The sequence below is a fragment of the Nycticebus coucang genome, unplaced genomic scaffold (genome assembly GCF_027406575.1).
Source record: "Nycticebus coucang isolate mNycCou1 unplaced genomic scaffold, mNycCou1.pri scaffold_43, whole genome shotgun sequence".
Taxonomy (NCBI): domain Eukaryota; kingdom Metazoa; phylum Chordata; class Mammalia; order Primates; family Lorisidae; genus Nycticebus; species Nycticebus coucang.
The window spans coordinates 784,334-928,512 of NW_026515577.1; the positions used below are offsets into that span (position 1 = coordinate 784,334).

Consider the following 144,179-nt stretch of genomic DNA (forward strand, 5'->3'; position numbering starts at 1 on the left):
GAAGAACATACCATGCTCATGGATGGGAAGAATCAACATTGTTAAAATGTCTATACTTCCCAAAGCTATCTACCTATTCAATGCCATTCCTATCAAAGTACCTACATCGCACTTTCAAGATTTGGAAAAAATGATTCTGCGTTTTGTATGGAACCGGAAAAAACCTCGTATAGCTAAGGCAGTTCTTAGTAACAAAAATAAAGCTGGGGGCATCAGCATACCAGATTTTAGTCTGTACTAAAAAGCCATAGTGGTCAAGACAGCATGGTACTGGCACATAAACAGAGACATAGACACTTGGAATCCAATTGAAAACCAAGAAATAAAAACTAACATCTTACAACCACCTAATCTTTGATAAACCAAACAAGAACTTACCCTGGGGGAAAGACTCCCTATTCAATAAATGGTGTTGGGAGAACTGGATATCTACATGTAAAAGACTGAAACTGGACCCACACCTTTCCCCACTCACAAAAATTGATTCAAGATGGATAAAGGACTTAAATTTAAGGCATGAAACAATAAAAATCCTCAAAGAGAGCATAGGAAAAACACTGGAAGATATTGGCCTGGGGGAAGACTTCATGAAGAAGACGGCCATGGCAATTGCAACAACAACAAAAATAAACCAATGGGACTTCATTAAACTGAAAAGCTTCTGTACAGCTAAGGACACAATAACCAAAGCAAAGAGACAACCTACACAATGGGAAAGGATATGTGCATATTTTCAATCAGACAAAAGCTTGATAACCAGGATCTATAGAGAACTCAAATTAATCCACATGAAAAAAGCCAACAATCCCTTATATCAATGGGCAAGAGACATGAATAGAACTTTCTCTAAAGACGACAGACGAATGGCTAACACATGAAAAAATGTTCATTCTCTATATATTAGAGAAATGCAAATCAAAACAACCCTGAGATATCATCTAACCCCAGTGAGAATGGCCCACATCACAAAACCTCAAAACTGCAGATGCTGGCGTGGATGTGGAGAGAAGGGAACACTTTTACACTGCTGGTGGGACTGCAAACTAGGACAACCTTTCTGGAAGGAAGTATGGAGAAACCTCAAAGCACTCAACCTAGACCTCCCATTCGATCCTGCAATCCCATTACTGGGCATCTACCCAGAAGGAAAAAAATCCTTTTATCATAAGGACACTTGTACTAGACTGTTCATTGCAGCTCAATTTACCATTGCCAAAATGTGGAAACAGCCTAAATGCCCACCAACCCATGAATGGATTAACAAGCTGTGGTATATGTATACCATGGAATACTCTTCAGCTATTAAAAAAAAATGGAGACTTTACATCCTTCGTATTAACCTGGATGGAAGTGGAAGACATTATTATTAGTAAAGCATCACAAAAATGGAGAAGCATGAATCCTATGTACTCAATCTTGATATGAGGACAATTAATGACAATTAAGGTTATGGGGGGGGCCTTAGTGTGTGTCACACTTTATGGGGGCAAGACATGATTGCAAGAGGGACTTTACCTAACAATTGCAATCAGTGTAACTGGCTTATTGTACCCTCAATGAATCCCCAATAAAAAAAAAAATTTTGAGTGATAAATTGACTTGTTTTCTTTTGCATACATACCCAACAGTTGGATTGCTGGATTAAACGAAAGGTCTACTTTTAGTTGTTTGAGAAATATCCATACTATTTTCCATGGAGAGTGTACTAATTTCCAGAACAACCAACAGCATATAAGCATTCCTTTCTCTCTGCATCCACAGCATCATCTACTGTTTTTGGACTTCAAAAGGAAAGCCACCAACAGGCATAAGGTGATGTCTCAATGTGGTTTTAATTTGTATTTCCCTGGTGATAAGCAACACTGAGCACTTTTGCATGTTTATTTGCCATATGTCTATGTTCTTTGTAAAACCACTGTTCATGTCTTTTGCACCCTTTGTAATGGGAGTTGTATTTTTTCTTGATTATTTGTTTGAGTTCTTCTTTGATTCTGGATATTAGCTCTTAATTGGATGTATAGTTTACTAATATTTTCTCCCATTCTGTAGGTTGTCTATGTACTGTGTTTATTTCCTTATCTGTGTGGAAGCTTTTTAACTTAATCAAATCCCATATATTTGTTTTTTTTTGTTGTTGTTATAATTGCCACTGGGGTCTTAATTATAAATTATTTTCCTAGGCTGATATCTAGAAGAGTTTTTTCTACATTTTCTTCTAGAATTCTTAGTTTCATGTCTTAGATCTAGGTCTTTTACCCACCTTCAATTAATTGTTGTGAATTGTGAGAGACAAAGTTCTGCTAATTATTCTTCACATGGCTATTCAATTTTCCCAGCACCATTTACTGAATAAGGCTTCTATTCTTTAGTATACATCAAAGATTGGTTGGGTGTAGGTAGAGCTTTTATATCTTGGCTCTCTATTTGGTTCCATTGCCTATGTCTCTATTTTTGTACCATTATCATGTTTTGGGGGGTACTAGAGACTTGCAGAAAAGTTTGAAGTCTGGTAACTTGATGCCTCCAGATTTGTTTTTTTTAGCTTATAATTTGGCTATTCAGGATTTTTTTCTTGTTCCAGATGAAGTGTGAAGTTATTTTCTCTAGATCTGTGAAACATGACATTGGTATTTGCATGGAGATTGCATTGAATCCTTAAATCACTTTGGGTAATATGAACATTTTAACAATGTTGATTCTACCAATCCATGGGCATGCTATGTTTTTCTTGTTTTATAGTTCTCTTTGTAGAAATTTTTCATCTCCTCAATTAAGTATATTTCTAGGTATGAGTTTTTGATTTGACTTTCATCTGAACTGTTTTTTTGTTCTTTTTTTGCTCCAGGAATGTATATAAATGTATGTCTTCTTTTGAATAATGTCTCTTTAGGTTGTTTGCCTATTGTTTAATTGAGTTATTTGGTTTTCTCACTATTGAGTTACTTGAGTTTCATACATTTTGTATATTTCTCCCTTATTTAATGTATGCTTTGCAAATACAAAACCCCATTCACAGGATGTTTCATCACCCTGGAGACAACATAAATATACCTTTAAAACACACTAACAGAAGGAAGTAAAAAAAGATAGCATACCATATGATTATATGATTCCATTTGTAAGAATTGTCCAAAATAGACAAAGAGGCATAAAAAATAGAGGCATAAAGTAGATTAGTTGTTGTCTAAGGAAGGGCAAAAAGGAGAAAATGAAATGTGATTTTCAATGGGTGCAATATTTCCTCAGCGATGATAAAATATTCCAAAATTTTATTTAGATGATGACTGCACAGTTTTCTAAATAGACAAGCAACCATTGAAGAGTATGCTTTAAATGGGTGTGTGTTATTGTACGTCAGTTATAACTGAAAAGCATGCCACTAAAAAAGAGCTTATGTGGGGGCAGAGACAAGACGGCTGACTGAAGCCAGCTTTCCACAGAGGCTCCAGTCCAGAAGGAGAGTTAAAGGCCAGGAATTTAGCAAGTAACCTGGTGGATTGAAGTTGTGCCAAGAAAGAAGGTTGAAGAATGCACATCAACCCTGCTTGGGTGATCTGCGAGGATACAAACAAAGGTACAAAATATATCACCAAGTGGATGGGAGTCCCCTCCCCCATGAGAATGGCTCAAAGTACCCCACAAACAAATAAGCAGAGTTAAAAGTCTTCCCATTATACTCCACGGGAGAGACCCTCTAAAAACTGAACCTACTTCCCCTACTAGGGTGCTGTGGTGATCTCCTGCCAGGCATAAAACTGTATAACATTGTACATATTCTCTACCTGCAATTCTGAGCTCCCAGCACTCCCCTCCACTCTCACTCTGAGGTCTGGAGGCCTGTCCCCTAGGAGTCCAGATTCTTGAGTGATTTCTTGAGGGGTGTGGACAGGACCTAGACTGCAGCTGGTCAGTGCTGATTCTGCAGCATATAAGTGAGGAGATGACGGTTAGCTGAGAGGGAACCATACTGGTATGGCAGTGCCCCGAGGTGCAGAGCAACAGCTGTTTTTGGCAATAATAGGGCTCAGCCCTGGATATTCTGGAGTCACACCCCCTGTCTCTCTGGGCAACCAGAGGAGGCTGGGCATCTTCTCAGGTGGAAACCACCATGGAACAGATTTGCCTGAGGTGGTACCAGCATGGGTGGAGTGCAGGGACACTGAAAATGCATGCGCAGAGCCAGGAGATTCCCAGGGAAGGGCTGACCCAAAGGACTGCTTTAATGAGCCTAAAATGCACCTGGGCCCCAGGGGATCTTTAGCCTAAACAAAGGACGGCAAGCAGAGGCTGGAACTGACAGGTAACTGTGCTACAAATACAAACTACAGCTGAGACTGTAAGGTGGCACAGATAGGGCCTCAGGCCCAGGTTCTGAGGAACTCAAAACAGCTTCTCTTCTGCAGGGGAATTTAGCAGGGACAAAAACAAATTCCCACAAAGTTGTTATGTTCTGTTCTGTTCTGTCAGTAACATCAATCAGGGGTGGGGCTGGAACTGAGTGAACAGTCCCAGCCTCTCGAGGCTGTCAGGCCTCACCTCCCCCTGCTGGATATAGATATCCTTGGGATTCATGCAGGTGCAACCCCCTGGGGTATATGCTCACTGGAGTCAACTAAGTCACAGCCCTGCGGGGTTATCAGGGACTGGATGTGACAGAGGTGCAAGGTGGGGAAGGAGGCATCAACCTTGTCTGAATAATCTATTTGCTGGATGGGTCTTCCTGATGTCATGGAGCACTGGAGCAAGTCATATTTGAGTTGTCAGCAAACCCCTGCAATCTAGTTGCCAGAGACTTTTTAAACTCTCCCACCTGAGAACGGTGCTGATTAAGACAATTTACTTGGACCTTTTGAACTGAGCCAATCGCCTGAGGACTATCCAAGTGGTGCCCTGGGTGTGCAGTTGTAGGAAGGTTTGATTTTCCTTTTCCAATTGTTGCCTGTGGGGGGTGGAGAGACTTAATTGCTGGTATTTCTCCACAGCTTATACTTCCACCTAGAGTAACTGTTTCACTAATGTCAGACAGAGACCAGGTGAATACAAGACAGAGAGACTTAGTTCCACCACACCAAAAAGGTCCTCAGTTTCTCAGGCCATAGAACTGTACAGGTCCTTGGCAAAGTTCCAGAGAAAAGATCAAACGGTATAAAATAATCATGGGGTGAAATCAGTGGAAAAACTCTGGTAACATGAATAACCAGAATAGATCAACCCCCCTCCAAGGAAAGATATGGCAGATGTAAATGAAGATCCCACTCATAAACAGCTGGCTGAGATGTCAGAAATTGAATTCAGAATTTGGATTGCAAACAAGATTAATAGCATAAAGGAAAATTTGGAATTAGAAAATCGAGGAGCAATTCAAAATTTGGAATTAGAAATTCTAGGAGAGATTCTAAAGTTGTCTCAAGAATTTAATGAATTTAAAGACAAAACCAGCAAATATTTTGATGCACGGAAGCAACAATTTGCAGTCCTCAAAGATCTGAAAAATACAGTAGAATCCCTCAGTAACAGAGTGGAGCAAGCAGAAGAAAGGATTTCTGAAATTGAAGACAAAGCATTTGAATGTTTCAAACTCTAAAAAAGAGAAATGGAGAGCAAAAACGGATCATTCTCTCAGAGAGCCCTGGAATAATTAGACGAAGGTTAATATCCGTCTCATTGGAATCCCTAAAAGCGATGGAGTGCCTTTGCAAGACACAGAGGCCCTTCTCCATGAAATTATGAAAGAGACTTTTCCAGACATGCCAAGAGATTCTGAAATTCGGAGAGCAGACAGTTTCAGAACCCCAGCACGATTCAACCCAAATAAGACATCCACCAGGAACATCATAATAAACTTCACTAAAGTTAACATGAAGAAGAAAATTCTGAAAGCAGCCAGATGTAAAAAAGCCACTACCTAAAAAAGGGAAGAATATTAGAATGACTGTAGATCTCCCTGCTGAAAATTTTCAAGCCAGAAGAGAGTGGTCATCATCTTTTAATCTTCTAAAACAAAATAACTTTCAACCCCATATCCTGTATTCATGTAAACTGAATTTCATTTATGATGGAGAAATTAAATACTTTAACAACATTCATATGTTGAAGAAATTTGTGATAACCAAACCAGCTCTTCAGTATATTCTCAGATATATCCTTCATAATGACAAGCCCAATCCTCTACCACAAAAGTAAACTCACTCAGAAACTTTTGATCAAACTCCAACTTCCACGGTGGCAAAAAGATTAAAAATGTCCACTGGACTTTCATAAAACTTGATACTCAAAATTTTAACAGACTTATCAATATTCTCCATTAATGTGAATGGCTTAAACTGTCCTCTAAAGAGGCACATGGTGGCTGACTGGATACAAAAACTCAGTTCAGATATTTGCTGCATAAAAGTGTCACATCTTAACTTAAAAGATAAATATAGACTCAGGGTGAATGGATAGTTGTCCATAATTCAGGCAAATGGTAATCAGAAAAAAGCAGGTGTTGTAATTCTATTTGCAGACACAATAGGCTTTAAACCATAAAAAGTAAGGAAGGATGAGAATGGTTACTTCATATTTGTTAAGGGTAATACTCAGTATGATGATATTTCAATTATGAATATTTATGCACCCAACCAGAATGTGCCTCAATTTATAAGAGAAACTCTAACAGACATGAGCAACTTGATTTTCTCCAGCTCCATAATTGTCAGAGATTTCAACACTCCTTTGGCAGTGTTGGATAAATTCTCCAATAAGAAGCTGAGCAAAGAAATTTTAGACTTAAACCTAATCATCGAACATTTGGATTTAGCAGACATGTACAGAATATTTCATCCCAACAAAACTGAATACACATACTTCTCATCAGCCCACGGAACATACTCCGAAATCAATTACATTTTAGGTCACAAGTCTAACCTCAGTAAATTTAAAGGAATATAAATTATTCCTTGCATCTTCTCAGAAGACCATGGAATAAAAGTTGAACACAGTAACAACAGGAATCTGCATACTCATACAAAAGCATGGAAGTTAAATAACCTTATTCTGAATGATAGCTGGATCAGAGATCAGATTAAAAAGGAAATTTCCAAATTTTAGGAAAAAAATGACAATGAAGACACGAATATCAGAACCTCTGGGATACCGCAAAGGCAGTCCTAAGAGCAAAATATATAGCACTGCAAGCCTTCCTCAAGAGAATGAAAAGAGAGGAAGTTAACAACTTAATGGGACATTTCAAGCAACTGGAAAATGAAGAACATTCCAACCCCAAACTCAGTAGAAGAAAAGAATTAACCAAAGTTAGAGCAGAATTAAATGAAATTGAAACCAGAAGAATTATACAACAAATCAATACATCAAAAAGTTGGTTTTTTGAAGAGGTCATAAAATAGATAAACCTTTGGCTAACCTAACCAGGAAACAAAGAGTAAAACTTCTCAGAAATTCAAAAAATCCCCTTATTCTCAGAAACGTGAAAATCTGAAGAAAATGGACCAATACTTGGAAGCTTGGAATACTATGTCACCTTCCAAGACTTAGCCAGAATCAGGTGGAAATGTTCAACAGGCCTATATCAAGTTCTGAAATAGCATCAACCATACAAAATCTCTGCAGTGCATCTAACAAGGCTATATACGAAACTTAGTAAATGTGGAATGTAAATGTCTTAGCACAATAACTAAGAAAATGCCAGGAAGGCTATGTTAACCAGTGTGATGAAAATGTGTCAAACAATCTATGAAACTAGTGTATGGTGCCCCATGATCACATTAATGTACACAGCTATGATTTAATAAAAATTAATAAATAAATAAGTAAAAACAAAACAAAACAAAAAACAAAAACAAAAACAAAAATCTCCCAAAACAGAAAAGCCTGGGACCAGATGGCTTACATCAGAATTCTACCAAACCTTTAAAAAGTAACTAGTAGCTATATTACTCAACCTTTTCCAAAATATAGAAAAACAAGGAATACTACCCAACACAGTCTATGAAGCAAACATCACCTTGATTCCCACACCAGGAGAAGACCAAAGAAGAAAAGCAAATTATAGACCAATATCACTAATGAATATTGATGTAAAAATATTCAACAAGATCCTAGCAAACAGAATCCAGCAACACATCAAACAAGTTATACATCATGACCAAGTCGGTTTTATCCCAGTGTGTCAAAGCTGGTTCAATATACGTAAAACTATAATTCAGCACATAAACAAATTAAATAACAAAGACCATATCATTATCTAAATTGATGGACTAAAAGCTTTTGATAATATCTATCATCCCTTCATGATCAGAACACTTAAGAAAATGGGTTTAGAAGGGACATTTCTTAAACTGACAGAGGCCATTGACAGCAAACCCAAAGCCAATATAGTATTGAATACAGTTAAATTGAAATAATTTCCACTCAGATCAGGAACCAGGCAAGGCTGCCCATTGTCTTCATGGCTCTTTAACATTGTAATAAAAGTTTAGCCACACTTGGAGATGTAAAAATAGACCTGCCATTCAATCCTATAATTCCTCTACTAGATATATACCCAGAAGACCAAAAATCACATTATAACAAAGATATTTGTACCAGAATGTTTATTGCAGCCCACTTCATAATTGCTAAGTCATGGAAGAAGCCCAAGTGCCCATCGAACCTCGAATGGATCAATAAATTGTGGTATATGTACACCATGGAATATTATGAACCTTAAAGAAAGATAGAGACTTTACCTCTTTCATGTTTACATGGATTGAGCTGAAAGATATTCTTCTTAGAAAATTATATCAAGAATGGAAGAGAAAGTATCCAATGTACTCAGCCCTACTGTGAACTAATTTATAGCTTTTATATGAAAGCTATAAACCTATTACAGCACAAGAATATGGGGAAAGTGGCAAGGGAGGGGAAATGAGGGGGGAGAATGGGCAGAGGGAGAGTAATTGGTGGGACCACACCTATGGTGCATCTTAGATGGGTACAGGTGAAACTTACTAAATGCAGAATATAAATGAACACAATAACTAAGAAAATGCCATGAAGGCTATGTTAACCAGTTTGATGAAAATGTTTCAAATTGTATATAAAACCAGCACACTGTAGCCCATGATTGCATTAATGTACACAGCTATGATGTAATAAAAAAAAAAAAGAAATGCTACATGCCTCATTGCTGTATATCATTATGGTTACCATATGGGCAAGTGAAGTACCACAAAGGTCACCATAGTGAAATTCATCAATGAGGTCTGTAGCACCTTTTCTAGGATGATTTTGTGAACTTTATCATCAGACCTCATAGGAAACCAATTCTGATGGCCATTCCAGAAAAAGTTCTAGAATTGCTTAGAAGTGTGGTCTAGGTACTGACATAGGTGCCTAGCTTCCCAAGGGGAGATGACTGTAACGATATTCGTTACAATAAGTTATGTAGCACTTTTTCTAGGATGAGTTTACAAACTTACTTGTGACACTCTTGTATGTATGTTTACTCTTAGGGCGAAAAGTACCATATAGAGTTCTCTAATGCAAGAGTACATATCAAATTTAGTTATTTATTATTATTATTTTGTTATTAAATCATAGCTGTGTACATTGATATGATCATGGGGCATCATACACTAGCTTCACAGACCATTTGACACACTTTCATCACACTGGTTAACATAGCCTTCCTGGCATTCTCTCAGTTACTGTGCCAAGACACTTACATTCCACATTTACAAAGTTTCACATATAGCCTTGTAAGATGCGCTTCATGTGTAATCCCACCAATCCCCCTCCCACTACCCACCTTCCCCCTCCCTGCCCTCCCTTTCCCCTTTCCCACTATTCTTAGGTTGTAACTGGGTTATAGCTTTCATGTGAAAGCCATAAATTAGTTTCATAGTAGGGCTGAGTACACTGGGTACTTTTTCTTCCATTCTTGAGATACTTTACTAAGAAGAATATGTTCCAGCTTCATCCATGTCAACATGAAAGAGGTAAAGTCTCCATCTTTCTTTAAGGCTCCATAATATTCCATGGTATGCATATACCACAATTTATTAATCCATTCGTGGATCAATGGGCACTTGGGCTTTTTCCATGACTTAGCAATTATGAAGTGGGCTGCAATAAACATTCTGGTACAAATATCTTTGTTGTGATGTGATTTTTGGTCTTCTGGGTATATGCCCAGTAGGGGAATTACAGGATGGAATGGCAAATCTATTTTTAGATCTCCAAGTATTCTCCATATCTAATTCCCAAAGGAATGTATTAATTTGCATTCCCACCAGCAGTGCAAAAGTGTTCCCTTTTCTCCACATCCACGCCAATATCTCTGGTCTTGGGATTTTGTGATATCGGCTAGTCTCACTGGAGTTAGATGATATCTCAAAGTAGTTTTGATTTGCATTTCTCTGATGATTAAATATGATGATCATTTTCTCATATGTCTGAAGGCCGTGCACCTGTCTTCTTCAGCCATTGTCTCCATTGCTTTTTAAAATGGTAATGGAAGTTTTAGCCACCACAATTAGGGAAGAAAAGGTGATCAAGGGTATCCATATAGGGTCAGAAGAGATCAAACTTTCACTCTTCGCAGATGATATGATAGTACATCTGGAAAACACTAGGGACTCTACTACAAAACTCATAAAAGTGATCAAGGAATACAGCATTGTCTCAGGTTACAAAATCAACATTCATAAATCGGTAGCCTTTATATATACCAACAATAGTCAAGTTGAAAAAACAGTTAAGAACTCTATACCATTCACAGTAGTGCCAAAGAAGATGAAATATTTGGGAATTTATCTAACAAAGGAGATGAAATATTTCTATAAAGAGTGAAACTCTAAGGAAACAAATAGCTGAAAATATTAACAAATGGAAAAACATACTATGCTAATGGCTGGGAAGAATCAACATTGTTAAAATGTCCATACTACCCAAAGCAATATATAATTTCAATGCAATCCCCATTAAAGCTCTGCTGTCATACTTTAAAGCTCTTGAAAAAATAATACTTCGTTTTATATGGAATCAGGAAAAACCTCGAATAGCCAAGATATTACTCAGAAATAAAAACAAAGCAGGAGGAATCACGCTACCAGACCTCAGACTATACTACAAATCGATAGTGATCAAAACAGCATGGTAGGGCAGCGCCTGTGGCTCGAGGAGTAGGGTGCCGGTCCCATATGCCAGAGGTGGAGGGTTCAAACCCAGCCCCGGCCAAAAAAAAAAAAAAAAACAGCATGGTATTGGCACAAAAACAGAGAGATAGATGTCTGGAACAGAATATAGAACCAAGAGATCAATCCAGCTACTTACCGTTATTTAATCTTTGACAAGCCAATTAAAAACATTCAGTAGGGAAAAGATTCCCTATTTAACAAATGGTGCTGGGTGAACTGGCTGGCAACCTGTAGATGACTGAAACTGGAGCCACACCTTTCACTATTAACTAAGATAGACTCTCACTGGATCAAAGATTTAAACTTAAGACATGAAACTATAAAAATACTAGAAGAGAGTGCAGGGAAAACCCTTGAAGAAATCGGTCTGGGTGAGTATTTTATGAGGAGGACCCCCCCCAGGCAATTGAAGCAGCTTCAAAAATACACTACTGGGACTTGATCAAACGAAAAAGCTTCTGCACAGCCAAGAACACAGTAAGTAAAGCAAGCAAACAGCCCTCAGAATAGGAGAAGATATTTGCAGGTTATGTCTCTGACAAAGGTTTAATAACCACAATCCACAGAGAACTCAAATGCATTAGCAAGAATAGAACAAGGGATCCCATCGCAGGCTGGGCAAGGTATTTGAAGAGAAACTTCTCTGAAGAAGACAGGCGCACGGCCTTCAGACATATGAAAAAATGCTCATCTTTAATCATCATAGAAATGCAAATCAAAACTACTTTGAGGGTGGCGCCTGTGGCTCAAAGAGTAGGGCTCCAGTCCCATATGCCAGAGGTGGCGGGTTCAAACCCAGCCCCGGCCAAAAAAACACAAACACACACACACACACAAAAAAAGTACTTTGAGATACCATCTAACTCCAGTGAGACTAGCCTATATCACAAAATCCCAAGACCAGAGATGTTGGCGCCGATGAGGAGAAAAGGGAACACTTTTGCACTGCTGGTGGGAATGCAAATTAATACATTCCTTTTGGAAAGAGATATGGAGAACACTTAGAGATCTAAAAATAGATCTGCCATTCAATCCTGTAATCCCTCTACTGGGCATATACCCAGAAGACCAAAAATCACATCATAACAAAGATATTTGTACCAGAATGTTTATTGCAGTCCAATTCATAATTGCTAAGTCATGGAAGAAGCCCAAGTGCCCATCGATCCATGAATGGATTAATAAATTGTGGTATATATAAAGCCATGGAATATCATGCAGCCTTAAAGAAAGATGGAGACTTTACCTCTTTCATGTTTACATAGATGGCGCTGGAACATATTCTTCTTAATAAAGTATCTCAAGAATGGATCAAAAAGTGCCCAATGTACTCAGCCCTACTATGAAAATAATTTAGGGTTTTCACATGAAAGCTATAACCCAGTTACAACCTAAGAATAGGGGGAAAGGGGAAAGAGAGGGAAGGGAGGTGGGAGGTGGGAAGAGGGAAGGGGATTGGTGGGATTACACCAGCGGTGCATCTTCCAAGGGTATATGTGAAACTTGGTAAACGGTCTGTGAAACTATTGAATGATGCCCCATGATTATATCAATGTACACAGCTATGATTTAATAAAAAAAAAGAAAAACATTTAAATACAAATAAATTTTTATCTGTGCAAGATCACATTTCTGCTCTCCCCAAGGATTATCTCATAAATAATAAACTTCTACTAGACGTTTTATACATGTTCATTGCAGAAATCATATAAAGAAAAGAAAAAACATTCACTTATAATACAAACGACTGGAAGTAACAAAGTTTGATCCCATTTTTACATATTTTCGGCTAACACCAGACCAGTCTGTGTCTATGTTTAATCAAATTGATCTTTTCTCACTGGATATACAAAAGTACACTGTCACATACCAACATCATATTGTGTCTATTTCCCCCTTTGATGTTTACCTATTATTATTCCATCCAATGGATGCACTGAAATTTAGCTACAAAATCAACTATATGGATTCTTATACATTGCTATTTTAAGGAGTGCTGACAAAAACAAATTGTATGTATCATTAATTAGTTACTAAAGCTATTTTAGTACAATTGAACTGATGAGTAAAGGACATACATATATACATATTTTTGTAATGTGGTGCTGGCCACCAAATTATCTATTTGGAAAGTTATCGACACCTTAAACTTGAAGCAATAGTACTAATGCCACTGCTCTTTATCCTCACAAACTCTGTGGAGAGAAAACAGTTCTATTCCTTTTAATTTAAATTATTTCACTAACCAGGAATTATTTTTTTTTCTATGTGCATACATGTCTTGTAGAACTGCAAAAAAATACTTTGCCTAATTTTAGATCTCTTGTCTTACCAATTCCAAAGAATTCTCTGTAAAAATGAGTTTTTATCTGATATATATTGTGTATAAATATCATTGTAAGAATTTTGCAATGATGTTGGCTTTTCTTTTAATAATTCTTTCTACACATGGGATGTTTTCATTTTTATCTTGCTAAAACATCTTTTGAAATGCTTTTGACATCATCCTTAGGAAGGTCTTTGTCACTGTTAAAATGTACCTGTATAAACAGGCATTTGTGTTTTCTTCTGGTACATTTGTCATTTTGTATGTTGAAAATTTTTAATCTATATTCCATCAAGAACTTATTTTTGTGATAGAAAAATCTAGGTTTTCTCTAAACAGTTAATAGGCATTTCATTTACAAATAATTCATCTTTTCCTACAAACATGAAATGTCATCATTAACAAGTTCTACATTTTTACATATATCTGGGTGTTTCTGGATTTTCTATTCTGTTCCATTCACTTATCTTTTTTCTCTGTTAATAAATGATTAATTTGTGGGAGTGAATAATCTGTTTTGATATCTAGAAGGGCATCTATTTGTTCACTTCATTACAAAAATTTTCTCATTGACCTCACAACTGTTAACTCAAAAGTTTTAAAACTTTGGGGTTTTATTTAGTCTATGTAAAAGAAACAAGTTCACATTTTGAGAAAACGCAAATCTTCCTACTTAAAAACATGAAACCATCTTCCCCACTTCAGTTTCCTTATAAGGCCAGTAGAGAGTTTATATACACAGCCATAAATGGATATAAAATGGATACTGAATTTTATCTGAAGAAGTTTTAGCCCAGAAGTTGGGCCAAATTATCTCTCTTTATTCGTCTTTCTGTAATATAGTGTTTTGAAGCGTCAGGTGCGATGGCTCATGCCTGTAATCCTAGCACTCCAGGAGCATAGGCAGGTGGATCACTTGAACTCAGGAGTTCGAGACCAGCCTAAGCAAGTGCAAGACTCCATCTCTAAAAATAGCCGGGCATTGTTGCAGTCACCTGTAGTCCCAGCTACTTAGGAGGCTGAGGCAAGAGGATTGCTGGAGCCCAGGAGTTTGAAGTTGCTGTGAACTATAATGCCCCAGTAGTCAACCCCAGGGCGACAAAGTGAGACTCTATCTCAAACAGATGAACGAACAAACAAAAGAATAAATAATACAAAAAAAAAAAAAAACCACCACTGCATATACTTAATTTTGTTAGTGATATCATTTTACAATTGTCAATAAAATCTCTAGAAGGGGAATGATGCATGGATTGTAAACCTGCTTTAAGTTTTGCTTTTGTGTTCTTGCTCATAAAAAAAACCCCTCCGAAGTTTCCCCGTCCCACGTGCCTGGGGAGAGAGGAAAGCCCAGTCCCCTAGGGGACAAGAGGGAGGGGTTGGCCTGGGAATGGGGGGAGCCAGGAGGGAGGGCTGGCCCAGGAATGAGGGGAGACAGGAGGGAGGCTGCCTCCTTACCTCCTCGGAGTCTGTGCTCAATCCAGGAAGCCCACGTGGTCAGTCAACCTCACGGATCCCACCTCAGACCAAGTATGGCCAAGAAAGCCGTTGAGCACAAGTACGCAAGGCAGGACCACGTCCCAGCACGTGTTCACAGGGGGTGGAGTGCAGAGACCGTTGGAAGCTCTGCAGGATGCCCATGGTGAGAACCTGGTAGCTGCAGCTCTCACGCCAGTGGCCAGACCTAGTTTTCCCTGCAATGCCTCAGGGTTGCCAAGGGTGCTGACCTCAGCCTGCAGGCTGGACTGACGGTGCCAGCCGGCAAGTTCTCTTCCGTGTAGGAAGGGCTGCAGCTGCAAGTGCTTAGTACTCAGGGACTATGTTGGATTGAACTGTGATCAACATTCAAGTGCAGAGTCTGTTTTATAAAATGACTTCTTTTCCTTTGGGTAGATACCCAGCAGTGTGGGATTGCTGGATCCAATGGTAGGTCTACATTTATTTCTTTGTGGATTCTCCACACTGTTTTCCTTAGAGGTTTTACTGATTTGCAGCCTTACTAACAGTATATAAGCATTCCTTTCTCTTTGAATACATACTAGAATCTATTGTTTTTTTGAATTTTTAATAGTGGGCATTCTGACAGGGGCGTGATGTAAGTGAGAACTAAACGATGGGTAGACATGGCCATAAAAAAATGTAACGGACATTGGTAACTAAGAAGGGGTAGGAGAATGAGGGATAAAAACAACTTGTTGGGTACAATGAACACATTCTGGTGATGGGAATACCAAATGTTCTGACTCAAACTTATACAAGGTATCCACGTAAGACAAACACTTGTACCCCCTTAAATTTTTGAAACTTTTTTGTCAAAATATTAAATTTTTTGTATCTATGCGAGTTAAATAAATCAATAAAAAGATTGGCTGCATGGCAACACCTCATTTCTGACTTTTTGAAAAAAATTACTATAAAGTCACAGGCCACTGTACTTAGCAACGTTATTTAGGCCTAATTGCTAAGCCTCAGCTAGATCCATAAAAACTTCCTGTTTGTCAGTTGATGGGACACCTGTCAGAGAATAGGGCTGGGAGGGAGGCATGGATGAGCACCAGCATTGTCACAGAAGACAAGGAGAAAATGTGGAGCAGCCACATATCGGAGGGCACTGAGGGACGTAAGGACCACCTGCAATGTGGGATCCTGGACTAGCAAAACTGGAGCACTCAAAGTACTTGGTGGCCTTCCTGATAGCATCCCCTCTATACATCTCTCCAACTTATTTCAGGGGAATTATGATTAGTAACTATGTATTTCACACTTAAAATTGCTGGGAGTAGATTTTATGTATTTTCTCCACACAACTTGTGTGAGATAGTACATGTTTAAATAGCTAGATTTGACAATACCATAACATGTACAGATGTCAACACAACGAGTTGTACATTGTGAATGTGCAAATAATAATATTGGCCATATGGGGAGCATTTCACGTGACAAATGCTGCCATCCATAGACTTTTTTTTTTTTTTTCATTTAACTTCTCACACAAACCAAATTAATTTAGTGTTGTAGTAACCTCACTGCCTCAGAGGGAGCTTTAGAAAAATTAGGATGCTTTCTCCTGAGTGTCATATATTGGATGTAGGATTTAAAAACAGACCTATGTGTACTCACTATTAAATTGGAACTAACTGAAGAGCACTAATGTGCTTAGAGCAGCGGTTCTCAACCTGTGGGTCATGACCCCTTTGTAACAATGAAAATACATCCTGCATATCAGATTTTTACATTACGATTCATAACAGTAGCAAAATTACAGAAATGAAGTAGCAACAAAAATAATTTTATGGTTTTTGGGTCACCACAACATGAGGGACTGTATTATTTAATTTTTTTTTTTTTTTTTTTGTAGAGACAGAGTCTCATTGTACCGCCCGAGGGTAGAGTGCCGTGGCATCACACGGCTCACAGCAACCTCCAGCTCTTGGGCTTACGCGATTCTCTTGCCTCAGCCTCCTGAGCAGCTGGGACTACAGGCGCCCGCCACAACGCCCAGCTATGAGGGACTGTATTAAAGGGTCGTGGCATTAGGAAGGTTGAGAACCACTGGCTTAGAGGTAGTAAAACTTGATGGAAATCAAGGATTGGGGGATGAGGGGATGAACAAAAACCTACCTAACAGGTACAGTGAGCACTAGCTACATGGTGGCACACTTATGACCATGACTCAGGCAAAAGTGATCCACGTAACCAAAAATATTTGTATCTCCATAATGTTTTAAAATAATAACCAAAAATAACTAATGCAAAATATGGGTCACCATACTGAAACAGCTCATCAGATTCTTACTACAATGAATAAAAATAGACTCACTCAAAATCATATTGAGAAATTTCAAAACATCAAGTTTGAAAGGAAGAACCTAAAGGTTTCCAAAGAGGGAGAAAACATCATGTCTAATGGACAGGAAATAGAAGAACATCAGGCTTCTCAAACCACACAGAACTGGATGGTAGAAGTCGTCTTTCAAAATTGTAAAACATAAACATCCAGTTAAACATTTTTAGATAAACTTAGCATTAGACTTACAATGTATGTTTAAGAAAGTACAACAGAATAATAAAAGTTGAATGTTGTATTGATAAATTCAAGATATTTAAGTTTAATGCATTTAAAATAAAATTTTAAGATACCATATGCTGTTTACAGAATTTGAGCCTAAAATGACCTGTGTTGTCTGAAAGATCTCAGAGTTGAATACTAGGATCAATTTTTTTTTCTTTTCTGGAAGAGGGTCTTGCTCTGACTCCTGGGCTAGAGTGCCACCATCACAGCTCACTGCAACCTGGAACTCCTGGGCTTGAGCAATCCTCCTGCCTCTGCCTCCCAAGAAACTAGGACTAAAGGCATGTGCTACTATGCCTGCCTATTTTTCTATTTTTTTTGCAGAGACTGAGTCTTGGTTTTGCTCAGGCCAGTCGTGAATTCTTGTGCTCGACTGATTCTCTGCCCCCTCCCCTAACCCCCTGCCTAAGTGCTAGCATTATAAGCATGAATCATCATGCCTGGTCAGATTTTTTTATATGATGTTGGAGAAGTGTCTAGTTTCATTTTCCTGAATTTGGATATCCAGGGTTCACAACACCATTTATTGAAGAAGCTGTCCATTTCTTACTGTACGTTCTTGACATCTTTCTCAAAAATTAATTAACTATAAATACAAGGGTTTATTTCTAGGCTTTATATGTTTGTGTGTCTATTTTTATGCCAGTACCATTCTTTTGATTACTGTACGTTTGTGGTATATATAGTATTTTAAAGTCAAGTAGTGTGATGTCTCCAGGTTTGTTTCATTGCCAACATTGTTTTGCCTCTTTGTTTTTTTTTTATTTTTTGTGGTTTTATATGATTTTTCGGATTTTTTTTTCTTTTTGCTTTGTGAAAAATGACATTGTAATTTTGATAAATATTGCATTAAATTCGTTAGATTATGTTGATTAAAGTATTCTAAATTTGTGCACTTTTATCAGTGAGTTTTATACTTTCATGTGTTTTTTTTTCCATAGGTGCATTCTAGTTTTTATTTTTAAGACATAATTCACGTAACATAAACTAACCATTTCAAAGTGTATAATTCAGATTGAATTTCAGTATATTGTTTAGTTTTTTTTTGTTTTTTTGTTTTTTTTATTTTTTTATTATTATTTTTTTATTTTTATTAAACCATAGCTGTGTACATTAGTATGATCGTGGGGCACCATACACTTGGTTCATAGATCGTTTGACACATTTTCATCATATTAGTTAACATAGCTTTTGTAGCATTTTTCTTAGTTATTTTGCTAAGACCTTTACATTCCACATTTACTAGGATTCACATATACCCTTGTAAGATGCACCACAGGTGTAATCCTCTTAATCCCCCTCCTTCCCGCTCCCTCCCCTCCCTTTCCCCTTTCTCCCTATTCTTAGGTTATAACTGGGATATAGCTTTATGTTTTGATGTAACTAAGTATCGTCCATTTCTATCAACTTGAAGAACTCCCTTTAGCGTATCTTGTAAGGCAGATATGGTGGTGATGAACTCCCTCAGACTTTGTTTGGGAAAGTCTTTATTACACCTTCATTTCTGAAGGACAGCTTTACCAGGTAAAGTATCATTTGGCAGGTTTTTTCTTTCAGCACTTTGATATATACCACTCTTGGCCTGTAAGTTTCCTCCTGAGAAATCTGTTGCTGGCATTTTTGGAACTTGCTTATACATGGAATCTTTCTTTTCTTTTGCCGTTTTCAAGATCCTCTCTTTGTCTTTTATTTTTGACAGTTTGATTATAATGTATCTTTGCTAATCTTGTTTGCTGATAATATGAGTCTGGGAATACATTCCATACTCTCAGTGTGATCCTAGGCCTAGTTGTCCAAATTTGTTTTTTTCCCCATGAGTAAATGTTTGCAGAGATGGGTCAGGCCATGCTTTGGGCTTCTCCTGCAGAAATCTGAACCACAGGGATGCCTGTGAGATGCTTCACCATTTGTGGTGTGGGGGTTGAGGGACAGAGCCTTCCAAGTCTCAGCTGGCCAGGCAGGATCTGTCCCCAGGCATCACCTTGCTCACCACCTTGATGTAAACCAAGAAACTGCTGTCTTACTAACTTCAAAATGCAGCACAGATTACCCTAGGGCAGGGGTTCTCAACCTGCAGGTCGCGACCCTTTTTTAACAATGAAAACACTTTGTGGCGTTAGGAAGATTGAGAACCACTGCCCTAGGGCACTATGTATGGTCTACACAGTATAATATCCTAATCTTTTACCTTTACACTAACAGGACTCTCAGATACCATATGCCTAACTCAGAAAAACATAAAGTAACAGTTATACTTCCTTATCTCCTACCTCTAAGGGTACAGTGAAGCAATTTGAACACATAATCAAAATTTAAGGAATATTAACTTCTAAAAACCCAGAGGATGTAATTATAAAAAACAGAGACATTCTACCTCTGGGAAAATAAAATCTACAATTACTTTTTTCTCTACCTCCCTACCTTTCCTCTGCTTTAATATTCCAAATAAACAACTTAAAAATTCATGTGAACTTACAGTATCTTGAAAAAAATCAGTTTTTTCTTTCATTAATTAAATATATGAAGCACATTTTTCAAGGAAACTCATTAGATGTTATCTAATGGAGTTGACAATATCTATGGAATCTAAAAAAACATATCTGAGAGAATTAATGTTCACTGAGGATATTTTTGCAAAATACAGGGTTTCCATAAAGTTCATGTGCAATTTAAAATAGTTGGAAATTTTTAATTGCACACAAACTTTATGGACACCCTGTACTATGCAGGATCTGGTGGGAGGCAGCACCTCTCCTTCAAATAGAATTACCATATGCCTACCAGCCACCAGAAACATAATGATGAGCACAACCAACTTCCTTTCTTGCTTTTCCAACTTTTATTCTGTCTTGTGATTTACTAATAATAAACCTTGAACATCCACACACACACACACACACACACACACACACATACCACTAGACCCTGGGCTAGGGTGTGTCTTTTCCATCTTCACACCCTGCACATGGTGGATACTCAATGTAAAGTATTTGTTCAAAGATGAATGAGATCAGATGACTACTTCTTTCCAATACAAGTTCGTACTCTAAAACCTCAAAAGGTCCTTACTTGATAACTTCTCTCAAATCCCAACTTCCATCCAGTTTATAAACATATTGACATATGTCTTACATACTATGTATTAACAAAACTTCCTTTGACTATGGAACATATTGCCAGGGTACAAGTCAAATCTATCAAATATAGAACACAAATGTCTTAACACAATAGTCAAGTAAACGAGGTGAAAACTATATTAATTAGTTTAATGTAAGCACTCCAAATTGTATTAAAAAATCAACACATTGTACCCCACAAAGCATAAATGTATTCATGATCTATGTGTATATGACTTAATAAAAAGAAATTATTTTGACCCTGAATTCCACTCTATTACCCTGTCTTAATTATTACTTTAGGAAATAATACATATTTGCTGCTTCCATTTCCCATCATTCCAATATCTGATAGGAAACAAGAAATTATGAAGGGCTGGGGAGAATCCTTGAATTCAAAAGGTAATGTTAAAACACATCAGAGGCCAGGTCTGCAACCTGGCCATTAAAGCAAAGCCAAGGGATTCTCAACTCCTCCCTGGGAGCTGAAAGATTTCTAGGAAGTGGGAGGAAAGGAGGCTCAGGCCTGGATCAGATTCCTGAGAGAATGGTTTCAATTACTCAGAAAGCTTTCACTGTTTCATACTTGAAAAATAAAAACATGGAACAAAATGTAGGAACAGTAATTATAAAAATCTGAAATGTTTATACATCTTAAGAATTCTATCTCATTTTATACCTACTTTGAGAACAGTACTCTGAACCATATCAAATTCAAAACCATTTTTCTATCCTGTTACAAAGTGTGGTATATACATTATATTGGGTCTACATACACACAAATTTATTACTTATAAAAAAGTTAACATAAGGGCATTGCCTGTGGCTCAGTGGATAGGGAGCTGACCCCATATACCAAGGTTGGTGGGTTCAAACCCAGCCCCAGCCAAACTGCAACAAAAAAATAGCCGAGTGTTGTGGCGGGCACCTGTAGTCCTGGCTGCTTGGGAGGCTGAGGCAAGAGAATCACCTAGGGCCAGGATGTGGAGGTTGCTGTGAGCTGTGTGATGCCACGGCACTCTACCAAGGGTGATAGGGTGAGACTCTGTCTCTACAAAATAATAATAATAATAATAATAATAATAATAACAACAACATTAAAGAAACCTTTGAGAGTGCAAGAAAATGATAATCTCCTCACATTATCTCAATTATATTTTTTCCTGTAAAATACTTTGAAACCAAATGAAATAAAATATATTTTATGCTAGTTTACCATAATGAAAGTCACAATGTGGATGTTAGCACTATTAACTGTATTTAATTAGGAACTGAGGCACAAGAAAAAAATTTAAATTTACTGCTTCACATTTATGATATACATCAATTTTTTTTTAATGTATAAGTTTTAATTAGTGGTTTAAAAAGAAAATAATGTTCATTACATAAGTATAATAAGATGCTTCTAAAATACTCATAAGTAATCACTAAATTTATGATTAAGGAATAAATGCAAGATGAAAATAAGTTCTAATTCTTATGATTTACTAGGAAAAAGTCTCACAATTCATTCCCTGGTAAAGTATTTTTTCTTTTTTTCTTTTTTTTATTAAATCATAGCTGTGTACATTAGTATGATCATGGGGCACCATACACTTGGTTCATAGACCGTTTGACACATTTTCATCACACTAGTTAACATAGCCTTCCTGGCATTTTCTTAGTAATTTTGCTAAGACCTTTACATTCCACATTTACTAAGATTTTCAAGCTTGAAAATTTTCATTTCTGTAAGTTTAAATTTATAGCTTTATTTTGAGGATCAAATTAGTTAATGAATAGTCCAATTTGGGGCTAGATGAATTACTCAACCATTTACTTTAAACAACAAAACAGGCTCGGCACCTGTAGCTTAAGCCACTAAGGCGCCAGCCACATACACCAGAGCTGGCGGGTTCAAATTCAGCTCAGGCCTGCTAAACAACAATGACAACTACAACCAACAAATAGCCAGGCATTGTGGCGGGCATCTGTAGTCCCAGCTACTTGGGAGGCTGACATAAGAGAATAGCTTAAACCCAGGAGTTGGAGGTTGCTGAGTTGTGACACCACAGCTTGAGACTCTATCTCAAATAATAATAATAATAAACACCAAAACAATATGATACTATCTAGGAGGCATACTGGTTTATAGTATACTCCTGGACTATACTGGTCACTTCAGAATTCATCACTTATTTAAGATGCTACTATATATGAAGTATGGGACAAAAAGCATGTATGTAACATTTTCCTACAAATTATTATTGTATTTACTAACTTTTAGTAAAATTAAAATAATTTTTAACAAAAGAAAGAAGTTCCCTACCTTCCACATTCTATGCTATAGTTATATTCAAATGGCTTTCTGTTCAGAAGATAGACAGAATCAGCAAGCACTCTTGTTCCTTGGTCCATGGAATGCATCTTTCTTTTTCCCCTAATTTAATGTTCTCTGCAGAGCAAATCCAACAAGGAAGTACCATCACTTTATCACCCACTATTATTAATGATTGCATTCTAGTATACTTACAATTATCTGGAAAATAATTCAGCTAGATAACCTCTGAGTTAACATGAATTTCTCTTTAAGAAAATTTAAGTATACAAAGGAAATTAGGAATGGCAATTGTCTTAATATAGATTTTCTTTTAATTTGGAAAAGCATTGATTTATACTTTGCTTTAAACAGCATAGACTCTTAAAATAGCCAGTTAAACACCCACTTTTAGATTTTTCTTTAATAAATAAGACAAACTAAATTTGAAATTATAAAAATGCAAAGATGTATAAGAAAATATAACTTAATTTTAGGACAACATAACTCATTTCAAAAATAAATATACTGCACAGTCTAAAATGTATTTGTTTCCAAAGCAAAATACTTCCTTACTGTTCCCAATAGAAGCCAACGCCTGTGTTTTTTTTTTTTTTTTATTTATTGTTGGGGATTCATTGAGGGTACAATAAGCCAGTTACACTGATTGCAATTGTTAGGTAAAGTCCCTTTTGCAATCATGCCTTGCCCCCATAAAGTGTGACACACACTAGGCCCCACCCCCCTCCCTCCATCCCTCTTTCTGCTTCCCCCCCATAACCATAATTGTCATTAATTGTCCTCATATCAAGATTGAGTACATAGGATTCATGCTTCTCCATTCTTGTGATGCTTTACTAAGAATAATGTCTTCCATTTCCATCCAGGTTAATACGAAGGATGTAAAGTCTCCATTTTTTTTAATGGCTGAATAGTATTCCATGGTATACATATACCACAGCTTGTTAATCCATTCCTGGGTTGGTGGGCATTTAGGCTGTTTCCACATTTTGGCGATTGTAAATTGAGCTGCAATAAACAGTCTAGTACAAGTGTCCTTATGATAAAAGGATTTCTTTCCTTCTGGGTAGATGCCCAGTAATGGGATTGCAGGATCAAATGGGAGGTCTAGGTTGAGTGCTTTGAGGTTTCTCCATACTTCCTTCCAGAAAGGTTGTACTAGTTTGCAGTCCCACCAGCAGTGTAAAAGTGTTCCCTTCTCTCCACATCCACGCCAGCATCTGCAGTTTTGAGATTTTGTGATGTGGGCCATTCTCACTGGGGTTAGATGATATCTCAGGGTTGTTTTGATTTGCATTTCTCTAATATATAGAGATGATGAACATTTTTTCATGTGTTTGTTAGCCATTCGTCTGTCATCTTTAGAGAAAGTTCTATTCGTGTCTCTTGCCCATTGATCTATGGGATTGTTGGCTTTTTTCATGTGGATTAATTTGAGTTCTCTATAGATCCTAGTTATCAAGCTTTTGTCTGATTGAAAATATGCAAATATCCTTTCCCATTGTGTAGGTTGTCTCTTTGCTTTGGTTATTGTCTCCTTAGCTGTACAGAAGCTTTTCGGTTTCATGAAGTCCCATTTGTTTATTTTTGTTGTTGTTGCAATTGCCATGGCAGTCTTCTTCATGAAGTCTTCCCCCAGGCCAATATCTTCCAGTGTTTTTCCTATGCTTTCTTGGAGGATTTTTATTGTTTCATGCCTTAAATTTAAGTCCTTTATCCATCTTGAATCAATTTTTGTGAGTGGGGAAAGGTGTGGGTCCAGTTTCAGTCTTTTACATGTAGACATCCAGTTCTCCCAACACCATTTATTGAATAGGGAGTCTTTCCCCCAAGGTAAGTTCTTGTTTGGTTTATCGAAGATTAGGTTGTTGTAAGATGTTAGTTTCATTTCTTGGTTTTCAATTCGATTCCAAGTGTCTATGTCTCTGTTTTTGTGCCAGTACCATGCTGTCTTGACCACTATGGCTTTGTAGTACAGACTAAAATCTGGTATGCTGATGCCCCCAGCTTTATTTTTATTACTAAGAACTGCCTTAGCTATACGGGGTTTTTTCCGGTTCCATAACAAAACGCAGAATCATCAACGCCTGTGTTTTTAAAAGGAAGGACTGTTTTTAAAGGGGATGCTGTCAAAAGAATTTTCACGGCATCAGTACACATTTTGTCCCCACTAAAAGTTAAGAGATTTCAAATGTCCACTACTTCCTTCTTCACAACAAATAAGCTAGGATAGTTTTGGGATGTGGTTTCGCTCTTCAGTGCTAATGAAATAGAACAGAATCTTTTACATTTTGTGGCTTTATCAATTTTCTTACTCTCTAATGATGTTTGTGAATTTGTATTCTTTTTTCCTTGATCAGATATGCTAGCCATCTGTCTATTCAATCTTGTCAGACAAGTGATTCGAGCTTTCATTCTGCTGTTTTGTTTAGAAATATTAGAAAAAAATTTTTCTAAATCATTAAAGTTTACTCTTTATTAACATCTTGCTTTTCTCTTTTCTTCTTTTCTTGCTTTTTCCTCCTGATTTTCTCAGTACATTTTCATTCCTACTTAATTAGTTTATGACAACTATGTGCTTTTACTGAATAAGGCAAAACTCTGGCTTCATATCATAAGTACTAATGGTTATGCTGATAATGTCTGCAATTTTGAGACTTTCTGTTTAATAAGGAATCATATATGCTGGAAAATCCATTAAAACTTTTCAATTAGTATTGTGTTTGTCAATTCTGCCTTACATTTCTAACAAATTTTGCTCTACATATTTTGACAGTGTTATCTGATGTTAAATAAGACAATAAAATTTTATCTTTGTTTTGTATTATATCACCTTTATTATCATAAAATCATCCTTTTGCCATGGAATATTTTTTGGATTTAATTTTTTGCCTAATGTTAACAAAATGGGTACCTTTTTCTTTCTTAAAGCATTTTTTAATTGGTATTTTTTTCAACTATCACAGAAAAATCATTACCATATAACCTTCCCAATTTGAAAGATGACTTTACTATACTTGCCACCTCTCTTCAAATGTTGTTAGTGTCATTTGGTATTTAAATTCCAGGTTATTACTTTTTTCACTTTTCCCTTTTAATGTAACATCTAATATTTATAGTCAATTTGACAATATTTACCAGTTCTTTAGACATCTCTCTTGCAGTCAGTGATCACTGCCAGAACTTTTATTCCATGGCTTCTTTATTCATGTTTAATAATTTAGCATCATTTCTTAATCAGTTAAAGTACATTAACAAACATTTTGTTTAATAAGGCAATAAGGATGTTTTTTATTCAGGAGGTGTGTTCTTTACATGCAAAGATAATTCAACTGTACTATATAAAATAAAAGTAAAGGCCAGAACTTTCTACCTCAAAACTAAACATGTTGTTGTTCTGTTGTCTTGTGGAAATGGTTGAGTTTAAATGAATATAGTTTGTTTTTTCTCTGATGTATAATGTAATATGAAAGTAATATTTCCTAACTACCTACAGGAATTTTTAAGATTTTGTGAGGACACGGCTATTTATAAGATTGATAAAATTCTTTTTCATTGATTTTTTGCCTAAAATATGGTTAACTACTCCAATCTGTATAAATAAGACTTTCTTCAACACAAGGAAGTTTTTTTCTGTTGTATTTTTATGTTTCTTTAAATCCAAATACACTGAAAGCTTTCTAAAATATTGTTTTAGATTTTTCTTTTTTAAAAAATTATCCCCATCCTACAACAATGACTAGAATTCAACAACCTAAATCACAAAAGTAAAATTGCAAAGGTGACTCACGAATGCCAAGAAAAGTTATAAAGCGTTTGGTAAGTAGCTCCATAAAGAAGTCAGAGTAGCAGCTATGACAGTGATGCACAGGGAAAGACTACAGTGGGCTTGAATGTAGCAATAGCTCAGAAATATATAGGGAAAAATACAGGAAGAGGACAGACCTGGCAACTCCATTCACACAGGTTATGTGTAGCAAATAAATACACATAACTTCATCATTCTTGGCTATGCGGTAAGTATTACTCTAATAGAAGCCTTATTCTAACGTACACACATTTCATTTATCCTAAACCAATCTGGAATAATCTATTCCAGAAGCCTTATTCTAACGTACACACATTTCATTTATCCTAAACCAATCTGGAATAATCTATAAATTACTATGTCAAACAGCTGAATGTTGATTATCTGAAACAAACCTGTGTCACTTTCATCATCATCAGACAAAGGCACCTCTCTTTTTAGAAGCCACTCCAACTCTTCTGTTTCTGCTACATCCACTGGATGCTCCCCATGTTTGTTAGCTTGAAATGGATTTCCACCGTGAAGGAGTAATAGTTTCACTATCTGAAACATTAAACAGTAGGAACATTTAGTTTCTTCATAGATTGTATCATTTTGACCATTCTCTTAGTAACATTCCTAATACCCTCCTACTCTCAACTACTCTGTGCCCATTCCTTGTAGCGTCTAGTCTAAATCATTACTATTCTTTTCAAATCCCCTTTTCAATGACATACATTCCCTAATCTGATAATCTTATAAACTACAAAGAATTTCTTTCTTAAAATTTAAACTGGGCTGCCCAGGTGTGGTGGCTCATACCTGGTAATTCTAGCACTCTTGAAGGCTGAGGAGGGTGGACTGCTTGAACTCAGGAGTTGGAGACCAGCCTAAGCAAGATCAAGACTCTGGCTCTACTAAAAGTAGAGAAACTGAGGCAGAAGGACTGGTTGGGCCCAGGAATTTGAGGTTCCTCTAAGCTACGATAATGCTTATGGCACTTTACCTAGGGTGAGAGAGTTAATATTCTATCTTAATAAATAAATAAATAAAAATTTACACTAGGCTATTTTAGCAGTTAATCTCATTGTTTCTCTTCTTCTTTCATCAAGAAATCAACAACTGGCGGCGCCTGTAGCTCAAGGAGTACGGTGCCAGTCCCATATGCCGGAGGTGCCGGGTTCAAACCCAGCCCCGGCCAAAAACCACAAAAAAAAAAAAAAAAAAAGAAATCAACAATTATTTACTGAGTATCTATTAGTAAGTACTGTTCCAAGTTCTTCTGATAAATCCATGAACAATAGCAAAAAGCTCCCTGGGCTGTTGAAATGTATATTCTCAAAGGACTATCAAAGGAAGTATTTCTAGTCTACTTAAGGATAATATCACTACTAATGCTCTTAATTTTACTCTTTTCCATCCCACAGAATTTTAACTATCTTTAACTTGTATGAATTTACTTTGAACTAATGAAGCTTAGTGCCAGGCAAGGCTGCTCACGACTCTAATCACAGCACTTTGGAAGCCCGAGGTGGGTGGATTGTTGAGGCCAGAAGTCTGAGATCAGCCTAGGCAACACAGTGAAACCCTATCTCTCACACAAAAAATAATGATAATAAATAAATAAATAAAAAATAATGAAACGTAAACTTCAAGGCCCTTTACTTTCACTGGCCCTGTATAGGTCTCTAATTTTGTATCCAAGATGTCAAAATTTTTCTTAAAGAGGCCATCTTTCCTTCTCCAAATTATTTAATTTGTTTTTGTTTTTAGAGATGGAGTTATGCTCTATTGCCCAGGCTGAAATACAGTGGCATCATTATAGCTCACTGCAACCTTGAACTCCTGGGCTCAACTGATACTCTGACCTCAGCCTCCTGAGTGGCTGGGAATACTGGTGTGCACCACCATGCCAAAATGATTTTTAAAAATTTATGGGAGATGGGGGTCTATGCTGCCCAGGCTGGTCTTGAACTCCTGGTCTCAAAGTGATCCTCCTGCCTCAAACTCCCAAAGTACTGCAATTATAGGGGTGAACCATTACTCAGCCTCCCCACCAAATAATACACACTTCTCACTCTACATAATCAGGATCTACCTAGTTGGTCACCGTTTTTTTTTGTGTGTGTGTGTTTTTTTTTAATCTTCTTTCTTTCTACATTTTTTAACATATTTTAAATTTTCCTTTTTTTTTTTTACTTACTTTGGATTCTATAAAGAAGCCATTCTTTCTGGTTCATGTCTCTTTTTTTCTTAAAACAAATAATAGCGATAGAGAAATAAAACATAGGTAAAACAAGAAAATGTGTTCAAACTTACAGCCTCCTCTGCTAGCTAAACTTTCCTTTCTTCGTAGTCAACCTACTGAAAAGATGTTTGTCCTTGCAGCTGTGATTTTCTATTGACACTTCACTCTTCTACCTCCGACTCTGCTACCAACAATCCTATGAAATGGTTCTAAGAGCTATACATATCTAACTCAATGATGGTTTCCCTATAGCACTGTTCTTATTTTCTCACACTGAAGTATACAGCATCTCTTTGGAGCAAACACTCTGTCTGAATTGACAATTATGCAACCCATTCATTCATTTTTATTCTCTTGCTTATGCTCTCAGCTCTCTTCAACTCCAAATCCAAACAAATGCTCATTAGATATAAGCAATTGATTATATGTGTATTTTAATAAAAAAACCTAAAGCCAATAGGACACAGAGTTCATTAAACGTGTACCCTGACATTTTATCTGTTTCCATTCTCAAAGACTAGCATCAAAATTGGCCTTGTCACTAAAGCCAAAAAGCTGGGAGTCATCACCAATTCTTCCTTTTCACTCATACTCTACATCAAAGAGGTGGCCAAGCATTACTGATTCTGCCTTCCAACCATCTATTCTTGTTTTTTATCTTTAGTCTATTTCCATTGACACTGATGAGTTCTATCAAACAAATTCATATTACAACTCATTTCCTTCCTTATTCTATACAGTAACATTCATATGGCATCAAGTTTTTATTCATCTGCATATTCCTCACACATAATTCTGGTGTTTTCTGGTACTTAGAAAATACATTTGTTATGTCTTTTAAAATAATGTTTAAATGAGTAACATGAAATAGATGAATATTAATTGCATTGGCCATTAAGGGTTAAATGCATTTAAAACACAATGCTATAAATCAGGAATTTCTAACAAATCAAAGTATTTAAGAGTGAAGATTCACAATGAATAATAAAGATTTTTTCAAGACCATCATTATAGAAAAGTTCAAAATGTAAGAATGTGTAAAGAAAACAAATTACTGTATTTTGGATGTATAATGTGCTCCTACATATATACCACATACCTAAGTTTTTGGCCCAAACTTTCAGGAAAAAAATTATTAGTTTTTATTTTTTATATTTTTTTTTTGAGACAAAGTCTCACTATGTCACTGTCAGTGGAGTGTCATGGCATCACAGCTCACAGCAACCTCAAACTCTTGGGCTTAAGTGATTTTCTTGCCTTAGCCTCCCAAGTAGCTGGGACCCAGGCCACCATAATGCCCGGCTATTTTTTGTTGCAGTTGTCATTGTTGATTTTAGCTGGCCCTGGATGGGTTTGAACCCGTGAGCCTTGGCGTATGTGGCTGACCTACCCACTGAGCTATGGGTGCTGCCAAGTTTTAATTTTTTAAAGGATGGTGGAAATAGCCATACAGTGTCACCTCATTCTCTTGTGAGAGGTGCAAGGTGTTTATTAGTGGAGATGGCTACTGCAGAGAAGCCAGGAGTGAGTCCAGGTGCAGGTGAGAGTGGTCCAGATGACTTGAATACCCGACCTTCCCAACTTCCCCCTCCCGGCCCACCTTCATCTCCACATCCTCTCATTTCCTACTCCCACCCATACGTTAACACTGGGAACATGGCCACAGCCTCTCTGCTGAGAATGTTGGCCAGCTTATTTCCTGGGAAGTTGGTGTGAGGGACCCAGGACTGAGAGGGCTGCTGAGAGGAGATCCTTGCTCTTTCTGGGCTGCCTCATCTCTTGCACAGCTGGCCCCATTATGAGGCCCTGGGGACACTGTGCTAAGGAGGAAGCCTTCCCTGATGATACCCGATATCATTTTATGTTTTTTCTGTTTCTTGTCCTTGTGAGTCTATGTCCTTTAAAATTTTCCCCTACTGTCATTTTAGGGGGTTTGAGAAGTAACCAAGGCAAAAATCTTTTAAGTCATTATAAATAATACTATACTGAACATCTTTGTGAGTTCAACTTCTAAATTTTGGGGCTCATTCCATTAGCCTTAGAATGAGAAAACAAAATGAAGGATCTTGATATTGCTAATAGCTTTCTACACTCGTCAGGAAGTCATCAATTAATATTACATGCCTATGAAAAGTCAGGTACAGTTGATTCAAACATGTTAGCAAAAAATATATACCATTTTACAGATTATTTACACATACAAACAATTATTCTAAAAAAGATTTAAGGCAACTTAAAGTCGCTTAAAATTTAACAGGCAATAAATTAAAACTAGGTAAAATAGTAAGACAAAAAGATATCTAAAATAGAATTAGGAATAAGGGTAGTATAAACATGTGTATGATTAATTACTACTATGCATGTGGAAATGGTGGATCAAAAATTAGGTTCTTAATGAGCTATGTTGATCCCTTCTTATTGTATAAACAATTTAGAGCTGATAAATTTGTTATCTTTCTGCTTCTTCTATCTGAGAAACACTTTATGGATAAAGCTGTCATGATTATTACTAAGAGAAAAAATCCTGGCAGATGCTCTTCCATGAGTCATTACAAAAGTTTTGAGATAAAATAAAAATTAAAAAAATGTAAAATTCACATGGACACAAACAAATGAAGCTCTGTCAGCAGTATCAGTTATCCAAGCAAGTTGAAACTTACACAGATGAATCAGAAAGGATGCTGTCAACAGTGCTCCTTGGTAGTGAAATAAGGACCACAAAACAGCGTCTGGAAACTTTTGTAGTGATCCATGTAATAGATACAACAGACATACGTGTGCAGAAATGAGTTTTTGGTAGCTCTCATTTCCCTCCTCCGTAGGCACATGTAAAAGAACAAGGAGAAAATAGCTCTCAAAGCTCGTGAATTGTGACTCCTACTATCCTAGGCATGCCGGGAGGAGGAAAAGGAAAGGCCCCTTGAAAACAGCATGCCACTCTCCCTCTAGAAAGAGATTGGAAATAGTATGGAGTCCTTATAAAGGCATGAGCTCAAAGGTCAGCTTCTGGAAATATTTTGCAATTATGTGCATATTTAGAAACATGTACTCACAGAAACCATGTCTTAGTCACAAGCATAATTCTTAAAATTATACTGAAAAATCGGGAAACCTTTATATATCACACTTACAGAAAATGACTCATCTTTGGTAAATAATCAATAATGTTAAATAAAAAGGGGGGGCAAAAGGTATAGTATTTAAAATATCATAGCCAGAAAATATATCAGTTTCTGATAAACTAAGACAAACCGGCAATGTACCCTGTATGCTGTCAGGCCTTATGGATTAAGTTTTAACGTTCATCTCAGTCATCCATTCATCCATCCACCTATGTATCTTTCCAACTACTAACACATATAGTAATGCTAAATTTATTGAGCATTTCTTATGGGACAAGCAGTTCCAGAGTCAATAACACAGTACAACACAAAATGCCCATATGCCTGGTTTTTGCAGTCTAGTGCAGGAAACATGGCTCTAGACAAGAGTATCAGTAGACAATGACAGGGCATCTGCTATCATGTAGGCTTGTATAAATTGCCCAGGAAGCCGAAAGGACAGTCCAATAGAAAGCAAGGACCAACTTCAGAAAATTAATAGCTACAGATTACATTTTTCTTCCCTCAAAATAAAAACGTTTTTATTGACAAACATGGAAAAATAAAGCATTTTTATCTAAATTTTAGTTCAAAAATATTTTGGTATATTTGAAATGCAGCAATAGAAAGGCTGCTTTTTGATATTTTACCTTTGACACTGCTGTAACATTTTAAGATTTCAACATGTGCTTATGTGTAGAGTATCTTTTTTTTTTCCTTTAAAATATCCCCTTTTGACAGGTATTATTTATTATCTAATTTAAAGATGAGGAAATGGAGATTCAGAGAAGATCACAGCCTAGTAAACTGGCCAGGTCGGAACTGAACTTCTATCTATTTTCCCTCCAAATTCCATTTTTGTCTCAATTAAAGTAAAATGCCTTTTAAAAGACAGGCAACATGACATTAAATTTGTATTTTATGTAAAGTACACTTTAACCAGTATCTCTGATAGTGGAATGTCTTGAAATGAAAATTTTTCCAAAATATTTAATCAATTAGCAAATTAAGTAGATTATTTTATGAAAAGGCTAAATCTGACTATGATTTATAAGTTAGAAAGTAGAAGAAAAAATATAGATGAGTTGATTAAGCAATGAATGAAATTATGACATAGATCATATGACTAAAAAATGAACAAAATAACTATGGGTTGAATTTTTATTTAAAAAATGTGAATTACTGTTTTTTCTATCATACTTGTATCTCTGTGCCCACTACTGGCAGAATCATGGAGTGGAGTGTCATCATCTAACCCCTGTGTGTTAACATCTGCTCCAGCAGCTATAAGTATCTTAGCAACATTGTAATATCCAACATTACAAGCTTCATGCAGTAGTGTCCAACCTGAAGTTAGAATATTAATTTGACATATGATTCACTTGCACTAATTCAAGCTACATGCTTTTCATATACAAACCTACGTGTGACATGTGAATTCTAAATTTCACATGATATAAGAGGAAAAATAAGTAAAGCAGCAGCCACTGAAAATAAGTTATCTAAGAAAAACATTAACTTTACTGAAGCATTGTTCAAGATAGTATTATAGTTGATCCTTGAAAAACATGAGGGTTAGGGGCACCAACCCTCACGCAGTTCAAAATCCACATGTAACTTTGACTCCCCCAAAGCTTTACTAATAGCCAAATGCTGACTAGAAGCTTAACCAGTAACAGTTGATTAACACATATCTTGTATTTCATATGTATTATATATTGTATTCTTACAATAAAGATAAAGAATGTTACCAAGAAAATCATAAGAAACGGAAAGCATGTTTACTATTCATTAAGTGGAAATGCATCATCACACAGACCTTCATCCCTGACATTTTCACAGTAGGATGAGGAGAGAAGAGGGGCTGGTCTTCCTGTCTCAGGGGTAGCAGAGGTGAAAGAGGTGGAGTTAGAAGAAAAGGTGGGTGAGACAGGCACAGTTGGCGTAACTTTACAAAAGATACATGGTAATTTCACTTTTTTGCTTTTCCAATCTCTAAAAATGTTTATGTTTTTGTATGATACCAACCCTCCTTCCACCATTTACCTTAGTCCAGTGCCTGTATAATAGGAAGGTCCATGTCATTACAAAAAAAGTCAAAAAAATTTTGAGTAATTGGAACCCTTCTGCCAGACTGTCAACTTGTTTCTGGCACTGTTCTTCTAAATCCTCCTCATCACCTGGTAATGGTTTAGAAGCACTCATCAAGTCATCTTCGGTTAATACTTCTTTTATGTCCATTAACTCTTAAATTTCCTCAAAATCTGCATCTTGAAACCCTTGACCCACCACCATTTTTGTCATAATCTCATGATTTCCTTGATTGGCTCTGAGGTAAATACTGTGAAAGTCATACATAACATTCAGATACAGTTTTCTTCAGCAGGTATTTACTGTTTGGGACTTGATGGCTTTCAAAGTTTTGAGGTTTTATTATTTGTTTTTGAGACAAGAGTCTCACTATGTTGCCTTTGGTAGAGTGCCATGGTGTCACAGCTCACAACAACCTCAAACTCTTGGGCTTAAGCACTTCTATTGCATCAGCCTCCCAAGTAGTTGGAACTACAGGCACCCGCCACAATGCCCGGCTATCTTTTGGTTGTGGTTGTCATTGTTAGTGTGGCAGGCCAGGGCTGGATTCAAACTCATCAGCTCTGGTGTATGTGACTGGCATCCTAGCCACTGAGCTACAGGTGTCGAGCCTAGTTTTTTTTTTTTTTTCTTTTGAGACAGGCTTTTGCTCTGTCACCTGGGCTAGAGTATAGTGGCATTATCATAACTCACTGCAATCTCAAACTTCGGTGTACAAGGGATCCTCCTGCCTCAGGCTCCAGTCAAGTAGCTGGACTACATACGTGTACTACCACATCTGGCTAATTTTTCTATTTTTTCATAGAGGGTCTTGCCCTTGCTCAGGTTTGTCTCGAAATTCTGGCCTCAAGCAATCCTCCTGCCATAGCCAAAGTGCTAGATTTACCCACCATACTGTCCTCTCATAGCCTTTTCTATTACAATACCATCTTTTCTTCTTTTTTTTTTTATTGTTGGGGATTCATTGAGGGTACAATAAGCCAGGTTACACTGATTGCAATTGTTAGGTAAAGTCCCTCTTGCAATCATGTCTTGCCCCCATAAAGTGTGACACACACCAAGGCCCCACCCACCTCCCTCCTTCCCTCTTTCTGTTCCACCGCCATAACCATAATTGTCATTAATTGTCCTCATATCAAAATTGAGTACATAGGATTCATGCTTCTCCATTCTTGTGATGCTTTACTAAGAATAATGTCTTCCATTTCCATCCAGGTTAATACGAAGGATGTAAAGTCTCCATTTTTTTTAATGGCTGAATAGTATTCCATGGTATACATATACCACAGCTTGTTAATCCATTCCTGGGTTGGTGGGCATTTAGGCTGTTTCCGCATTTTGGCGATTGTAAATTGAGCTGCAATAAACAGTCTAGTACAAGTGTCCTTATGATAAAAGGATTTCTTTCCTTCTGGGTAGATGCCCAGTAATGGGATTGCAGGATCAAATGGGAGGTCTAGGTTGAGTGCTTTGAGGTTTCTCCATACTTCCTTCCAGAAAGGTTGTACTAGTTTTCAGTCCCAACAGCAGTGTAAAAGTGTTCCCTTCTCTCCACATCCACGCCAGCATCTGCAGTTTTGAGATTTTGTGATGTGGGCCATTCTCACTGGGGTTAGATGACATCTCAGGGTTGTTTTGATTTGCATTTCTCTAACATATAGAGATGATGAACATTTTTTCATGTGTTTGTTAGCCATTCATCTGTCGTCTTTAGAGAAAGTTCTATTCATGTCTCTTGCCCATTGATATAAGGGATTTTTGGCTTTTTTCATGTGGATTAATTTGAGTTCTCTATAGATCCTAGTTATCAAGCTTTTGTCTGATTGAAAATATGCAAATATCCTTTCCCATTGTGTAGGTAAAAACAGAGACATAGACACTTGGAATCGAATTGAAAACCAAGAAATGAAACTAACATTTTACAACCACCTAATCTTCGATAAACCAAACAAGAACATACCTTGAGGGAAAGACTCCCTATTCAATAAATGGTGTTGGGAGAACTGGATGTCTACATGTAAAAGACTGAAACTGGACCCACACCTTTCCCCACTCACAAAAATTGATTCAAGATGGATAAAGGACTTAAACTTAAGGCATGAAACAATAAAAATCCTCCAAGAAAGCATAGGAAAAACACTGGAAGATATTGGCCTGGGGAAAGACTTCATGAAGAAGACTGCCACGGCAATTGCAACAACAACAAAAATAAACAAATGGGACTTCATTAAACTGAAAAGCTTCTGTACAGCGAAGGAGACAATATACAATACCATCTTTTCAATGGTATTATCTTTCCAGGCTTTTCCTAATGTTCTATCAGTGTTTTCTTTTCCTTTTCCATGGAATACCATGTGTAATGAGCCTTAAAGATCCTTATGATCTTCTATCTTCTGATCTTGAAGCTGATTTAGACACATTATATTTGGGGGCAAGTAGACTAATGCTTTTGGTGTTACAATAAAGGTATCCTGGTTAGCCACAGGCATTGTCTAATATTAAAAGAACTTTAAAAGGCAGTTCCTTGTTGGCAAGGTACTTTCTGACTTCAGGGACAAAGCACTGATGGAACCAATCTAGAAAGGAGTTCTTGTTCAGGCCTTCCTGACTGACCCTGGTGTTTACCTTGTCCTGTCACAGTCAGGAGGAGTTAGCAAATACTTTACAGATAAATATTGATCATTAACCTAATTGCATTTGCACGAAACACCAGAATTAGCTTATACGTTAATGTCCCAAATAATGGTGCTCACTTCTCTTCCTTACTAATAATTGTCCTTTCTGGAATACTTTTTCCAGAATAAGGCCCTTTTAATCTACATTAAAAACCCTGTTCAGGCTGACATCCATTCTCTTCAAATTTTTACAAATTTTAACTTTTTAATAATGCATCTGTGTATATTTTATGGCAGTAAATGATAAAATAGACTAGTATCTACACATATTTTATACATTCATGACATACCGCTTTCTTAATTTTTTCAATAGTTCTAGGCTACATAGTTTGAATTTTTAAAAATTGTTGGAAATCTCAAAGAATTCCATATATTTACTGAAAAAATTCTTCATATAAATGGATTCACACAGTTCAAACCTGTGTTGTTCAAGGGTCAAGTATATTCCAACGGGCTAAATTATGTGACAAAAGTATTAACTACTTAAGTTTATCCAATAAACATAAACTTGACAATTTATAATCATTTAAACTATGAAAAAGACTGGTAAAAGGAGGTGAAGTACTAATAAGCTTGATTAGTCTTTCAGGAAACAAACCCATTATGTTTTAAAGGCTTTGTTCTTTTGATACAATATTTTCTGAACTTAATACTTATTTTAACTAAAAAATTTATCATTTCAATTACTTTTGTAATAAAAAGGTACCATGTTCACAAAAGAAATATTAGAAAACATTAAGAAATACAAAGAAGAAAATATGGGGTCTGACAATTAAGTTCGGGAACCTGGGACTGTGGGCTTACAGTTGGCAGTACTGTTATTAAATAGCTCAGTAAAGTTTCATACATAACCTTGGTATATCAACATCTTACAGCTGTGTCTGTGTTGATATGTGGTGGTGACTCACTGAGTGGTATTCATTATTGCTTTTGTGTGTTCGTATACTGTGAGAATGTCAGAGCTTCAATTAGAGCAATGAACAAACATTAAATTTCTTGTTAAACTTGGCAAGAGCAGAAATGAAATCAGGGACATGTTAGTCTGAGTTTATGGGGATAATGCCATATAGAAAACAGCAGTGTACAAATGGATGAAACATTTTTCTGAGGGGAGAGAAAACATCACTGATGAAGAGAGGTCAGGGTGGCCAGTAATGAGAACTGATGAAAACATTGCAAAAATCTGTTGAATTGTGGATCAAAATCATCAGCTGACTGTGAGAAGCACAGGATACCAAGTAAACATTGACAGAGAAATAGGAAAATGTTAACCAAAACTCTTGGCATGAGAAAGAGGTGTACAAAAATGGTCCTGAAGGAGCTCACCAATGAACAAAAGCAAAAGAGAATCAAAGTGTGCCAAGACCTTTTGGAGAGGCAAGATGATGTTTTGGGCCACGTTATCACAGGTGATGAAACATGGGCGTACCAATAACAATAACAATCCTAAAACAAAGGGTCAAAGTGCAAAATGGAAATCAGCCAATTCACCACAACCACAGATGTTCTGTCAGTCCAAATAAAGAGTCAAAATGATGTTGCTAACCTTTACTAATACCAGAGAAATTGCTCATTATGAATTTGTATCTGTGGGACAGCTCATCAAGTCTACTATTTGGAAATGCTAAAAAGACTGCAGGCAACAGACAAAAATGACCTGAACTGCGGCTGCCCGTAGTTCCAGCTACTTGTAAGGCTGAGGCAAGAAAATAGCTTAAGCTTAAGATTTTTAGGTTGCTGTGAGCTGCTGATGCCTCAGCACTCTACTGAGGACACCACAGTGAGACTCTGTCTCAAAAAAAAAAGAAAGAAAGAAAAAAGAGGAAAAAAATAGAAACTCCTGAGTTCAAGTAATCCACCCACATGGGCATCCCAGTGTGTGGGTAATTTCTGGCATGAGCCACACTGTGCCCAGCCCTTAATCTTTCTTTAAAGTAGGTCTTATTTATCACACCTTTCCCCCCTCATACCAGAGACATAAATTCCAGGTATAGTATAATAGGGCTACATGTAAAAATAAAATCTGTAAAGTAGAAATATAAAAAGATAGTGCTACAATAGAAAGCTTTCTTAAATATCAAACAAAAACCCACAAATGAAAAGAGCAATTGATATGTTTATATAAAACCACAGTATAATATTACAGCAAGAGTTCAAAATAAGCCACAGTGAAAATCTTTACATATCTGACAGAGAAATAAAACCTAGTCTAAATGAAGAAGGGCTCTTATGTTAAAAACTGTACCAAACCAAAAGAAAACAGGCAAAGTAGTGGATTTGACAATTCACAAAATATGCATAAATTTATAATCAACACAAGAAAAATGTTTACTGTCACTACTGATTACAAAAATCCAAAATTAAGATTTTTCTTTTTATACTTTTCATATTAATAAGTTGATAATACCCACTTTTAGTGAAGATATAAGGAAAACGGCTCTTTCATATACTATTAATGACAGTATGAATTTATACAGGTTTTTTTGGTTGGCCATCAGCCACTATTTCAAAACTTTAAATATACATCTCTTTTGATTTAGCAATTTCACTTCTGTTTAACTGTTTTCATTATCTATATACAAAGATGTTTCTATATGGATTTTTACTACCATGTTGCCTATAGAAATTTATACTACAAAATTATTATGTAGCTGTTAAACATGAATGAAGTAGGTCTCCTTTTATAGGAGGAACATCTGTAAGACATTAATAGCTAACGCTGCAGAACTACAGACTAATACAGAAGTAATTTCATTTTTGAAAAGTCTGTTATCTAAATATATATCCTCATTATATATATAGGACTATGAAAATGCAGTGAAAGCATAACCTCTAATTGTTAACATTTCTGGGGAAGAGAAAGAAACTGGGGATAGAGTCCTGTCGTATGTGAAATTAAAGGGAATTTCTATATTCCTGGCATACTTTTACTGTTAGTACTCTTTACAGTAAAAATGCACTAGTATACTACTTGAGTGACGAAAATAAAAATAACAATACCATTCTCTCACAGTCCTCATCTGCAAGTTAACAAATATTCTTAATAGAATTAAGAATGAATTAATTACTTTGAAAACATTATATCACTCAAAATCACCTAGAATAGAACCTAAATTGGATAAAGAATTACAATGTAATACGTTAACTAAAATATAAGTTTAATACACAAAACTGTGAGTTATTACTGACATGAAATTATAATAGAGATCTGAGTTTTATATACACACTTCAGAAGTTTTGTAGTAATACTTTTAGAAGTCTTTCACTTCAGCAAAAGGAATAAAGAAATGTGGATTAAATTTTAACAGGATCTGTTCAAATTTTAGTTCTTGAATATTAGTCCTAAATTACTTGTCTTACCTGCAAAATCTTTCACATTCGCCCCTAAACTTATTAATTCTTTAACTTGTTTCACATCTCCTCTAATAGCTGCCATGTGTAAAGGAGTTTCACCACGTTCATTTCTTTAATTAACTTTATCTTTTTGTCGCGATGAAGAACTGGGAGTTTTCTTTTGGGTTGGGGTTGTTTGTGATGGATGATTTGGTGTGGAATGTACAAAAAAGAAGAAAGTTAACAAAATAGGCTAAATATTTTGTACCCTTAAAGGTTTTTATTGGTAACATACTAATTTCCAGGAACACAGGGAATACTTTCTCACCCTAACAATTCAAAACATGACCTGAATGATACATTAATAACTTTATCCAAATACATGGAATAGATATTCCCCTCAGGCTTGTCAAGTATCACAAGCCAATTTAGAAAATGTTTTATTCTGTCAATTCATAAAATTTGTTTAAAGTAATAAAAATGTATCAAGTATGCATCCTGAAAATGTTTGCTTAGTGAGTAATTTGATGAATTGCTAAATATATTTTGCCAAGACAATGTTATGCTATTATTCTAAGACCTAGATGAAACAAACTTGAAGACTGGAATGTACACCTCTAACAAAGACAAACCACTAGAGTTGTTTTGTTCTGATATTAAGTACAAATTAAAGTCACCATGGTTTTAGTATGAAAAATGAAATCAAAGGTCAACAAAAAATACAGGTGACCTGGAAAAAGGCCTACAGAAATTGTGCTTTGCTTTGATTCCTTTATTTTGGTATTTGTTGTAGTTTCTATTATCAAAAACCAAGAAAGTTAAACTATAAAATACCCTAAATCTCCTGCTCCATTTCAGAACTACTAAAAAAAACTCTGGTTTCTTAATCAATTTAGAATTCAAAACACACACACACACACACACACACACACAGTGTTAACTAATTCTGAATATTTATAACTTTTAAAAGAAAGTTATAAAAGAAACTTATAAAAGAAAGTTATAAATAAGAGAAAAAAAATCTATGTTTTAAGAGAAAAACATCTATGAAAGTTATCAGTGTTGCAACATGACATGATCGAAATTCTCAGTATCACTCATTCATTAAAAAGAAGTAAGTTTAAAGTTTATCTTTTGGAATTAAAGCACATTAACTCAATTACAGTTTCCTATCTAAGTATTTCCATAACGTTATTGAGCAAGAACCTCGTCTATCTAATTCATCACTATACCCTCCCTCATTGCTTAGAAGACTTCTTGACTTACAGTGGTACTTGAAAATACTTGATTAAATTAACTGTTTGATAATTTTTGTGGTCAAATTATTTAAGAAAATTAGCTTGTTGAATTCCTTAAAAACTAAAGATTGATCTACGAGTAAAACAATGAACTGTACACTCTGAGAATACCTATATGACAGAAAACAGCTTGATATTTTAAAAGCTTTCCAATCTAGTTTATACATATTAATAAAGAAAACTAAGAGCTAGCCTTAAAAAAGCCAACTATAGCCAACTATTTATAATGCTATTTATGACAAACCATAACAAAAATATATGTATATTTGTATGGTTACACCTAAAACATCCCTGGAAATACAGATAAGAAATTGTTAATAGTGGTTGTCTCTTTAGCAGAGGTCACTGGAGATGAAGGAGAATTTTTACTTCTTGTCTTAATATATTAATTCTTTATTCTGTAAAGGACAAAAGTTCACGGCACTGGAGAAAAAAAAAGTTTTTTTAAAACGTCTTTTCATTTAACTATTAAACCTAATTCAAAGTCGGCATTTGATAGAAAACATTTAAAATTTTAGCAATGTAAGAAATCTTTAATTTGGCCACAGTCTTTCTCAAGTTGAAGGTGGAAAAGGTTAAGAGTAACCATAACATAACTATTTCAAAAAGCAGGAAGCCCTAAAAAGTTTTTAGTAGCAAAATATATTTAGATACATTCATGCTTTAACTGAAATTATGATACTTAGAAACTGTAAGGAATTAACCATTGCATCCGAGTAAAAAGAGTCAATATAGGAAAAAGTACATTGAAAAAATCTTTCCAATCCATTACAAGAGGATCCATTATGCTACCCGGAGTCTTAAATAAAGATGTTTGAATTCACGCTGAATGAAAACTATACAATTAATTTCTTTTTCTTCTGAATTTGTTCATTGCTGAATAGTAATAACTACTTCAGTCCAGCTGGGGACTAGATTTTATCTACCTTTTTAGCTCCTTTTAATAAATCAGCAGTTTGTTTAGTCTGTTCCCTCTTTTTGTCCTGCTGGTAATCCATCTCCAATTTATTTCTGGAGCATACAGTACATGAATAAACACACACATACACGTGGCACATCATCTTAACTGGAAATGTGAAATTAAATATGAAATAAACTTAGTACACAGCAGATGTTTTCCTTTTAGAAGAATGTAGTAGATTTTAAGCAATAAAATACAGATTAACACACTTACTTCTAAAAGTAGCAATGTGATAAGATTACCAGTTTATCAGCAGGATGCTAGTTAACTGAAAAGAAATGCTCCAGTGGCACAATTGGTTAGGGCATGGTACTGACAGAGTTAACTGAAAAGAAAACTATATCCTAGAAGCAGACTTATAGAAAGTAAGATGAAAAAAGTCATCAAAAAAGGTAAAAGCACATAGTTCTGCAAGAAATTTCTCAAGGTGGATCAATCACTTTCTAAATTATTTATTTTATTTAATATTTACTGAATGTCCACAAGTACAAAGACTCTTGCTCTTGTACAGCTTCTAATTTAATGGAGGATATAGCCAATCAATGAACTGTCACACAAATAATCATAAAATAACAAACTCATGGTGTAAGTAATTCTGATTAAATCCCATGGCATAAGTAATTTTGATTAAATCCAAGAAAAGATAAAAATTAAAAGTAGTTAAAAATAATTATTAAGACAGGCTAGAGTTGTCTGAGGAAAACTAAGGCTACAAATTAAGTCAATGATGGTAGGTATCACCTGGACTGTCATCTCTTGCTGTCATCTGCATAAGAAGTGCCATCTGTTTTCGCTCAGAGAGTGGATAACCAAAAAGAATGCTACCTGGTGTAGGTTTCTTATTTCCAGCTTCTTTTTTTGTTTTCTTCTTTTCTGAACCTTCTTTCTCTGGAATTATTAATAAAAATGTAAGAATTTGAAACAAATGCAATTATTCAAAAGCAAACATAGATGACTTTTTTGATTTATGCTATACATGTATACTAGCAATAGCCAGACAAAAAAAGCAATGGGGTTTTATTATATTATGTAAAGAAATTTCATCTTGAATGCACTAAAAAAAATTTTAATTCTATTATTTTCTGAAAATAACATTTGAAAATTTATTCCTAATAAAACTTGTACTTTAGTGATTTTTTCTAGTACAATTAAACTTCAATAACATTTCAAACATTGCTTAGTATTACATCTTTGAAACTTCTTCGTTCATTATAATTTTATTCTTCTTAATTACTGCTAAGCCTATATATCAGTACTCCTTCAAATTACCTTCCTAATTCCAGCGCTGATTTGTGCAATCTCTCAAGGAACTAAGTATTTTTTTATTTTATTAATCATAGCTGTGTACATTAATTACACTTGGTTCATAGACGGTTTGACACATTTTCATCACATTAGTTGACATGGCCCTCCTGGCATTTTCTTAGTTACTTTGCTAAGGCATTTACATTCCACATTTACTAAGCTTCATACATACCCTTGTAAGATGCACCACAGGTGTGATCCTTTCAATTCACCTCCCTCTACCCCCCTCCTCCCTCCCTCCCCACCCTTTCGCCCTTCCCCCTATTCTTAGGTTGTAACTGGGTTCTAACTTTCATGTGAAGGTCCTAAATTAGTTTCATAGTAGGGGTGAGTACATTGGATACTTTTTCTTCCATTCTCGAGACACTTTACTGAGAAAAATATGTTCCAGCTCCATCCATGTAAACATGAAAGAGGTAGTCTCCATCTTTCTTCAAGGCTGCATAGTATTCCATGGTGTACATATACAACAATTTATTAATCCATTCGTGGATCGATGGGCACTTGGGCTTTTTCCATGACTTATCAATTATGAAAAGGACTGCAATAAACATTCTGGTACAAATATCTTTGTTACGATGTGATTTTTGGTCTTCTGGGTATATGCCCAGCAGAGGAATTACAGGATTGAATGGCAGATCTATTTTTATATATCTAAGTGTTCTCCAAACATCTTTCAAAAAGGAATATATTAATTTGCATTCCCACCGGCAGTGCAAAAGTGTTCCCTTTTCTCCACATCCACGCCAAAATCTCTGGTCTTGAGATTTTGTGATATAGGTTAGTCTTACTGGAGTTAGATGATATCTCAAAATAGTTTTGATTTGCATTTCTCTGATGATTAAATATGATGAGCATTTTTTCATATGTCTGAAGGCCGCGAGCCTGTCTTCTTCAGAGAAGTTTTTTTCAAGTCTCTTGCCCAGCCTGCAATGGTATCCCTTGTTCTTTTCTTGCTGATGCGTTTGAGTTCTCTGTGGATTCTGGTTATTAAACCTTTGTCGGAGACATAACCTGCAAATATATTCTTCCATTCTGTGGGCTGTTTGCTTGCTTTACTTGCTGTGTTCTTGGCTGTGCAGAAGCTTTTTAGTTTGATCAAGTCCCAATAGTGTATTTTTGAAGCTGCTTCAATTGCCTGGGGGGTCCTTCTCATAAAAAACTCGTCCAACCCAATTTCTTCAAGGGTTTTCCCTGCACTCTCTTCTAGTATTTTCATAGTTTCATGTCTTAAGTTTAAATCTTTAATCCAGTAAGAGTCTATCTTGGTTAATGGTGAAAGGTGTGGGTCCAGTTTCAGACTTCTACAGGTTGCCAGCCAGTTCACCCAGCACCATTTGTTAAATAGGGAATCTTTTCCCCACTGAATGTTTTTATTTGGCTTGTCAAAGATTAAATAATAGTAAGTAGTTGGATTCATCTCTTGGTTCTCTATTCTGTTCCAGACATCTACTTCTCTGTTTTTGTGCCAATACCATGCTGTTTTGATCACTATTGATTTGTAGTATAGTCTGAGGTCTGGTAGCGTAATTCCTCTGCTTTGTTTTTATTTTTGAGTAATGTCTTGGCTATTCGAGGTTTTTTCTGATTCCATATAAAATGAAGTATTGTTTTTTCAAGATCTTTAAAGTATGACAGTGGAACTTTAATAGGGATTGCGTTGAAGTTATATATTGCTTTGGGTAGTATGGACATTTTAACAATGTTGATTCTTCCCATCCATGAGCATGATATGTTTTTCCATTTATTAACATTCTCGGCTATCTCTTTTCTTAGAGTTTCATAGTTCTCTTTATATAGATCTTTCATGTCCTTTGTTAGATAAACTCCCAAATATTTATCTTCTTTGGCATTGCTGTGAATGGGATAGTGTCCTTAATTGTTTTTTCAGCTTGACTATTGTTGGTATATATAAAGGCTACCAATTTATGAATGTTGATTTTGTAACCTGAGACATTGCTGTATTCCTTGATCACTTCTAAGAGTTTTGTAGTAGAGTCCCTAATGTTATCCAGATATACAATCATATCATCTGCGAAGAGCGAAAGTTTGATCTCTTCTGACCCTATGTGGATACCATTTGCTGCCTTTTTTTCCCTAATTACAGTGGCTAAAACTTCCATTACAATGTTAAAAAGCAATGGAGACAATGGGCAACCTTGTCTGGTTCCTGATCTAAATGGAAATGATTTCAATTTAACTCTGTTCAATATGTTATTGGCTGTGGGTTTGCTGTAGATGGCCTCTATCAGTTTAAGAAATGTCCCTTCTATGCCAATTTTCTTAAGTGTTCTGATCATGAAGGGATGTTAGATGTTATCAAAAGCTTTTTCTGCATTGATTGAGAGAATCACATGGTCTTTGATTTTTACTTTGCTTATGTGCTAAATTACATTTATACATTTACGTATATTGAACCAGCCTTGAGACCCTGGGATACAGCCGACTTGATCATGATGTATAATTTGTTTGATGTGTTGCTGGATTCTGTTTGTTAGGATCTTGTTGAATATTTTTGCATCTATATTCATTAGCGATATTGGTCTATAATTTTCTTTTCTTGTTGGGTCTTTTCCTGGTTTGGGGATCAGGGTGATGTTTGCTTCATAGAACGTGTTGGGTAGTCTTCCTTCTTTTTCTACCTTTTGGAACAGGCTGAGTAATATACGTACTAATTCCTCTTTAAAGGTTTGGTAGAATTCTGATGTGAAACCACCTGGTCCCAAGCTTTTCTTTATGGGGAGGTTTTGTATGGTTGATGTTATTTCTGAACTTAATATGGGCCTGTTCAACATTTCCACTTGATTCTGGTTAAGTCTTGAAAGGTGACGAGCTTCCAAGTATCGGTCCATTTCCTTCAGATTTTCATATTTCTGAGAGTAAAGTTTCTTGTAATATTCATTAAGGATTTTTTGGATTTCTGACAAGTCTGTTGTTATTTCGTCTTTGTCATTTCTGATTGATGAGATTAGAGATTTTACTCTTTTTCCCTGATTAGGCTGGCCAACAGTTTATCTATTTTGTTGACCTTTTAAAAAAAACAGCTTTTTGATTTATTGATCTCTTGTATTATTCTTTTGTTTTCAATTTCATTTTGTTCTGCTGTTATTTTGGTTATTTCTTTTCTTCTACTGGGTTTGGGGTTGGAGTGTTCTTTCTTTTCCAGTTGCTTGAGATGTCCCATTAAGTTGCTAACTTCCTCTCTTTCCATTCTACTGAGGAAGGCTTGCAGTGCTATAAATTTCCCTCTTAGAACTGCCTTTGCGATGTCCCAGAGGTTCTGATAGTTCGTGTCTTCATTGTTGTTTGTTCCAAAAATTTGGCAATTTCCTTCTTGAGCTCATCTCTGACCCAGCTATCATTCAGCATGAGGTTATTTAAATTCCATGTTTTTGTATGAGTATGCAGATTCCTGTTGTTACTCAGCTCAAGTTTTATTCCATGATGGTCCAAGAAGATGCATGGAATAACTTCTATTCCTTTAAATTTACTGAGGTTAGACTTGTGACCTAAGATGTGATCGATTTTGGAGTAAGTTCCCTGGGCTGATGAGAAGTATGTGTATTCTGTTTTGTTAGGATAAAATGTTCTGTAGATGTCTGCTAAATCTAAATGCTGGATGGTTAGGTTTAAATCTAAAATTTCTTTACTCAGCTTTTTGTTGGAGGATCGAACCATCACTGCCAAAGGAGTGTTAAAATCTCTGACTATTATGGAGCTGGAGGAAATCAAGTTGCTCATGTCTGTTAAGAGTTTCTCTTATAAATTGAGGTGCATTCTGGTTGGGTACATAGATATTAATAATTGAAATCTCATCATATTGAGTATTACCCTTAACAAATATGAAGTGACCATTCTTGTCCTTCCTTATTTTTCTTGGTTTAAAGCCTATTGTGTCTGAAAATAAAATTGCAACACCTGATTTTTTCTGGTTACCATTTGCCTGAAATATGGATGACCATCCTTTCACCCTGAGTCTGTATTTGTCTTTTAAGTTAAGATGTGACTCTTGTAAGCAACAGATATCTGGTCTGAGTTTTTGTGTCCAGTCAACTAACCTATGTCTCTTTAGAGGACAGTTTAAGCCATTCACATTAATGGAGACTTGATAAGTTTGGTGGAATTTTGGGTATCGAGTTTTTCAAAAGTCCAGTGGACATTTTTAATCTTTTCACCCTTACAGAAGTTGGAGTTTGATCAGACGTTTCTGAGTGAGTTTACGTTTGTAGTAGAGGATTGGGTTGGTCATTATGGAGGATAGGTCTGAGAATATCCTGAAGAGCTGGTTTGGTTGTGGCAGATTTCTTCAACATGTGAATGTCATTAAAGTATTTAATTTCTCCATCATAAGTGAAGCTGAGTTTAGCTGGATACAAGATCCGGGGTTGAAAGTTATTTTGCTTTAGGAGATTAAAAGTCGATGACCACCCTCTTCTGGCTTGAAAAGTTTCAGCAGAGATATCTGCAGTCATTCTAATGTTCTTTCCTTTGTAGGTAATGGCTTTCTTTCGCCTGGTAACGTTGAGAATTTTCTCCTTTATGTTACCTTTAGTGAAGCTAATTATGATAAGTCTGTGGGATGACTTATTGGGGTTGAATCGTGCTGGAGTTCTGAAACTGCCTGCTATCTGAATTTCAGAATCTCTAGGCATGTCTGGAAAATTCTCTTTCATAATTTCATGCAGAAGGGCCTCTGTGCCCATCGATGCCACGTCATCATTTTCCGGAACTCCTATTATTCATGTATTAGCCTTCTTCGAATTATCCCAGAGCTCTCTAAGAGAATGATCCGTTTTTGCTCTCCATTTCTCTTCCTCTTTGAGAGTTTGGGAGCGTTCAAAGGCTTTATCTTCGATGTCAGAAATCCTTTCTTTTGCTTGGTCCATTATGTTGCTGAGGGATTCTACCGTATTTTTCATATCTTTGAGGGCTACAAATTCTTGCTTCAGTGTGTCTAAGTCTTTGGTGGTTTTGTCTTTAAATTCGTTAAATTCTTGAGACAACTTTTGAATTTCTCCTCGGATTCCTAATTCCATTTTATCAATCTTGTCTGCAATCCAAATTCTGAGTTCGATTTCTGACATGTCTGCCAGTTGTTTATGAATGGGGATCTTCAATTACATCCGCCATATCTTTCCTTGAGGGTGTTGATCTATTCTGGTTATTCATATTACCAGAGTTTTTCCGCTGATTCTGCCCCATGGTTATTTTACTCCCTTTGATTTTTCCCCTGGGGTTTTGTTGAGGGCCCGTTCAGTGTTGTGGCCTGAGACACTGGGGCCCTATCTGGTGTGGTGGGGTTAAGTGGTTCTGACTTATTTTCAGCTGGCTTCTGTTTGACCCCAGTGAAGCACTTGCTCTGGGTTGAAGTCTCAGTTCTGAGTCGGCCCTGCCCTGGAAGTTTCCGGGGTGTGTGAGTCGCCTCAGGCAAATCCTATACTCAGGGGTGGCCTCCTCTGCTTGCCCAGGGAGACAGGGGGTGTGGCTTCAGCTGCCTCAGGGAACTGCCCCTCTGATGTGGGTCTCGCCCAGCCTCACTCCTGCTTCCCAGAGTCAGGACCCACCAGCCGCAGTTCAGGCAGTGTCCACACCCCAACAAATCCCCTAAGAGTCTGGACTCCCGGGGGGACAGGTCTCCACATCCTAGAGTGAGGGTGGGGTAGGGCGCCAGGAGCCCAGAACCACCGGCAGCGAGCTCACTCAGTTCCTCCTAGTCTCTCGTCAGAGTGAGGGCGGGGGTGGGGGTAGCAGTGAGAGCCCAGAGGCGCCAGCAGTAACACACTCAGTTCCACCCAGTTCCTTGCCCGAGTGTGTGCAGGTGCTCAGGTCTTCCCAGACCACAGAGCGAGGGCAGGGTGAGCGCTGGAAGCCCAGAGCAGCCAGGAGTCCAGAGAAGCCGGTAGCGAGGTCACACAGTTCCACTCAGTTTTATGCCTGGTTGTATTGCTGCCCAAAGAGGGCTGCTGCACCACACCTCGGAGAAGCGCTTCCTTGGTTAGGGCTGCCCTCAGCTGACTGTCCTCACTTCTCTCCCGTGCCCCAAAATCAGTGCTGACCAGCCATAGCTTGGGCACTGTCCTCTCCCCTCTGGAAGTCACCCAAGAATCCGAACTCCTCAGGGACAGGCTTTCAGACCTCAGAGAGAGTAGAGGGGAGTGCTGGGAGCTCAGAGTTGCCGGCAAAGTATATTTACAGTTTTATACAGTTTTTATGCCTGGCAGGAGAACATCTAGGCACCCTAGTAAGGGAGGTAGGTCCAGATTTTAGTAGGTCTCTCCCGTGAAATGTAGTGGGAGGGCCTTTGATTTCTTCCTGTTTGTTTGTGGGGCAATTAAGCCAATCAGATGGGGGAGGAGGGACTCCCGTCTGCTTGGTGATGGGTTTTGTACCTTTTGTTTCCATCCTTGTGGTCGCAGCTCTCCTCAGCGGGGTTGATGTGCGTTCTTCAAGTTTCTCTCTTGGTGCTGCTCGAATCTATAAGGTTACTTGCTAAATTTTCATCCCTTAACTCTCCTTCAGGACGGGAGCCTCTGTAGAAAGCTGGTTTCAGTCGCCATCTTGTCTCTGCACCCAGAACTAAGTATTTACGACAGGTCTCATCACACAGCGTAATTACTGAAAAAAGGGCACCAAATTATTTTATTCTAGTCACAGAATTCTTAAATGTGAAATGATATAATCAAAGCTAAAAATAAGCAAATTAAAGATTCTGGTTGGCTATGGCTTAGCAGACATCCTACACAGTTCTATAAATTTATGAGGGACTTTCAAAGAGATCTGATTCATCACAGTAAGCTCTCAGATTCAAACTATTTGGAAAATTCTTTGGCAATGCTACCTGAATTCCCCATTAGTGTGAGAAAATTCTGACTGAACTGAATTTCTTAGGTGAGAGATATAGATGTCTGTGTTTTACATGTACCCTGTATAAGCTAATATATAGAAGTCTGGCTAATACCTGCCTAGGCATCTGTTTCTTGAAAAAACCTATACCAGTATCTGGAATTTGTGGATCCAGGTTTGAGGGTACCTGTAAAGAAGAGCTGCAAAAATAATTGATAATAAATTATAAATAATAATAGAATAATAAATTTTAAATAATATATTTTATATATTATTATTTATTATTTATTTATTATTTAAAAATAATAAATAATAAATTTACCAGCAAAAATGAGTGGGAGAAGGGAAGGCTTAGTAGTCAACACAGTGGTTTCATTCACAGAGATGTGCCTGCTGCTAGAATACTCTAGGAGATTGGCATTTATTAATCTGGCACATCTCAAGAAAGTAATTAAAATCTGGTATTATTAGTAGGCATAAGAAATTAAATAATGTTTCAATGTATCACTTAAATTAACTGGGATAAACTGGCTTTCTAATGGCCTAGAAAAATTAAAGGTCCTAATTTTTAAACTCTGCTGCCCACAAATCATTAAAAATTCCATAGCTCCTAGAATGTCCACTTTGTGAAATATTTGATTTTACATAAGAACAAAAATATCAACTCATTAAATCAGCTTTCATTAATATTTCCAGTATAATCTTTAATTTTCATATTTATCATATCCTTATTTATGTTATATAAATGAGATCATTCTTTAATGATCCCATTTACTATAAATCCAAAAAATATCAGCATTTAACCTAACTTACTACAAAATTTATTATAAAGCCCTAAATATGTCTTTGGAGAAGCCTATTTTTTCCTGAAATCTATATTCACTCTTTCTAGTTAATACATGTAACTAAACATCATGGCTTTCTAGTATTTAGTGAGAAACCACAGTTATTGTTTTAATGGTTTTCCATATGAATAACAAATATTTAAGTGGTACATCTCACCTGAAAATAAAATAGTTAACATTGTGAAAATTTTCTATAAAGTAGAAAAGATGTTTCAAGGAAAAGAAGTAAAATCTAGTGATGAGAGGAAAACAAAAAAAGTTTCCTTAAAACAGATTTGAGAAAAATTTGGCCTTTATATTTGCAAAACAATTGAGTTTATTCATTTTAATTGAATTTTAAAACAATGTTTTTTTTTAAAAAAAATACACTCTAAAGCAAACAGGTGACAATAAAAAATTCTTATAAATTCATTATTAGAATGCCATGCTGCCAAATGATCAAAGATAAGATTGTCATATTTTGGAGAAGAATTAACAAATTTGGTATACTCCAAATATTTAAACAAAAATCCAAATTAGATGCTACATCCTATATGAACTCTAGTTTTGCTTTAATTTAGTTATCACAGTCATTTATCTCAGTTCATGTTTTACATGAGACAGATAAGAAACGTAAATAAAGAGTAGCTGGTATAAGATAGCAAGGCCACAGACAACCATACCATTCTTCAAAGTCTAAACGTTAGACACAAATGTCTCTAAATATGCTTTTTCAAGTTTAAAGGAGTTAACAAGGCTATTTATCTGTCCTATAATGAGTTTGTTTCCTCTGATCTATCATAACTAAAAAATGATAATCTTTTAGACATGCACGGTATACTATGTATTTGATAAAGAGTTAGACACTTCTCAAGATTTGGTAGCTGTAAAATGTATTTATTTGTCCTAATAATAGGCCAGAATTTTCACGTTTAAATATAGTAATAATACTGACAAATGTGCTCATTTAGTACAGTCTACTATAAACTTCAAATTCCATTCAGTGTAGATTTACAAGGAAAAATACAAGAAATTCACTTCAGACTCTTCAACCCACACAGAGAAGTGGACTTTGCAACAATCCAACATTTGTTCGTTCAAGGTTCAGAAAACCCCCAGAAATAGAGATGTTCCGGTCTTATAATATTGAAAACTAATGCTTTCTTTTCAGATCATGTCAGAATACAGAAAGCTCAACATAGTTGCATCCCAATTAAGTAAGAAATAAAACTGTTTTTCTTGGGGACTTGGTTCACAAACCAATCAGTGTCTCAGAAATTAGTCACTGTGCAGGAAATGAAACACTGGAACTACCAATAGAGATGAGCACCAATCATGTTTGCAATGTATGTAACTTCAATTCTGAGAAAAAAAAAATTGCCATTACTCACTGGTTATAAAATATCTACATGAATCTCTAACAGTTGAATGTCTGAATCTTTTGGTTTTCTGCAATAAGATTCAGATGATGAATGACTTCATATATATGTATACACACACACACATACACACACACACACACATATATACATACAAACACACATAGATCTTTTGCAGGTGCACTTTGGAAATTACATTTTAGAAATGTAATTTCAGAGTAACTGATTATAAATATGCCCCCACTCTCCACTTTTACAATAGTAGCCAGACACTGCTGATTGTTCAAGCTCAACTAATAATTTTATGGATAATTACTGGATTTTACCACTTCCCCACCCAACCCAACAAATTTATGAAATAATTAAAAAGTATTTATTATCAGTGACAAGTTTATTTCAGTTTTTTTTTTTTATAGCTAAATGTCATGTGCTAAAAACTGGACACTTAGATCCAGGGACTAAACAGTATTTATAATGTTTTAAAGTTCAGAAATAAAAATGTTAGCCCATTTATAAAAAAAGGACGACCAAAACTTTTAACTAATTTTAACATACTAGAGAACACATTTACTCTTTAAAGTGATAGTATTTATATATTTTCTTCAACTCTTTATCTAGGGCAATTATGAAATCAGAAACATATAGTAACTCGTACCAAGCTGAACAGAGGTATAAATATAGTTAATGGTGATGGCATCTCTCCTGGTAACCTGGTATTTTAATCCAGTTATAAGTAAATTTAGCTTTGGAAGCAAAGTCAATAAAGACTAATGAGTTTAATGGAAAAAATTGTTTAAATATGTTTTTTAAAAAAACATGACAAAAAGGATCTGATGATACTATCAAAATCAGCACACTACGTATACCTTGTGAAGTGTATATTACAAAATACACTAAGGATCTCTCCTAAAGGGTATCTTCCCATAGGGATCACTGCACTACACCATGCCAGAGGTTGACTCTCACATTGTTTTCTACATGAGTGGAGGCATGAAGTAGTCCTGCTACAATGTACTATATATGATACACTTGATATCTCAGAACAAAAATAGTAAACACAGTACAGTTATTTAGCCAAAGAAATCTATATATAAGTTTGAAAAGAAGTTGCTTATCATACAATAATTAATTGTAAATGTGATAGAAACCACTGGCTAAACAGGAACACCTGATAATCTAATTACCTGAGTATGTCCTGTAAAAAGATGTAAGTCTTTCCCCCCAATATTCACTTGTATGTCTTGCATCTGAATCTACAGAATGAAGAGAGACAGAAAAGAAAAAAGCACATAAAGGGAAGTGCAGAATTCAACAAACCAACATTTTCAAAAGACCACCAGTTACTTAATGATTTATCATTATTTTTCCAAAAGATTACTTTTTAAGACAAAGCCAAAAGTATGTTTAAAACACAGGTTTTGCCGACACCTAAGATTTCAGTTTCTTCATCTCGAATATCTTAAAGTTGAGGAATTCAACCAGGCAGTTTCAATAATACATATTACTGATGCTGTTTATTAAAACATACCACCTGACAAACAGTAAAAGAGGTAGTAGTACTTCATCACTGTTTTTTTTGGGTTGATTAGAATTTGTCTTAAGAAAACCTGAATCAACCCATTTTGTTCTATGAGTGTCAAACTACTCTGAAGACAACAAAACACTGTGGACTGCAGTATCATCCTAGATCGCAAATATATTCAAATGGTATAAAGTGGCACAAAAGTATTTATAGTTTTTGCATTTTTGAAATTTGCTATTTGGTACCAGAATACATTCTTAAATAAATATAATTACATTATGCATCATTTCAACGAGCTTTTCTCACTTTTACTAATGACTTACTTCCTGTTTTTATTTATTTGGACTATGGAAATGTTAGACAAAAAGGAAATTAGAGCAATTTTCTTATTTGAGTTCAAAATGGGTCATAAAGCAGCTGAAACAGCTCGCAACATCAACAACACATTTGGCCCAGAATTGCTAACAAACATACAGTGCAGTGGTTCAAGAAGTTTTGCAAAGGAGATGAGATGAGGAGGATACGGCCGCCATCGGAAGCTGACAATGACCAACAGAAAGCAATCATGGAAGCTGATCCTCTGACAACTACAGGAGAAATTACTGAAGAAATTGCCTAAAAACTCAATAACCATCCTGGCGTTCAGCATTTGAAGCAAAATGAAAAGGTGAAAAAGCTCAATAAGTAGGTGACTCACGAGCTGACAAAAACCAGACAATCATCATTTTCAAGTGTTGTCTTCTCTTATTCTATGCACCATTTCTCAATTGGATAGTGATGTGTGAGGAAAAGTGGATTTCATATGACAACTGGTGATGACCAGCTCAGTGGCTGGACTGACAGGAACCTCCAAAGCACTTCCCAAAGCCAAACCTGCACTAAACAAAGGTCATGGTCACTGTTTGGCGGTCTGCTGCTGATCTGACCCACTATAGCATTCTGAATCCCGGTGAAACGGTTCTGTCTGAGAAGTATGTTCAGCCAATCAATGAGATGCACAATAGACGGCAACACCTGCCGCCGCACAGCGGTCAACAGAAAGGGCCTGGTTCTTCTCCATGACAATTCCTGACCACAAGTCGCACAACCGATGTTTTAAAAGTTGAACAAATTGGGCTATGAAGTTTTGCCTCATCCACCACATTCACCTCGTCTCTCGATAATCTACTACCACTTCTTCAAGCATCTCAACAATTTTTTTCAGAGAAAATATTTCCACAAGGAGCATGACGCAGAAAATGCTTTCCAAGAGTTCGTCAAATCCCAAAGCATGGATTTTTACACTACAAAATCAAAAAACTTATTTCTCATTCGCAACAGTGCGTTGATTGTAATGGTTCCTATTTTGATTAATAAAGATGTGTCTGAGCCTAGTTGTAATGATCTAAAATTCCTGGTCCAAAATAGCAATTTCTTTTCCACCTACCTAATACTATAGTGATCACTATAAAAGCCCTCTTAGAAAGAAAGCATTCTAAGTCAAAGTCAATCAGTTAAGAACATATAATTCTGTCTAACAATTCATGACAGAGAAATGAGAATATGGAGAACTGACTTCAGTGATATCGACAGAGTACATACTTTCACTTACTAAGAAATGCAACATTTCAACTCACAATAATATTCTGATCTTCACATCCTCAACTTATTGACATAGACCTTTTTTTCCAGGATCACTATTACAAGACAGTATTCAAGATTTCAGTACTCAAGTGTTCAAAAAAAAAAAAAAGCTTAGAGAACAAGTAACTCTAAAACATAGTATTTTAAAAAATAAGCCTGAAAGTTTAGTGATGGAAATATTCACTCAGTTAAAAGGGTAATAAAGTAACATTTTTTTAATATCATTCTGAAGTTAAGTGGTAAATGTAGTAAATGACAAGATTTTCAATAAAGACATTTAAAAACTGAATAGATTAACAACTACAAAAATTCCATGAAAAATAATTGACATTTCATATAAAAACACACAAATTCCACAGATTGCAAAGAAAAAGTGGCAACCAATAAATTGTGCCTATTAGACTAAAGTGGATTATTGAAGGAAATCATACTATTTTAACAGATTAAAAGCACAATGGATAAATTGAACTTGCAATTACAGTCATAATATAAGTAAGTAGTTTAAAAGTTGATCTAAAGCAGCGGTTCTCAACCTGTGGGCCATGACCCCTTTTTAACAATGAAAATACATTGCTGCATTAGGAAGGTTAAGAACCACCTAAATCTTCCTTTAGAAGTAACCAATTCAATTCACCCTAACCCCACATATCGTTTGGTTTTTATTCAGATAAGTATGTTTAGACAAAGTATTTGTGAATATGTACTCTATAAGGACTTAATTCAAGAGCTAGAATATTAAAGCTTCCACATCTGTCCCATTAATCAACTACTTCTTCCCTCTATGCTATACTGAGACTAGGCTGTATTAAAATACTGCTATTAATGAGATGGATGTAAAACAGTGAGTTCTAAGCAGAGCAATCCTTTCCATGATATGTCCTTTTATAGCAAGGCAAGGCAAGGCAAGGCAAGGCAAGGCAAGACAAGACAAAAACAATTGTGTATTTATTTATGTATTTGTTTTATTTTATTTTTGAGAAAGACTCTTACTCTATTGCACTGCTAGATTATAGTGTAGTGAGATCATCAAAGATCACAGCAACTTCAAACTCCTGGGCTCAAGCAATCCTACTATCTCAGCCTCCCAAGTAGCTGGGACTATAGGTGTGCACCAACACACAACTTTTTCTACTTTTGTGAGAGACTGAGTCTCATTTTTGCTGCTCTCAAACTCCTGACCCACCTTGGTCTCCCAGAGTGCTAGAATTACAGGCATGAGCCACCATGCCCAGCTAATATCTGTAATTTTTAAAACAATCTTTTAAAGTTAATATTCTGATTCAGGTTGAAAGAAAATAAGAAAAATACCAAGAATTATTTTTAAAGTCTATTCTACATTTTTTTTTTTGAGACAGAGTCTCATTATGTCACCCTTGGTAGAGTGCCGTGGAGTCACAGCTCACAGCAACCTCAAACTCTTGGGCTTAAACAATTCTCTTGTCTCATACTCCCAAGTAGCTGGGACTACAGGAGCCCACCACAACACCTGGCTATTTTTTTGTTGTAGTTGTCATTGTTGTTTGGCAGGCCTGGGCTGGGTTCGAACCCACTGGCCCCGGTGTATGTGGCCAGCACCCTAACTGCTGAGCTATGGGTACTGAGCCTATACTACATGTTTGAAATTGTTATAATAAAATCGTGGCGAGAAATGGGGTAAATCCGTATAATAAATAATTGCTACAAAATCACCAAAGGTGATTATTGTTCATAAATATAGCTCTGCTTTTATCTGCTATTTTAACATAGTTCCCAGAAAAACTATACCTTTAAATTTCTTTTAAAGGAAATTTTAAAGAATTCCTCTCTCCAAATCTGTTAAATCACATTAAATAAGGTAAATCCTTTCATGGCATCTAAAGTCTTAGGAAAATAGAACTTCAAAGGCTGGCTGGTGGAAAAGATTTAGTTTATTATATTTCACAACATGGACTTTGGAAACAGACCACACGATACCACTTTGAATTTTCTCATGCCATATTATCTAAAAATGCTCCCCCCAAATGAGTAAACAAATAATGATTACTAAAAGGAAACAAATACTAAAAAAGTGAAGTATATTTTATCTTTCTAGTTATCTAACCATGCAAACTAAAATGATGACGTAAAACATGTTCCCCAAGGTCCTGTGAGGTTAAAGAACATTAATGTATCGCTAGAGGCTTTATAACTAGGTATGATTATTTGTAAAAATATCAAGAATCACAGAAATGTTCTATTCTTTTAAAAACTGTAACCATACTCCAGGGGATACATAAAGAAATAATTCAGTGTATGATAAAAATACAATATGCAAAGATGCTCTTGAAAGCATTGCTAATAACAAAAATAACTGCAAATTTAGTTTGAAGGCCAAGAAGAAACTGTTAAATTTTTTCACAGTAAGAGACTGTGGCTTTCCCTAGGATGCCACAAATCTAGTAAAGAAAATAAGTATGATTTTATGACTGATAGTGTAGGAATAAAGTTCACTTAGACATCTTTGATAACTACCAAAAATGACAGAAGTTACTGCACAGTGCATGTACTAGCACTACGAATGTTCATTAGCAATATATGAATGTTCTAGCGATGACTAACAAGCACATGCTACCATGCCCAGCTAATTATTTTATTTTTATAATTTGTAGAGGTGGGCTCTCAGTTTGTTGCCCAAGGTAGGCTCAAACTCCTGCCCTCAAGCAATCTTCTCACTTTAGCCTCTAAATGAACTGGGATTACAGTTATAAGCCACTGTGCCCAGATCCAAATTTAATTTGTCTAGTCAAGCACTTACTTTTCTAGAATGTTTTCTTTCAAAAAATTAGTAAGTACTAAAAAAATTAAGAATTTGGAAGTTTAAGATATGCTGGTCTATCTAAAAATAACATTTAAGAATCTTTACTTGGGGGTGGCGCCTGTGGCTCAAGGAGTAGGGCACCAGTCCCATATGCCGGAGGTAACAGGTTCAAACCCAGCCCCGGCCAAAAACCACAAAAAAAAAAAAAAAAAGAATCTTTACTTGGGCCTGTGCATGTTGGCTCATGCTTGTAAACCTAGCACTCTGGGAAGCTGAGACTTCAGCAGTTCGAGACCAGCCTGGGCAAGAGTGAGATCCCATCTTTATGAACAAATAAAAAAGACAAAAATTACCTGAGTGTTCTGGCACATGCCTGTAGTCCTAGCCAATCAGGAGGCTGAGGCACGAGGACTGCTTGAGCACAAGAATTTGAGGTATTGTGAGCCATGACACTACAGCACTCTACACCTCTCCCCAGAGCACAGAATAAAATTCTATCTCAAAACAAAACAAAACCTTATTTGGTGATAGCATTACTATTGATTTTGGGGGCCAAATAGGCCTGTCTTGGACAATGGTATGAATACCCCTTTTAAAAAGTAATGACTTTGTAAAAGTAATTTATGTCCATTATTTCAAAAATGCTAGTCATACAAAAAGTATAAATAAGTAAAAAAACAGCTCACATCCTGTCAAGTGTTAATATCTGCAGAACATCTTCCCAAGGATACTTCTAAATATATTTAAAAAGTAACTAGCAGAGACTAAAATACATTCATGTAGGAACAAGAAAAAATAACATATATATGCTATTTTTAATTGTTTTAAAATGCTATGTTTTTCTTTCATTTTTTAATTTTTTTGGAAACAGGATATTGTTCTGTTGCCTGGAGTAGTAGGGTGCTGTGATAACATCATAAATTCAGGCAACTTCAAATTCCTGGGCTCAAGTGATCCTCTTGCCTCAGCCTACTGAGTAGCTGGAACTACAGGTGTGTGCTACCATGCCCAGCTAATTTTTTTTTTAAGAGATGGGGTCTTGTTATGTTGCCCAGGATGCTATCAAAACCTTGGACCCACCTAGACTTCCCCAAGTGCTGGTCTTATAGGTATAAGCTACCACAACCAGCCTGATATGTTAATTTTTTTTTTTTTTGAGACAATCTCACTATGTTGCCCTTGGTAGAGTGCTGTGATATCACAGCTTACAGCAACCTCTAACTCTTGGGCTTAAGCAATTCTCTTGCCTCAGCCTCCCAAGTAGCTAGGACTACAGGTGCCGGCCATAATGCCTGGCTATTTTTCTTTTCTTTTCTTTCTTCTTTTCTTTTTTTTTTTTTTTTTTTTTTTTTTTTTTGGTTGTAGTTGTCATTGCTGTTTGGTAGGCCCAGGCTGGGTTTAAACCTGCCAGCTCCAGTGTGTATGTCTGGCACTCTAGCCTCTGAGCCAAAGGTGCCAAGCCCTAATATGCTATTTTTAAATAAAAAGCTGTAAGATTTAGTTTATTTTAATCCAACATAGAAAGAAACTAAAGTAATTGCTTCTTGTTTATAAAAGGAATCATATACCATTAAAAAGTATAAAGTATGAGGGAATTTTAAAGAAATATTTTTAAAGTAATCATTTTTAAAAACTACGTATTTCAGTTTAAACCAATGGTTCTCAACCTTCCTAATGTCGTGACCTTTTAATACAGTTCCTCATGTTGTGGTGACCCCCAACCATAACTAGCAACAAAAATAATTTTATGATTGGGATCACCACAACATGAGGAACTGTATTAAAGGGTCACGGCATTAATAAGGTTGAGAACCACTGGTTTAGACAGTTATCAGTTAATCCCTCACATCAAGGGATGATGAGCTGAATAGCATTATTAATGCTGCCTCCTTGTTCCCATCAGGGTTTGTAACATCTGCATTTTATTCTGAACCCAAAATACACCCATCAGGTGCAGGCTTAGTTCTTACAGTGAAATAGTCTTTTATGTTTAAACCGTCTTATTTTATCTTTTCATATTACTTAATAGATGTAATGTGTATACACACACAAATTACATTTTAATGTAATCAAACAATTTGTAGTGTTTTATAGCCTAGTTTTTCATTTCCAATATCATTAACTGGGACTAGAATACATATTATGTATTCTTTTACAATGCTATTTTTAAGGGTGAAAATCATATTTTTTCATTACATTTACCATAGTTAAATACATCTTGTATTACTTAACATTATTTTCCAGATTTTCTTTGCCATTATAAACAAAACTCAGATAAATATTCTTAAAGATAAAATGTTTGTTCTCATCAATAATTATTTAAATGGAATGAATGCCAAAAGAAGGATTAGTCAAATGTTGAAAAACTTAGTTTTTGATACATCTTGTCATATTTAACCTTGAACAAGGTATTCCTTTAACTTAGACCAATTAAAGCAAATTATTTTTTCCAACCCATAACCACCAGGTATGATTTGGACCAATAACAATTGTGTCAATCATCATAAATTGTATTTCTTTGATTACTATTACTATGTTTTTCACACATTTCTTTGCCAACTATCATTCTGTAATTCTGCTTGTATCTTTTGTCCATTTTCTGTTTTTGTAGTCATTTTGTTTTCTAAAATGTATGTAACACATTTAAGACACCTTTAATACTACATATATTAGGATAAGTGTTTTGATATATGTTACCGTCATTGACAGTTTCAGCCAATAGTTTGAAATACAGCATTTCCAATTAAAAAGATAAATGTTAAACATGGAGTTTGATGGTATAATTATCTTTCATATAGACAATACCACTTAATTGTACTCTGTATTCTGTTTTTTTTTTAATTATAAAAAGAAGGTAGATTGTAAATAACTCATTTTGCTTTGGGTCTAGGGAAATTCTTAATATTTTCACTGTGTATATAGTATATAAAACAATGTCTTATTTTTGTCATAAGTGTTTAAGAACAATGTCTAATTCAAGTTAATAGATACAGAAAACATACAGAGACCTGTCAACTAAAAAATGTATACTACAAATTGTTTTCTAAAGCAATGTTAGCATAGGGTGTTTCAAAATCTTTACGTTCAGTTTCCAGATTAAGATCATTTCTGTAATAATAATTCAAGTGGCCACAAATATATTAGTATATAACTTCTTTAAAAACACTCAGAATGGGATACTTCCAGTGAAGGAAGTGAAAACATTCTTAAGAACAATTCATTATTATTTCTTGCAAGGAATAAAATAACTATAACAAATATTCAAGTTTTTATTAGTTTTAAGAAATGATTAGCTTAGAGCTAACACATGCCTTAGTAATTTATTAGATAGCAGTAATAAAGTTCTCATCTATTAAGAATAATTGGGTTTGACTTATCTTAAGTATCAATTTCTAATATATAAGAGTTTTAAGAAACAAAAGTACTATGAAAAGCACTTTGGCAGTTAGACTTAATATTTTTTTGTTTTTAGTGGTACATATTTCTAATTTACTTCTGAATCCAAAATGCCTCAATTTTTTTGGTGTGTCCAATAATATGTTTACAAAAACTCAACAATCTTTTCTCAAATTTACCATATCTTAATGTTTATCACCAAGTAAATTTTCATCACTGGAATGTTTCCCCAAAAATTAAGTTCTAAAAGTGGTAAGGAATAGGAAATAAATATAAAGAGTTAAGAAATAAAGCAAATTGTTTTTATCTGTTAGAAATCACATCTGGATGACAAAGGTAACATTCTGCTCCAAAATGATAAATCTGAAATACAAATACTTCTCTACACAGTTAATGTGATGTCAAGAGGAGTGCTGCAAAAGAGAGGATATCACAGTAAAAGAATAATTAAATTTTAACAACAACAACAAAAAAGTCACTCTACCTGTGTCTGAATCTCGTTCTTCATTTCTTGATGGACTAATGGAAAAGGAAGTTTACGTTTCATAGAGGATTTCTCTTTCATCTCCTTGCCTACATCACTTCGGTTAATTTTTGGAGTTTTGCTGTAGGATGCAATCTTGTCTTTGCTCTATTAAAAAATCAAACACGAATAAAGTTACATAAAAATATTAGCTAAGAAACATGTTTTTAGAAACCCTTTTTATTGAGGAAAATTTCAAACATACTCAAAAGTAGAGACAGAGTATTACAAGCCATCATTTTATTCAATATACTCAAGACTCAGCTTCAACAATCACAACTTTCTTTTTTTTTGAGACAGAGTTTTATTTTGTCGCCCTCGGGAGAGTGCTTGTTGTGACAGCTCACAGCAACCTCAAACTCTTGGGCTCAAGCGATTCTCTTGCCTCAGCCTCCTGAGTAGCTGGAACTACAGGTATCCGCCACAATGCTTGGCTGTTTTTAGTTTGTAGGGTCGTGCTCTAGCTCAGGCTATGCACCCACTTTAGCTTCCCAGAGTGCTCAAATTTTTTCTAACTTGTTTCTTATTTCTCTAACAAAATTTTCAAATAACAATGTAAAATATGGTAGAACCTTCATATTTCTTCTTCTTCTTTTTATTTATTTATTTTTTTTCGGTGTGTGTGTGTTGCAGTTTGGCAGAGGCTGGGTTCTAACCCACCACCCCTGTTATATGGGGCCGGCGCCCTACTCACTGAGCCAGAGGCACCGCCCAGTAGAACCTTCATAGTTGACTACCTCCCTTTATTGACTACCTCAAGTTGGCCTAGTTCCTTAGGTTGACTACCCTCCCTATGTTGACCAGCTTGTTACAGTCCCTTTGGTGGTCAATTTACAGAGAGTCTACTATTTATTCAATACTATAGATATGTTTCTGTTCTATGTATAGATGCCTTTTTAAATATAAAATTTAAAGATGCCTTTTTAAGATGCCAGGAGATTTTACAATAGAGTTGTAATAAAAATTTCAAGGAACAGGTATTTCCCATTTCATATAAATAATACTACAGAAATGTAGAAGTAAGATTAGAAGCTACCCAAACTGTAAGTCTAAAATAAAATCAATATGAAAGAAGGGGAACCATGCCGACTCATACTAGACCATATGGGAAAGCAACAGGACTGGTTAGGAGGTAGAGGGATAAGGATAAATGTGAGAAAGATCTTTTTCCATGGTTTCTGTAGGACATGCAGTTTTAGGATTGGCTAGATTGAGTATTTTCAGCCAGCTCAGGACTTTAGGAGTTGTTTCTCTAATTGTTCGGTATCCAGTTCTGGAATGCTTAGGGAAGCGGGATAGTGGCTCAGAGCACAAGTGTTGGACAAAGTTGGTGTCTTGGGTGTGGGCTCTGGATTGGCTGGTCTTCATATGAAAGGTATCCTCACAAATGAGTTATTTACTATCTGTAGGAACCGGCTAGTCCTAGGAAAAATTCTCTCTCAAGGGTCAGCAAGGTCTAGATGTCAAAGCATCAGAAATATAGAAAATAATAGAAAAACTAGCCAGGTGTGGTAGTACATGCACTATAGTCCCAGCTATTCAGGAGGCTGGAGCAGGAGGATCACTTGAGCCCAGAAGTCTGAAACTGTGGTAAGCTGACACCACCGCACTCTTGCCTAAGCAATAGTGCAAGACTCTGCCTCAAAACAGTAAAAATACAGAAAATAAAATGGCATGATTACTACAAAGATTAACCAACAAAACCTTGGTAATTTGCCTTAGGAAATGAATTACTTATAAATAAAAGACCTGAGAAAAACACGAAGATGTCACTTCTCCCTTAAAGTCGTGTAACTAAAGATTCCGTGCCATAAAAGGAATTCAAAGAAACACACTTGATACTATGTCAAATGAAAAATACTAACAAGAATATATCAATAATGTTCTCCTGTACAATATGGTGATTAGTGTGACTATTCATAACTGCTACCAACCTAGTCCTCTGTAAAATAAAATGATTCCTTGTAGGCATTATTTGAAAAAAAAGAATTAGTGAGATTATTAACACCTTTAAAAATTGTTTTCTGATCTAGGAAAAATAACTTCTTTTTTTTGGGGGGGTGGGGGCACAATCTCACTGTTACCCTAGGTAGAGTGCTGTGGCATCACAGCTCATAGCAACCTCAAAATCTTGGGCTCAAGTGATTCTCTTGTCTCAACCTCCCAAGTAGCTGAGACTACAGGCACCCGCCATAATGCCGGGTTATTTTTGTTGTTGTCATTGTTGTTTAGTAGGCCCCAGGCCTGGTTCATATCTGCCAGCCCCGATGTATGTGGCCAGCGCCCTAACCACTGAGATACGGGCGCCAAGCTGAAAAATAACTTTAAGAAAAAATGTTTTAATTGTCTTGAGATTTCTGAGTTACCAAATGGTGGAAATACTCTTTGTCAATTCAGGACAGCATCATTAGCACATCCTTCTTCCACATCTATGACATTAAAATGTCTGTAACTGTTAGGTTTATTATTTAAACTAGTTTTAGAGTTGTTTTCATCATTTAAATTAACTATTTTTTTAAGAGCCTGCAACAGCAACCATACACAATAATGAAAACATCAATGGCAAGACAAGAGTGACCTTCTATAGCTGCTGCTATTAAACAATGTACTTTACCATCTCTTAGAAATAAGACATAAAAACTTGCCTAGAAAATAAGAATGAATATCTAAGTACATAAATGTAAATAGAAATCTCTTCAAAGATATACTTTGGAGATATGGCAGGTTTTGGTCCCAGACCACTGCAATAAAGCAATATTACAATAAAGTAAAACACAAAATTTCTCATTTCCCAATATCTGTTAAAATCACATTTACACTATCTGGTAAGTCTGTTAAGTGTGAAATACCATTATATCTAAAAATCAGTATACATATCTTACTTTAAAAATACCTTATTGCTAAAACTTACTAAAGATCGTCTGAGCCTTCAGTGAGTTTCTTGATGCAGGACTGCTGCTAAATTTCAAATTTTGTAAAGAGCACAATGTCTGTGAAGCACAGTAAAATGATTATACCTGTGTAAACCAAAATATTAATGACTATCTGTGCATGGTGGTGTTACAAGTACGTTGGGAGAGAATTCTTCATGTCTCCCTTGCATGTCTGCACATCTTGCAAACAGAGTCACTAATTTCCCTTGTTCTGAAGTATCTTTTCTAGGATACTTGTATTAAAAACAGATTTGGAAGACAGATTTGGAAGACAGAGACAGTATGTCCCTTTGGAACAAAGGACATGTCTGTTTACTCTCCAAGATAATAACGTCTCCTATAGGAAAGGTCAGACTTACGGTCCATCATAAAAGATTTGGGATTCCCCTCTTGTAATGCAGTTGCTACCTGGCCTTCTTTACATCCCCCTTGTGGGAAATAAAGCTTGGAATAGACATAAACACTCATAGTCAGGCTTGCTATTGCTATGCATATTATAACTTTATTTCTGACGCAGGAGTGTGTGTCTTCTGCCATAAACCATGACTGCTTAGTTTCCAAGTAAGGTAAAATCTCAGATCTTTCATAGTTTTGACAAGGTTAATTTCTATCTTCACTATTCTTTTTGTTTTTTTGCAGTTTCTGGCTGGGGCTGGGTTTGAACCCGCCACCTCCAGCATATGGAGCCTGCGCCCTACTCCTTTGAGCCACTGGTGCCACCCTATCTTCACCATTCTTATATATATTTTTAAATTTTTATACAATGAACATGTATTAAATTATTTGGATAAAATAAAATATTTCTTAGTAATCCTTAGATGGAAAATAATGAATGTCTAAACTAAATTAATGATGAAAACAACAGAACGGAACTATTCTTAAGGTTAAAATTACCAACATCCACTCTCATGCTTTATGAATTTAACCCAGGATTCAGATTATCATATTAGGTTTTATAAAAGATTCTGTTTTGCAAATTATATATACTGATTTAAAGCTAAAAGTAGTAGAGAAACTTCCAAAGTAAACTAAAACCAAAGGGGATAAAATATTACAGATCAGCAGTGAGGGGGTAAAGTACTGTAAGTGAATATGCCTGATATAATTAACTAGTGTGATATTTAATGAGGTAATGAAAATAACTTTATATAAAAAGTAAATTGCTGGGCGGTGCCTGTGGCTCAGCGAGCAGGGCGCCGGCCCCATATTCCGAGGGTGGCGGGTTCAAACCCAGCCCCGGCCAAACTGCAACCAAAAAAAAAAATAGCTGGGCGTTGTGGCGGGCGCCTGTAGTCCCAGCTGCTTGGGAGGCTGAGGCAGGAGAATCGCATAAGCCCAAGAGTTAGAGGTTGCTGTGAGCCGTGTGATGCCACGGCACTCTACCCGAGGGCGGTACAGTGAGACTCTGTCTCTACAAAAAAAAAAGTAAATTGCTAAAGAATAATTATTTAAATTTTGCTCTATTTAAGGAGTTAAATTTTGGTTGAGGTTGAATCATCGTTTTTTTTATTTTATTTTATTTTATTTTATTTTATTTTTTTGAGACAGTCTCACTTTGTTGCCCTCAGTAGAATACTGTGGCATCATAGCTCATAGCAACCTCAAACTCTCAAGCGATTTTCTTGCCTCAGCCTCCTGAGTAGCTGTGACTATAGGCACCTGCCACAATGGCAACCTATTTTTTAGAAACGGGGTCTCACTCTTGCTCAGGCTGATCTTGAACTCATGAGCTCAAGTAATCCACCTGCCTTGGCCTCCCAGAGTGCTAGGATTACAGGTGTGAGCCACCACCCCCAGCCTAAAAAGAAATTTTTTTTAAGAGATAGGATCTTGCTGTTGCCCAGGCTGGTCTGGAACTCCTAAGCTCATGTGATCCTCCTGCCTCCTAAGTAGCTACAACTACAGGTATGTACCACCACATCTTACTCAGGTTATTTTACTAATTTAGGATCTCATAACAGCAACATTCTGTCATATTAAACTATAAATAAGGTCTCATATATAACAACTATAAACATATATTCATTTCTAAAAATTTTATGGGAAATAACTCAGACCTTAGAAGCTGGGTTCAAATTCAATCACTCACTAAGGAAAGACAATCAAAAGAATATGAATTGCAAATACACAAATGAATAATACGGTCTTACCTTCTCTCACCCTTCTCTTAATTTCTTCAATCCCTCTCCTCCTAATTTCTTCACTTTGTCTTAAACAGCAGCACTATGGTCTATAGGTAGGAACTTTGGAATGGATACTATGGCCCTTCTTCTCTTAAAGTACAAATAAGCAGTTAAATATTCATTTGCAAACTAAGGAAAATACTTCTAACAACAGTTTTGATGTCAAGTTGCTCTGAAATCCCAAAGCATGGAATTAAGTACAATGCACACTACCTTAGAGGAGCTTTTGATTGCTACCCAAACATGATATTTAAAAAGTATAGCACACTTATAGACTGAGAACAGTTATATATAGCCCTCTATGTAATAAGCCAGAAGTTAATAAATCATAGTTTATATTTATTCTTCCTATTTTATAAATCTAGTGATTAAAAGTATTCTTAAATTACCTAAGGAATGTTTTTAATAGGAGTAATTTCATCAAAAGTGCTTTTTTGCTCTTGTTTCTACACTTTTAAGAAATCATACTTTTATGAAGATAACACTCAGACACTATTTATTGACAACTTTCAAAATATACAGAGTACCTAGGAAGAATAAAAGTGTCAACAAAACACTAGAGGAAAAAAAAATGTCAACAAGTTTTGCCTTGTAAATTCAAACCCAAGCAGCCTAGATAAATGTTCACAAAAGCACCATTCGCTATAAATATCTAGAAATAAAACTTCTAATGCTTTCCTCAAACCTAACATTGTATCCTGTCCCCACAACTCCACTTAACAGATGTAACAGATTCACATCTGTTTTTCATTTGCTGTTTCTTTTCTTTAGAATATCCTTTACTTTTACTTTCCTGATGGTCAAATATTTATTTCTTGAAAAGTCAGATTAAGTATTCTACTCTGAGGCCATCCTTGAACCTCTTAAGTAGCATTAATTGCTTCTCTTCTTTCTCCCATCTCTGTACTCAACAGTTTCATTAATATGTTTATTACACTGGTACAGAAGTTCTGGAATTACACTCCCTGTTATCATCTGTGGGAATCACACTAAGATATTATTTGTATCTTTCTTTCATATTCTTGTATATTCTCTCATTCATTTATGCTGGGTTGAAAATGTTCTAGAATCAATTGTGGTTATGATCGTATCATTTTGTACATATACCAAAAACTACTGAATAGCACCAAAAGGAATAACATACTTTTGAATAATTTAACAATAGAAGTACAAGACTGGTACACTGGAACCCTACAGAGCATTGCTAAGGGAAATGAAAGAACTAAATAAATGGAGAGATATTCTGTGTTCATGGATTGGAAGACAATAGTAAGATGGCAATACTACTCAAAATAGTCTGCAGATTTAAGGTACAAACTCAGTAAGATTTTTTCCTATTAAAATCACAGTAGGATATTTTTGTAGAAACTACAAGGTGATCCTAAAATTTCCAATTTTGAAAAGAACACAGAATTTCCAATTTTGAAAAGAAAACTAGTAGTTCTTGATTTTGAAAGCAGAATTAGGGAGTTGGGTTGGGAGTGATGACTTACTTGTTGTCAAACTGGATTGTGATGATGGTTATAAAACCAGAAACATCTCACACCTCCTTCAGTAAGAATATGGCTTTTAAAAAAAGACTTCACAAAAAGTAAACCAAAGGGAAAAATCCAAAGATAATGTATAAAACTAACAAGATAAGGAAAAAGTAAAGTCCAAACAAAGATTCTGAAGATTTAAATTAAATAGGAATGAATAAGGATATAAAAAGACAGAATCACAGGTCACTGGCAATGACTAACACTAACCAAAACTGTTAACATTTACTGAGCATTTACTATGTGCCAACTATTGTTATTAAGTGCAATTATAAGCCAATTTACTGTCACAACAATTCTATTCTAGAAGGCATATTGTCTTCTACTGCAGATAAAGGGAAATACTGAGGTTGAAGACCATACATAAATTTATCCAATGTCACAGACTGGGAAAATGGAGTATCTAGTGTGTATATGGGTTTTGCCACTAACTGTAATGGAAAGAAATGTCAAATGACTATGAGGTCTTTGGTTCCCCCCTCACCCCTGCCATCATTATTTCTTATATAATTATGCAGTCTTAACAATTGTGTTTACTTAATTGTGCTCACCTTAGGAAATGAAAAACAATCACATCCCCAGAATCTAATTTATTTCTAAAAGGCTTAGATAAATGGTTTGCGGTTACTTGGCATCCATACTGCTATTTATTTTATGAGGAATTACTAAAAAATACTTAATTGGAAATCTTTTTCCAGTTTAAAAAGAGTCAACAAATCTTCGGGGTAATTATATACCTTTCTTCCATATGGTTTCTCTACCATATTGCTGTCGCTGTCAGAATTTTCACTCTGAATTGGTTTTGTGAACCCAGATTTGGGCATTTTATAGCTGTTCAGCTAGCTTCTTCTTTTATCAGTCTTCTCATCCTGGATCTGTAAAGAGTGGATATATAAAGGTTATTTGTGTGTGAGTGTGTGTGTATGTATATATGTATTGTATACCTATACATATATATACAATGGACTCTACTTAAGTTTACACACCACAGTTAGTTCAATTATTTCTCTCTCTAAACTAGTAATTATCTCCAGCTTTCTGGGTATCCAAAAGCAGTAGAAGTGGATGCAGTGAGAGTGTTTCTTTCTCTAGCACAAATCCAGAGGTGGGAGCTCCTAACAGACTGACTGGTAGTTCTATATTGGTGTAAAAGTCATTTCTGAAGACTCAACCAAGTACTTGTTTGATCTGAATAGTAATTTTACAACATCTAATTCCCTGTATTTATTTTTCTTGAGACAGAGTCTCACTTTGTTGCCCTCAGTAGAGTGTCATGCCATCATAGCTCACAGCAACCTCAAACTCTTGGGCTCAAGCGATTCCCTAGTCTCAGCCTCCCAAGTTAGCTGGAACTGCAGGTGCCCACCACAACCAGCTATTTTTAGAGACGGGGTCTCACTCTGGCTGGTCTCAGAGTGCTAGTTCACAGGTGGAACCCATGAACTCAGGCAATCCACCTGCCTCAGCCTCCCAGAGTGCTAGGATTACAGGAGTAAGCCATCGGATCCAGCCTAATTCCCTGTATTTAAACACTACCTACTTAAAATTCCTGGAGTAGTTTCTTTTCCTTCACTGAAAATCTCCAGGCGTTAGTCACTTCCTCTACGTATTCACTGATATAATACTTATATCGTACTGTAATTACCACTGCATGTGCCATTTTTCTACCAATGTGTTCACCTTCTCTCTACTACTCTGCAAGCTGACTTAACAGGTCAAGGACTCTCTCAGAAGCTTATGATTATTATTAAGCTTATGCTTGAAAGATTTAGAAAAAATTCCAAGATGGGGTTTTAGATATAAAGGACAAAATTGTGAGGCTAGACCTGTGTTGCTATCTGATGACTATTAGCTACATGTGGCTTTTAAAACATAAACACTAATTAAAATTAAAGTATCTACTATATTATGCAGATACACATTTATGTCATCTCAGAAAGTTCTACTGCATACCACTGGATAAGATTAAAGATGCTGGCCAAAGGGAGCATTACTTGGGCCACAACAAGCATGTCAAGCTTACACTATACACTATACACTTCCTAAAAACGGATATCATAGATCTAAATAAGCTGTCATTCTAGTATCTATGTGAATTATTAAAACTCAGATACCTGGAACAGTATATTAGTAAAATTTGCCATGCTTTTCAAATTGTTCTACCAGTGCTTTAAAATTTGTTTGGTTTTTATAGAAACAAAAACAAAAATCCTTTAAATGAACTGAACTAATTTGTAAATTGTCAAAACTATATTAATCTGGAAATAGCCAAATTAGAATACATGCGTAACACACACACACAAAGTGCCAAAGTTCTAATAATTAAAATTTTTCATTAAGGAGGAAACAGACTTGAAGAAATTAAGAACCTTTTTTGGATATCATACCCAATAGGCAGAGCTTACCTTGAGACCATTCAACTATTTGAACTAGTACTATAAAAGCAGAATCATTTAAACACAGCATTTGTCCTCAAAGCTAGCCATGTGTAGTGCTTGCAGAGTTATTAAAGTTACAAGTCATATATTAAAAACAGTGAATCAAAAGCAAAAGTGAGCTGTATGCTACCTATCTATAGCCATCAGCCTAAGTGAGACTATGACGATAAAACATTACCTCCTTTGCAGATAAAGCAAATTACTGAACTAAGTGTCATAACATTCTGGGAGAAAACTATAGGGGAGTATTATGTTAAAATAGACTATGTTAGGAAAAAGTGACCTTACATTTCAGTGACTTTATCTAGAAAACATTCAGTACTAACATAATAAAAACCACAATTATAATCTAAAAATACTACTTCGATCAACAATTATAAAGCATTTAATTATTCTGGGTCCAAGATGGATACTACAATCACTATAGCAACCACTATACTAACTATACAAAGAAATAATAAAAATTATGCTACCTAAATTCATATTTTAAAATGTACAAAAAAAACAAATAGAAAGCGAAAAGGAAAACCTGAAGAATGAAAAACAGAAAGAATAAAAACAAAATGAACAGGCCTAACCCAGACATATTATTATATAAAATACAAATGGTTTAAATATACCAATCAAAAGACAGAGATTGCCAAAAAGAGAAAAAAAATAACCAACAAGAAATTCACTTCAAATATAATAATAGGTAGGTTTACTATTGCACTCTTATGCAGTGGGGAAAAAAAGAATATTTAAATAAATAAAAGAGTCAAGACTGTTTTAAAAATTAAGACCAAAAATAAAACATAATACAAATATAATAATAGGTAGGTCAAAATAAAGGACTGAAAAAAGATGTTATGCAAGCACTAATCAAAAAAACATCTTGAGCGGCACCTGTGGCTCAGTGGGTAGGGTGCTGGCCCCATATACCGAGGGTGGCAGGTTCAAACACAGCCCCGACCAAACTCCAACAAAAAATAGCCAAGCATTGTCGTGGGTGCCTGTAGTCCCAGCTACTTGGGAGGCTGAGGCCAGAGAATTGCCTAAGTCCAGGAGTTGGAGGTTGCTGTGAGCTATGATGCCATCGCACTCTGCTGAGGGCTATAAAATGAGACTCTGCCTCTACAAAAAAAAAAAAAAAATCTTGAGTAGCTACATTAATGCAGATGAAACAGACCTCAGAGCAAAGAGGGACAGTTTATAAACTGATAAAAGGATCTATTCACTAAGAAGAAATACCAATCCCAAATCTGTGTGTGACCAACAAAAAAAAGTTTCAAAATACATGAAACAAAAACTAATAGACCCAACAGTTGAAACATAAATTCATAATTATAGTTGGAAGTTTCAACTACTTACATGTTAAGACAGAAAATCAGTAAGGCCATAGAAGAACTGAAAAATGACATAAACCAACTGGATCTAATTGACATTTACAGAAAAATCTACCCAGCAATAGCACAATACTCATTCTTATCAAGGGCACACAGAATATTCCCCAACATAAGCCACGTCCTGTGTCATAAAACAAACTTAACTAAGTTTGTCCTCTGACAATAAAGAAGCTGAAACAAAATCAATTATAAAAAGATAACAAGAGTATCTCCAAACTAAAAAATAAAATTCAATGAAACTAAAAACCAGTTCTTCAAAAAGGTCAACAAAATTGATAAATCTCTAGCCATGCCAATTAGAAATGAGAAGACCTACATTATGAATGTTAACAATGAAAGAGGAACATCACAATAGATCCTATAAAAACTTAAAAGATAATAGAGGAATATTTCATGCAAATGAAGTGAAACAGATAAATTCTTTAACAGGCACAAACTACCAAAGCTCACAGAAAAGACAACCTCAATAGCCCTGTTCATTAAAGAAATTAAATTCATACTTAAAAACAAAACTTTGGGCCCAAATGGCTTCAAGGTGAATGCTACAAAATATTTAAGGAAGAAGTAATGCCAATTCTACACAAACTCTCCCCCACCATCCCCTAAAAGATGGCACATTTAATGAGGCCATCTTACCCTGATACCCAGAGCAAGCCTTTTATAAGAAATTACAGACCAATATACCTCATAATGATTTTTTTAAAAAACAAAACCTCAACAAAATACTAGCAAATCAAATCCAACTATATATAAAAACAATAATACATTTAATGTTTAAAACTAATGTTTAAAAATTAATCTAGGTAAATTTACTCTATTAACTGAAACAATAGAAACATGATCATCTCAACAGAGAAAAGGTGTTTGATAATGTTCAATACTCATTAATAATAACTCTTAGCAAACTGAAATAGAAAGGAACTTGAATGCTTCCTCTTCTAAGATTGACAACTAGGCAAAGATATCCAACTCTTACAACTTCTACTCAACAAACAGGCCTTATTTCAAGAGGACATGATCATCTGTCTAGACCAGTGGTTCTCAACCTTCCTAATGCTGTGACCCTTTAATACAGTTCATATTGTGGTGACCTCCAACCATAAGTAGCAACGAAAATAATTTTATGGTTGGGGTCACCACAACATGAGGAACTGTATTAAAGGGTTGTGGCATTAGGAAGGTTGAGAACCACTGGTCTAGACAAAGCAAAGCCATCTACAAAAAAGCTGTTAGAATAAGTGTGTATAGGAAGGATATGGAATAGTCAATATATGAAAACTAATTTTATTTCTACATATTAGCAATAAGCAATTGGAAGTTGAAATTAAAAACATGGACAGGTGTGTAGTTCACACCTCTAATCCTAACACTTTGGGAGGGTAGGTGGGAAGACCGAGACCAAGAGTTTGAGAATAGCCTGAGCAACATTGTGAGACCTCCATCTCACAAAAAAATAGAAAACTTCACCAAGGTCATAATTCATGATACGTGCCTGCAGTCCCAGCTATTTGACAAGCTGATGAAAGAGGATCTTTGAGCCCAGGAGTTTGAGGTTGTAGTGAGCTATGATGACGTCACTGTATTTCAGCCCAGAAAACAGAGAAATACTCTTGTCTCAAAGACAAACAAACAAACAACCCCCCCAAAACCCAATGACTTACAATAACATTATAAATAATAAATTCTTAGGGATTAACTATGACAAAATGTATGTTAGACTATACAAAACACTACTGAAAGAAATTAAAGATGACCTAACCATATGGAAAGATAAGCCATCTTCCTGGATCAGAATACTCACTGTTATTAAAATATCAGTTCCTCTCAAATTAGAAGATATATAGTGTGCAAGACACTATTTACTAGCAGTAAAACTTACAGATTAAAGGAACAGAATGGAAAGTCCAGAAATGGATCCACACATATATGCCTGATTTTCAAAAAAGCTGTCAATACAATTCATTGGGGAAAGGATATACTCCTTTCAACAAATGCTGTTTTTAAAACTATATAACCATGTCAAAACAAAAACAAAAACACAAACAACAACAACAACAAAAAACCCAGGAGCTTTGATCCCTACCTCATTCCACAGAGAAAAGGACAAAAATTATCTTAAAATACATCATACATCTAAACATATGAGCTAAAACAATACAAGTTCTATGAGAAAACAAAATATTTTAGTGGCCTGAACCAAAGATTTCTTAAATAGGTTACGAAAAACAGAAAGTACAAAAGGAAAAAAATAGATAAATTAAGACTTCATAAAAACTTTTGCTCTTTAAACAACACTTAAGAAAATGAAAAGCAAGACGGTGCCTGTGGCTCAGGAAATAGGGCACCCGCCTCATATACGAAGGGTAGCAGGTTCAAACCTGGCCCCAGCCAAACTGCAACAAAAAATTGCTGGGCATTGTGGGCGCCTGTAGTCCCAGCTACTTGGGAGGCTGAGACAAGAGAATCGCTTAAAGCCGCAGAGTTTAAGTTGCTTTGGGCTGTGGCGCCATGGCACTCTACCAAGGGAGATAAAAGTGAGTCTTTGTCTCTAAAAGAAAATAAGAAAAGAAAAGAAAAGAAAATGAAAAGCAAGCCATACTAGGAGAAAATATTTGCAAATTATATCCTTATAAAGGATTTATGCCCAAAATATATAAATAACTCTTATGAAGATATTCCAATTTTATAATGAGCCCAAAATATATAAATAACTCTTATGAAGTAAGATATTCCAATTTTAAAATGAGTAAGAGATTTTTAACAGTTCATCAAAGAACACACAGTGAATGGCAAATAAGTACAGGAAAAGATGCTCGTCCTCCTTGAGTCACCAGGAAAACTAATGAGATGCCCTCCTCACTCATGTGTAAGAGCTAAATTAAGCTGATCTCATGGGGGGAAAGGGTTGAAAGACAGGACAGATACCAGAGGTGGTGAAGAGGGGCTGGGGTGGCGAGGGAGCCATGAAGAGAGATTGATTAACTGATGCAAACAGTTAGATAGAAGAAATGAACTCTTACATTCTCTAGCAGAGAATGACTATAGTTTAACAATATACTGTATATTTCAATGTAGCTAGGAGATAGGACTTGAAATGCTCCAAAAACATTGCAATGATAAATATTTGAGGTAATAGATACCCTATATACACTGACTTGATCATTATACATTCTATTCATGTAAGAAAATATCACATGTACCCCACAAATATATATGAATATTATGCATCAGTAAAAAATAAATTTAAAAAAAATAAAAAATGACATGCTATCATACATACCCACCAGAATTAAGGACTAAGAAGACCAAGTGTTGGTGAGGATGTGGAAAAATTGGAGCTCTCTTGTAGTGTGGGGGTTTGGCAGGGAAATACATAATGGTACAGCTACTTTGTAAATGAAAATAGTTGGGTGTTATCTTCATGTGACTAAGAATTATTCATATTCTTCCATTCTTTGTGTAACACTCTTGATAGCTACTACAAAAGTACTACTGCTTGTACTTCAACCTGTGCCCTAAGAGCTACATGGATCAATATTTGTTAAGGGCTATTTTTTAAAGTCTAACAGCTACAAGTTCTACATATAAATGAATTCACACCACATTTGTCTTTTTGTAACTGGGTTAATTTTAATTAGCATATTGACTTCAAAGTTTTGACACATGTTGTAGCAAGTGTCATAATTTCCTTCCTTTATAAAGCTGGGTAATATTACATTGTATGTACACAACACATTTTGTTGTTCTATTCATCCATGATGGACAATGGGTTATTGGTACCTTTTGGCTATTGTGAATACTGCTATGAATATGGGTGTATAATGCAAATACATTTTGGATGCTTGTAATTTTCTTTACAAGCCCTTCCTTTGCTTTTACATTTAAAGCTTCTCCAAAAAACATATTCAATTTTTTTTTAACTTCTTCTAATGTTTAATTCTTCTCATTCATTTATCGGTAAAACAATTCTACTCCTTTATCTAACTGAATTTCTTTCTGGGCTTTCTAGTTCATTCCACTACTCTCTTCCTTCCATTCCTGCAGCAATACTACAATATTTTTATCATACAGCTTTCTAATACTAATTTTAGTCCCTCTTCATCATTTTTCTTTTTCAAAATTACCTTGCCAATTCTCACCAAATGAATTTAAGATTTCTGACAAGTTAGGGGCAGGCGTGGTGGCACAGGCATGGTGGCTCACGCCTATAAAAAAGCACTCCGTGACGCCAACGCATGTAGATCACCTAAGCTCAATAGTTAGATACCTGCCTGAGCAAGAGTGAGCCCCTGTCTCTAAAAATAGAGACAGGGGCTGTGGTCCCAGGCTACTTGGGAGGCTGAGGCATGAGGATTACTTGTGCCCAAGACTTTGAGGTTGCTGTAAGCTGTGATGTCACAGCACTCTACCAATGGCAATCTCTGTTAGTTTATGTCAAAGACATAAATAAAAATTAAACTATGGAAGTCCTAGGGGAAAAAAATTCTTAGATGTAGAAGGACTTTCTAAAATGTGATATAAATGCTTACTTGCAATTTTTTAAGTTCGGAAAAAAATCTAAAATTTCTATAATGCAAATATCATAAACAGAAATCAAAAGTGAAAATACTTGCAACACATATGAAAAATAATCAGAGTTATAACAAACCAATAAAAAAAGAACTTTCTAGAAAAGATAAAAGAAGCAGTTCAAAGAATAAATGTAAATGTTGAGTAAACGTAGAAGTATTCACAATCATTTGTAATTTTAAAACTATAACATGACTTCTTTCTTTTATTTTTTTTTTTTGCAGATTTTTTTGGCCAGGGCTGGGTTTAAACCCACTACCTCTGGTATATGGGGCTGGCACCCTACTCCTTGAGCCACAGGCACCATCCTAACATGACTTCTCACTTAAAAGCTTGACAAAATGTCAGGCACGGTGGCTCACATCTGTAATGCTAGCAACTGTGGGAGACTAAGCTGGGTGGATTGCTTGAGCTCAGGAGTTCAATCAAGATCAGCCGAACCAAAAGCAAGACCCTACCTCTACTAAAAAATAGAAAAACTGAGCCAGGAGGATCACTTGAGCCCAGGTTCAAGGTTGCTGTGAGCTATGATGAAAATAAAAAAAAATCTGACAAAGATTAAGAGTTTTACTATACATATTGCCAATCAGGAAGACAACTGGGACAACCTCTTAAGAGAGAAATTTGACAAGAAACATCAAAATATAAATGCACGACCTTTTTCCCTAGTAATTCAATCTCTAGAAATTTATCCCGTAAGTGTACTTGTACAGATATGTAAATGTAATATTCAAAGACATTCAAAGAAAGTATTGTTAATATGTCCAAAACACTGGAGGAGAAATCTACGTATTTATTTATGCATAGTTAAACAAATTATGGTACATTTCTATGCTGAAAATTGAGCAGATGACAGAAAGAATAAGAAAAAAGAAGCTTCATTTATTTTTTTTTGTTTTTTTACCTCTCCTTTTCTTCAGAACTTGTAAATGTTAGGAGTGTTTCAGCACTATTTATGGGCCCCTTTCTATTCCCTAACTTATATTATCTAAATGTGTGAGTTAGAAAACCTAATCTGGTCTCATGGTTTTAACACACTGCCACACTGAAAAAAAAAAAAAAAATTTTCCTTGAGATCAGTGTTTTACTAGGTCTAGAGATGTGACACATATGACTTATATACAACTCACATGGCAGTTAATAATGTGTGAAATACTTAACATGCTATAGACTTCTAAATCTGTGGTCTCTAGACCTAGACCTTATGTATAAATCCAGATTTGTATATTCAAATGCCTACTTGACATCTTCACAGGGATGTCTACTGACATGCCAAGCCAAAAAAAGACTACAGAGAATTCTTGATTTTCCTCATCAAACCTTTCCTCCACACCCACACATCCATCTTTTCCATTTCAGTAAATGGCACCACCTTCATCCAGCCATCACACTAATACGTTCCTTCTCGAAGGATGTTTGGAGAATACTTAGAGATCCAAAAATAGACCTGCCATTTGATCCTATAATTTCTTTACTAGGCTTATACCCAGAAGACCAAAAGTCACACTATAACAAAGACATCTGTACCAGAATGTTTATTGCAGCCCAATTCATAATTGCTAAGTCATGGAAGAAGCCCAAGTGCCCATCGACCCAAGAATGGACTAGCAAATTGTGGTACATGTATACCATGGAATATTACGCAGCCTTGAAGAAACATTACCTCTTTCATGTTTACATGGATGGAGCTGTAACATATTCTTCTTAGCAAAGTATCTCAGGAATGGAAGAAAAAGTATCCAATGTACTCAGCTCTAGTATGAAGCTAAATTATAGCTTTCACATGAAGGCTATAACCCAACTATAGCACAAGACTATGGGGAAAGGCCAAGGATGGGGATGGGAGGGGGGAGGTTTTGATGAAGGGAGGGTAATAGGCGGGGCCACACCTACAGTGCATCTTAGAATGGGTACAGGTGAAACTTTCTAAATGTAGAATACAAATGCCTACATACAGTAACTAAGAAAATGCCATGAAGGCTATGTTGAACAGTTTGATGAAAATATTTCAGATTGTATATGAAACCTGCACATTGTACCCCTCGATTGCACCAATGCGCACAGCTATGATTTAACAATAAAAATAAATAAATGAGAAAAAAAGAATTAAAAAATGGTGATTCCAGCTCTAAAATATATCCCAAATTAAATTCACATTCTCCTACCTCAATTGCTACTATCCTAATCCATATTACCATCACCTCTTGACTAGACAATTGCAAACAATTCTCAAATGATCTCCCTACTTACATTCTTACCCTCCTCCTTCTTACACACACTCTCCCATCATTTTTAGGAAGCAGCCTGAGGGATTTTTATAATAGGGTCAAATTATGTTGCTGAGGCTGGTCTTGAATTTCTGGGCTCAAAAGCTATCCTTTTGCCTTAGTCTCCTGAGTAGCTGGGACTACATGCTTGTGGTACCATGCCTCTGAATGGTCCTTCAAAACTAAAACTCCAATGGTATCACTGCCTTGCCTAAATTTTTTTATTTGTTTCCCACTGAAATGAGAATGAAATCGAAACTCAAACTAAATTCTCTCTATGATACAAAGCAGAATTAAAAGAATAGACACATGAAGAATCTTTTTAAAACATTTAGGATAAAATCATCAAAGAAAGAGAAGGTTGGTAGCATGCAGCAGGCCTAAACAGTTATAAAGAAGAAACAAGAAGAAAAACAAGGATGAACATATAAAGGTTGAAATAAAAGACTCTTCAGATTAGATAAATAAAAGAATAAACCAAAGAATGAAATAGTGAGCCAGAAGATCAAATAGTAAAGTCCCAGAAGGCATCAGGAAGGGATTTTTTAAAAAGGAAAAATACAAGGTAGACATAAAGTTCTACTAATTAGTAGTTTACAATTTAAATCGCACATGAATTTTATGTCCATCCTGTATTAAAGAGACAGACAGAAGTTAGACATGACAAATTTTAAAAGAATTCCCACAAAAAGATAAAAAACAGGGTGGCGCCTATGGCTCAGTGAGTAGGACGCTGGCACCATATATCGAGGGTGGCGCGTCTGAACTCTGCCCTGGCCAAACTGCATCAAAAAATACCCAGGCGTTATGGCAGGCACCTGTAGTCCCAGCTACTTGAGAGGCTGAGGCAAGAGAATCGCCTAAGCCCAAGAGCTGGAGGCTGCTGTGAGCTTTGACACCACAGCACTCTACCGAGGATACCAGAGTGAGACTCTGTCTCTAAAAAAAAAAGAAAAAAAGAAAAAACAACAGAAAAAACAAAATTTGAAAAAATGATCAGTAACTTTCCACAAATTAAGGATTAAAGACCTCAGATCAAAGTGTCTCGAAAAAATCCTGGCACACAGTAGGCTTCCCATAAATTATTTATGGAATGAATAAACATAAATCCAAGAGCCAAACAAGGTGAAAAATGAACTACACTTAGACATATTACAGTCAAACTTAAAAAGACAAAAATTTCAAAATCTTCTAGAGAGGAAATAAGGTCACACACATAGGCTAAGCAATCAAACTGACATTAAAATTTCCCGAAAGCAACACCAAAGAAAACAATGTAGCAACATTTTCAAAATGTTAAAGAGAAAGCATTTCAAACCAAAATCATTAACCAAACTAAGCTAGGCTGCCAGGCATAGTGGGCCCACACCTGCAATCCCAGTGCTTTGGGAGGCAGAGGTGAGCAGATCCCTTGAGTCCAGGAGTTTGAGGTTACAGTCAACTATGATCAGGCCACTACCCTCTAGCCTGGGTGAAGAGCAAGAATTTCTCTCTAAAAATAAAAATTAATTAGTTTTTTAAAAGTGAGGGTTAACTAAAGATATTGAAAAGGCCTTGGGAGGTTTGAAAATTGCCTTTGACTAGACACTCCAATAAAAATAGAAATATATCTGAGTGGCACCTGTGGCTCAAAGGAGTGGGCCGCCAGCCCCATATGCCGGAGGTGGCAGGTTCAAACCCAGCTCCAGCAAAAAACTGCAAAAGAAAAGAAATCTGCAAGGACACTATGTGATATGTAAGAGTAAAGTAACCTAAGTATATTTCACACAAAAGAAAGAACACCCCTACAATGCAGAACTAAATTCCACAGTACATGGCTACTGTAGAGATCAGAGGAAAGTAAGTCCTTTAAAGGATTTACCTGGTTTACAGGGAAGATACACATAAGAAACTGATTATGGAGAATTAATAGAAATATAGGTCTCAATTCAATATATCAAATGTATGCCTTTGAAAACAAAAATATTCAATGTTACAAAAGGCAGAAAAATATTTTTAAAAGGTATATTAAGTAGAATGTCAACAATTTCCATGTGTTATAGCAATAAATAAAACTCACTAATAAAGAAAGTCTCTGAGGGTGGATAACAGAATTCAGCAGTATACTTCTTTAAAAAAAGAGACCTCGAAAAGACACCAAGAAGGTTAAAAACAAAAAGAAAGAAGATATATCCAGGGAACATAAACACAGGCTGGTAGATGGCCTTTATATAAATAATTCACTCTTCCTGGTCTGGGTTTTTATTCAAGGAGACCAGTCTCATCTCCCTGCCATTTCTGGACCTGTGGATTCCATCACTACAGGAAAACTCACACAATTAGGAGTAATGTGTTTATTTTCCCTACAGGACAAAGCCTCAATTTCTGTTTTCTGCTGTGAGTTCTTTCTCATTTCATACACCTGCAGATTACTCTTTTATTACATTTAGCTTTATTTTTACCTAGTAGTTCCATATATGGTAGAACCTCTCTCTGCAGCTGATCACTCTCTACACTGACTACTTCCTTAAGTTGACCCTAATTTTCATACACAGAAATGCACCATGTGTACTCAATGGAAGTTCCCTACCTTGACCAGTTTGTTATAGTCCCTTGGGCGGTCAACTTACAGAGTTTCTACTGTATTTGAAAAAGAAGGGAGCTTTTCCAGTCTGCCATTTTGTTCAGAAGTCCACAAAAAATGCACTTCAGGTTAACTATACTTCACAGTAAACACCAAATTACTTAATTTCATTAAACCTGTGTAATGAAATGAAAAAAGTTCAACACATAACGCTATGAGAAGTAACTGAAATCATAGCAGAGTTTCTGGTGCATATAAAATATTCAAATTTTGCCCTCTACTTTGCCAAACAATTTTACATCCTAAAGAGATAACTGTGAGCAAAGAATCGGAGTTCCTAACTTTTATTTTGGTTCCAGCTTCCACTAAGTTGCAGCTGTTTTAGGGGCAAAAATGTTTCCACCAAAATTGATACACCAAAAAAAGGCAACTAGAATAAAATACCAAATCACAATAATCAATTTTAATGGTCCATAAGGGTCATTCAGTTAGGAAAGTAACCATTACCTTTCTCTGTGATTTGATCTGGGAGCTTGAAGTCCAAGACTCTATTTTGAGATTTACCACTGACTTTTTGGTTGACCTGCATCAGTTCTCAATATTTGTTTCTTCTTCTTGAAAGTAAAATTATATTAGATGACATTTAAGATCTCATCTCCTTCTAAAATTCTGATTCCAATCTAGGAAGTTTAGAATAATTTCACTCCAAATACTTTTCTATGAAAACAAACAAAAATGAAAGCTTTACTTATTACAGACATATTTATTGCAATTTTCCCCACATGCAAAAAAGAACCATCAGATATAAACTTACGTATTTCCTACTTACACAGGCCAGTTTTCATTCTTTCACATTTTAAAAGTGCCTTTGAAAAAATAGTGGAAAAGACTTCAAAATGGCCATGCTACTAAGATATTAAATGAAACCCCCCACCACCAACTACTTAAAACCATTCAACTGAGAATTCAGTCTATGAAAAGGGAACATGCTTCCTTTATTATACTTTCCCAAAGTAAGTAATGGTTAATTTTCATAACAATGTCTTCTGGCAGCAATTTGGTAACAATTTCCCACAAGAATCTATTGTTTGCATTCTAGACCAAGAAATGAGTACTATACAAAAAAAAAAAAAAATCACAAAATTTAACCAACAGCATGCAAAAGAGGTAGACAAAAATATAAGCATCCACAATCCTTTACAATAAGCTGTCCTCAACAACATCCTTAAAACAATGCTCTTTAAGGAATTTTCATGGTCTATTTTAAAAGTTCCACATGAGCATGGCAAATAATTCAAAAGACTATACTAGGTAAAAACATTTTATAAATGGTCAATGTGCTTTAGCTATATGGGATCAATTAAGTTCATGAACTTGTCCTAGAAAAGTGCTACTGTCAAAGTACTCCCTTTGGCTACCTGGTAATAATAGTGACATTCAGCAATTAAGATATGTGGGCGAGTTTGCGAACTTAATTGTCTGACCTTGCATAACCTGTTGAATGTGCAATATTCAACATTCCATAAAAGTGAACCTATAGAATAAAATAGGGTTATAGTGGGCCAGGAACAGTGGCTCAACGCCTGCAATCCTAGCACTCTGGGAGGCAGAGGCAGGTGGATTGTTTGAGTCAAGAGTTCAAGACTAGCATGAGCAAGAGTGAGACCCCATCTCTAAAAATGGCTGGGCACCTGTAGCCCCAGCCACTTGGGAGGATGAGGTAAGAGGATCACTTGAGCCCAAGAGTTTGAGGTTGCTGTCAGCTATGACTCCAGGATACTTAACCAGAGATGACAAAATAAGACTGTCTCAAAAAAAAAGAAAAAATTGGGTTACAGGCAGTCCAATTGCTTAAAATGTAAAAAACAAGTATCTACTAATCCTAACCAAATACAAGGCAAAATATAGTAGAACCTCTGTAAGTTGACCACTCAAGGGACTAAAACAAACTGGTCAACATAAGGAACTAGGCCTACCTGTACTGATACGTACATATTGTGCATGGTACATAGGATCTATGAAATTTAGGTTAAACTTCAGGTGGTAAATGTACACAAGTAGTTAACCATGGAGGTTAACTACAATCTATCAGGCAGAAATTAGCAAAGTAGTAAAAAAGCACTAGATGACTTGGGTTTTAGTTGTAACTTGAAATTTCTAGTAAACCCTTTGGCTTTCAAAATGCAGTCCATTCAGCTCTAGAATTCACTGTTCTTTATCTACTTCTCCTTCAGTATAGACATATCATAAAAAGTATATCTAATTCTCTTCAAGACTTCAGAAAAATGAATTAAGTCTGTGATAGTAAATAATTTAACTGGGTATTTCCTTTAGCTGTCATGCCAATTTGCTTATGAAATTATTCTATCACTTAACATTTACTTAGCACCTATATGTCACACAATGGAACTCTGATGAATAAGACACAATCTTAGTCTGAAAGGAATTTATAGTTTTTAAGGGGCAAAAGACTATTTAATTACCACATGGAATAACAAATGCTATTGAACTATGTTAACAGAAGCAAAAAGGGATCACCCAGCTTGGCACCTGTAGCTCAGCGGCTAGGGTGCCAGCCACATACACAGGAGCTGGAAGTCTGAACCCAGCCTGGGGCCTGCCAAACAACAATAACAACTCCAACCAAAAAATAGTTGGGTGTTGTGGTGGGCGTCTGTAGTCCCAGCTACTTGGGAGGCTGAGGCAAGAGAATTGCTTAAGCCCAAGAAAGAGCTTGAGGCTGCAGTGAGCTGTGATGCCAGGGCACTCTAGTGAGGGTGACAAAGTCAGGTTCTGTCTCAAAAAAAAAAAAAGTGGGGGGAAGGGATCACCCAACATGGGTACACATGTATGGGGTAGAGGTGAGGAATTTCAAGGGGATTTAACACTAAAATTTAAAGAGTCTTAAGGATGACTATGAGATAGGTGGCTATAAATGGAACCAGGGTAGGGAAGGGAAGATAAGTAGTACACAGGTATACACCCATGCCCACAAAAGAAAGGTCACACTGAAGGGACAGCACAAACTTGAAGTACAATAGGACAGAAAATGAAGATAGAGAAAGTAGAAAGGAAATGAAGCACTTTATCACCGCGTATTTGATACTTATGGTGACAAAATCTTGAGACTATTACATAATAACATAATTTGAGTATTGTGTTCAGGAAGGTGCCCTGGGTAAAACTCTGGAAGATGAACTTGAGAATTAGTTAAGAGATAAGGAGATCATAATGACCGGATTGTGAGTTGGTGTGGCGAGCTTTAACAAGAACAAGGAGACTAGAATGACGACACCTAAGTTTCTGGTTCCAGCAATGAATAAGAATAAAAATGCTTTGGAAATATTTTAAACAAGCAATTAACATTTATCTGTTGTATTTATCTTCTAATTATAATAACTGAATGCCTCGAATTTTTAAAAAATAAAATTCTGATTACTTCATTAAATAATATTTACAAAAGACTAGCTTTAAAGAGTTTAACAATGTGAAACATCTAACTATAAAGGAGCACATTCTGAACAATACAGTTTGTAAATGAAGTAACACGGGCAGTTGGGCCTACAATTATATATTTCCTCTTGGTATCTTTTATCTATTTTTTTTTTCTTTTAGAGTTGTTAAGATGGTATCAACTGAAATCTAGAGTGTTGGCAATAGATGACCTCTAAGGGTTTAAGATTCTAAAAAGGAGTTGCAGAGGTTTACTGACCCTAAAGGGTCCTAAACTGTTGCAACTTCCATAAATGAGTAGAGGGCTGCAACAGCTCATCAAAAACTGGTCAAGCAGCTTTACTTGGCATCTTTGGCACTGGGAGCTGAAAAAATTACCAATGCTGAAAGTAGAAATCTAATAGCCACTATATTTGCTTCACTGTTCAGTAATGGAAAAAGCTTACAGATTCTAAAAGAGGTAAGGAATAATCCCCCAAATCCTGAAAACTAGAGACATCTATAATTAAGAATTCTGCCATCACCTCCTTTCTCTCCTTGCAAAATGCTAAACTGAAGGCCAAAATAAAAATCTCGCTAACAAAGTAACTGGTGGGAAAAAAAAAAATCAAAGTGAATTACATAGAATTCACCACCTTTCAGTCCCACTGCTCCACACAGCTGCCACCAGACTATTCCTAAAATGATTATTTTGTTAGTTTACTTTCACATCTACTCATCAATTCGGTTCTGCATATAGTGCAATAGTGCTGAAATCTACCTTTCCCTTCACTAGATTTCAAAGTAGAGTTCTATCTCACATATAAAATTTTATTCTTCAGTTCCCTTAGCCAGACTGCTCTTAACTGCTATAACCAGTGTGCAACAGAGTTAAGATTAAAAAGGTCAGCTTTATTGAATAGGTCACACTGGAGATGAACGTGCAAGAAGATTTAAAATGGTCTAGGGAAAAGAAAAGCTCATCATGTTATCTTCTCAATGGAGCAGACACAGCACAAGATCCCATGCACAAACAAATAGCTGAGATGTCAGAAATCGAATTCAGAATCTGGATAGCAAGTAAGATCAAATTAGAATTCCAAGCAGTAACCCAAAAGATATCTCAAGAATTCAACGAATTCAAAGACCAAATGACCAAAGATTTTGACACATTGAGACAAGAAGTCGCAGACCTCAAAGATCTGAAAAACACAGTAGAATCCCTCAGTAACAGAACTGAGCAAGCACAAGAAAGGATTTCTGACATTGAAGACAAAGCTTTCGAACACTCCCAAACTCTCAAAGAGGAAGAGAAATGGAGGGCAAAAATAGACCACTCACTCAGAGAACTCTGGGATAATCTGAAGAAAACTAATATTCGTCTTATAGGGATGTCCGAAAGTGACGAAGTGGCTTCACAAGGCACAGAGTCTTCTCTCCATGAGATTATGAAGGAGAACTTTCCAGACATGCCAAGAGATTCTGAAATTCAGATGGCAGACAGTTCCAGAACTCCAGCACAACTCAACCCGAAGAAGACATCCCCCAGACACATCATAATCAATTTCACTAAAGTTAATATGAAGGAGAAAATTCTGAAAGCAGCCAGGCGAAAAAAAACCATCACCTACAAAGACAAGAATATTAGCATAACCACAGATCTCTCTGCTGAAAACTTTCAAGCTAGAAGAGGATGGTCATCAAATTTTAATCTCCAAAACAAAATAACTTTCAACCCAGGATCCTGTACCCAGCTAAACTGAATTTCATTTATGATGCAGAAATTAAATACTTCAATGACATTCACATGTGGAAGAAATTTGCCATAACTAAACCAGCTCTCCAGGATATTCTCAGACCTATCCTCCATAAAGACCAGCATAATCCTCCACCACAAAAGTAAACCCACCCAGAAAATTTTGATCAAATTCCAACTTCCACAGTTGCAAAAGGATTAAAAATGTCCACCGGACTCTCAAAAGGCTTATGAATATTTTCATTTAATGTGAATGGTTTAAATTGTCCTCTAAAGAGGCACAGGTTGGCTGACTGGATACAAAAACTCAAGCCAGATATCTACTGCATACAAGAATCACATCTTACATTAAAAGACAAATATAGGGCAGCACCTGTGGCTCAAGGAGTAGGGTGCCTGTCCCATATGCCGGAGGTGATGGGTTCAAACCTAGCCCCAGCCAAAAACCACACACACACACAAAAAAGACAAATATAGACTCAAGGTGAAGGGATGGTCATCTATACTCCAGGAAAGTGGAAAGCAGAAAAAAGCAGGTGCTGCAGTCCTATTCGCAGACCCAATAGACTTTAAACCAACCAAAATAAGGAAGGATAAGGATGGACTCTTCATATTTTTTAAACTTAATACTCAATATGATGGGATTTCAATTATTAATATTTATGCACCCAACCAGAATGAACCTCAATTTATAAGAGAAACTCTAACAGACATGAGCAACTTGATTTCCTCCAGTTCCATAGCTGGAGATTTTTTTTTTTTTTCAGTAAAACTCATTTACCTGAAAAAAAAAAAAATTAAAGTGACACAGCTTGATATAAACAGCATAAAAATAAATGTAATTATCTTTTTACTCAAACTTCACAGACTTCAGGTAAATTATTAGCCTGGTTATTTATGTGTCCACAGTTAATTAGCTAATCCTGCAATACTTCTATCATACGTTCATCAGGAATTTCATCCACTGTACAATTGTAACTGAGAAGACTGTTCTCTGCAGCATCAACTAATTCAGCATCGTCAGTGGCTTCTAAAAAACAAACATCATCTGTGTCATCGTCCCATCCGGTGTCAGAAGACACATGTGCTGACAACTCATGAGGTGACTACTGATGAGGAGTCTTGGTCCTACTGTCGTCTGCTTCATCTGTTGGAAACTCCTCTTCCTCTCTGAAGAGAAACTGGAGATTTTAACACCAATTTAACAGTGCTGGATAGATCCTCCAAAAAGAAGTTAAGCAAAGAAATCTTAGATTTACTCTTAACCATTCAACATCTAGACTTAACAGACATCTACAGAACATTTCATCTCAGCAAAACTGAATACACATTCTTCTCATCAGCCCACAGAACATACTCCAAAACTGACCACATCCTGGGCCACAAATCTAACCTCAGCAAATTTAAAAAAATAGAAACTATTCTTTGCATCTCTCAGACCATCATGGAATAAAATTTGAAGTCAATAACAACAGGAACATGCATACCCATACAAAAACATGAAAGCTAAACAATCTTATGCTGAAGGATAGATGGGTTATAAACTAGATTAAGAAGGAAATAACCAAATTTTTGGAACAGAACAACAATCAAGACACGAATTACCAGAACTTCTGGGATACTGCAAAGGCAGTCCTAAGAGGGAAATTTATAGCACTGCAAGCCTTCCTCAAGAAAACGGAAAGAGAGGAAGTTAATAACTTAGTGGAACATCTCAAGCAACTGCAGAAGGAAGAACAATCCAACCCCAAACACAGCAGAAGGAAAGAAATAACCAAAATCAGAGCAGAATTAAATGAAATTGAAAACAGAATTATACAACAGATCAATAAATCTAAAAGTTGGTGTTTTGAAAAGATCAATAAAATAGATAAACCTTTGGCCAACCTAACCAGGAAAAAAAAGAGTAAAATCTCTAATTTCATCAATCAGAAATGGTAATGATGAAATAACAGACCCCTCAGAAATTCAAAAAATCCTTAACAATTACCTCAAAAAACTCTACTCTCATAAATATGAAAATCTGAAAGAAATCGAACAATACCTGGAACTACACCACCTACCAAGACTTAGCCAGAATGAAGTGGAAATGTTGAACTGGCCTATATCAAGTTCTGAAATAGCATCAACTATACAAAATCTCCCTAAAAGAAAAGCTCAGGGCCAGATGGCTTTACATCAGAATTCTACCAAACCTTTAAAAGAACTAGTACCTATATTACTAAACCTCTTCCAAAATATAGAAAAAGAAGGAATATTACCCAACACATTCTACGAAGCAAACATCACCTTGATCCCCAAACCTGGGAAAGACCCAACAAGAAAAGAAAATTATAGACAAATATCACTAATGAATATTGATGCTAAAATACTCAATAAGATCCTAACAAACAGAATCCAACAACACATCAAAAAAATTATACACCATGACCAAGTGGGATTTATCCCAGGGTCTCAAGGCTGGTTCAATATATGTAAATCTACAAATGTAATTCAGTACATAAACAAACTAAAAAATAAGGACTATGTGATTCTTTCAATTGATGCAGAAAAAGCTTTTCATAATATCCAGCATCCCTTCATGATCAGAACACTTAAGAAAATTGGTATAGAAGGGACGTTTCTTAAACTAATAGAGGCCATCTATAGCAAACCTACAGCCAATATCGTATTGAATGGAGTTAAATTTAAATCATTTCCACTTAGATCAGGAACCAGGCAAGGTCTGGTCTCCATTGCTCTCTAACATTGTAATGGAAGTTTTAGCCATTGCAATTAGGGAAGAAAAGGCAATCAAGGGTATCCACATAGGGTCAGAAGAGATCAACTTTCACTCTTCACAGATGACATGACAGTGTATCTGGAAAACATTAGGGATTCTACTAAAAAACTTTCAGAAGTCATCAAGGAGGGCGGTGCCTGTGGCTCAGTAGGTAAGGGAAAAAGCCCCATATACCGAGGGTGGCCGGCCCGGGCTGAACTACAACCAAAAAATAGCTGGGCGTTGTGGTGGGCGCCTGTAGTCCCAGCTACTCGAGAGGCTGAGGCAAAAGAATCGCTTAAGCCCAGGATTTGGAGGTTGCTGTGAGCTGTGTGAGGCCATGGCACTCTACCGAGGGCCATAAAGTGAGACTCTATCTCTACAAAAAAAAAAAAAAAAAAAGAAGTGATCAAGGAATACAGCAATGTCTTAGGCTACAAAATCAACACCCATAAATCTGTAGCCTTTATATATACCAACAATAACCAAGCTGAAAAAGCAGTCAAGGACTCTATTCCTTTCACAGTAGTGCCAAAGAAGATGAAATATTTGTGAGTATAACTAACAAAAGACGTAAAAGATCTCTACAAAGAGAACTATGAAACTTCAAGAAAAGAAATAGCTGAAGATGTTAACAAATGGAGAAACATGCCATGCTCATGGCTGGGAAGAATCGACATTGTTAAAATGTCCATACTACCCAAAGCAATATGTAGTTTTAATGCAATTCCTATTAAAGCTCCATTGTCATATTTTAAAATCTTAAAAAAATAATACTTCGTTTTATATGGAAACAGAAAAAACCTCGAATAGCCAAAACATTTACTCAGCAATAAAAACATAGCAGGACGAATCACGCTACCAGACCTGAGACTGTACTATAAATCAATAGTGATCAACACTGCATGGTTCTGGCACAAAAACAGAAAAGTAGATGTCTGGAACAGAATAGAGAAGCAAGAGATGAATCCAGCTACTTACCATTATTTGATATTTGACAAGCCAAGTAAAAACAGTCAGTGGGTAAAAGATTTCCTATTTAACAAATGGTGCTGGACAAACTGGCTGGCAACCTGTAGAAGATTGAAACTGGACCCACACCTTTCATCATTAACTAAGATAGACTCTCACTGGATAAAAGATTTAAACTTAAGACATGTAACTATAAAAATACTTGAAGAAAGTGCAGGGAAAACTCGGCCTGGGTGAATATTTTACGAGGAGGACTCTCCAGGCAATTGAAGCAGTATCAAAAATACACTACTGGGACCTTTTCAAACTAAAAAGCTTGTGCATGGCCAAGAACATAGTAAGTAGAGCAAGCAGACAGCCCTCAGAATGGGAGAAAATACTTGCAGGTTATACCTCCAATAAAGGTCTAATAACCAGAATCCACAGAGAACTCAAACGTATTAGGAAGAAAAGAACACGTGATCGCATCTCAGGGTGGGCAAGGAACTTGAAGAGAAACTTCTCTAAAAAAGACAGATGCATGATCTACAAACACATGAAAAAAAGCTCATCATCCTTAATCATCAGAGACATGCAAATCAAAACTACTTTGAGATATCACCTAACCCCAGTAAGAGTAGCCTACATAACAAAATCCCAAAACCAGAGATGTTGGCATGGATGTGGAGAAAAGGGCACACTTCTACACTGCTGGTGGGAATGCACACTAATACATTCCTTCTGGAATGATGTTTGGAGAATACTTAGAGACCTAGAAATAGACCTAACATTCGATCCTATAATTCCCTTACTAGGTTTATACCCAGAAGACCAAAAATCACAATATAATAGTAAAGACATCTGTACCGGAATGTTTATTGCAGCCCAATTCATAACTGCCAAGGCATGGAAGCAGCCCAAGTGCCCATTGACCCACAAATGGACCAGCAAATTGTGGTACATGTATACCATGGAATATTATACAGCCTTAAAGAAAGATGGATACTTTAGCTCTTTCATGTTTACATGGATGGAGCTGGAACATATTCTTCTTAGCAAAGCATCTCAGAAATGGAAGAAAAAGTATCCAATGTACTCAGCACTACTATGAAGATCAATTCTAGCTTTCACATGAAGGCTATAACCCAACTATAGCACAAGGAAAGGGCCATGGAAGGGGAAGGGAGGGGGGAGGTTAAGGTGGAGGGAGGGTAATGGGTGGGGCCACACTTATGGTGCATCTTAGAATGGGTACTGGCAAAATTTACTAAAGGCAGAATACAAATGTCTACATACAATAACTAAGAAAATGCCATGAAGGCTACGTTCAACAGTTTGATGAGACTATCTCAGATTGTATATGAAACCAGCACATTGTACCCCTTGATTGCACTAATGTACAAAGCTGTGACTTAACAATAAAAAAAAAAATTAAAAAGGAAAAAAAAGAAAAAGAAATAGGGCCCTATTTCACTTGGACTGGTTTCTTTAAAAATAAGTAACATACTATTTAGCCTTAAATGAAAGGATATTTAATTGCTTACATAATGGGAGTAGTTTTAACAGTGATACATAAAGTAAATGATATTGGGACAGATCATAATTTTTTTTTTAAAAAAACTAGCATAGTTTATGACAGTCACTGCCTCTGCAATAACTCTATGAGCTAAAAACTCTACCTAAACTCTTTAAATCAGCTGAATTCAGTACCCTACAAGAAAGCAAGGCTAAATAAAGTATTAAGCTATTTCTAACTTGTATACCACACCATTTCCACCCTGACCCAACAATGTTGTGGTGTAAGTTATAACACTGCTTCAATTAGGGCCTACAATTAGAGTCACTACCATGACTTCCTACCAGGTCTTTAGGACTTTTTTCATCTGCTACCTCACTTTTTCTATCTCCATTCCCCAATGTAAACCTACGTTCTACTATACATATAAGATTTAATGACAACTGTATATTCCAAGGCATTCCATTCTAAAGAGGTTTGAAGCAGTATGTGCCACTGATAGCTTGTCTGCCAGAGCAATTTAGAATTATAGACTGTTTTCTTGCCAAAGAAGAAATGTGGTTAAGAGGTGAGGGACCAGAACAGAGCAACATGAAAATGTCAGTATTCTGAAATCTCCAACACCAACTTAAAAGAGTTAAATGTATATTTGGTTTTATATTTAAAATAAAATATTTTCTGATTTATAAGCACAAAAAATGTTTTTAATTAGGGGAAAGAAAAGCAAATCTCACTGAAGAGGCAAATATAAAACAGCTTAATCTATCTATGTATTTCCCTTATATAAGATATATAAAGGAAAATGACTGTTTCTGCTATAAGAAATTTTGGACTATTTTAAGATTGCAAGAATTCTACATCAAAAATTGAACATAAATTTCCAAGTCAGTGAGTGATTCTTATCCTTTTTTTGGAAAGATCTATTTTTTAGAGCACAAAACGTGTAAGCCCTTTGCCCTGAATATATATTTACCCCCTAAAATCTGCAGTATTACTTCAAAATATTCACAGAACTTTTCCCAATCATAGAGCTTTGTTTTAAGAAATTGCCTCTTCAGCAGCGTCCATAGCTCAGTTGGTAGGGTGCCAGCCACATACACCGAGGCTGGTGGGTTTGAACCCAGCCCGGGCCTCCTAAACAACAATGACAACTGCAACAAAAAAACAGACAGGCATTGTGGCAGGTGCCTGTAGTCCCAGTTACTTGGGAAGCTGAGGCAAGAGAATTGCTTAAGCCCAAGAGTCTGAGGTTGCTGTGAGCTGTGATGCCACAGTACTCTACCCAGGGTGACAGCCTGAGACTCAAAAATAAATAAATGAATAAATAAATAAATAAATACATAAAAATAAATAAATAAATAAATAACCTCTTCCTAACAGATTTTAAGCTGCATTCAAGAAGAGAAAGTCTTCTTCAGATATATGCTTAGACTGGGGAACTAGGGCTACACCCATGGCTTAGTGAGTAGGGCACAGGCCCCATACACTGAGGGTGGTGGGTTCAAACCCAGCCCTGGCCAAACTACAACAACAACAACAACAACAAAATAGCTGGGCATTGTGGTGGGTACCTGTAGTTCCAGCTACTCAGGAGGCTGAGGCAAGAGAATCGTCCAAGCCCAAGAGCTGGAGGTTGCTGTGAGCTGTGATGCCAGAGCACTCTACCAAGGAAAAAGACAGCCATGATCCATGTCTTCACAGGGCTTACCATGTTCCCTTCTATATCAACTAAAAAGCAATCTGGATGATTAAAAAATACTATTACCCTCTTATATGTCTATATTTTGTACCCTGAGTGTGAAACCTTAATAAGACAAACTATAATATTGTCTTTGTTGATAACTTTCCGCACACCTGCCTCAACAAAACTAAATGCAGTGCTGGGCACAGAACATTCCTTTAACAATGGCTAATTATGAGGTGTTTAAAACTTTATTATATACATAATACTTGTGCATTGTGGAAAAACTGGAAAATTCAGAAATTAAATGACAAAAAATTCTAATTACTTTTGAATTCAAAAAAACCCATCACTTTTTTTTTTTGAGACAGAGTCTTCTTATGTCACCTTCGGTAGAGTGCCCTGGTGTCACAGCTCCATCAACCTCCAACTCCTGGCCTTAAGCGATTCTCTTGCTTTAGCCTTACAAGTAGGTGGGACTATAGGTGCCCACCACAACACTGGCTATTTTGTTGTTGTAGTTGTCATTGTTGTTTTGCAGGCCCAAGCCAGGTCTGAACCCACCAGCTCCGGTGTATGTGGCTGGCGCCATAGCCACCATCATATTTTCAGACTGGATAATTCAAGATATCTCACTTTCTATAAAAATTCATAATCACAATGATTTATGTATTGTTCCCTGAAAGTTTTAAATTTGCTCATGATTTAATCCTTTCTTCTCTTAATCACCTTTGAAGATTCAGTTTGGAAAGGACCCAAGTAAACACCACTCACTAGGTACGTGTAAATTTAAATGATTTAACTGGAATCTCATCTGAAAAACAGGAATAAGATAAACTTTACAAAGATAACTGCAAGGAGCCAAGGAAAATTTATGTGGAAAAACTGTTAGCTACTACAGAGTATTTGTAATTATGCCTCTACCATCTATTAGGACTTCATAATGACTAACTCAAAGTGTGAGACTACATGTTTCCTTCTATGCTCAAAGGATTTTCAGTGTTTTCTGCTGCATCCTCCCTAATATCTAAGTATACAACAAAAGCAATAGGCAGGGGAAACTCTTGGACTGTAAGTATGAATGGAATTATGAAAGAATTTAAAAGAACAATCACCCCAATAAGGTAGTACATGGAGAGAGTCAAATCCTTCCAGGGTTTGTGAAGGGGTAATGGTGCTATAAAAGTTGTCATTCAAAAGAAAAAGGTAAGAAAAAAATATTTGCAACATGCAAAGATTAATAATCGCTAAGGATTATGCAAAAGAAGCTGGAACATTAAATTTATGTTTTTTTACTTATGTTTTTATTGTAACAATAACATAATTCATTTTGCAATGTAAAAACCATAAAATGTTATTTGTTCACATTTTTGATTTCTACTTTTAGATATTTTGAGTAAGAAGGAACAAAGAGAAAAAAATGACCAAAGGATATGAAGTGTCAATTCATAGAAGAGAAAATGCAAATCATTATTTCCCCATATATTAACAAATGACTCAAATTCCTATAGCTACAAATACCTTCATATGACAATTAAAGGTAAAAGCCCTAAAATGTGAAATAAAAATGGCAAAATTTAAATTTAATTAACACAAATATGTAAGTTTATAAGTATCTATGTAAGCACAGATCTCTTTTGACTGGGGGTTTGTGAAGCACTAAAACATTAAGACCTGAAAGAGGAGGAGTAGAAGGAGTCATGTGGGAGAAAAAAATGACAAAAGAAAGGAAGAATGATGAGTAAGACAATTTGCTGTCAATAATTCTTGTTTACTTTCAATAACATGAGGACAAATATAATAGAAACATGATAAAGAGGTATTTTTTTTGCTCCTGTTCAACTGCAGTTTAAAGAACACTCTTCTTCATTCTTGAGGTTTTCTAGGTTTTTTTTTTTTTTTTTGAGACAGAGTCTCACTATGTCACCTACGGTAGAGTACCATGGTGTCACAGCTCACAGCAACCTCAAACTCTTGGGCTTAAGCAATTCTCTTGCCTCAGCCCCCCAAGTAGCTGGTGTTACAGGTGCATGCCACAATGCCCAGCTACCTTCTTGAGATGTTTTCATAAATACTGGAAGACAAGAATAATTTCTGAAGGCTGAATTACTGGGTTGATCTTGAGAAAAAATTTCTGAACATAATCAACTTAATGTTTATATAATATATAAATTTAAAATTAGTTCTTGAATAATAAGGTCTAGCATTGGAAATATTCTGATGACAATTTTTAAAGTATTTTCTTAACTAGATATGTAACATGCTCTTATCATATATTAAAATGATATGCATTAAAGTATCTAACAGTACCTAGTGTACAGCAGCTCAACTAAAGTTCTCTTCCTTGATCACCAAGTCACTTCCAAGTAATGAAAATTAAATTCTGGTAGAAAGGATTTATTCTAAATGAAAGGTTGCAAGATGTAAGTATAGAACACTGGAATTCAGGTCAAAGTTCTATTATTAATTCCGATATTCTTGTGCAAATTATGATAGAAAATATTCTGTGAAATTTAATTTCTTCATGTCACTGTATTTACCATCATTCCCCATTACTACTAATTAGTAAGGCTGTATGAAGGATGTTTTAATGTTTATTTCTACCTTACTTTGTTACAGAAGAGGTAAACAGAACAGAAATATAATTGTGTACTAATATTAGTCATATTTTCCTTAATTATGGACTAAATACAAAGCAATATCCAGAAAGGTAAACTACTACATATTGTGAAACAATTTTAATGCAATAAATAGATGTTAAAGAATTGACCAAAGAAAACACAATTTTTAGAATTTTTACAAGCCAAAAACAAAAAAGTGACTTCTACCCTGTAAGTTTGCAGCTTCATAATTTACCTCCTTTATATGCCTCAATTTGGAAGCATTTCCACGTTTAAACTAAATTTTCTAAGAATTTCAGTCTGAATTCAAATTTCTTAGAATTTTAGGGGGGTCTCACTAATCAGAAAAGCTGGTCTTGGATGCTATTTTCTAACCTGAACAAACTCAAACTTTCTATTGCTGGGATCTATTCCTTTATAAAGTCCTAAATCACTTTGGTTAGTTATCTTTGTTTCTTTAGCCCCTATAATTAAAGTATGTCTCTTTAGGGTGGCGCCTGTGGCTCAAGGAGTAGGGCGCCGGTCCCACATGCCGGAGGTGGCAGGTTCAAACCCAGCCCTGGCCAAAAAACACAAAAAAAAAAAAAAAAAAAGTATGTCTCTTTATTTATTTATTTATTTATTTGCAGTTTTTGGCAGGGCTGAGTTTGAACCCGCCACATCCAGCATATGGGGCCAGCGCCCTACTCCTTTGAGCCACAGTCACCACCCTAAGTATGTCTCTTTAGAACAATGACATGAATATCAAAGTGAAGTTATGTTAGCATAGCCTCTTATAATATTAACAACTACAGTTCTTTAGCTGTTGAGAATAATTTACTTTTGATGATATAAAAACAACAATAACACAACAAATATACAAGCATCTCATAAAAAGGCTTGTTGGTCTATTTTCTATGACTCTCTCAAGGTCTTTTCCTTTTATTTTTTGACCACCCATATGAAGTAGAATAGCTGGCCTGCAAATATTTTCATGAAGTCTGAAATTTAAGAAACACTGCCTTAAAACTTTTTAAAAACCAGCTGTTTAGCTTAACACAGCAGTGGTTAAGAAGAGAAATGACATCTATTACTTATTTAGCTGTATGAATATGTTGATATCTACACATCACATAAGCCTATGTCTCCTATGTTCAAAGCCTATGTCTCCTTTGCCATGTCATAATAATTTGATCTGTTTTACAGGATTGTTAAAAAATAATTTCTAAAATAATTCACTTAAAACAGAGTACTGCATATTCTAAGTACTCAGCAAGTATTTATGATTATCATGACCTTTGTTTTTAAAGATAAAACTCTGATAATCTATACAATACTACAATATTGATATATTGATTTCTAGTATTATCGATTTAAAGCCGTAAAAGATTTTAAAACAGCAAAAGCAAACACAACCCCTATTTTACATTTCTATATATTTTAGATCTGCCAGATGACCTTAATATGAACTATTCAAAACTGACTTTATAAAGGAAATTACCTCCTGCTATTGCCATATCTGGAAACTAGCAAGAGACAAATTAACATTGCTACCAAGGTACTTTCACTATTACTTTCAAAAAAGCCACTGTTGGTTAAAGAAGCAGAGTATGCATAAGTATATACTAGAATGTTTTCAAATGCTAGATGAAGAAACTTCATATTCTCCAGGGGAAGTCAGGCTCTAACTGCAGTATTTAAAATGTTCATAAGCAGCTTTACTCAAATTAGAACTCAGTAGGGATCAGAAAATGTATCTATAGAAAATGTTTCTACAGAAAATGTATTGTTTTCAGCATCTGCTATTTTAGCAGATGCTGAAAACAATAAAGCTAGGGCTAAGCAAAAACTTAGGAATCTACACACCTTGTTATAAGAATTGTATTTTTAAAATATCACTACTTTTTAATCTACATAAAAGTTTACAGTTTACAGTGTGATTTCTTATTTGTTCCAACCAACAACAGTATAAATTATGTAGGAAAATTACTTTTGTCGATAAAGGCAGCAAGGTTATGAAAGTTGACGTGTTATGTCAAAAACGGAAGTGACAAATCAAGAATTTAAAACCTGTCCTTCTCGCTTATACTGATATTTCAGGGTTCCTTCCACAACTCCATAAAGCTACTTCTAAGGAAAGGGACAAATAAGCATCTTCCCAAAAAGAAATCGCTAGGCTAAACTACAGACTGCTTTAGCTACATACTAGCTGAAAGTGATTTCACCTTATCAGGCCTTTATTTTCTCATCTGTAAAATGAGGGAAATGGATTAGCAAACAAGAGGCCCCTGCCAGCCTAAGGAGAAATCTACAAGACTGCACCCATTACAGCATACGGGCTACTTTGCCCGTTATTGTTAGCAAAAAATTCCAAGTCAGACAATAGTGTTAATAGCTCTCCTAAGCAACCTACTGTAATTAATTATCAAACAAATTCTTCACGCCTGACAGATGTTACCTCAATATCATTAAGTTTATACACAGAAAATAGTCTAAACCTCATAGGGCAACGACTAATCTCACTAACCATTCTTTTTAGTTTCAAAAAGTGCTCTTAAAACATAACAGTTTTATGGGTCAAGAAAATTTATGGGTCAACTAATACCAAAAAAACAAATATTTTTACAATTATTCTTCACAATGTGTTCTAAGAAAGGGTTTTCCAAATATCTCAACTACCAGTTATCCAGTCTACCTCAGAAGAATGTTACGTTTCTGACTGACTTCTACAGAAAAATGGGTAACATCGACAACTCCATAAAAACATCTTCCTTTCAAATTCGTTCCACAAGTTGGACACCGCTCCAAATAAACTGAGGCTTTTTTCCTCAGATAATAAAGAACCAATACCAGAGACTGCATAATATATTTTTAGCTACCAAGTTCTTTCCTCATTTAAAGATTTTTGCTCTCTTTACTTCTGCTCAAATATTCTTCATGGAATAACGTGTGTATGGAATACACCAGATATTTCTCCTTTCCCAGCTCTGCTTAGTTCATGAAACCAGTCCAACAAAAACTAATTCTTAACAACTACTATAAAAACTATATGGGATAGAGAATATTAAAGGTATCCTATAGTTTAATTTTCATTCCATTAATACACTCAACATTCTGGTTTTCCGTCATCTTAACAACTTGCCCGTCTCTAAAATAGAACACATAACTTGAAATGGTTAAGCCTGCCCTAAGTCAAGCTGCCGGTCGTCAGTGCTTGCGTCAACAAAACAAGATCCTTACCAGGTAAAACCTTTCCTCCCCTGTCTGTAATCTCCCAGGAAACATTTATAATCTTTAAATGTTTTGCTTTTAAGCCAAATTAAAGATTTTTCTCAAAAAAGTTAATATAAGGATTTCATTTTAGACAGTCGACCCTATCTCATTTTGCTTTTATGTCATTTGGCACCAATAGAATACATGCCTTCCTAGTTCTCAGCTAATCTCCAGGAAAACCTTTGTATGATTTCAGAAACTGAAACAGATCGGTGCCCAAGATTTTAAAAGACCTATTTCACTCATTAGCCTTCCTTCATAATTTAAAATAAAAAAGGAATACATGCCGGAGAAAACATGTTCATTCCAACTTTAATATTAGAGATAATCCCAAAGAGTTACAATATCACTGGATCTACAAAACGTTTCACTCGAGTTCGCAGTTCAGCCATGGTTGCCCAGTGGAAATTCCAAACCTGGTGAATACACTGCTTTAAATGTTTCCTACGATTTCAACTAGTGCAATATTGTTAACTTCCCGTCCTAAACAGTTTCCTACTGTTATTATTAAAACAGCTGTCAGTTTCTGGGCTTCGGTAACCTCTTTGTACAACCATTTATTCAACATTCAACACTTTGGGATCCTCAAGGATGGGTCATTCCATATCACTCCTGAAAATGAAATCTCAGTACCTGACACGCTCCGATCATCACTTGCAGTGGAAAAACCACAGGGAGAGCTGATTGCCCAACGCAGCAATGTTAACTCACAACTCCATTTAAGACAGCACGGCTGCTCTCGTTTTGACGTGAAGACTACTAAAGCAACAATTTCTTCTTGCTTTCATAGGCCTGTCCCTGGACCCTGGCTACCTCCAACACTCCTGACCCGAGCGCCGCAGCTGAGTCTCAGGGTCCTCACCGGCACCTAGACTGGCGGCGGGAGCGCGCCCCCGCCTAGCCGGTCGGGCCGCAGCACGCAGATGGCGCCCTCTCGCACGCACACGGCGCCGTCTCGCACGCACACGGCGCCCCCTGGCACGCACACGTCCTCCAGCCGCGCCATGTTCCGGGAGGCGGCAGCAGCCCAGCCCTGGCGAGAGGCGCTGCCCCCACCCAGCTGGCGGCTCCCACCTGAGCCGCGGCTCCTGGGGACGCCGGGAAGATCCGCGTAGGGGGCCACTAACAGCCTGTCACTGTCAGGCTGGCGGCGCCTCCGCACGAGGCTGGCGGGATGGCGCGTCCAGTGCCGAACGGGTGGCTAAGGTGAGTCCCCTACCTTGCTCCGGGGAGCAGCGCAGAACTGCGGGGGGGTCTCCTCCCAGGCACCGGGAACAGGCTGGAAAGTGCACGCCTCCTTCCTCCTCTCCTGTCGCCACAGACCCGTCGCCCGCACAGACCGAGGCACGGCCAGCTGAGCAGGGTTTACCCCCTGAACGAGTGCCTCGGCGTGACCATCGCTGTCGTCCTCTTCCTGGGCTGCAACCGCCACTAAGCCGACGGACTGGGCTTAAAAACATCTCCAGGCTCAGTCCGTCACTCACCACAGCCTCCTAGCTCCCAGGACAGCGCCGCTGGGCTATGGGCTGTCGCGTGGGCACGTGACTCCTGCGGACACGTGACTCCCCCAGCACAGGACGGGGGCGTGACCGCCCTGGCACCCGCCCCTCCCGCTGCTCTAAGGAGAAGCATTTTGAGCAGCAGGGCGGGGGAGGAGGAATGTACTAAGTGGGCGGTGGGGTGGGGGCAAGCCGGAACTCCTCCCTTCGCACTGCTCAGTCTACCCACTCCGCCAGACTGTCGCTGCTTCTCCTCTGTTGTCACCCACCGTGAAAAGGATGAGGCAGCGCAGGTGCCGCTGACACTGCGGAGCAAACGAGTTCTGCAGTAGTTTTTGCGGCTACCATAGCAGTGGCTGTGACTGGGAGACTCCTCGAAATGGCGGTGATGACGAGGCTCCAGGTAGGTTACTAACACATACTTTTTACAGGGGGTGAGTAAAAGAGTTTGAGTTTGGGGCGGCGCCTGTGCTCAGTCGGTAGGGCGCCGGCCCCATTTACCGAGGGTGGCGGGTTCAAACCCGCCCCGGCCAAAAACTGCAACCAAAAATAGCCGGGCGTTGTGTCGGGCGCCTGCAGTCCCAGCTACTCGGGAGGCTGAGGCAGGAGACTCACTTAAGCCCAGGAGTTGGAGGTTGCTGTGAGCTGTGTGAGACCATGGTACTCTACCGAGGGCCATAAAGTGAAACTCTGTCTCTACAAAAAAAAAAAAAAAGAGTTTGAGTTTGGCCACAGGAAAGACGATGCAAGGACCACAGCTTGGGGCTGAGGCGAGGGTTTCTACCCCACCAAGCAGCTGCTGCCAGCAGGCTGCCCGTCGGCTGAGGAGGGGTGGCAGCGTGCTCCTCCCCTCCGCCTGCACCTGCTCCTAGAACAAATTGTCCCAGGCTCCAGGTGGGGCCCGGTACCCACACAGTGACATGCACCTGTCCAGGGGGATCGCAGGACACCTCTCAGTAACATCTTCTGATGGCCTTTTTGAAACAGAAATTTCAGTGTGATTTTCCAGATGTGGTATACTGAGCGTTTAAGAGGGAACTGCTCAGGTACACTGAAAGCCTGCATAAGGAAAGCCTTGTATGAAAGCTTCATGTGAGACAGACATGGAGAAGGCATGATTCTGGGCCTAGTTGTTTGCATCAACCATTTTGGGTTTGCCAATATGATTAAGTGGCAAATGCGAGGTGGCACGTGTGTTGACTTGGCTGTCTGATTCAGAGGTGGCCCTTTCAGGTGAAGTGAATGTGATACTCAGGTAAGGTGTGACTTCCACTAGATTTCTAACAATCTGATTTGATTCTGTGAGTGGGGAGACCAAGAAGAGGGCATTCTAGCAGAATGGAGCTTGATTTAGGAAACGTAAAGAAATGACACTGGGGAAGGAATTGAAATTATCTTTTATTTATAAATATTAGTGGTCTATTTTTTGATACTTCAAAAAAATAAGAAAAAGTTAACTGATGACTCCATACTGAATCTCAGAGTCAAAGAATTCTTTAATAGACATTCTCTTACTTGACATACTCTTGTTTCCTTGCATTGTTATTATTATTGCTTAATATTTCAATGTAGCAATTGTCTGATTCGTTTCCTGAATATATTCGAAGTTTTTGTTTCTAGTCCTTATTTTAAACATTGTTATTGTTATTAAATTTGAAGCCTTTTTAGTTTTGTGAAGACAAAAAAATGGAAACCTAATAAACACATATATATGTAAAAATTAAAAAAATAAATGAAATTGGGGAAGGTGGGTGGCAGGTATGTAGGAAAATTTAAGCAGTAGTTATGTTAAAGAGTTGAGATTTGATGTTGTAGACATTGAGGAGCCATCAAAGAAATTGCTTTTGCTTATTTTCTGCAGGTGCAGCCACATGATGAATGAGAGAATTTGAGAAGATTATCATGGCCCAGTAATGTCTGACAATTCTGAGGTATGATTCAAAGACTGGGGGAGGGACCAAACATTTTTCATTTATATGAGGTGATATAGAGTGATTTTAGGACACTTTGTGTTTTGATGAATGATGAAACGCCAATGGAGACAGTTTACTGTTAGGTCTCTGTATGTTTTGTGGTCTGCTGGTTCCCAGGATTATGAATGAGTACTGGGACTAAGTTGAGCTGATGATGGAGTGATCACAGGTACAAAGCAATGCTAGTTTATTATAGCAAAAAGAAAGAAGCTATATGAAGTAAAAGCAAAGAAGAAAACTACACAGGATGAAACAATGTGAAAATATGTCCCCGAAAAGGGGGAACGAGTCAGTCTCCATGAGTTGAGAAAGACCCCAAAGTCTAGTCTGAAACCACTGCCTTTGATGTGCTCACTAGTTTATCCCACCTCCCTCCTGGGAGGACTGGTTATCAATCCTGGCCTATGGGGTGATTGACAGTTTGGGGTTATAGAACAGATTACATAACAGTTTGGTTATACCTGTTACCGTAGAATGTTTCCCTTTCTGCCCATACCTCTTCCTCAGAATCCTTCACAAAAGCCCCACCCATGCTATGCTAATTAGATAGTAATGATCCCTAGGTCAGTTAAAGGTCACTAGGAACTCCTCACTGGGTATGTTCTCACCAGGGAACAGTTCCTAGCTGTAATCTGGTTCCTAGCAACAATTTGGTCCCCACTCTCTTTCCTTAGCCACTTCCTTCCCACATGTCTACACTCTGCTAGACCTAACTTTATTTCTTTGGCTGTTGGTGCTGCCTGCGTTATATGGAGCAAACTATGAGTGGGTTTGTTATCAGGATGATGGCTCTGTAAGCAATAGTCTCTTTGTCATTGATCATGGCCAGATGTGGAGTCTCTTAATCACTCTGGGCCCAGAGGAGCTGACGGTGGGCCAGGCATTGTTATTTACTAAGCATGCTGCATATATCACACACGTGAGGAACTGAGGTGCAGGGTTGCTCAGGAGACTTCTTTCAGCTCACACAGTGGTGGTGCTGAGGGGCAGTCCCAGGCAGTCTGGTTCCGAGGCTGAGCCTCTGTGTGCCCATTACTAAAGCATCCTTGACAGCCATGTCCGTTTGATTCTGCTTTACTGAAAAGTGTTAGGAAGCCAATGGATGCAAATATTTAAAATAGGTTTTTGGAGAGATTTTCTGAGGCTGTGTGGAATATAGCTAACTATAGCTATATTAACTAACCAGAGGGTGAGTTATGGTGGAGAGAGTTACATTTCATTGCTTTTCTTGAGCCCCTACTGTATCCTTGTCACCTGTTAAAAGCTGACCTAAATCAATTTAATCATGTGCAACTCCTGAGCAGGTGAAGTTTAGCTACTCCCTAACAGCCTTGCAATTTACCAGTTTTTAAAATACGTGTATTTAAATTTTTTAAACTGTGGTAAAATGCTTATAACATAAATTTACCATCTCAACCAGTTAAGTATACACTTTAATATTGTTAAGTATGTTCCCATTGTTGTGTAGCTGATCCTCAGAAACATTTTAATTTTTGTGTAACTGAAATTCCATACCAGTTAAATTGCAACAACTCCCCATTCCTTCTACCCTAAAGCCCTGGCAACTGCCGTTCTACTGTCTAACTCTATGCCATTGACCACACTAGATAGGTCACATAAGTGGGCTTGTACGGTATTTGTCTTTTTGTAAGTGGCTTGTTTCATTTCATACACTGTATTAACCTTCATCCTTGTAGCATGTGTCAGAATATCCTTCTGTTTTTTAAAGGTTAAGTAATTTCCCATTATATGTGTATCTTGTAAAATATCCGTTCATTCATGGACGGGCACTTGGGTTGCTTGCTCCTGTCAATGAGTATACAAATATCTCATCAAGATTTTGTTTTCTTAGTTATTGTGTTAAGACATTTATAGTCTACATTTAGTAAGTTTCACATGTACCCTTGTAAGATGCACCATAGGTATAATCCCACCAATCACCCTCCCTCCACCCATCCTATCCTCTCCCCTCCCCTCCCTCTCCCCTTTCCCATGTTCTTAGGTTATAACTGTGTTATAGCTTTCATATGAAAGCCATAAATTGGTTTCATAGTAGGGCTGAGTACATTGCATACTTTTTCTTCCATTCTTGAGATACTTTACTAAGAAGAATATGTTCCAGCTCCATCCATGTAAACATGAAAGTGGTAAAGTTTACATCTTTCTTTAATATTTCACAATAACTAAGAAAATGCCAGGAAGGCTGTGTTAACCAGTGTGATGAAAGTATGTCAAATGGTATATAAAACCAGTGTATGGTGCCTCATGATTGCATTAATGTACACAGCTATGATTTAATAATAATAAAAAAAGAAAGATCCTCTATCTTCATTAAAGTAAATAAAATAATAATAATAACTTTAAAGTGTTGTTACCAGGAATGAGTTAATATGAATAAAAAAAGAATTTGTTGAATAATAAAGTGCTAAAAAATCTTTAAAAAAAGATCTTGTTTTCAATTATGTTGGTTACATAATCAGAAGTACAATGCTGGATCAAATGGCAATTCTATATATTTATTTATTTATTTTGAGACAGAGTCTCGCTATGTTGCCCTCGGTAGAGTACCATAGCATCACAGCTCACAGCAACTTCAAACTCTTGGGCTTAAGCAATTCTCTTGCCTCGGCCTCTCTAATAGCTGGGACTACAGCCACCCACCACAACGCCTGTCTGTTTTTTGTTGCAGTTGTCATTGTTGCTTTAGCTGGCCTGGGTGGGGTTCAGCCTTAGCGTATGTGGCCAGCGCCCTACCCTCTGAGCTACGGGTGCCACCCAGTAATTCTATTTTTAATATTTTGAGAACTGCCATATATTTTCCATAGCAGCTGTAGTATTTTCTGTTACCACTAGTAATGAACAAAGCTCACCATTTCTCTACATTCTTACTAGCATGTATTTCCATTTTAAAGTAGCCGTCCTAATGGATGTGAGGTGTTATCTTGTAGTTTTGACTCATATTTCTGTGACACTGAGTGTCTTTTCATCTGCTTGTTGGCCATTCGTGTGTCTTCTTTGGAACAACATCTATTTACATCCTTTGCCCATTGTAAAATCAAGTTATTTATTTTTGGTTGACTTATAGAAGTCCTTTATGTGTATTCTGGGTATTAAATCCTTACCAGACACGGCATGCCAGTGTTTTCTCACATTCTATAAGTTGCCTTTCACTTTGTTGATTGTGTTCTGTGCACAGAAGTTTTAAATTTTGATTTAGTTTAGTTTATTGGTTTTTACTTTTGTTGCTTGTGCCTCATTACAAACATATTGCCAAAAAAAATCAGTGTCATGAAGCTTTTCCTTATGTTTTCTTCTATGAGTTTTATAGTTTTAGTTCTTACGTTTGGATTTTTGATCCATTTTCAATTTGTATAGATAATGTAACGATTTACTGGGTTTTAATGAAAGCAAATCTCAAATGAAATTCTGTCAAAAACACAGACATTCACTAAACACACAAAAGTAGCAGGGGCAAGAGTCCACGCAAGCTTTCTGGAGGGGTCATAATGTGTCCACCTTGCTACTTGAGTAGATGCTTGACCACAGTTTGTGTGAAAGGTTCATGTGTTACAGACACAAAGAAGGCAGGATTCTGTGCCTAGTTGTTTTCAACAGGCAAAGAGACATCCTCCTAAACTTGTGGTTGGATGTAGCACTGACAGGGTTATGCCTTAACCTCATCCCTTGATTGAGTCTTCACCTTTTCAAATATAGGAATGTTCTCTCATGTCATAGACCGTCTACTTACATTGAATTCCTTCCGGGTTCTCCAGTGAGACCGAATGCCTGACATTTATCTTATTAATTAAATAAGCCACTAATGTCACCAATGAAAAGCCATTTCTGATATTCAGTATGCTAAACAGAGAAGCCTCTGGTGTTGATCAAGATATGAATGAACGGCTGAAAGATATGTGAGTAGCTAGAATGCTTGGCTGGGTCTGAAATGTGGCCCTAGTGATGCGATCCTAGCTGACTCTGGGAATCTGAACACCCAACTAGGGCCAATGACTGTTGCTAAAAGTAAAGCTTAGACTAACTGATCTAAATGTTGCATCCTATAGTAAATACGTTATAGGAATAGCAACATCTGTCTATTGCTTTGACTCATTTTCTTTCTAGTCTTAATGATCATAGCATGTTTTTTCGTTTTCTGTCTTGTCCATACTGTTCTTCTCTCTGTGTTACTTTCTGTTGATCAGAGATATTAGGGAAAGATACCCAAGCAGGGAAAATGCTGCAAACACGGGGCGTGAATATACTGACAAATCTATCTTAAAATGATCAAACTTGTTATTCCTAAATCCTAATGAGATTTCTGAGGTGTTTATAGGTCTTTAAGTGGGCTCCTTTGTGAAATGTACAGTTTAATTCCTGGCTCTAGAGATCTTTATAAACTACCTTTTCAGTCTGTTCAGATTGTAGTTTTGCGTCTGGCAAAGCCTCTGTTGGCCAGAAGAGTTTTATCTAGTACTTTTATTCTTGGCAGGTTGACTTACTTTTTCATGGTGTCACTCCCGGTTTCCAACCTGGACCCCAGATAAGTCCGTTTCCTGGGCTTTTTGTTGTTGAAAGCACGGCCGCTACTATTGCCAATTGGTGCCCAAGTACGTGACATTCCCACAGGTGTATAAACAATTCTTAAAAGAATATCTATTCAAATGAGTTTATGATGGTAGCTCAGAGTGTTCTCTGATTGTCTGGATCACCTGACCTTGTAATTTCCTGTAGTCCTACGTAGCGCCTCTCCCTCCAAAGAAAGAGACAAAGATTTGGGTGGTGCCTGTGGCTCAAAGGAGTAGGACGCTGGCCCCATATACCAGAGGTGGCAGGTTCAAACCCACCCTGGCCAAAAACTGCAAAAAAAAAAGACAGACTTAGATTTTACTATAGAAAAAAATGGTGACAGTAGGGTTAAAAAAAGACTGAAAGTAATGTGTATCTTAGTAATCTACATTGAATAGTATAAAATGCTATTTTAATTAACCAGTTTGTAGAAAACATTTCAAATTGTACATAAAACCAGCACATTGTACCCCATGATTGCATTAATGTACAGAGCTGTGCTTTAATAAAAAAAATGTCTTATATAAAAGCTTATGTGCAATTTAAATTGTTTACTGGTAAACTAATTTACATACTAACTTTATGGCCACCCTGTATGTGATTTACACAGGAATGATTTTGCAATATGTTAGTCAAGGTTTATTTTTCCATCATTGAATTTGTAGCATTTAAACCTTTTTTTTTTTTTTTAATCTAGCAAGATCAACTTTACACCTGGGCTGCCGTCAGTCAACCCACACACTCTCTGGATTACTCCGAGGGGCAGTTTCCCAGGCAAGTCCCATCTGTGTGGCCATTGTCTAAGCCTCCTGAAGAAGAACAGAGGCCAGTGGATACCGGAGCAGGTAGGAGACCAGGACAGGGAATGTTCTGCAAGTGCGTAACATGATGGGTCTTTAAAACACTGCTTGCTGGGTAGTGAGTCTGTTTCTCTTCTAAGTATTTTTTAGAGTATAATCTTCAGATAAACCAATTAAAATCGCATCGCTAAGAGGCTTGTTAAGTTAGAGATTCTTTTGCCCCACTTTTAGGCTTGCTGAGTGAGAATTTTAGGGACAGAACATTGGAATTCTCCAACAATTATGATATCTACTAAAGTTGGAGAACTACTACCACCAGATGTCCATTGGGAGCCACTGCTGGAGGCAGGAGCTCTACATCCTGCCTGGATTAAGAGAGCCACAAAGTGGGGACATTTCTATCTGTCACCTTCGAAGGAGTTATGGCCACCATATTATGTCCCTTTGAATCTCTTCACTTTAATGTAGAGGATTTTTTTCTTGCTTTTTTTTTTGGCGGGGGGAGGGAGGTTGATGCTTTTTTTGTTTGTTTGTTTTTAACTATTTTTGCAGTTTTTGGCCAGGGCAGGGTTTGAACTGCCACCTCCAGTATATGGGGCCGGCGCCCTACTCCTTTGAGCCACAGGCACAGCCCCTTTTCTTAATCCTTTATCTTCAGAGATAACCTGGTGAGGCAAGTTAGAGAGTTTTATTAAATCTCATTTTTTATTTTGTGTGTGGTTTTTGGCCGGGGCTAGGTTTGAACCCGCCACCTCCAGTATATGGGACCGGCGCCCTACTCCTTGAGACGCAGGCGCCGCCCTTTTTTTTCTTTCCTTTTTTTTTTTTAATCTCAGTTTTATTTATTTTTTTTCTTTTTTTTATATTTATTTATTTTTATTAAACCATAGCTGTGTATATTAGTATGATCGTGGGGCACCATACACTTGGTTCATAGATCGTTTGACACATTTTCATCACATTAGTTAACATAGCTTTTGTAGCATTTTCTTAGTTATTTTGCTAAGACCTTTACATTCCACATTTACTAGGATTCACATATACCCTTGTAAGATGCACCGCTTTTAAATAAACTTTTTTTTACTAGTACAGCATTCACATATAATCTGTTTTCAATTTTAATTTGGGGTTCTTCTTTTCTATTCTTTTCTCTTTTTTTGTGTGTGCAGTTTTTGGCTGGGGCTGGGTTTGAACCTGCCACCTCTGGCATATGGGGCCGGCACCCTACTCCTTTGAGCCACAGGCACCGCCCTTCTTTTCTTGTTTTCTTTTTTGTTGTTGTTGCAGTTTTTGGCCAGGGCCGTGTTTGAACCCACCACCTCTGGCGTGTGGGGCTGGCATCCTACTCCTTAAGCCACAGGCGCTGCCCATCTTCTATTCATTTCTTTCATTGTCTTAAAAGTATTTTGAATTGCTGACTGGGAAGATAGCATGCGATAAGCATCAGCTTTATTTGCAGCAGTTCAGGTGATCTCCAAGCCCAATGCTAGGAAAACACTTTGTTGTACAGAATAAAGAGTCATGTTTATGTTTAACACTTAAGGGACTTTGGTTGCTTTATCCCTTGTTTTTCCCTCATTTTGATGTTGTAAATCCCCAACTTCTTCTCAATTGATTGACCAGGAATAAATATTGACTTTTCTGATGATGGGAAAAAAGTAAATAAAAGGACATCATTACTATTCATAGGATCTCCCCACCCATCTCCATATTTTCATAAATGGTAGCATAAGTAGTAAAGTTAAGAATTTTGATGTTTCTTTCTGATTGGTTCATAGAGAGAAAGAGCGTCATTAAAATCTTAATTTGGATTTATAGTAAAAGTGGATAACATGGGAGCCTGGAGACTGGAGCTCGGGCTCTGCCACCTATGAGCTTTGTAATCTTAGACAAATTTCCTAACTACTGTACTCAGTTTTCTCATTTGTGAAATGGTGATGAGCCCTGGTTTCTACCGCACAGGCCTATCTTAAGGATTTTATGACATTATGTAAAGCATCAGAACTCAGAATACAATACCTGGCTCCCTGTATTTACTGTTATTATAATTATCTTTATTTCACATTATCTTCCTCATGAGCTCCCTTCAAAACTAACAATCCAAGGGGATTTTATTCCAGGCTCCTGCCTGGAGTCCAGCTATAGTAGCCTAGCCTCCTATTTTTATTCCAGTCTCTAAAGCAGCAGTTCTCAACCTGTGGCTCATGACCCGAAGGACCCTTTCACAGGGGTCACCTAATATCAGATATTTATAACACGATTCATAACAGTAGCAAAAATTACAGTGATGAAGTAGCAATGAAAATAATTTTATGGTTGGAGGTCACTACAATATGAGGAACTGTATTAAAGGGTTGCAGCATTAGGAAGTTTGAGGACCACTGCTCTAGAGAGATATATTTATGCCTTTCTTCTTTCTGTCAATGTGCTGAAAGGGGACCTGCACTCGACCTTGAATCTCCCTTTAATGCCTAGTATTTTTCAATCACTGACAAGTGTTCACTGGGTGGGCTGTACTCACCATAAACGTTCTATGTAAGACTGAATTGATCAAAACACAGAGAACAATTGATCTAAGACCAAGGCAGAGTGCCTTAAAGCAAAGATTTTTAGAGATGAGGGACTTCTAACATCATAGCACCTGAAAATAAAACAAGTGAGTGAAAGTACTTTTGATTTTCAAAGGAAAAGCACAGAACTAAATGCATTAATCCTATTATATACATTGTTCTATTTGATCCTATTATATACGTTGTTATAATTGTTTATGTTAAAGATCATTTATTGGCAGGAAATACCCAGATGTAGATATAGAATTAGTCAATTACATGGCGATCCCTTTTAAGAGTTCATATCCTGTGTTTTGCATTGTAGATGAGGGTGATAATTCCATGTGTTTTGTTCCCTACTATATCTTCTTCACCTTTTCTAACTGAAACATTTATATTATATTCTAAAATTTTAGGGTACTCTAAAAAATATTATGAAACATGTTACTAGTTTCTGGAGGGGCACTGATTAAAAGTGTATTCAAAGTGATAATCTGAATCTTAGTTTGGTAAACAGTGGTTGTTGGGATTGATACCAGGCAAGTTATCACCTAGTGTTTTTTTTTCTTTATGATGTGATGTAGCTTGCAAAATGCTAGAGCAAGTAATTTTTAATGCAATAACTTGTCTCCTTTTAAAATATGCATTCTTGAAGAGGATGATGAGGGTAGGTAGAAAATAATTTCACTTGAGACTTGTCTTTCTTCAGTTGCCTTATTATCAACCCCAACAGTCATGGAGTATTCCTTGGTTCAAAGTGATCTAATGGTGCTTTCTAACCATTTCCTGCTATGACTCCATGACATTCCTTTGTAAAGACATTTCCATAGGGCAGTCTCATTCCTAGAGAGCCAAACCACACTCTCTTCTAGTCAGTCAAGAGTGAGAATGTCAAAATGACAGGGAACATCTTGTCTAGATTCCTCGTGTTCTGTATCAATTGCAAAGTTTTATAATTAATAATAGCAATAAACTATTTGCAGTACACTTAACTGATGGCTACTTCACATTGTGTTTAACATGGTTAAAATGTGGTGTATGCAACACATGGCTCCTTTCAATTTTAAGTTAAAGAGTTTGATGACTTTTTTCTTTTTGAAGAAGAGAGACTTACAGATTCAACTTAGAAAACGGAGAAAAATGCTTTCAGCTGTTACTAATTCACATGTAAAAGACATTCTGTGTGATGTAATTACACAGAATGATTCAATTACACAACTGATTGAGCTTCCTGGTGCTCCCTCTTCTGCCTTTCTCAAGCATTATCTCACTTTGATTTTTCCATGATCTCTTCTGTGAAAGAGGCTTTTCTCCATCTTCGCATGGTGATGAAGGAACGGACCTTTCCTTATATGCATGTGGAGGCCAAGGTGAGGTCTGGGTGCCTCTGCTCACCAGGAGTCCTGGGAATCTTTTCTTCCCATCTCTCTGTGCACTTGGAGCACACTGTCATGCAGATGGGCCCCACCTGTTGAAGTCTACAGAATGCTTTCCAGAAGGATAAGCCTGGTTGCAAAAAAAAAGTTAGAAAGTAGTAATGTACTGCAAGGGTTGGTGGTAGAAACTGATAAGCAAACCTTTCTGTTTATCTTGTTTTGTCTTTATCTTTTGTCTTCATTTCCCTTTATCATCCAGTACACCCACCCACTCTGGTTGTCCTGTTTCTGGAGTTCCATGACATTTTATGCATATCTCTGCCATTTGAATTATTTATAAAATATATTGTACTTGTATTACTGTGCCCAGGTCACGGGGTACCCCTCATAAATCACCCAAAGACCAAGTCCAATGCAAAAGCAAGAGGTAGTTTATTCACAAGCTCGGGCTGGGGCTTTTCCGTTCCTGAAGCAGCAGGAGAGCAGAGAAGCCCTGACCGCAGAGGGAAGAGCAGTTTTAAGGATACAGAAAGGAAAAAGGGAGGGGGGACAGGGGCTTAGGGAACTGGACAATGTTTGACTTGGGCTGATTGCTTAGGGGAAAGATTTACTAGTAATGGGGCCAAGGGTGAGTGTCATTATCTCAGGGCAGACATACTGGAGCTGGGGGTAGGGGAGGAAGCAGGTTGCCTATCACCTTTGGTGTGCAGCTGCAAATTGAAGGCTGCGGGGTGAAGTGGGGTAAGTGAAGGCTGTGAGACAAAATGGAGTTAGTTTTAACAAAATGGAGTTAGCTTGGTCCTTTCAGTATCTGCTTATATGCACATGTCTTTCCTGTGGACTTCCAGCATTTCAAGATCGTTTGGTTTTCTTGGAAAAATATTGAAATAAAAAAGAAAAATCTACTTAGCACATCAATGCAGGATTTGAGGGAGACTTTTGTCTGTGTACTAAAACAGTTTGTGGGTTATGTTAGGGGCTCAATACTAAGTTTCAAAGGCCTTCAATAGAGTTATACAAAATCAAAGCCATAATTAGTTTGAGTTTGCACCTTCAAGGTGAACCAGAAGTGAATAGGGACTTGATCCCTGGCTGTTTCTTTTATTGAAAATCAAGTCCCTTATCTATGTTTGAACATGTGAATGGCTAAGAGAGTGAATAGGATGGAATTTAGAAAGACAACTTGAGTACAAAAAATCCTAGGGAAAAAAAACATATGGGAGAAAATCTGGTAGAAAGATGGTAGGAACTTTTTATATAGAAATCCTTAAAAGGAAAAATGTGGTTATGTGCTGTCTGAATGAATGATAACTCACCTTTGTTCCAAAAAATATTTGAGCAGCTTATACATATCTAAGGCATACAAAAAATTACAAAGATACATAGATCAGAATAAAATGATTTTAGGATAGAACAATAAAAAGAAACTGAGATAAGCTGTAATAGAACACTGAAATGTATTACATAAGGATCTCCAAGTACGGTAGAACCTCTGTAAGTTGACCACCCAAGGAACTTTAACAAACTGAGGAGGTCAACATGAGGAACTAGGCCTCTTGTACTGATATGTACATGTGGTGTGTGTCTAGTCTATGAAAAATAGTCAACTTAAAGATGTGGTCAGTGCAAGAAAGTGGACCACCATGGAGTTTATACTGTATTTAAAGGCAATTAGAATTTTTCTCTCAATTTCAAAGCAGAATGAGGAATGTGAACAATTCTGTATCATTCTCAAGTGTTCGTGAGATTGAAAACCAACAACCGTTCAGAGAAGCACGCACCTTGTCTGGCCTCTGATATCTAGGAGAAATGTCTCTCATGGCTTCTAAGAAAAGACAGTCTGTGTGATGTAATTACAACTACTCATTTCTCTGTGTTGTGCAAATGTTTTATTTAACGTATGTTTGGCTGAGATAGTGCAGAAATTATCTAAGGGGCCCAGAAAGAGTTGATAGCATTCTCTCGCTCTCTGAGCTTCTCATTTAATCAAGGGATAAAATGTATTAGAATGGGTCTCCTACAGATAAAGTGTCCATTTTCAGCACACATAGACATATAAATGAGGTGGACATAAAGTTTGTGTGCAATTTAAAATAGTATAACATAGTAAGTTGCAATTTAGTAAGTTGCATAGTAAGTTACATACAAAGTTTGTGTGCAATTTAAAATAGTTTAGCATAGTAAATTGCACACAAACTTCATGCGCACCCTGTATATGTGTGTGTATCTCTCTTGCCCTCTTTCTCTCTCTCTATCTATATATATAATATATATATTATATATATGTACATATTATAAAATTGGCTCACATTTTCCCTTTAGCTAGATAAAGCCTGGATATGGATTTATTTTGTTGGCAATCAGGGGCAGATCCTCTCCGTGCTAGTAAATAATCAAGTAAGTATAACACAGGATTGGCTCCATTTAGGAAAATTAAAGTGTTTAACCCCAGCTTTGTTTGTGGAAGAACATAATATGTCAGAATTAAAAACATCTACCATTTATTAGCCAGCCAATCATAAGTCTTCCTATTTAAGAGAAGTTTAATGAATTCTCTTTCAATTAAAATTGGCTAGATGTGAATCAAATTGATGTATACCATTCAAGAAACTGTAATTTAATAATTTTATATAATTGTCTTTTCACTTAAAATGTAAAACTATTTAGAGACCACTAAATTCATTTTTAGGAGGCGTATTTTGTGTATTTTTAATGGATGATTTAATTTATTTTCTCATATTAGCAGAGAGGCTCCCCTTCATTTTCTTGTTGTCCTCTTCCTACAAATCCATAACTCATCCACGTATGCTTGGTTTTATGAGTCATAGACTTATTTTGTGATAATAAAGACATCACTCCTGAAACATATTTGGAATGCAGGGAGTGCAGAATTTTAGAGTATGCCTAAGATAACTTTTATCTTAGGCATACTCTAAGTTATCTTTAAAATCGAGTCTTTAAAGTTTCATCAGGAATTTTTTTCTCCCTCTTTACTTTACAGTGATTTCTGAAAAATTCTAGTTCCTTAATTTTAAGGATGAGTGAAGGAGGTGACTATTTTAAATGTACCCTTGAGAGTGCTCTATCTTGGTTGCTCTTTAACCATTCTAGTTGGTGAATAGTTAAGGAGACTGTTAGCCAGCCCCAGAGCTGGGTTTAAGGCTGTTCTCAAAACAGCCCCTGGTCCTGGGAGGACAGTGTTGGTAACGGGTGCACTGGAGTCTGCATGACAGCTGGTCACTTTCACTTAGGGAGCTCTGGGAATGTTGCAACTCAGCTGATTTGTCACATCCACATGCCAGTGACTCTGCCTGGAGCCCTTCCTCAGAAGCCAGTTCACTTCTCATTTGCTCCTCACCGCTCACTTCACTCCCCGGCCCTACTCTGCCATTCCTCAGGCTTCCCTTCCTTTCTCCTTCCTGTACCATCTTTCTTCTATTTTCTTGCTTGCTTTCATTTGCTCTCTATTATTTTTTCTCCTTAACCTGTATCTTTCTTTCCTCTCGGAGTTTCTCGTGCATCTCTCTTTATTTTGCAGCAGCATTATTCTGTGCATTTCTGCCTTAAAATCTTGGCCCTCTGGAACCCCTGTATTCCAGCTTATGATTCCAAAGACAGCATTTTGACATCTAAACTTCTCCAGACATTTTAACGTGAATTCAAGGAAATAAAAAGGATGGTGATGGGGAAGGAAGAATGAATTTAATTCAGTTAGCTTTTGAAATAGACCAGGGGTGTCCAACCTGTGCCCAGGGGCCAAATGCTGATTTTGTGAGGATGTTTTGTGCTTTGATGTCATGAAAAATATGCAGATATCTTTTTTTGTTTGTTTTTCTCCTTTGATAACAAGCTTTCATTAGTGTTTATATATTTACTGTGTGCCCCAAGACAACTCTTATTTTTCTAATGTATAGCTGAGGCCAAAAAAAAAAAAAAAAGGTTGGACACCCCTCAATTAGACAGAGGGAAACTGCAAGTTTGGGTGTAAGTATTGAGAATATTTGATTGATACATCTTCCTAGTAAGTACTGTTTTTCTGAATACATTGTTTAGTAAACTACACTTGTTCTTATTTATTACCAGTAAACTACACTTGTTCTTATTTAATACCAGAAGTTTGCTCTTTGTGCTGGTCACCGGGAAAGACTATAGACAAAAGCTAGGAAACATTTTGTACATTTGTAATGTAAAGAACTTAGTGTATGAACAGGAAATCCTTCAGACTGTTACAGCACTATCTATGAATAAGACAGAAGCGGAAGAAAAACTCTCCCTTGGTACAAAGCTGGTACTTGTCTTGTGTCTGTTGTGTTCAGGGAGGATTTGGAATTATAAAAAAGTGAGAGAAAACAAGAGTTTGGCTTTGCTTTACTGTTAACTCTTAACTAGCTTTACTCTTAAAGATTTTTACTTAAATTTGGCTACTCTGTGTTCAGTTCAGAGTAGAGATTTGTCAGTATGAGAAAGAGAAAAGAATCCCTTTTTTTATTAGCTCAATCAAATTAGTATTTGTCTGGAAAATGGTTGTATTTTAAGGCCGCTTTGTTTATATTCTCTTCCCACTGTGACATCTATTGGTAAGTGACGGCATCTTGCTCTTCTCAGTGATTTTTGCTTTGAAAGATGTCCTCTTAGCTGAGGTCATGAAGTAGCTGAAGGCAAGGCAGGGTGTATATTGCCTCTTAGAAAACCATTACTCCCTCAGGACAGCTCCTTTTCATGGTGACACACCCTTCATGTTCCGATCACTGTTCTGACCTTTCAATTATTCTTTCATTGATTCCTAGAATTACTCAACAAATTTATTCAGCACCTGCTATGTGACTATCTAGATGTTGAGGCTACAAGAGGGTGGAATAATCGACAGAAATCCTTGCTTTCACGGAGCTTATGTTTTGGAGTGGAGTAAGGGAGATATAAATAAGTAGGCAGACAAATGAATTATGGGACAGTGTGATGGTCAGTGTTGGTAAGAAGGTAAGGGCCAGGGCATGGGAGTGTTGAGTAGTGGCTGGGGCTGTTCTTTAGGGTCTCCAGAGAGGCTGGAGCAAAGCCCTGGGAGAAGGGACTAAGGAAGGTGGACAGGCAGGTGTCAGGAAAGAACGGTCCTCATCCTGGGAAGAGGCAACAGCTTCTGTGGCTTCGAGGCCCTGTGGAAGAAGGGTGACTGATGTTTTAGAGAACAGCAAGCTGGCCAGCAGAGCATTTTGAATAAGTAGGGACAGGCAGGAGTGTTTAGGCTCATGATGACAGCAGGTACACCAGGCCACGTGGGTCTCTGTGGAGGCTGAGACTCTCATCTGAGGGAGGTGAAACTTACACTGTAGCTTAACAATGCGCTTTGCCATTGAAAGACTACACGTCCTGCCCATATAAGAGAGAAACTCAATTCAATTCAAGTTGGGAGGAGGGGGAATGAGGGAGGAGAGGAGAGGAGGGGTTGGCATGCTCCCACTTAATGGGCACAATGTAAGGTATATGGCGCACATTTTGGGTGGAAGACAACCTCAAGTGGGATGCTACCTAATGAATGCAAATAGTATAACCTATTTGTTTTCACCCTCACACTAATCAGAAATTAAAAAAAATAAATACATTGGGCAATGCTTGTGGCTCAAAGCCATAGGGCGCCACCCCCATATACCAGAGGTGGCAGGTTCAAACCCAGCCCCGGCCAAAAACTGCAAAAAAAAAAAAAATCTTATTTTTTTGTCACATTGTCACATACATCAGCTACAGTCCTGCTGAGTTGGGGATGTTGAGCCAATCATGAAGAATGGCTACTATATACTGTGTCTGGGATCTGGTCTGCCTGCCAGTGTCAGGAGCAATGTGACAGGAGATAGAAACTTTCGTCTTCACCTTGCCACCGACCGTTTGCGTTGTGGGCGCTGGGTTCTTCATCTCCAAAATGTAGGAGATGATGAGATTAGTGGTTTTCAGATCTAATCTATTTGGGATTCTTGGAAGACCTTTCGTTTTTATTTTTATGGTTTTAAATTTTGTTAGTAAGCTTCACTTAGAAGAAAGTGCCCTCCAGCTTAAAAACAACAATAAAAATCCAGGACTTGATGTTCCCTTAGTTGTCAGGTGTGATGAATTTGCAATCTCCAGGAATCTCAAGTGACACGAAGAGTAAAGGAGCAAAATCCCTTCTGAGTCTCTTATTACTCAGTGCCTCTGGGTGACAGTGTTCATTATCTCTCAGGAAAATCAAAAGATAATTGTTATAGTGAGGTCCAGCTCTTGAGATTCCATCCTTTTAAGATTCATGGTACAGATGTAAGCTAAGTGAATAATGAGTAAAGGTCTTAAGGACTTCGTGGCATAATGTAGAGTGTAGAGATTGAAAAAAACAATTATGGTTGATGTGTAAAAATGGGCAAAGGACTATTCTGATGTTTAAAAATAATTAATGATGTGAATGTTCATCACTGTATGTGTTCTGTATGCCAAAAGGTGTCATATCCTAATAGTCTAATAAAATAGTTGCAAAAGACTAAATATTTTTGGTATTTATGGTTGAAGACATATTTCAGTGAAAGTTTTATTTTTTGACTGAGGAAATGGGAAAATTTGTTCTTTAAGATATTGACTATCTACTTCTTTTCCAATCCAGAATCTCAATCTGCTGTTTTGGAATCTCCTAAAAAAGGTTCAGATGCTGCCCAGGAGGTAAGATGTTGAATGTCCATCTTTTTTATTTATCTTGAAATTGTGACAGATTCCGTGATTTAACTTCCCATTTGCCGGGTGGGATGAACTGCTTTTGTTTCCCTAAGCTTGCAGGGGAATCCAGTCAGAAGAGTATGTCTGTTTCCATTTATATCTTGCAAAGAAAATCATTCTTGAAGTGGAACTGAGTATATGCTCTTCAGAAGCTGTGTCATTCTACATCCAGCCAGAGAGTGAGCCTGACAACAGCTAGCTCCAGCAGGAAACTGGCCACTCTAGGGAGCAGTCAGCCAAGTTGTGCCTGGGCAAACAGTCCTAAGGATATGATTATTATTATTATTTTAGATAGCATCTCGCTTTGTCACCCAGGCCAGAGTGCAGTGCCATGATCGTAGCTCACGGCAGCTGGGCTCAAGTGATGGTCTTGGATTAGCCTCCTGAATATCTGTGACTCCAGGCACACACCACCATGCTGCCTAATTTAATTTGGGAGTTAGGGGTAGAAGTGAGGTCTCACTGTGTTGGACAGAATAGTCTTGAACTCCTGGCCTCAAATGATCCTCCCACATCAGCCTCACAGGTGTGAGCCCTTAAAAACTGTCAGAACTTTTTTTTTCTTTTTTTGAGACAGAGTCTCACTATGTCACTTTCAATAGAGTTCTGTGGTCACAGCAACCTCAAACTCTTGCATTTAAATGATTCTCTTGCCTCAGCCTCCCAAGTAGCTGGGACTACAGATGCCTGCCACAACGCCTGGCTATTTTTGGTTGTAGTTGTCATTGTTGTTTAATAGGCCCCAGCCGGGCTGGAAACCGCCAGCTTTGATGGATGTGGCTGGTGCCCTATGGGCATACAGCCAAAACTGTCAGAGCTTTTTTAAAATCAGATTAAGATTGTTAAATTGCCATATAGATGAAATACTTGTTAGTGAATTAATCTGTAAGTTAATTTCCATGGAACATTGTTTTTTCTGTTATTAAAATCAAATTTTATATTTTTTCTTATACTAAAATTAACTTTAAAAAAACCTACAAAAAAGGAAACGTTTGTATGGAATAGTAATTGTGGATGTCAATTGCTCATTTGGATGTAAAATTGTTAAATGTATTGATATTTACTCCCAACTATGCTTTTGACAGTGACTTAGTATTGGAAAGAAGTAAGATATTTTGAGTGTGCTCCAGGAGAAAATGAGAAGTCTCATACTTGGGTTTTACATCTAGATCTATTTTTTGTTAGTATGTGATGACATACTTAGATTATCTATGACGTAGTGTTTTTCTCTGTAAAATTAAAGATTTGGTGATTTTTGAGAACTCTTCAAAGCATAAAATAACTTCCCTTTTAAAAAGAAGTCTTATTTTCACTCAGATCAGGAACCAGACAAAGCTGCCCATTGTCTCCATTGCTTTTCAACATTGTAATGGAACTTTTAGCCACCGCAATTAGGGAAGAAAAGGCGATCAAGGGTATCCATATAGGGTCAGAAGAGATCAAACTCTCGCTCTTCGCAGATGATATGATTGTGTATCTGGAAAACACTAGGGACTCTACTACAAAACTCCTAGAAGTGATCAAGGAATACAGCAGCGTCTCAGGTTACAAAATCAACATTCATAAATCGGTAGCCTTTATATACACCAACAACAGTCAAATTGAAAAAGCAGTTAAGGACTCTATCCCATTCACAGTAGTGCCAAAGAAGATGAAATATTTGGGAATTTACCTAACAAAAGACGTGAAAGATCTCTATAAAGAGAACTATGAAACTCTAAGAAAAGAAATAGCTGAAAATGTTAACAAATGGAAAAACGTACCATGCTCATGGCTAGGAAGAATCAACATTATCAAAATGTCCATACTACCCAAAGCAATATATAATTTCAACGCACTCCCTATTAAAGCTCCACTGTCATATTTTAAAGATCTTGAAAAAACATTACTTCGTTTTATATGGAATCAGAAAAAACCTCGAATAGCCAAGACATTACTCAGAAATAAAAACAAAACAGGAGGAATCACACTACCAGACCTCAGACTTTACTACAAATCGATAGTGATCAAAACAGCATGGTATTGGCACAAAAACAGAGAAGTAGATATCTGGAACAGAATAGAGAACCAAGAGATGAATCCAGCTACTTACCGCTATTTGATTTTTGACAAGCCAATTAAAAACATTCAGTGGGGAAAAGATTCCCTATTTAACAAATGGTGCTGGGTGAACTGGCTGGCAACCTGCAGAAGACTGAAATTGGACCCACACCTTTCACCATTAACTAAGATAGACTCTCATTGGATTAAAGATTTAAACTTAAGACATGAAACTATAAAAATACTAGAGGAGAATGCAGGGAAAACCCTTGAAGAAATTGGTCTGGGTGAGTATTTCCTGAGGAGAACCCCCCGGGCAATTGAAGCAGCTTCAAAAATACACTACTGGGACTTGATCAAACTAAAAAGCTTCTGCACAGCTAAGAACACAGTAAGCAAAGCAAGCAGACAGCCCTCAGAATGGGAGAAGATATTTGCAGGGTATAATCTCTGACAAAGGTTTAATAACCAGAATCCACAGAGAACTCAAACGCATCAGCAAGAAAAAAACAAGGGATCCCATCGCAGGCTGGGCAAGGGACTTGAAGAGAAACTTCTCTGAAGAAGACAGGCGCACGGCCTTCAGACATATGAAAAAACGCTCATCATCTTTAATCATCAGAGAAATGCAAATCAAAACTACTTTGAGATATCATCTAACTCCAATGAGACTAGCCTATATCACAAAATCTCAAGACCAGAGATGTTGGCGTGGATGCGGAGAAAAGGGAACACTTCTGCACTGCTGGTGGGAATGCAAATTAATACATTCCTTTTGGAAAGATATATGGAGAACACTCAGAGATCTAAAAATAGATCTGCCATTCAATCCTGTAATTCCTCTGCTGGGCATATACCCAGAAGACCAAAAATCACAACATAACAAAGATATTTGTACCAGAATGTTTATTGCAGCCCAATTCATAATAGCTAAGTCATGGAAAAAGCCCAAGTGCCCATCGATCCACAAATGGATTAATAAATTGTGGTATATGTATACCATGGAATACTATGCAGCCTTAAAGAAAGATGGAGACTTTACCTCTTTCATGTTTACGTGGATGGAGCTGGAACATATTCTTCTTAGTAAAGTATCCCAAGAATGGAAGAAAAAATACCCAATGTACACAGCCCTACTATGAAACTAATTTGGGACTCTCACATGAAAGCTATAACCCAGCTACAACTTAACAATAGGGGGAAGTGGGAAAGGGGGGGGTGGGTAGAGGGAGGGGAATCGGTGGGATCACACCTGTGGTGCATATTAGGGTATTTGCGAAACTTGGTAAATGTAGAATGTAAATGTTTTGGTACAGTAACTGAGATAACGCCGGAAAGGCTATGTTAACCACTGTGATAAAAATGTGTCAAATGGTTTATGAAGTGAGTGTATGATGCCCCATAATCATATCATTGTATACAGTTATGATTTAATAAAAAAAAATAAATAAAATAAAAATAAAAAGAAGTCTTGCATCAAGCACAAAAGTTGTGGTCCCCCTGGTGGAGAAATATAGCTATAACATTGGCTGAGAATTTAATTTTATATACTTCATAGGAGCTTTTCACACAAAATGCAGCTAGACTGGCTTCGGTAAGAGTACAGCAATTCTTAAGGATGATGTTATAAAATGCAAGTTTTCCCAGCTTCCTTTTGTCATAAGAGCCCTATATCCAACTGGGCTCACTTGCACAGGGGCATGGTGGACTCAGCTGACAGTTATTTAATTAACAGCCATGATCAGCCAATAGTGAGTGAATAAGATGAAGAATGGTAAAAAGGTTCGAAAGGAATAGTGAAGCCACAATAATTAAGAAAAGGATTCTAAAATATTCTGTCATTACTTTTTTAGACTTTTACTTAGAGGCCTGGCTCAATTGTAATCTAAAAGAACATATTAGATTTTTATAAATTCTTACATCAAGGGCATATATGAATGAATTCTTTGTTATACATAATCATGTGAAAAACACCTGGCTAAAAAGCATTCCATAATATCAACAATGGTAAAAAAACATGTACAATGTACAACATCTCTCTATATATTAAGCTCTCAGCTATAATATTTCTAGATATATGTGCATGTGTGTAAATTATGGAGAGATTATCTGTTTTTCTTACTCTGTGAACTGTGATAAAAATGTATTGTAATAACCAACTTGATGGACTGGGTGGTTTCAAAACACCTAATGTTAACAGCTGGGAGACTCAAAGATGAAACATACTGAATACATGTCACATCTTCCCCTTTCCTTGTTGACATCAAAGCTACTAGATGCAGAAAATGTAATAGATTGAGAGGTAACATTTTTTCGAAGACGTTGAAATTAAGCACTTGATATCTTTTACCTTTGGAATAATTGACTGTCATAAGTTTATTTTATATTTTTCTCATTTGCATATCTAGGGTTTATGATTTTATTGTCTCTTCAAGTTCTTAATGGAATGTTTTATGACACTGAGTTCTTTAAATTCTTAAAATATTTTAATTATGGTTACATAATAATTGTGTATCTTTAAAATGTATACGTGAAGTTTTGATACAGGCATACAATGTGACTTAATCAAATCGGGGCAATTGCGGTATCCATCACCATAAGCATTTAACATTTGTCTTAGAAACATTGCAATTCCATTCTTTTAGTTATTTTAATGTTATACCCTGCCTTAGTGTTGATTATGGTCACTATGGCATATTGTTCATTCTATCAATGGGTGCATTGTATTTTTGCATCCATTAACCATTCCTATTTTATCCAGCTCCCCATGCACATACTTCACAGCCTCTGGTAACCATGATTCTACTCTCTGTCTCTATGAAATCCATTGTTGTTAATATATATCTCCCACATATGAGTGAAAACTTTCAAGACTGGTCTTTCTGTGCTTGGCTTATTTCACTTAACATAATGTTCTCCAGTTCCACCCGTGTTCTTTCAAGGGGCAGGACTTCATTCTTTTTGTGAGTCTATAATCATTGTGTATATGTACCACAATTTCTTCATCCACTCATCTGTTGATGGACACTTTGGTTGCTTCCAAATCTTAGCTACCTTGAATACTGCTGCAGTAAAGTGCATATATCTTTTCAACATACCAAATCCCCATCTTTTGGATATATACCCAGCAGAGGGATTGTTGAGCATATGGTAGTTCTATTTTCAGTTTTTTTGAGGAATCTCCATACTGTTTTCTATAGTGGTTGTGCTAATTTATATTCCCACCAATAGTATATGAGGATCCCTTTTCTGCTTGTCCTCAGCAGTATTCACTATTGCCTGTCTTTTTGATAAAGCCATTTTAACTGGAGTGAGATGATAACTCATTGCAATTTTGATTTACATTTCTCTGACTAATGATCTTGAGCATTTTTTATATGCCTGTTGGTCATTTATATGCCTTCTTCTGAAAAAGTCTATTCAGTTCCTTTGCCCATTTTAAAATCTGATTATTTGATATTTTTCCTATCAATTTGCTAAAAAGCTCCTTGTACTCTGTTCATTCTAGTTATTAATTCCTTGCCCTGGGTAGTTTGCACATATTTTATCACATTCTGTGGGTTGTCTCTTCCCTTTGTATATTGTTCCCTTTGCTGTGCAGAAGCTTTTTAGCTTGATGTGATCCCAGTTTTGCTTTGGTTGACTGGGCTTTGGGGGTGTTACTCCAGAAGTCTTTGCTGAGACCCGAAGCATTTCTCCAAAGTTTTATTTTAATAGTTTCATAGTTGCATACCTTAGATTTAAATATTTAATCTATTTTGATTTGATTTTTATATATTGTGAGAGAGATAAGGGTCTAGTTTCATTCTTCTGTACGTGGATATCTAATTTTCCCAGCATCATTTATTGAAGTGACTGTCCTTTCCCCTATGTTGTATGTTGTTGGCTCCTTTGTTGAAGGAAAGTTTACTATAGATGTGCGGATTTATTTCTGAGTTCTCTGTTCCTTGTTATATTGGTCTATGTGTCTGTTTTTATACCAGTACCATGCTGTTTTGGTTACTACAGCTCCATAGTATAATTTAAAGTTGGGTAATGTGATTCTTTCACTTTTATTCTTTTTACTCAGGATGGTTTTGGCTATTCAGGGTCTCTTATGGTTCCATATAAATTTAGGATTATGTTTTCTATTTCTGTGAAGAAGGTCATTGGTATTTTGATGGACATTACATTGAATCTGTAGGTTGCTTTGAATAGTATGGACTTTTAAAAAATAGTGATTCTTCTAATTTTCAAACATGTAATATCTCTCCTTTTTACAATTTCCTATTCCACTTCTTTCATCAGTATTTTATAGTTTTCGTTAATGAGGTCTTTCACTTCTTTGGTTAAGTTTATTCCTAGGTATCTTATTTTATTCATAGCTATTATAAATGGGATTAATTTGTTGATTTCATATTCAGATTGTTTACTGTTACTATGTAGAAATGCCATTGATTTATGTATGTTAATTTTGTATCCTGTAATTTTACTAAATTTGTTTATTATATCTAATAGTTTTGGGGTGGAGTCTTTAGGTTTCTCTAGATATAAGATCATATTGTCTGCAAACAAGGTAACCTGACTTCTTCCTCTTCGGTTTGGATACCCTTCATTTCTTTCTCCTATATGATTGCTCTGGTTAGAACTTTCTGTACTATGTTGAATAACAATGGTGAAAGTGGGTGTCCTTGCCATGTTTCAGATCTTAGACTTTTTTTTTTTTTCTTTTCACATTCAGTATGGCACTAGCTGTGGGTCTGTCAAATATGACTTTTATTATATTGAGGTCAGTTCCTTATATATACATTATTTGAGAGTTTTTATCATGAAGAGATGTTGAATTTTATAAAATGCTTTTTTTAGCCTTAATTGAAATGATAATATGGTTTTTGTCCTTCATTCTGTTGACTTGACTATCATAGTAATTGAGTTGCCTATGTTGAACCATCCTTGCATCCCTTGGATGAATCCCATCTGATCATGATGAATCTTTTTTATGTGTTGTTGAATCCAGTTTGCTGATATGTTGTTGAGGATTTTTGCATCTATTTTTATCAGAGATATTGGTCTATAGTTTATTTTGTTGCTGATGTGTCTTTGCTTTTGGTATCAGGGTGATACAGGCCTTGTAGAAGGAGTTTACAGAAGGGGTATCCTCTGTGTCTTGATTATTATTTCTTTTAATAGTTTGAGTAGGAGTGACATTAGTTCTTCTTTTGGTGCTTGGTAGAATTCAACAATGAAGCCACCAGGTCCTGAACATTTCTTTGATGGGTACTTTTTATTACTGTTTATATCTCTAAAACCTGCTTAATTCAGGTTTTAGATTTCTTCCTGGTTAAATCTTGGTAGGTTGTATGTGTGTAGGAGTTTATCCATCTCTTCTGAGTTTTCTAATTTATTGGCATATAGTTGCTTATGGTCTAATTATCCTTTGAATTTCTAAAGTATCAGTTGTATAAGGCCTGACAATTAAATTTGCAAACTTACTACTGTGTGCTTATATTGGAAGCACTATACGAACACTCAGTAAGGATTCATAACCTTGGTATATCAGTGTTTTCATGTTGACACGTGATATCCGGCTGAGTGGCATTAACTGTTGTTGCCTGATTTCATGTGCCATCACAAGAATGTCGAAGTTTGAATTAGAGCAACAAACAAACATGAAATTTCTTATTAAACTTGGCAAGCGTGGAAGTGAAATCAAGGATATGTTAGTTAAAATTTATGAGGTTAAGGCCATGAAGAAAATGGTATTGTACAAATGGATTAAACATTTTTCTAACGGGAGATAAAGTGTCACTAATGAAGAGAAGTCGGGGGACCAGTAACAAGCAGAACTGATGAAAACATTGCAAGAGTTCATCAAACTGTGCATCAGCATTATTGACTGACTGTGAAAAGCATATCAGACCAAGTAAACATCCATAGACAAACAGGAACATCTTAACTGAAAATCTTCACATGAAAAAGATGTTTGCAAAAATGGTCCCAAAGGAGTCACCTATGAGCAAAAGCAAAAGAGAGTCAAAGTTTGCCCAGACCTTTTGGAGAGGCAAGATGATGTCATCACTGCTGATGAAACATGGGTGTACCAATACAACCGTGAAACAAAGCATCAAAGTAAACTATGTAAGTCAGCCAGTTTTCCAAGACCAAAATGCCCATCATTCCAAATCAAGATTTAAATTTTTATCGCTAACCTTTTTTCATATCAGAGTGATTATTCATTGTGAATTTGTACCAGCTGGACAGTTAACCAAGTTTACTATTCAGAAATGCTGAAAATCTTGCATTGAAAAGGTGAAAAGGCCCTGAACTTTTCCCCAGTAGCTCAAGGTTCTTGCATCATGGCACTGCTTGTGAGGAAGTTTTTGGCCAGTAAATAAATAACTTTTGTGGAACACCCTGCCTAATCACCTGATCTGGCTCCCTGTGACTTTTTTCTTTACCTGACTATGAAAGAAATATTGAAAGGAAGACATTTTGATGACATTCAAGACATTCAGTGCAATACAACAATAGCTCTGATGGCCATTCTAGAAAAAGAGTTCCTAAATTGCTTTGATGAGTAAACTAGGTAGTGGCATCAGTTCATAGCTTCCCAGGGGCAGTATTTTTGAAGGTGACCACAGTGATATTCAGCAATGAAGTATGTAATACTTTTTCTAGGATGCGTTTGCAAACTTAATTGTCAGACCTCATATGTCTCCATTTTCATCTCTGATATTTACTTGGGTCTTCTTTTTTTCTTAGTCTTGCTAAAGGCATGTCTATTTTGTTTATCTTTCCAGAATACTTTTTTGTTTCATTGATTTATTTTCTTATTTTATTTTGTTTTTTAGTTCCAGTTTCATTTGTTTCTGTTCTGAATTTATTTCTTTAATTCTGACTTTGGGTTTGGTTTGCTCTTATCCTTCTAGTTCTCTGAGATGCATCATTTAGTTGTTTATTGAAGCTCTTCTACTCTTTTGATGCAGGCACTAATGGTTATGAACTTTTCTCTTATTTCTGCTTTTACTGTATCTCATAGGTTTTGATGTTATATTTTTGTTTGATAATAATTCATGTCAAGACATTTTAAAATTTCCTTCTTAATCTCATTATTCGGGAGCATATTGTTTACTTTCTGTGTTTGTATCTTTCCAGTGTTCCTCTTGTTACTGATTTCTGGTTTTATTCCATTGTGGTCAAAGGAAGTACTTGGTATGATTTTAGTTTTTCTGAAACTTTTTGAGACTTGTTTTGTGGTCTATCATATGGTCTATCCTTGAGAATGATCCGTGAGCTGAGGAGAATGTGAATTCTGCATGTGTTAGTTGAAATGTTCTGTAAATATTTCTTAGGTCTATTTGGTCTGTAGTGCATATTAAGTCCAATGTTTCACTACTGATTTGCTGTTTCAATGATCTGTCCAATGCTGGAAGTGAGGTGTTGAGGTCTCTGGCAGTTATTGTATTGGGTCTATCTCTTTCTTTAGTTCTCATAAAATTTGTCTGGGTGCTCCAGTGTGGAGTGCATATATATTTAAAATTTTTATATCCTCTGGCTGAATTCAAACCTTTTTTATAATATAATGACCTCTTTTTCCCTTTTTACAGGTTTTATCTCATCTTTTATCTGATGAAAGCATAGCTATCCTCTTTTTTGGTTTACATTTGCATGGAATATCTTCTTCCATTCCTTAATTTTAAGTCTAGGTATGTCTTTGGAAGTGAATTGTTTCTTCCAGACAACATCTTTGGCTCTCTCTCTTTTTTCTTTTTTAAATCTATTCAGCAACTCTGTCTTTTGATTGGAGAATTTAGTCCATCCATATTCAGTGTTATTACTTGTAAGTAAGGACATACTACTGCCATATTGTTATTTGATTTCTACTTTTTTGTGGTCCTTCCTTCCTGACTTCCTTTTAAAAGTGATTTTCTCTGGTAGTGTTTTAACTTCTTGTTTTTCATTTTCTATGTATTTATTGTAGGTCTTTTAATTTGAGTTACCATGACTTGCAAGAAACATTTTATAACCAATTATTTTATATATGACAACTCTTCTTACAAACAAATAAATGAACAAAAGAGAAATCTAACAAAAATTTTCCCCTTTAACTCCATCTCTCCAACTTTTTTTTTTTTTTTTTTGTAGAGACAGAGTCTCACTGTACCGCCCTCAGATAGAGTGCCATGACATCACACGGCTCACAGCAACCTCTAACTCTTGGGCTTACACGATTCTCTTGCCTCAGCCTCCCAAGCAGCTGGGACTACAGGCTCCCGCCACAACGCCCAGCTATTTTTTTGTTGCAGTTTGGCCGGGGCTGGGTTTGAACCCACCACCCTCGGCATATGGGGCCGGGGCCCTACTCACTGAGCCACAGGCGCTGCCCTCATCTCTCCAACTTTTAAAACTTTTTTTGTTTCATCCATATCTTTTTATATTATTTATCTCTCAAAAGTTATTTTTGATAAGTTTGTCTTTTCATCTTCCTATTGAAGATACAAGTGGTTTGTACACTGCAATTATGCCGTAGAATATTCTGTATTTGTGCCCATACTGTTACCAGTAAGTTCTATACCTTCAGAATATGTCTTATTATATGTTTATATTCTTTTTTGTTGTTGTTGTTTTTCATATTGAAGAATTCCTTTTAGAATTTCTCATAGGAGAGGTCTGGTGTTAATGAAATCCCTCAGGTTTTATTTAGGAAAGTCTTTATTTCTCCTTTATTTTTGAAGGATACAGATGCCTGTGCAGGATATTATATTCCTGGGTCAAGGCTTTTTTTCTTCAGCATTTCACATAAGTCATGCCTTTCTTTCCTGGCCTGTAGGGTTTCCACTGAGAAGTCTTCTGCCAGACACATTGTTTTTCTTTCTTCCTGCTTCCTTTAGGACAGTGGTTCTCAACCTTCCTAATGCCACGACCCTTTAATACAGTTCCTATGGGTCGTGACCAACAGGTTGAGAACTGCTGCTTTAGGATCTTTTGTTTATTCCATGCCTTTTGGGAGCTTAATTGTTATTATTTTTTATTTATTTATTTTTATTAAATCATAGCTGTGTACATTAGTATGATCATGGGGCACCATATACTTGGTTCATAGATAGTTTGACACATTTTCATCATACTAGTTAACATAGCTTTTGTAGCATTTTCTTAATTGCTTTGAGGTAGCCTTGTTTAGGCTAGATCTGCTTGGTGTTGTGTGACCTTCTTATACTTGAATATTGTTATCTTTCTCTAGGCTTGGAAAGTTCTCTCTTATAATGTCTTTGAATAAACTTCCTACTGCAGTTTCCTTCTACCTCCTCTTTAAGGTCAGTCATTCTTAGATTTGTTCTATTTCCTATATCTTGTAGGTGTACTTCAATCTTTTTTTTTTCTTTTTTTCTTATCTGACTATACATTTTCAAATAGACTGTCTTCAAGCACAGGGATTCTTCTTTCTGGTCAGTTCTGCTGTTTGAGAAGCTCTGACAAATTCTTCAGCTCACGGATTTCTGCAGGATTTTTCTTCTTCCTATTCTTTTTCTTTTTCTTCTTTTTTTTTTTTTTCAGACTTTGTGAAATATCTCTGATAGGCTTTTGAATTCTTTCTCTGTGCTATCCTGAAGTTCACTGAGCTTCAGGACAGGTATTTTGAGTTTTTTATTTAAAAAGGCCACCCCTTTCCATCCTCTGGGTTGGTCACTAGCACCTTCTTTAGCTCATTTGGTGAGGTCATGTCTCCTGGCTGTTCTTGATGCTTATGGGTATTCATCGATATCTGGGCAGTGAAGAGTTAGGTCCTTATTTTAGTCTTCACAGTCTGAGCTTGTTTGAATCCATCCTTTTTACTGTTTTTTTTTTTTTTTTTTTTTTTTTTTTTTTTGTGGTTTTTGGCCGGGGCTGGGTTTGAACCCGCCACCTCAGGCATATGGGACTGGCGCCCTACTCCTTGAGCCACAGGCACCACCCCTGAATCCATCCTTTTTGTGAAGGCTTTCCACATTCTCAAATGAAATTGAGTGTTGTGGTCCAAGTCTCTGGTCACTGCTGGTTTATTAGCACTGAGGGTGCCCCAAGTCCAGTAATACTGTGACTCTTAACAGATTTCTGGTGGACTACCTTGGTAAGAGACGAGAATTCCCTGGATTACCAGGCACAGTCTCTCACTCTTTATGTTGGGCTGCTAGAATTGGGGGAGAAGTGATGTGGGTACTCCCGGCATGGCTACCAGTAACTAGTCACACCCGAAACCAGCTTAATCTTACCCAAAGCCAGTGATGGCTTTTTTCCTGGCTACCTATGATGTTTATTTTTTGCAGTTTTTGGCCAGGGCTGGGTTTGAACCCGCTACCTCTGATACATGCAGCCAGTGCCCCACTCCTTTGAGCCACAGGCGCTGGGTCTGATATTTATTCAGAGTTTATTCATCTGACTTAGCAGATGATGAATCCAACCAGGGAGGGAGTATGTTTCCTTGTGGCCCAGGGAGGTTCAGAAATGCCTTCCAGAAACTAAGGCCTAGACTCAAGGCCTCAGGAGTCTGCTTGGTAGTTTAATTTCCTGTGGCTGAGATGGTACCTGAGTTGCAAAACAAAGTTCTTTGATATTTTCACTTTCCCTCCCTCAAGTAGAAGACTCTCCTGAAACATTTTGCCTGTGGTTGGGGGAGGGGTGACACAGGTACTGGCCGGTTCGCTGCTGGTGTCTCAAGGGTCACATGCACCTCCATCCATTGGCTCCAAGACAGCACAGCCACAGGAATTGCCCAAGGACTGCAACCCTTGTGGCCTCAATGTCGTACACATTTAGTCTAGGCACCAGACTGGTCTTTACTGGTGGTGGGGCTAGCGAGAACTCAGGCTTCAGGGTGGAGAATTTTCCTCTAGGTGGGCTGTTCTAAATTCTCCCTCCATGGGCAGTAACACAATTCTGCCCTGTGCTTTCTTTCCCTGTGCCAGAATGGCCCTGAGTTTCAACACAAAGCCGTGTAATGACTTCACTCCCCCTCCCCACGGCACACAGCTTCTCTCTCCCCAGTGCACCAGCGCAACATGGCCAGGGAATGAGGGAGGGGTGGCACAGGCGGTGCAGGACTGTCTGTTCTGCCTTCTTCTGTGCTTCTTTCCTCGATGTCAGTTAAAACCAGGTAGTACGATCACTTACTTGATTTGGGATTCTTCCAAAGATGCTTGGTTGTGTGGGCACTTGTTAAACGAGGTGTTCCTGCAGAGGGACAAGCTCTGGAGCTTTCTCTTCAGCCATCTTGCTGTGCCTCCTAAAAGTTTATTTTGTAGGGTGGTTCTTTTCTTAAATGATATGAGTATATTTTATAATAACCAAAAATTAATTGTCCATAGAGGGATACAAAGAACTAGAATTTATTACCAGCCTATTGCATAGGCATTCCTTTACTGACTTACCTTATGCAATCCTTACGCTAATCCTTCAAAGTGACTATTGTAATCCACATTTAATTATAAAGAAAATGTTTATAGGTATTAAAAGTAACTTGTCTAAGTTCACAAATTTGAGCCAAGATTGGAGTATAGTCTTTCTGATTTATGCCTCTTTAATGATAAACACTTATGGTTTACATTCATAATCATCTTATGGCTGTTTAGTACAGTCTCATGCCCAGATCATCAGATGGATGAGATGAGAAATTTAACTTGAAAGTTATTCTATTGTATTTAAACTTTACAATTTATGAGAGATGTAAGGGTACATTATAGAAGCTCATAGGTATATGAGTTTAGTTTATACATTTGTCCTAAATTGTGTTAATTTCACTACATACTAAATGAATGCTTTGTTCCTTTTAACAGAAGTTCAGTCTTGATTTTCATGTAAATCACCTTGCCTTTTCCTTCTGAGTCGCTAGATGGCAGCTCTGTATCTCTGTTAATTACCACAGCAGAAGGAAACCAGAAGCTTTCAGCCAGTTTGCTCTGTTTGCAGGATGAACAAAAGAGGTTTTCTGGTCCCTCCAGTGCCCTCTATGTTATTCTGTGGTCGCAATAGGAGATCCCCCAACTGCTTAGTCAGAGGCAGGCAGCAGTGCTGGAAAGCGTCCTCTAAGTTTTTCTTCAGATGTGTGTTCAGGCACTTCTCTCAATCCGAATGCAGTGGAATTTATTGAATGAGTTTTGACTTTTACTTTCTCCCTGTAGTTAATTTAAGGTCTGAATATCCCTAGAAAAAACATGTGACTCATAAAGGCACTTCTCAGCTCAGAGGAGTCAAAGGCTGGTGTTGCCAGAGAGTCTAATGCTTAAGGAAAGACAACTGGCAATCCTCCAAAAAGAAAAGGCTGTAGCTACTCCTTGAATGTTTTCATTGATGACCCTATGGAATTAGGAATTTTGAAACTCCTCACTAATTGATTATTTTAATTTAAAATGAAAATCTGCAGTATCTAAAAATTATGTTGTAAAACTGAAATGGGATTGTTTTGATTCTTTTATTTTTTATCTTTTGGCATTTGAAATACTAACCTGTAAATCCTTTTATCTGCTATACAATATATATAGAGCGTGATGCTAATTATTTTAATTAAAAACACTTGTCTCTAAATTAAGGATTGGTTTATAGAAACACTCTACCTAGTGTGCACCCAGTTTTAAACTTACGTTTTTGCTATTGGAGTTTTATGTAACCTTTTTTCAAAGTCTTTTTCTGAAACCCTTGACATCCTTCTAATATAAATGGACTAGTTGAAAGGTAAACAAAATACAATGTGGGTCTTTAAAAATTCCAGCTTTCCCAGAAATTTGACAATGTGAAGGAAATGGATAAATATTTGGAATCACACCCTCTCCCTAGACTCAGCCAGGAAGAAATAGAGCTCCTGAACAGACCAATTTCAAGCACCAAGATCAAAGAAACAATAAAATATCTTCCAACCAAAAAATGCCCTGGTCCAGATGGCTTCACACCAGAATTCTATCAAGGCTTCAAGGAAGAGCTTATTCCTGTACTGCAGAAATTATTCCAAAAAATTGAGGAAGAAGGAATCTTCCCCAACACATTCTATGAAGCAAACATCACCCTGATACCAAAACCAGGAAAAGACCCAAACAAAAAGGAGAATTTCAGACCAATCTCACTCATGAATATAGATGCAAAAATCCTCAACAAAATTCTAGCCAATAGATTACAGCTTATCATCAAAAAAGTCATTCATCATGATCAAGTAGGCTTCATCCCAGGGATGCAAGGCTGGTTTAACATACGCAAGTCCATAAACGTTATCCACCATATTAACAGAGGCAAAAATAAAGATCACATGATCCTCTCAATAGATGCAGAAAAAGCATTTGATAAAATCCAGCATCCTTTTCTAATTAGAACACTGAAGAGTATAGGCATAGGTGGCACATTTCTAAAACTGATTGAAGCTATCGATGACAAACCCACAGCTTATATTTTACTGAATGGAGTAAAACTGAAAGCTTTTCCTCTTAGAACTGGAACCAGACAAGGTTGTCCTCTGTCACCTTTACTATTCAACATGGTGCTGGAAGTTCTAGCCAATACAATTAGGCAAGACAAGGAAATAAAGGGAATCCAAATGGGAGCAGAGGAGGTCAAACTCTCCCTCTTTGCTGACGACATGATCTTATACTTAGAGAACCCCAAAGACTCAACCACAAGACTCCTAGAAGTCATCAAAAAATACAGTAATGTATCAGGATATAAAATCAATGTCCACAGTCAGTAGCCTTTGTATACACCAATAACAGTCAAGATGAGAAGCTAATTAAGGACACAACTCCCTTCACCACAGTCTCAAAGAAAATGAAATACCTAGGAATATACCTAATGAAGTAGGTGAAGGAAAGAAACTATGAAATCCTCAGAAAGGAAATAGCAGAGGATATTAACAAATGGAAGAACATACCATGCTCATGGATGGGAAGAATCAATATTGTTAAAATGTCTATACTTCCCAAAGCAATCTACCTATTCAATGCCATTCCTATCAAAATACCAACATCGTACTTTCAAGATTTGGAAAAAATGATTCTGCGTTTTGTATGGAACCGGAAAAAACCCCATATAGCTAAGGCAGTTCTTAGTAACAAAAATAAAGCTGGGGGCATCAGCATACCAGATTTTAGTCTGTACTACAAAGCCATAGTGGTCAAGACAGCATGGTATTGGCACAAAAACAGAGACATAGACACTTGGAATCGAATTGAAAACCAAGAAATGAAACTAACATCTTACAACAACCTAATCTTCGATAAACCAAACAAGAACTTACCTTGGGGGAAAGACTCCCTATTCAATAAATGGTATTGGGAGAACTGGATGTCTACATGTAAAAGACTGAAACTGGACCCACACCTTTCCCCACTCACAAAAATTGATTCAAGATGGATAAAGGACTTAAATTTAAGGCGTGAAACAATAAAAATCCTCCAAGAAAGCATAGGAAAAACACTGGAAGATATTGGCCTGGGGAAAGACTTCATGAAGAAGACTGTCATGGCAATTGCAACAACAACAAAAATAAACAAATGGGACTTCATTAAACTGAAAAGCTTCTGTACAGCTAAGGAGACAATAACCAAAGCAAAGAGACAACCTACACAATGGGAAAGGATATTTGCATATTTTCAATCAGACAAAAGCTTGATAACTAGGATCTATAGAGAACTCAAATTAATCCACATGAAAAAAGCCCATATATCAATGGGCAAGAGAAATGAATAGAACTTTCTCTAAAGACGACAGACGAATGGCTAACAAACACATGAAAAAATGTTCATCATCCCTATATATTAGAGAAATGCAAATCAAAACAACCCTGAGATATCATCTAACCCCAGTGAGAATGGCCCACTTCTCAAAATCTCAAAACTGCAGATGCTGGCGTGGATGTAGAGAGAAGGGAACACTTTTACACTGCTGGTGGGACTGCAAACTAGTTCAACCTTTCTGGAAGGAAGTATGGAGAAACCTCATAGCACTCAACCTAGACCTCCCATTTGATCCTGCAATCCCATTACTGGGCATCTACCCAGAAGGAAAAAAATCCTTTTATCATAAGGACACTTGTACTAGACTGTTTATTGCAGCTCAATTTACAATCGCCAAAATGTGGAAACAGCCTAAATGCCCACCAACCCAGGAATGGATTAACAAGCTGTGGTATATGTATACCATGGAATACTATTCAGCCATTAAAAAAATGGAGATTTTACATCCTTCGTATTAACCTGGATGGAAGTGGAAGACATTGTTCTTAGTAAAGCATCACAAGAATGGAGAAGCATGAATTCTATGTACTCAATTTTGATATGAGGACAATTAATGACAATTAAGGTTATTGGGGGGAAAGCAGAAAGAGGGACGGAGGGAGGGGGGTGGGGCCCTGGTGTGTGTCACACTTTATTGGGGCAAGACATGATTGCAAGTGGGACTTTACCTAACAATTGCAATCAGTGTAACCTGGCTTATTGTACTCTCAATGAATCCCCAACAATAAAAAAAAAAGAAAAGAAAAGAAAAAAAATCCACCTTCAGAGGCGAGACACTGCTGGGAAGATCTGGAGGATTTTATTCAGAAGTAACAGGATCACGTAGGAGTTTTAGAGAGATCTGTCCCAACCGAGAGGACAGATCTGGAAGCAGGGAGGGTGAGATTGGAGAAAGAGACTTGATGAGCAGAGATGAGGCCATGGAGCTGATGAGAGTGTGAAGTAAGATGAGGGAAGTGTGGAAAAAAGAGGAGAGAGAGCAGCCGCGATCCGTCTGGGAGGCTGACTCAGCAGCATCTTAGCCATAAGGGATGGTGGGGGTGGCGGTGGCTCTGGCAGCTCCTCTGGCTTTGCTGACTGGACAGATGATTGCATCTGTGGCCAGCAGGGGATTTGGGGGCTCGGTTGGGGGAAGGTGCATTGTGTCAACTTGCACCTTGTGTCAACTTTGAAATATCTGCCAGACATGTGAGGGGAAATGTCTGCTCCCAGGTACACAGGTAGGTCTGTACTCCAGAGAGAGGTTGGGGCAAGCAAAAACAACGGTCTTATCTGCATACAGGGGTGACAGGCACTTGGGATGTGCAAGATCCCCCCAGGAAAGATGTGAGGAAGGAAAAGTCCTGAATGGAACAAGCACAGAGCTTGGTACACAGCCAACCAAGGCCCCTGTGTTCATCTCCTCAGGGCTCTCACAGCACTTTGACCCAACAACTATCATTTTTAATTCTATGTATTTTTTTCCACATTGTGCACAATGAAAGGTAGGGACAAAGTCTTACTTGATTCTGTATCCCCAGGATCAAATACATAGTTAAGAATATGTACATGGTAAATACATGTTTATTAAACAACAGTTGTATATTCATACAGTTTGTTGACAAGTCAAAAAACAGCAAGTGTGGCATGCTTCAAATTCAGGAAAGTACCAGTTTCCAACACATTACTCAAAAAGAATCTTTATCTAAGAACACACTTTTTCCCTCTGCCCCTTCTTTCTCTTTACTCACTTTGGAGCAGACATGTGGTTTCTGGACTCTACCATTTGCTTTCTTTCTTCACCATGAAAACAAGAATTGATCCAATTAATCCTTCTTTGAGCCCCTGACAAGGGAGTGAGATCAGCCTGAGTGAGAATCCCAGTTTGAGGAGAAGAGAGCTCAATTATTCCACCTGAGGCTTTTGTAATCAGACCCTCTCCCTGGGAACAGTTTATTGACATTGGAAATTCATCCTGGTTACAAAGTACTTTGATTTCAAACAAAACATCTTCTCCACTGAGATGGCAAGTGGTGTTTTGGTTTTTACAGATTAACTAGGCAAGAGCCGAGTTCAGTGTTAAAGAGTTGAGATTCTTCCCTCCTCACTAAGCCAGCTACCAACTTACTCAGACGATGCAATTTATGTTTGCCTCATGAAATCAGCAAGTCGGAGAGAAAGAGGGAGAAGGCCTCCACAGGCCCTGGCTCCCTCTGCCCGTGGACGCTCAGCTCCCAGTCACTGCGTCTGGCTGGGCACCTAACAGTAAGCACCTGCAGTAAGGCTTTGCGCATAGCTGGTTGTAAGAGGCCAGCCAACATTAATCAAAGAGCAAAACAAAGAAGGCGAGAAAGGCTGAGTCCTGGGATTTGCCCTCTGTCAGTCCAATGCAACCAAAAGCTGGAGCCTCGTTCAGAGGTCGGGACTGCTGCGTGACCGGAGACGCGAAAGCTTCAGAGAATTGGCCTGTAGAATTTTAACTCCAGGCAAGCTAACTCTGCGTGTGCCTCAGGGGGGCGCAGGTCCCCTAAGCCTCTGTAAGAATAGCAAGCCGTTTTAAACTCACACTGAGTTTACTTTGTGTGCTTGATGTAGGATATGTTTATTTCTAAATATTATCCTACAAGCACTGACTCCTGCTACACCTGAGAAATCTCAGTGACTAAATCAACTCCGGACTCTCAGCCAGATGGTCAGCACCGAAGGGAAAGTTCCCTCCCCATCCCCCACTCTTAAGACCAGAGACTAAGCCTCATGGTGCCGTTTTAGACCTAATAACAGAAAAAAAATGATAAGTAACACTAATACCAATACACCAATACTGACAAGAAAGTTACGCAAATAGAGTACAAAATTCTAGAGGCCTTGTACATTGGTGCAAACCTTTTGGAAAATTACTTACCCGTATGTCTCAAAACTCAGAGAGGGCGGCGCCTGTGGCTCAGTCGGTAAGGCGCCGGCCCCATATACCGAGGGTGGCGGGTTCAAACCCAGCCCCGGCCAAACTGCAACCAAAAATAGCCGGGCGTTGTGGCGGGTGCCTGTAGTCCCAGCTACTCGGGAGGCTGAGGCAAGAGAATCGCTGAAGCCCAGGAGTTGGAGGTTGCTGTGAGCCGTGTGACGCCACAGCACTCTACCGAGGGCAATAAAGTGAAACTCTGTCTCTACAAAAAAAAAAAAAAAAAAACTCAGAGAAAGTTTTCTACACCCCATTGTTGGTAATTTATCCTAAAGGAAAAAAATCTAAAATGAAAATACAACTTATGCAAAATACATTTATTGCAGGATTATTTTACAAAAATAGCAACAGGAAGCATCCTAATTGTGCAAGGATAGGAAATTATTCAATTATGTTCCACCCATACAATGGAATTGGTATTTATCAATTATAATAATTATAAAGACCGTAGCATGTGTAAAAGTGTTTGACATTAAGGGAGAAAATCAGAATGAGAAATTACATATAATAAATGGCATAACTGCATCTGTTTAACAATTATACAAGCCTGTGGGGAAAAAAACAGATCATCATATGAAAGATGATAATTGATTTTTTTTTTTAGGTTGGGTAGATTGTGTTAACCATAAAATTGAATTATTCCATATCTTCAAGGAAAGAAAATTATAATACTCTTTAAACAATCCCAGAGAAGAAAACATTCCCATTCCTTTTTACAAAGACATTAATGCTACAAGTAGAATAAGAGGGCTCCAGAAAAGAAAGCTATAATCTTATTTCTCTTATGAGTACTGAAGTAAAAATGCTAAATAAAATATTAGCACATTGAATTCAGCAACATATTACACAAATAATATAGCATGACCGAGTTGGCTTATTTTAGAAATGCAAGGATGATTCAGTTAACAGAAAATGTGTTTATGTAATTCTCCATACTAGAAGAAAAAGGAGGAAAAATATATGATATCATCTCAACAGAGGCTGAAAAAGCATATGATAAAATAAATGCAATAGTTATTTCTGCCGAAAGTAGTATTTAAATTCCTACCACAACAGGAAAAACGGGAACTTTCCCAATATTGTATCTGTGTATGTGTATGTATGCACATATGTGCATACATGTGTGGTTATACCAAATTTTAATTATACAAAACTATAAAAATTCAACAACAGTTAGCGGGTTCAATGAATCCCTGGGAGAGCAAACAGCCATAATGACCACTCAAAGGTTCCACGTAGACCCTGCTAGCAGAGTGCCCTGATCTGCCCAGGTTTTATCTTCAGTTCCAAGTTACTTTATTTCTGTACTCAATAGGATGTTTTGGGCTGCAAAGAACTAACATTCTCTATATTTTCCAGTAACTTCTCCCCACACAAACAGATGGTTCCTGTTTTCTACCCTGGCCTCTAGGGACCCATGTCTTCCCACCTCGGCTTCCCTCTTACCTTCCAGTCCAGTGTAAAAACACCAAGCATATTCCTGCCTTGGGACCTCTAAATTTCTTTTCTCTGCCGGAAAGATTCTGTCATCAGATGTTTCAATGGCACCCTCTGTCTCTGTGTTCACTTCCATGACCACACTGTCTCCACTAGCACCCCTCTCACCCACACTCCCCACCTCCCTGCTTCATTGCCCAACATCACATTGCACCTTTATCTGGGTGTCTTCACTCTCAGAGAGTAAGTTTCTAGAGGACAGACACTCTGACCAGTGTTCACTGCTGTGCTGCCAGTACCTAGGACAGCACCCAGCACATAGTAGGACAGCACCCAGCACATAGTAGACATGTGCTAATTACCTTGTTGAAGCAACAGAAAGCCTGGCTCATACCCACTTAAACAATTAGGAAATTTACTACTGCACAAAGCAAAATCCCAGCTCTAGTCAAGCCAGCAGTGTTTGTCTCTTTTTCTCTGAGATTCTCTCTGTGCTTCCCTATTCATCAGGTCAGCTTTGTTCTCATGTGATCACAAATGGCTGTGGCAGCAACTGGAGCAAGGTGTTTTCTCTTCCGCATCCTTTGAGAGAGATTAAGACCCGCCCAGTATCCTGGAGTAAAAGTCCCGCCCTCCAGTAACTCCCTTCCATCTGATTGGGCCCCCTCAGCTCTTGTGCCTGCCCCTGAGCCAATCACTGGCAAGCAAGAAGGAATTCCGCCATTGGCTCCCAGGCTCTGTCCCTAGAGGGCGGAAGTCCGGCTCCCCTGCCTCACTTGGGTTGTGTCGCTGGAAAAGAAGCCGTGCTCTGTAAAATAATTTAAAGAGGTTTAATCTAAGCCAAATTTGAGGACCACGACCCTAAGCCACAGCCAAGGAGCCTTGAGCCAATGAACTTGTGGTGGCTTACATATTCTAGGGAGACAGGAATTACAGTCAGAAATCACTAAGTGGAAAAGAGACGTTGGTTTGGCAGAAAAAAGTGGGACATCTGGACGCGGGACATTACAGGTTGTGGGTTTAAAGGTTCTTTAGCTGACATTTGGCTGAGTGAGGCTCTGTCTAAAAGACCAGGAGTCGGTGACAGGGAAAGCTTCAGACAAGGTAGTGGACAGACTCAAGTGGCTTGTCACATATATTGAGGACCTGCAGGTAGCCTTAGGCTCTTAGCGTGGTGCAAAGGACGTCTTTAAAGGGGGGGTAAGGGGGTATGATGAGGCGTGTCTGATCTCCTGTCTCACCGCTACCAACTCAGTTTTAGGAATCCTTTTGGCCCAGAGGGTGCAGTCAGTCCATCACTAAGATTTTATTTTAGTTCATAGTTGCATGAGGAAGAGTGGGTGGTAGATGGGTTGACTTCTCAGTGGGGCACGCCCCACCTCAATCCTGGGGTATCCATGGGGACACCCCCAGACTGAGCCTGGAGGTGCTGGGACAGGCTGGACTAGGCTCTGCTTTCCAGAGTCAGCAGGTGGGAGGGGTTAAGCTCTTTGAATTTTCGATATGTAGTTAGATTAGGAAACTTGGTTTACTTCCCCTGCAGGGACAGGACTAGTTTCTCTTCCACCTTTCTAAACTCATTATCAGCTGTCTGGTCTGTTAGCAATGCCCTACTATTTACCCAGCCTCTCTCTATCTCCAGTCTTCCTGGGGACTTGGGATTCTTTCAACCCTATCTTTTGGGTTTTTTTTTTTACATTTTGCTTATGCGTCTTTGTTAGAAATCAATAAAAGCCTTCTGAAGAGGCCAGACAGAGGCTGCATTTTCTCGGGTTACCAGCCTGAATTAATGTGAGCCTTCTCCCAGCATTTCTGGATTTTGTTTTAAACTTACATATCTTCAGCTTTCAAACCAGGTCGGGGTTCGGGCCCAACAACCCCCAGCTAGGAAAGGGTGGGTTTGTGCCTGAACAAAATCAGGATTGTTTGTGGAAATGGGAAATACAGAATGGATCCCAGATAGACACCCAACCGCCACCACCACAATCCCTGACTGCTTCCTCCTGGAGTAACTGGCCTCTTGGTATCTTGAAACACATTTTCTTGAGATATTCCTTCAGTTCAGTGCCACTTTTAGTGGAGCTACCTCAAAAGTTGTCTTTCGGGGAGGATCTAAGCCGTGGAAGAAAGGGAGGGGATGTAAAAAGCAATTTAAAACACATTTCACATAGAACAGTTTTTGCAAAATACAAAGTACCTACAAAGCAAAATAGGCCTCCACAGAAATCAAAGGTCATTGAATTCGTATTCAGGCAACATGAATAAGGGCCGCAATTCAGCACAGGAGAAAGTATTTTGTCAGCAAAATGAACAAGGCAATAAATTAAAACATATCACCAGCCAGATGCCCTAAACTGTTACACAAGTCGTTTTGACTAAAATGTTGCTCCAGGTACAATTCTTGCATTAGGGTGATTTGCTAAGAAACAGAACCACAAAGAAACATTGAAAAGCATCTGAAGGGTTGTCTGAGCTTTGAAAAATGGTATCATATCCTATTTCACCTGCTTAAAAAAAAAAATACAAACTAACTTCTCTGTACCATCCCTGAAAGAGATTTGGCCACTTTGTTACACTGTGACTCCTTCACTGAGACACTTCAAATCCCATATGACTATTACTTTTTAATTAGCTGCTGAGCTGGCACTTACTATACTGAGATATTTGGGGGTGGAGATTTCACGTGCCTTGAAAATCCTGCTTTTCTCAATGTTAAGATACACCAGCACTGGTCTGTGGCAGCCCCTTCTCCACTCCCAATGCCAGAGGCTGCACACACCCAACACACAGCAAAGGCAAGCCTTTTGTTTCCAACACAGACAAGAAAAAACTTTGAGCATAACGTTCTTTTTCTTTTTAATTACCCTGAGATGGTATCTTCTTCAAAGGAGAGCTTCTGCACCATGAGTTCAGATTTAGTATTTTTTTTTTTTTAAGGGAAAGGGGTTTCTGGTATTGACACAACACAAGCCCCAACATTATCTAGTATTTATAAGAACTT

The 144,179-nt window shown here is 37.0% G+C and overlaps 1 pseudogene; it reads right to left on the minus strand.

The window, feature by feature from the left end:
- Positions 1-23,004: 23,004 nt before the first annotated feature.
- Positions 23,005-101,791, minus strand: LOC128579271 (ankyrin repeat domain-containing protein 12-like; annotated as a pseudogene).
- Positions 101,792-144,179: the final 42,388 nt, after the last annotated feature.